Here is a 111,815-nt window from a genome sequence, read left to right as displayed (position 1 = left end):
AATCATTTGAAAAAAAGGGATATCTGGAAATTCTTTGCGGCTAGCTAGCAGACAATGGGAATCTGGGAACTAGGGTACTAGATTAGCCTCTTGCTTTTATTGGGTGTATTTAGCGCACTTATGTGCCATCACCAGTTGCGACCTACACTGGAGATTAAAGTATGGAAAAAAAAATAATAAACCAAGCTTTTGCAAAGTAAATAAGTTTCACCTATGCATAATCTATTGGCTTTGTCAATGTTTTCTAAATTTTGTTCAGCTGTTGTTCAAGATGGCTTAAAATAACAGGAGAGAAGAGGTGGGAAGGACTGGCAAGCAACGAACGAGGAAGGGGCATATAGTGATGGGAGTGAAGTGGTGGGAGGGAGGAGCAAGTAAAAGTATCTTTACAAGTGCACAGCCAGTAGAAGGACACTGGCTGCCTGAAGCAGTACTTGGTCCAGGCTCCACAGCTAGTATAAAGATGTGGAGCCAAGCAGGACGATGGAGGCAGTAGGAGGTAGAAAGGAAACGTGTGACGTGGGCAGGGCGGGTGCTAGGCATGGGCAGCGTGGCCTCCTAAGAGTATGTTTTTCTTTTTTTCTAATCAATCTTCCCTTCTGGCCCGTCTCTGTGTGCTAGCTATTTCAGGCATGTGTGTTTCTGTATTTCATTTCACAGCATATTACTCTTAGATGATATCCCTTTTGGACTGAGTTGCCTCCAGGTTACTGTTGAGCACTTTGGAGTTTAGGGTGCAGGCAGTACAACTTTCACACTGTGCCTGTCTGTGTGCAAAAAGGTGTTCTGATTAAATGATCATTCAAAATATTGCCTCTCTGCAGAGCACAAAAAGCAATGGTGCTGCATTCCAGTTGGGATTCTATGCAAATGTGTTGGAAGGAGCTACTTATTGGTCAAAACAACAAGTTGAAAGGAAAAATAATTTGTTACTCGTTTAGCTTAAACAGCTAACAACCATTGACCAAACCCAGTCACGACCGGCATGACTCACGGGTGTGGGGTTCAGTTTAATTTTAATTAAAAAAAATATAAATAAACTTTTCTTAGCCGATCCGATCCCATGTCGTTTCTTAGGGGCCTCACATGTTCCTATTCTGCCCGGGCCCCCATATATCATAGGACTGGCCCTGGATGTGGAAGCCAACCAATGGTTGGTAAAGGTAAGTAATGGGCACGATCTAAGCCCCTTTTAAGATTTTTGTTTTTTCATTCATTAGAAAAGATTTTGCAAGTGAAATCTATAACCGAGCCCACAATATTGTCTTTGATACACTGCCCCCTGACCTGTTTGAACCATATGGATTTGCAGCATGCTTCTGCTAAGAGAGAGTGTAACTTCAAATCTGCGAGTGAAGGTGAAAACAAAATGTACTGATACAAACAAAAGTCTGGATAAAGACAGCAGCATGAGGAATCTGCAATAAACCAACAGGCAAAAAATATTGGGTGATGTCTCAGTGAACCATAACCGATTATGAGCAGGGGGAGTAGTTAAGTATATGATGTGGCTGAATGGTGAGTTTGTGACTGCAGTCATTGTAAAAGGGCTCACTGTACTCGTGTGTGTACTCGTGGGTGCCTGGTGCACTCAGTGCAGGGTGTGCCACAGTGCAGGTTGCCCTTATGCAATGAGCCCAGATTTTTGTGGACTATGACCTGGCAAGGCCAGCACCATTTAAAAAAAATAAAAAAAACACTAGTTCATCACAAGGCAAAAGTTGGCCAAATTGCGAAATTTGGAAGTTTTGCTTTGTCTGCTACTGCTGATGTAATGCCATGGCCTGGGCTGCCACCCTCCATGTGGCAAAACTACAGCGTACGTGATTTAGCCAGCTGTAGCATGAATAGAGAACAATTTTAATATAATAATATTTCGAGTTTGGGTAGAAGGTCGTAAAGGCGGACATTTATTGTAAACCTTGGGTCCAGCAGTTGAAAAGAAGAACCCAGAGAGCATTACCAGGCTATGATGGATGTTCTAGAGAAACTTGGAACCTTTAGGCTCTCTTGTAGTTAGAGAAAATATCCCTGGTGTCCTTAATGTAGCCCAATTCTGGTCCATCCTCCCCAAATAACTGATACCGGTCTGTTAACAGGAAAACTCGCGATTACCATAGTATGGAAGGATTTTTGGCCACATATGGTACTGCACCCTATAACATGGCTAGGCAAAAAACATTGGCATTTATAAATCCAATAACTTCAACTTTGTAGGGTGTAGTACTAAATGTGGCCAAAAGAGGTTCCATGCGACTTCTTTCGGCCACATATGGTTCTGCAACATGGTTCTGCAACATGGCTAGGTAAAACAAGCATTTGCAATGCAATAGGTCTCGCATTTAAGAGAGTTTGAGCTATTGGCATTGTAAATGACTGCCTTTTATTTATGTTTTGGTTTTTAAAACCTAAATAAAAGGCATGGTCATTTACAATGCCAATAGTTTAACCTTGTGTAAATGCGAGACCTATTACATTGCAAATGCTTGTTTGGTTTGCCCCCTACCATCTGCCAGAAAAAAACATTTGCACCTGTGACTTTCAAGTTGCTACAAAGTTGCAGCTGGGGCTGCGCTCGTTGCCCTGCATGGATGCTCTATACATACTAAGCCACCATGGTAAACTTCAGATCAGAGGTAAGATATTTAAACAAGTGAGGTTTTTTTTCCTTGAACACTTTTTATGCATTTGTGAGTTTCAGACATCATACCTTTGATATGATTCTTCTCACTTTTAACAACTTTAGACCGCTTTAGGACAGAAGGCTCCTTTTTCACCACATAAAACTTCCACACAGCCTTTCTCGATTTGATTTTTAAGTTCCAAGGGCTAGATGTAGGTAAATCTTTTTTACTGATTCTAAAATACTGAATTTTACCGATTCGGTATTTTAGAATCTGTAAATTAGATGTAGGTAATTCGGTATTTTTTACCGAATTGGTATTTATCGATTTGGTATTTGCCATTGATTCCTATGGGCCTGGAGGTCCACAAGGATTGAATGTCAATTACCGAAAAAGTCAAGGGTGGCAGGGTGTCACTTTGACACCCTGTTGCACCCCTGATTAGTGCTTGTCCCTAAGGGCATATATGTGTGCCACATGGCACAGGTGTAAATGCACATATTTGCATTTACATAGGAATTCGTTATTTACCACCAACTAATAGTTGGTGGTAAATAACGAATCCTTAAAGCCCTGTTTACAGTGCTACCGACATCTCAAAACACAGATTTGGTAAATTTACTGAATCTGTGTATTTTTAATGCCCTACATCTCAGTATCAAAATACCGGTCGGTAACAGCCGAAAATCATTATTTATGGCCGTTTACCGACCAGTATTTGGATACCTACATCTGGCCCCAAGTTCCTAAACCCAAGCATGGGAATCTTTTGACCCGTGAAGGTTACAGGATGAACTTCAGTAGTCAGCAAATTATCCCCTAAAATCCTTGCAATGCAAGCTGGAGTCCCCCACAATAGTCATAGCAACACATCGAGTCTTCATCTTAAGTGTCAGTTTGTCCCTGGATTTCTGGTCTAAATGTAGTATGGGACAGTTAATTCTCAAAGCACTCGCTGTAACATCCCCATCGGATTGCACAGATTTGTATTTCCTAGATACATACTTTTACCTGAGTCTTTTTATTAAAAACATTTTTTAAAGATCAGTCATATAGACCTCTACGGTCTGTGAGTTATCATGTTAATGCTGAAAGAAATTATACCTATAAATAGCTACACACTGATAGTAAAGGTCTGTCTTGCAATGCATGTCTAAAGACATCAACCTCAGTCCAAAGAAGAGCAATACTTCAAGAATATGTGGCAAAATCTTTTTCTGCGATAAAGTATAGTTCTTAGACCCTTCTTCTTTTATAGCTAATAAATAATGGAAGTAATCCTTCCATTCTGGCCACTTCATTTGTGAGTCAGGAAGAATGAGACTGAACATCTGGGCACACATCACTGTATGTAAATCAACAAAAGCAATCCTTAAGCTAGATAACTAGTAAATAAGTTAGGAGTACACACAAATTGATTAAAATTAAAAAAAAACGGTAAGAGGTCCTACAAAGGTGTGTGCACCATCAAAATCTTGGTCTAGTATAACGATCCAAACTGAATAGTAGTATGTGAAGTTACTACAATGAGTTTAACCTGACAAGTGGGTATGCGCCACAATAGATAGCATCCATACTAAGTTGTGCGCATCACTGCATCTGTAACAAGAATCATCAAGGTGTGCACGTAACTACCAGCTGGCAACTACACAACAAGGTGTGCGTATCACAAAGAAAGTCCTTACTGAGTGCCCTGCTGTAACATGCCGCTGCCCAAGCCAAGATGGCTGCAACGTATGGGTAGATAGCGTGACCTCGCAAGAGGAGTACAGACACCATGGTGTATGTACGCTGATGTAGATTCAAGCTCAGAGTTGCAGTAGTTCTAGCACTCTGCGGTCACAGGAGCTCTCACAATCCAGCTAAGCAATGCACACACATGAACGTTGAAAGTCTACAGTGGCCAAACCGGCAAACTAATCCTAACCCAGCAAAGGCGAGTGAGCTTTCCTCTGACACCGTCCTAATAGACAGCAGTTCTTCCAACTTTCTGCCTGCCCTCATACTGGAACCACCGACATCCCAGAATGGTCAGGAGGACTCCAACAGCAACACAGGCAGGTAAGTACCTATTTGCCAACTTTTAGAGACAACAGGACACATAGGTAGTGGTTGAATATTTTACTTGAGGGCAGACACACTTCTACCTTCAACTCCTGTTCCTCTCAACTGAGAGTGCCTCCCTTCCCCGCTCCACACACAGTCTGGAACCTACAATCCCTATGGCAACTAAAATTCAGACACCTGTTGGAAGCTGGCTCTGTATATGGCATATCACTAGGTGGTTATACTGTTCAGAGATTCCCCAGAAGTGTACAGGGCTCAATGCCAACCCAAAGAGCTCTATTAGTGGTGGTGGGGACGAGTAGCCTTCGGTCTAACACAGAGGAGTGTAAGACATTTATTGAACACACATAGACCAATAAGGGACACACAACTCAAAAAGAAGGTCCACACCAATTTTAGAAAAATAAGCTTTGTTTAAGTTTTATTTTCAGACCAAGATCTTTGCAATAAGGTAAGTACGTTTTTCAGGAAAAATACTTTTCACCGTCTAAAATGGATAGTGTAATTTTTAAACAATTCAATGTTCTTCTGTGGAGATAAACAACAATGCTGTTTCTCGGGTAAGCACCCAATATGTAGTTCCAGTCTTCAGGGGTTAGGGTTAGGAAAGCACCAAATCTGCACCACCAGTGACTCCGAGACCCACTGCTTGCAGGTAGGCTAATCTGTTTCAGGGTACAAGCTTTAGAAGTTAGAGCAAGCATAGTGTGTGGGGGGGGGGTGGGCGGGAACAAAGCAGCGTCGAACCTACATCACCGGTGGCAAGGTGCAATAATACATCATCTAGGGCACAATGCAGAATCTCGGTTTGACAAACAGGCTGCAGGCATCGGACCGGAGGCTGCACGGAGGTGAGTTGAGGTGTTCAGTATTAGGGGCACTGTCAGTTCAGCTCACCAAGGCCCAGGGGTGTCCTTTGACGTCCGATTCTTCTTACCGGAGCCAGTCAGGGGGAGTCTCTGGATTCAGTCCGCAGGCATCTGTGTGGAGTTCAGAAGAGGCCAGCCAATGCTGGATTTGAGGTCTGATCGCTAGGCAAACCTGTTCTGGTTCAGTGGGCCGCCTGGACACTGGTCTGAGGCGTCGGGTACAGAATGGGCAGGACAGGCGGCTCCGGAGGGCACTGGACTACTTTGTGTAGGTTTCTTGGGGACAGATCCGCTGTTCTCTGGAGTCTCTGGTCTTTGTCAAAGGGCAAGCAGTCTTCCTCAGGTTCTGGAATTCACTGGCTGCAGGACAGGCGTGGTCTTCTTTGCAGGGACTTTGAAGCTGGAGACAGGCTGGCAGGGCTGGGCCAAGTCAGTAGGGGTCTTCAATCTTCCCTGCAGGCAATCTTCATCCTTCTTCCTAAGTCTGCAGGAATTAGGTTCCAGGTCTTGGGGAGCCACCTAAATACTAAATGTATGGGTGTTTTAGGGGAGTAGCAGGTAGGGCCTATGGGCACCTTACCTGGGGTGGTTACACCCTCAATTATGCCACCCTCCGGTGGGAGGGTGCATAGTCCTAGCCCTGATTGGAGGGGTCGCCCCATCTTCAAGATGGCAGTACTGAAAGATGTCCTTCACCTAGCCTCCCCTACCTTGGTGGATGAGTTGGCAGAAGTGTGCACACCTCCTATTCTTCCTACGTTTTCCTGCCCAATGTGGGGGTGTAAACCGGGGGCCACCATCTGCTGCAGCAGAAGCTGGGTTCACATTACAAAGGCGGCAGGCCTTTGAAACTTCCCTCTCGAGCAATGTGCACATCCTGGTGGAGGAGGTGTGATGACTCCACCCAGAATGTGCATTGTTTCAGGTCCCAGGGAGCATAGACTCACCCAGGGGTCCAGCTACATATCTGGTGGTGGAAGGCTGCCTACAGCCATTGTGTGATCACACCAGGGTTGGTAGGTGTACAGGGGGCCCCTGTAAGTACATGGGCCAATAAATACCACACTGGCATCCGTGTTGATTTATTCAGAGGAGTAGCTTGGCACCAAGCACTCCTAGTTTCAGAGAAGGCATCACAGTGCTGGAGACCTCGTTATCAAGTTTCCATCCCATGTACTCTCTGTGGCTTCCCTGGGACTCACAATATCTAAGAATTGACTTAAATATTGTATGGGCACACCTGTGGTACAGTGCACACTGCCTTAGCGCTGGAAGGCCTGCTAGAGGGGTGACTTATCTAAGCCTTAGGCAGTGCAAGTTGGCATGACACACATGCAGTGTGCCATGTCCACTTTGTCTGCACAAGGCCATGCATGCTGCAGCAACAGACTGCATGACCTAGTTGAGGGGTCCACTGTCAAGTCCAAGGTACCTAGCACAATTTACTAGGGACTTACAGGGGACCTGAAGGGCGAATTGTGGGATCGTTTTAGGGAAGAAGCACTGGCACAGGGGGCCTGCTCGACAGATACCCGGTGCACTACAATAGAAACCATGTCAAAATTATGACACAAAAGAAGGCACTTTCTCACCACACAGCTAATGTGTTCATTCTTCTTGTGGTGGAAAAGACTTAGTAGTTTAATGGCAGATGTTGGGCAACATTGATTCACTTTTAGGGGGATTCATAGTAGGTGGCACTGGTAGAGTTGCAGTATTCCTATGGCACAGAAGGCTCACAGCTGGCATCTGAGTGAAGTGAAACATTTCAGTTGGCTTCCTATTGCTCCCACCACTGACTGCATTAGCAGGACTTGTAAGGTTGCGGAGACTGCCTAGTGTGCTTGTTGGAGCAGAGTTTGTGTCAGTTTACAAAACTCAGCAAAGGATTTTCGGAAGTGAATTAGTGGCGATTTCTGAAGCATGCACGTCAAAAAGAGAAGCCATAGTTGTTCCTGAAACTACAATAAATGTCAGTGTCATCACTAAAGTTTATTATTCATTTTACACCATGAAAGTGCCTCTTTTTGTATGACCAGCCTCCCATGTTTTTGGACTGATGCTGCTGGTTTCTCGACCACTAGGCCTTTCTGTCCAGGCCCCACTGTATGTACTCTGACCCCTCATTTTATGTGTACAACTGGCCAATATTTCACCCCTAGGGAAGGCTTTGTACCCCGCAAGGCAGGGTGCTAGATCTTAAAAAAGAAGTGCATGTTCTTCACATGTTAAATGTGCCCGGACAGTGAAAACTCCCTATTGCTGTTTTCACTGTAGTAAGGCTGGTGGCCTCATTCGTTAACCTGGAGTTACATTAGCCACCACACTAACTTCCGTTTGTTACCACCAATTATAGTACTCAAAAATATCAAATCACCTTCAACCCACTCATAGCTAAGATTGGATTTAGGTAACTTAATAGGAAGGTGATTTTAGAAAGTTACCACTATGTTGCCTCTGGTAACCCTTTGTTACTATCTACAGCAGTTGTCACCTGCAACAGGCTCCTCCCTTACAAAGAAGTGTGTAGTGCTCCCAGGAGAAAAAAAAAATAAAAGAATTGCTAGTGAGAGAGGAGGTATGACTTCCTCAAGAAGATGGACACAGATGACCCAGCTTTAGAGAGGCTACTGCTTAGAAAAGCAAATGATGATTACACCTTAGCCGGTCTGCTCATTCGTGTAGGCAGCCAGGTTGGCATCTCCTCCACAGCGGTAAAATCCATTGTAGAACTGGTTTCTCAGGAGCAGTAGTTTATTATGTTGGTTACACCCTAGACGATTTGAGCTATGTTGGATTTAGGCAAAGGGTACTCTGGGATGATTTCTGGCCAAACCCCCAGGACGTAATGGAAAGTGCAACGCGCTGCCACAACGAAATTGTTGTCCTAATGGCTTGTGAATCTTTCCCACCCCCAAATACGAAGTTGGTATATAAGAGGCACACCCGGCATTCCGTCCTCACAACACTACTGAACTGGGTAAAAGAACTGCCCTGCTGCTCCCTAGACCCAGCAAAGAGAGGCTGCGCCAAATGGAAATCACCTCCTGCACCAAAGGAACCGAGGACTGTGCCCACTTGTGTAAAAGAAATCCAATTGTGTCAGAACAGAAAAAGTCACTCCAAGTACTAAGTGGCTGGCCCCTGTTCAGCATCAGGACTACAACAGCTAAAGAAACCTGCTCCCTTGAGAGCCCAACTGCCCAGGGTCGCCTGCCTGCCACTGGATGCCGAAGTGGGAGAATGATGTTTAGGTTTGTTTGTTTATGTTTGGGAAATTTGTATTGCGCACAAATACCCTAGGGTGTCTCGGCGCATAGGACAGTAAGTAACCAGCCTAAAACAACGAGGACGCTACTGATTAAATAACCAGGTCTTTAGTTGTTTCCTAAAGATTAGGAGAGTGGGGCAGCTTCTGATAGAAATGGGAAGAGAGTTCCATAATTTTGCGGTGGCCACAAGAAAACGTCTGTCTCCCCAGGATGATGTTTTTGTCCGAGGGACAGGAAGACGAAGGGCCATAGAAGAGCGAAGAGTTCTAATGGGGGTGTAAATGCGGAAGGCATCCACAAGAAACTGAGGCCCTGAGTTGTGAATGGCCTTGTAGGCGACGCAAAGGGCCTTGAACTTGATCCGGTTTCGGGCCCTAAGCCAATGGAGACGGCGAATGGCGTTTGTGATTGATTTAAATTTGGGAATCCGGAGTAACAACCTAACTGCAGAATTCTGCACCGACTGGAGTTTATTCAGTACCTTCTCTTGGGCATTAAGAAGGAGAGCGTTGCAGTAGTCGATTTTCGAAAAAATCAAGGTCGTGACAAGGGTTTTACTCGACGAAGATAGGGAATCCATTTTTTGATTTTCTTTAAGAGATAGGAGGAGGATACCACATTGTTTACGTGGTGGTTGAAAAGGAGTTTGTCATCAACCATCACTCCCAGGTTCCTAACCTTGGGGACAGGTTGTGGTGGAGGGCCCAGATCTTTGGGCCACCAGATGGACGACCAGACGGGAGATGGATTTCCAAACGTCATGACCTCGGTTTTATCCGAGTTTAACTTTAAATAGTTATTGGTCATCCACGAGCTGGTGGCTAGCATCCCCTCCTGGAATCTTGAGGCTACTTCTGCTCCATTTTTTGTGAACTGCTAGAACCAGCTGGGTATCGTCAGCGTAGGTGGTTAAGCTCAGTCCGTATGATTTGATTACCCTCGCCAAGTCCAAGACGTAGATATTGAATAACGTGGGACTTCGCGAGGAACCCTGCAGCACCCCACAGGGAAGCGCAAAAATGGGAGAGTAGTAAGTCCCCATTTTGACAGTTTGCATGCGGTCCGATAGGAATGACGCCAGGAGGTCCTTTGCAAGATGGTTGATGCCAAGAGATGCGACACGGTCGATCAGAATGGAATGATCGACCATGTCAAAAGCCGCGGATAGGTCCAACAGTATAAGTACTGCTGATCCGCCCTGGTCCATAATTACCCTGACTTCGTCCGTTGCTTTTATCAAGGCCGTTTCTGTCCCGAGGCCGTGCCTGAATCCAAACTGAGTATCGTATAGTAAGTGATTACTCTCAATGTAGTCAGATAACTGCCTATTCAGAAGTTTTTCGACTATCTTAGCAGGAAAAGGGAGACATGCTATAGGGCGGTAATTAACGGAGGCAGTGGGGTCCAAGGATGGTTTCTTCAATAATGGCTTTATCACTGCTCGTTTCCAGGCTGGGGGGAATATCCCGGAGCTGAAAATGGTATTACAGATTTCCATAAGAGGGGTAGTGATTACATCTGGTATTAGCTTGAGTATAGATGCTTGACTGTCTAGAAGTACCCCCAAGGTCGTTGGATCTATGACCGAAATCGAGTTGACTCTGGACCCCAGACAAGAAAGATTTGTTTACCTGTAAGGAACCACAGTTCCCGGGGAAAACAGTTGCAACTTAATTTGCACTGAACTCCACTTGTGCATCACGGGAGATAGAGTCCTGCGGCCGGTAACACCCGACGCTCATGGATCACAGGGTGGCCATAGAAAACTCACTGTTAGTCACAGCAACAGCATCAAGAGCACGTTGCTAAAATGCCATAATAGAAGAGGATACAGAAAAGACCCTGAAACTTGGAACCAACAAATAACTATTCCCCAGGACCCGAGTGGTCTCCGGGACTGGCTCCCAACCAGTTGTGGCCCGTCCATGAGTTTTAGTAACCGTTCTAGCCTGCTGCCCAAAACCCGCTTAGCTGCTTGCAGTGATTTATTGCAGTTTGATAGGTCACCTGCAGGGATTTATTTTAACTTTAAAAAATCTTATTTTCGGTTTCCTTCAATAGTTTGTCGTTTTGGTGTCTATCTAAAGATAAAAATAGACCATTTTTTACAAACTGGTGCTGGATTTTTATTGTCATGTTTATTTGTAATGTATTGGCTGTTTTGGAACTTCTAAATGCTTTACACATACTTCTTTAATTAAGCCAGACTGCTCTATGCCACAGCTACCCATGACTGAGCTGAAGGTTTGGTTATAGAGCATAACTGGACCGGATAGACATTGTGGTATTATTACATGGTAAGGTCTCACAGCCACACCACATAATAATTCACTTTTCTATATATGATTTAGGAATGTGTTTTTGTTTTCTAGCATCTCTTCTGCAGCCAGCCAGTGTCCCTTTGCCAGTATGACAGCAGTTGAGGAAGTTACTTTTATTCGTTTTGAACAGCAATGCAGATCTCAATTTAAGTTGAGGCGAGAATGGACATGCCTATTTCAAAGTAAAACACTTTATTTGCTCTGGCTTTAAGAAGAGTCAGCCAGGAATGCTCACAAAGCTTTTGTGGGCACATCATCTTGTATTTAGCAACTATTAGGGGAAAAGTGAGGTCAGCTACTTATCACACGCACGGTTGTTGTAAAAAATTAACACATTACTGGGCATCTATATGAGAACACCACTCCTCTAAGCTCCATGTGTGGTAGTAAAAAACAAACGGGTTACAGCCACGCCTGATGACTAATGGTGGACATTGGTTCATTGCTTGAGATGTTACAGGGAACTAAAGGTCTGTCGAACTTTATCCTGCAACAAAAACAGAAATTAATACCCAATAGAGACTGCCAATTTGGAAGCATCCTGGACTCTTTCAAGGATTAATCCTACTGTCATTTAATAAATAAAAAAAAAACGTTAAGCATTTTTAAAATGCATTTGAAAATATTTCATAATGAGTTAGTGAACAGGAGTCGTCATTTTCTTTAAAATCTATGGAAAGATTAATTGGCTCCAGTCTCAAAAACACACAAATACATACTGTGACATATGAAATTTAATTTGAAGAAAAAGGGATTGGCTTTTCTCCTTTAGGAGAATAGTCGTTTTTCACTTTAAAACCACTTTTAAGTATATTGTGGACCATAATTCAGCGTTGTAGCGGTAATCGAAAATGTGCATGGTCCTTGGAATACTTTATTGCTACATTGGAAAGAAGGCAAACTATATTGCCTATGTCATACTGCAAACATCCACTGCCCAGTAATTCATACAGTCTGTTTTGCACATACTAACAAAATGTCACAAACTGCAGAGAATACAAAAAAAGGTTGTTATGCAAGACAATTTACTCCTCCCTCACAAGCTCCCATTACAAATTATATTAGTTGAGCGATATCCAAGGCCTGAATCAACACGTTTTTTGAAAACTTTAGTAATGTACAAACATATTGCAACAATATACCAATAATGCAGTCCTTGTGTGCCTGGGATAGTAGAGGAGCTATTTCTCAATTAAATCCAGCTCAAGTTAGAAGGGAATCATTTGAAATACAAAGAAGGAACATGGGTATTTTCTTTTTTAAGAGAAAACATAGCTGTGGACATTTTATAAATAGGAATTCACAAGGCCAGCTTCCACCATAGTTTCAGCTACATGAAACTGCACATCCACTAGGTTTTCTACAAGTGCAACAAATGAAGATGTTATTTTGAACGTCATGAAGGACATTCTTTCACGAAAGGTAAAACAAATCTGCCACAACATACTCTGCAGGAATGCAACTAGGGCCAATTCAAGAAAAAAAACAAAATAGATAAGGGATAAAAAACTTGTACTGTATCTGCACCATTCTGGGATGGACAGGGACATTTTTACTCAAATAAAAGAAACGAAAAAAACAGTTGAGGTCCCATAATTGCAATCAATCTGGCATCCAATACTCTTCAACGAATAAGAACAAGTTTAAAGTCTGATCTTCTGCATCTCAGAAAGAGGGTCTGCAAGTGGTGTGGTTACAACTGTCCAGACACTTTCTGGAAAGGCAGCTTTTACAAATTAGTTGGTCTTTCTCTTTTTGACTGTTGGTCTGTCAAACACATCTCGAACTCCAGCTGCCTTGTGCTTGAAGAACTTTGTGTTCTGTGCACTCTCCTGCCCCCAAGCAGAGTCAAAGGATGTTGTGTCCTGATCAACCAGATGAGTATATTTTGTTCGGCCGGAGCGTCCAAAATTCTTGACCTAAGAAGAAAAATAAAAAAAGATCAGGAAAGCCAACTTTCTAGAAAAGTCCAAATATCAACTTCACCCAAAAAGAAGTTGAAGTACGTCACTCGGCAGAACTTTTAAATCTTAGTAACATGCCTCCAAATGTTTTGGGACAGAGACCAAAATATTAAAATACTCCATTTACGTTGACTAAAGACAATATGAAGAGAAACCGGGAAAGATGGGCCTAGACACAGATGTGCAGACTGGATCTCAATATCTTCAGCTTCATACAAAAATCAGATGTTAGCAACCCAAATGAAGATCAACATCATGTTGTGTGAATCATATGCAGCGCAAAACATCTGCTAGTGCCACTGCAGCAGAATGCATACTAAAGAGTTTCACTGGTCCTTGATTTCAACAAAAAAGAAGCTGCGCCCATGTAAGAATGGACGACTCAAAAGACCAGTTTACATAACTTGCCTGTGTGGCGCCTTAACGGGAAATTAAATTTAGCTTCTCAATTTTGCACAAATGTGAATTACATCAGTATAGAGGAAGAGAGCAATACAGTTCCCATCGTACTTTTAAATTAACCCATCTAAAAGACTTAAAAAGGCACTTCTGTTGTAAGAAGAAATAAACATCAGATGCTTTGGGAGATCACATTAACTACACTACTTCAAACCTCCTGACGTGCAGCACATTAACAGTGACATATGGTTTTCAAGCAGACTTAAAAACTGATTCATCATTGTTGGTGATACTGGGGATCAAGTTAATGGTTCCACCAAAATAAAGACTAGAATTAAACATTTGATGAATGTATTTTCCATACAATAGCAATGAAAACGTAACAGTTCATGCAAAGGTACACCACATAAAACTCACATGTGAATATGAAGAAAAAGAAAAATGATTAATTCAAATTTACCTGCATGACTTTAGGTAGGATGGTCTTGTTAAAATGGTCCTCCAAAGTCGGAGCACTGAAATCACGCTTATAAACATCCTCATCTTCATCCTAAGAAGTAACAGATCACAATTGGAAATTACCTTCATACGGCGTACCAAAAATAAATATAGGTGAAACCCAAACTGCATTCATTCGCACAACATATACTACCATATAGTCACTCAGAGGTCACACACAATATCCCAAAAAAGGAGGAAGGCATTTTCAATGAACCAAGATATAGAGCCTGTTTTTGGGGGAGGAAAGCCCTCAAAAAACAACTGCCACAAAAATAAATTCTCCCGCCAATGTTGTACTACAACAGCATTTCACCCAAACAAGAGCCCAGCCAAAGTAAAGTCCTCATTTGAGGGCCTAAACCAAGCCTCAGTTAATCTCCTGAGGTTAGTCGTGGTTATGCAACAATAGGGATTTTCTGGGAGGGAAACAGTGGAACAGAGAGGCTGTGCAGCGACTGGATTTTAAAAGTACCTAGGGGTTGCCGTTTTCCTGGCGGGAACAGAGAAAATCATTAAAAATGCAGCAACATTTTAGTTTTATCTTTGAAATGTGGGGGGAAAAGTGCAGTGCAAAAATGTTAAGAGGTTTTTCAGCACCAACATGAGATTTGCTCTACCAAGATCATCATCTCAACTGTCAGGTACAGGTAGAGTAGTAAAACACCTCCAAAAACTTTTTTTAACCAAACGTTTTGCATTTCTTGAAGTGATGGTCTATTTTTGTGGTTCTACCTATTTGTAGTTTGTGGTTGAACGTGTGTGTGAAACCAATAAGTGAACTACAAAAGCTATACATTTCAGAAAAGTAGCCAAAATTCGGAATTCAACATGGTCACTCATTTGTGTAGATCACAAACAGTTTGTCCAAAAAAACTACTTGTTGAAATAAAATAATGTAATTATGGAAGAAAAATACCACAACATTACAATCTTTAATCTTCAATTTTTTATCCCAGTTGCCGATTTACAAAACCTCCGTCACACCCTTCAGGTCTCAGGGACAGACAGTCTTTGTTAGAAATATTTGAATACCAGAGCCAGCAATTTATAATTAATTTTCGTTTTGGATTGGCTATGCATCAATTCATATGGTAAAATCTAATGAAAGAAAAATTAGGATGAAGGAAATCTATGCAGTTTAAGTGTTCCCAAGATATTGACTTAAGGAAAGAGGGTAATTTGTGCAATTCCTAAATTTTGAGTTATCCAGAACATCAAGATTTAGGTGGCATTTTGCAAAATGTTCTCCATTTTGCACAGTGGTTTGCCTTTAGAAGCAAAATGTGAAGAGATATTCAATTGATAACATATGTTCTACACATATGTTCTACTCGTGATATAAAAAACAGTACCCCATATGTGAGGCTGGGCCTATAGTCTGCATCAACGTATACCCCAAAATGCAGCGTGGAGACATCAAGATTTTGCTGTGCAAACTGACCCATTCCTGTGATGAGGGGAGTGGCGGTACTTTGGACCGGGTTTGGCTGTCTCCCAGAGAAACATACCAAACCCAAAGATTTCTTAAAAACTAGGCTCCAAGGAGTTTAGGGTGGTGTGTCATGAGTAGATCCAACAATGGTTTCCTAGAAAGAATTCCCTACAAACATCAGAATTTGACTAAAGTCACATATTTACCTAATATTTCTGTGATGGAAAGTTCCCACATTGCTTTGCCCTAGACTACATATAGATAGACCGGTTCATACTAACACACTACTACACAGGCACTTTATAGAAACTCTACACTCCGCATATACAGGTTGCCCAAAATCGAAACTGTAGCACGTTTTTTCATGAATGGGGGCATTTCCTTGCTTGACAGAGGCGTTGCGAACACTAATTCCTGACCTAAGAGGCAAGTTCCAGGCTAACACCTAGCTGCACCCGCTCCGCGGGTGCCGCGTCGCACGGGAGTGCGCAGACCATCTTAAAACCGGCAACAGGAGCAGGAAGGCGGAGGAAGGGTGAGTGGCTCGGCGGGGCTGCGAGCGTGCGGGGACTCCAGTGACCAGGAGTCCCTGCGAGACCACGGAGACAGCATCCGGTCCGCTCTCCCCGCTGGCCCGCCCCCCGCCTTCCTTGAGAGTCATAAGGCGACTCCTTCTATCACCTGTGGGGCATTTCCTTGCTTGACAGAGGCGTTGCGAACACTCATTCCTGACCTAAGAGGCAAGTTCCAGGCTAACACCTAGCCGCACCCGCTCCGCGGGTGCCGCGTCGCACGGGAGTGCGCAGACCATCTTAAAACCGGCAACAGGAGCAGGAAGGCGGAGGAAGGGTGAGTGGCTCGGCGGGGCTGCGAGCGTGCGGGGACTCCAGTGACCAGGAGTCCCTGCGAGACCACGGAGACAGCATCCGGTCCGCTCTCCCCGCTGGCCCGCCCCCCGCCTTCCTTGAGAGTCATAAGGCGACTCCTTCTATCACCTGTGGGGCATTTCCTTGCTTGACAGAGGCGTTGCGAACACTCATTCCTGACCTAAGAGGCAAGTTCCAGGCTAACACCTAGCCGCACCCGCTCCGCGGTTGCCGCGTCGCACGGGAGTGCGCAGACCATCTTAATACCAGCAACAGGAGCAGGAAGGCGGAGGAAGGGTGAGTGGCTCGGCGGGGCTGCGAGCGTGCGGGGACTCCAGTGACCAGGAGTCCCTGCGAGACCACGGAGACAGCATCCGGTCCGCTCTCCCCGCTGGCCCGCCCCCCGCCTTCCTTGAGAGTCATAAGGCGACTCCTTCTATCACCTGTGGGGCATTTCCTTGCTTGACAGAGGCGTTGCGAACACTCATTCCTGACCTAAGAGGCAAGTTCCAGGCTAACACCTAGCCGCACCCGCTCCGCGGGTGCCGCGTCGCACGGGAGTGCGCAGACCATCTTAATACCGGCAACAGGAGCAGGAAGGCGGAGGAAGGGTGAGTGGCTCGGCGGGGCTGCGAGCGTGCGGGGACTTCAGTGACCAGGAGTCCCTGCAAGACCACGGAGACAGCATCCGGTCCGCTCTCCCCGCTGGCCTGCCCCCCGCCTTTCACGTCCCCTATATAACACCTTTTGACTCCCGCAGCGCGGGACGCAGCTCGGGGCGAAGACCGGGCTAAGAGCGGGCCGTTTGAGGCCGTTCGAGGTCTGAGAGGACTGGACTGGACTGGGCCACCCTCTTTCGCCATTTTTTGTCGCTCCCTACTACGCCCAATTGTAGATAATCTGTCTCTATTACTATTCCACTCTGTCTCCTAGATTTGCGAACACTCTTCTGTTCTAAAGATATGAGTACCAGGGTAACACGGAGTAAGGCTTCCAAGGGTGGTCCGCAGATTAGCGGCCCTATGGACGACTTTATTACCCGTACAAATATAGCTATCGACCAAGAAATATCTAAACTCCAAACCCGGGTCTCTTTAGAACTAGTAGCTGCTAGAAGACTGTCCCAAGTCATTGCACTCTCAAAAAAATCTTCCCTAGGCCACATAGCTGCTTCGGTTACTCCGGAGCGTCCTGCCATTCCCCATTGTGTAGTTACACAGGCTGATGTCCATCAGACCCCGATCCGTTCCATCTCCCCTAAGCCGGCAGAGCATCCCCCTAACGCAGATGAAGCTAATATACCCGCTGCTTCTCGCGTTCAGAATTCTATTCCTAATCCACTACCCCTGGCATCCCTGAACACCATTGTTGGTAAACTACCCAAAAGAAAGCGCCGCTCTCGTTCTGCCTACTCCCGTAAGAAGGCGAAAATTGCGGTTGCACAACAATTGTCATTGTCAAGTGTACCACCATCTAACGCAATAGTTGAGCAAACCCAAAAGACGCAGCCACTAAAAGAGGGAGGGAGAGAGGGGTTTGCTGCTGCTTCTCCTACAACCACCTTTAAGGATGAGGGGTTACAGGCAGAGGGGTTGGGTAAGAATGATAAGGAGTTCATAGACTTGGTTTGGGAAACCTTAAAAAAGCTCCTTTCCCCCCTTGACCTGAGACTCTCACGGATAGAAAACAACTTGCTCGAGATGGAAAAGAGCATTATTGCCCTGGCCACTCTCGGCTTGAGAAGTCTCGAAAACCAGGGCCTTCCTGCAGCCGATCCAATACCGTTAGCCCCCATTCCTCAAGTTCAGCAACTCCCCCTCCCAGTACCAGCCTCTACACGGCCGGTTCCCAAACCGAGGACCGTGGCTGTGGATCAAATTCCCGCTTCCACCAAACCTAAGGCTCCTCAACGGTCTTCCACACGGCCAACAGAAAACTTTAATCTTGGCATGCACCCTAAACCCAACCCCAGTGAGGCCCAGGACCCTCCTGTAAGGGATAATTTTAGAGGGGGGTATATTGATCTTCCTCCAGAGGCCAATGATTATGTGGTTGTGCTGACGGGTGTCCCCCAGATCGGCATTGGCCAACACGAGAATCATTGGTCGCTGAAAAACAAGATAATGTATTGGCTCAACGTAAACAGACCAATCCCTAATGGCCGGAGAAGCAGAGTCCTGATGGTTCGAAGAACTTCCTGGGTGGGTCCAACAAAGAAAACCAGTCCTGGGGACTGTATAGTGGTGACCTTTGAGGATCCACATACGGCACAGCACATCTGCTCCTGGCCTAGTAATAAAGGGTCTTCTGATATACCTAGGCCACTGTCCTTTTTCTACCCACCCCGTCCCAGGCCCAGGCACACCCAGATGGATGACTGGACACTGGTACAACACCATCCATGGAAGAGCCATTCCAACAATTATAATCAATTTCCCCAACATTGGAATGGCCTGCCAACCTCAAATAGATTTGGTGGACTGGAGGAGGTGGATTGACTCTCTAGGCAACCTGCTCAACATCAACTGGGAAATGTATTATCACCATCACCACTAGGGCTAATGGAACCTCTAACCTCTGACCCCCCAGTAGGCCCAGTAGGGATCTCAAATAGTTTGGTTATTGACGGGGGGCTGTGGGTTCCAAACACTTTAGACCCTCAAGGATTGGAAGACCGGTTGGATCCACCCTGTATGATTTCCCGACCACAGACCCAAACTGTTGTAGCAGAGAGGAAGCTGACCGGGGCAGTTATGGCTCCTAACCACCAGCGGGATGAGCCACCCTTAAGGATGTCTAGAGGGGTTGTGACTAACTCCTGTTCACTTACTCATCCATCCAACCAGTTTACCCCGGGTGTGCCGTCGATAAAGATCCTAAGCTGGAACGTGGCAGGGCTTGCCCGCAATTTTGATAATCCTGAATGGATTGCTTTTCTAGAACCCTACAACATCTGCCTCCTACAGGAAACTTGGTGCCAAGATCCCAGACACAGAGTAGGTTTTTCAACCTACTTTGTTCCAGCTGTCCAACAACATGGTTCCAAAGGTCGCCCGTCTGGCGGACTTCTCATTTGGGTCAGCATTGCGCTAGGTTTGAGTGTTACCCAAAGGTCCACTAAATCTCCTGATCTCCAGTGGATAACAATACATCGCAAAGGAGAAAGGAATTTAGAAGTATTCAACATCTATTTGAGGGGTGCTAGTGGTGGGGCATCACGTCTAACCTCAACAGGCCTAAGCAGCGACCTAGCTACCTGTAATATTGACTCCTATGTACTTCTTGCAGGCGACTTTAATTGCTGCTTTGAGCCCTTGGCCAGGGAAGACATTTTGAACACTTTTGAGGAAGACTCAAGGAGAGGTATCCCTATCCTGACCCTAGATTCGATCCCTAAATGGACACAAAGCGCGATCGAAATTAATGCCCTTTGCCTGGAACATAAACTGAGACCAGCAAATGGTCGCTCTAAATCGGATTCTATGGGCGCCCATACATACAACAGGACGGGCCACTCCTCCAGAATCGACTTCATCATGCTCAATTTTAATCCCTGGCCTTTTCACCAAGACATGGAGGTTATAGTGTCTTGCGACAGTGACCACAATCCCCTCTCCCTAACCATAAATTCTCCTTGGCAGGATGGGAAGCCAGCCATGTCTGAACATAAGTGGAAAACATCCCACGAAATCGTCCCTTCAAACTGTGGCAGGCGCCTAAAGTGGGCAAAAGTATCAGCGGACGAAGCAAGGATGGCTCAAGCCGGCTCCATCTTGTTAGGGGTAGAACCTAGGCTTGACGCCCTGAGCCCCACCAGCAAAAAGTCCTTACCATTATTTACAGAGACCATAGTGACTTTGAGTGACTTGTTTATTATTCCCCAACCGAGTACCAGGGTGGGTTCGAAAGGTGCTCACAGGGCTAGAGATAAGTGGTACTCCGCCAAATGTCGAGCTGCGAAGGGGGAACTCATTTCTGAAGTAAAGAACAAAGATCCAGTTAGAATAAGATCTACGAGGAAACTCTACAAAAAAATTGTGGCAGAGGCAAAGGAGGCTTACGATCTAAACTTTTGGCAGGAGCTAGTAGAGGCGAGTACTAGGAAAGACGCCAAAGGGTTTGGGGATCTGCTAAGAGCCAGGGATAAGCCTCTAGATCAACAGATAACATGCAATATCCCTGGTGATGTCTGGCTTGCCCACTTCTCCAAGTTATACTCTGCTCCTCTGGGGGCATCTCATCCAAATCTGGCTCCTTTGCTCAACCCTATAGTTGACCTTCCATGTAATGACGGTCTATTTACTAGTCAGGAAGTAGAAAGGGCAATTAAGTGCATTGTACCTAATAAGGCTGCAGGCCCTGATGGGATCCCGGGCGATTTGCTTAAGACCTATCCAGCACTGTGGAGTAGATTAATCGCTTCCCTCCTAAATGAGGTCTTGTTGGGTGGCTCTTTCCCTGATTCTTGGAGGGGTGCTGAAGTCGTCCCTATTTATAAGAAAGGCTGTAGGGACGATCCAGCAAATGATCGCCCTATTAGTTTGCTGGACTCAACTCAAAAGGTTGCGGGCAAAGTGGTATTGGGCAGGATCCTGCAGTGGGCAGAAGAAAATCGGATTTTGTCAGATTTTCAAGCTGGCTTTAGAACGGGGACAGGTACCATAGAGCAGACATTTCGCCTTCTAATGATTTATTGGAAAGTGGTGGTACTGGGAGGGGGCAGTTTGTACTTAGTCTTTATAGACCTGCGAACAGCCTTCGACCTGGTCCCACGAGCACTACTATGGAATGTCCTCAATGGGTTAGGTTTACCGCCATATCTGTTGGCCTTGCTCATAAAATTCCATGATAGCAATTTTGCCCAAATTAGATGGGGCACCCAGGGGGAAAAAACATCTCGTATCCCGGTAAATAGGGGCGTCCGCCAGGGATGTGTGCTTGCCCCCACTCTGTTCTCTCTCTACGTTAACGGAGTGGTGGAGCACCTCCTTCAACACCCATCGGATGCACCCTCCCTGGCAGGAAAGAAAATCCCGACGCTCCTATTTGCGGATGATACCCTCCTAATTTCTAAATCACCAGTGGGCATTCAAAAATTGCTTTCTAGTTTCAAGGCCTTCTGCGACACCAAGGGTCTGGCTATAAACATAGGTAAGACCAAATTTCTTGTCCTTAACCCTCCCAAGAAATTTGCTGCTCCCCCCGTTCTAGACTCTGTCCCTCTCGAAAGAGTAAAAGAATTCGACTACTTGGGCATACGTCTTTGCGACTCTATGAGCTGGAAGGCACACCATCAAAAGGTGTTTCTGGCTCATAAGAGGGTAGCAGGAGCCCTGCTCAAAGAACAGCGTGCCTCATCCTTAAAACCTATTGGGGCACTCCTAGACATCTACAGGGCAAGGGTTGTGAGCGCAGCATTATACGGCGCAGAACTGTGGGGTATACAGAGAGTTGACACCTTGGCCTCCCTCGATAACAATTTTCACAAAGATCTTTTGAGGCTACCCCACAGCACCCCCACAATCCCCCTTTTGCTAGATGCGGGCTCCCGCCCAATATGTGAGCAAGCCAGATTACGCCCCCTTTTATTATGGTCCAGAATATGGAACGTCCCTGAACTCCGCAGCTATGCAGATGCCCTAAATGATCTTCTGTCCCTTCCGGGTTGCTATAAGGTTACCTGGCTTAGGGAGGTCAAGTGCCTTCTTTATAAACTGGGTCTAGGCGATGCCTGGGACAACAAATCAGCACCTTCAAAACAAATTTTAAAGAAGGCCTATTGGTCATGGGTGGACAACGAGAGAATGTGCAACTCAAATCATTGTAAGTCTGTCGCCCAGTTTCTGCTAGTCAAAGAGCTCCCTTATAGGGAACCCTATTTGGATTTAATCCATAACTCAAGCGACAGATCACTGTACATCAAATTTAGGGTGGGGGTACTCCCCTTAGGCCAGTTTACCTCCACCTGGAAACCACCCTTGCAAACTGTACCATACTGTCCTTTCTGTGACTTGAGGGTCGAGTCTGTTGCGCACTTGCTGTTCGAGTGCAACGCTTATGCATTGCCTAGAAGGATGTGGATGAAGCCCCTATGCAGGAGCCTGGGAACGAGATCACACTTGGAAGCCCTACGCATATTGCGCACAGATGCAAGACCCTTTTTTGCCTGCTGTATGGCAAAATTTTTAGGTTGGGCTTGGCGTATAAGAACTGCAAAAAAGTTGTTGATTCAGTAATATGTTCTTTTCCTGTTTTGCCCTTTCTCAAACCAATGATTGTTTTTTAATTCTACATGCTGATTATGTCGGTCATTGTACTGAGCGTCTTAAAGTATGCTTTTTTAACTGATGTAATGTGTCGCTTTTATGATATGTTTTTATATCGAAATAAAGCTTATTTACTTACATGAATGAAAAGAAAACCAAAATCTAATTACGCTTCTACCTATTTTTTGCCTCAGACTAATGATTAACACATTCTGCCTAAAACAAATCTTTTAATCTGCAATGAAAAACAGAAAAGGCCACTTCTACAATACACTGTGTATTTTTTTTTTAGATGATCCAGCACAAACCTACACAGTCAATCATTGACGTATGGAGATGAAATGTGGTCTAGTGGTTGAGTTGCAGAAATTGGAACCATAAGAACTGGTGCAAACCATCACCTCCCTTTGCCCTTATTTGTAAATGTGTGTAGTGTAAAAATGTAAATGTGTGCAGTTTACTTTTCTATTCAACACAAGCAGGTACTGATCTATATACACTTGCTGTGACCATGGACTAAATGTTAATATGTGCAGCATTCCTAATAGATAGGATTCATTCACAAATAAAGTCACTAATTACAAATAAAAACGACAAAACGAAGGCCTACTGTCCACATCACACACTTGCTAATTGGAGCCTAGCTGTTTGAAACACCATCAATCTCCACAGCTCTAATACGTTTCAATTTGCCCTAAAGCATAATCAAGCCACTGACTGAAGGCATTTGGCCAGTTATAAGAAACCTCCCGATATGCCATACCATGAAAAAGGCTCCTCTGTGGTAGTACTTCTGCAGGAACTTGTATTTGCCTTTCAAAGCCTTGTTGGTGATGACCTTGCCATTGGCTCGCAGCTCAGCCCGACGCTCCTCCTCGGTCATATTCCTCATGCGCTCAATTTCAGCCTTCTCTTTCTCAATCCTGTCAAGAAAGAGTGTGGTCCATATCAGTTTGGAATACTAAAAATAGGACAGCGAGGATGAATTAGGAGCTGAGGGAAATAATTAGCTTAAAGTAAATAACTATTGGAAGCACTAGATTAGCTTCATGAATGGCTCAGAGTACAGTTTAATAAGACTTCCACAACACCTCAGTGTAACAAGATGTTTAAAGTACAGGACCACTGCAACTACGTTTTCCCTTAGATTTTCGCTGTCAGTTGTATGTGGCACATCCAAAAAACATCTTAAGTAATCAGTTACAATTTCATACCAAAATAGTTCTCATAAATTGGAAAGGAATTTTTTCAATAGTAAATCATGTGCTCAGCAGGGCATCTATAATACAAAATAGGATTGCTGAGGGTTCCAATGCTTCACCTGCAACAGCAGCGTAAGGCTGCCAAGAAATGCAACATTTACTTAAGTGTCAAGAGGCAAGCATTAGATTATGATTCCATGTCATCAGGGGCGCAATTTCCTAGTCTTTGCCTTTCCCTTCGCTAACTAATGCAGTTTGGGTATGCTAGGCTAAGTACATTTCAACTTGTAAGAAATGGAAAATGGTGTCCATGATAACAGGAGTATACACAATCAAGGTAATTGAACACAGGAAATTCTATATTTCACAGTCATTCTTAATGGTTTCTTCATGTACGTTGCCTTCTACTCTCATTGTGACAAAGATGGCAAATAGAATTTCCTATCATATCTTGTAAGCGAGTTTTAGATGTCATAGAAAACAATGAAGACTTTAGTAAAAAGTGTTACAAGATAACGGCTTACGCTTCTCTCTCCTCACGATCTCGTTTGATACGTTTCAACTCTCTGACTTTCCATGCTTCGTACTCCTCCTCATCATTCTCATCATCTGTGTTCAAGGCATCGAGCGCAGCCAACGAGCGTTTGTTCTCTTCAATCTCCTTTTTAGTTTCTTCTTCTACTATCTATAAGGAGCAGTCATTAACAAGATTAAAAAGGGACAAATATTCATCACAATTCGTTCGTCAGGAGAGAAGGAATAAAAGTGCGTACTACAGGCAATTTCTCCGTTTTGATAATTTTATTGAACATTCTTGCAAGGAGTTATTTTACATTAGTATTGCGCAGAGTGTCAGCGTGGTCTAAGATTTCTAACTTTATAAGGTGTTTTTACTCTGTACCTGCTCCCTGTGATTTTAATGATCTTATGTTTTAGCTATGGTCAGTACAAGGTTCAAAAGTTGGTGCAAGAACCATTAAATTAAATTGCACCCATTTTATTACTATCTAGTCCTGAACAGTGCATTCAGACAATACAGGCGAGTTGCGTGTTTATATATTATTCTGCATTGGCGCCCACCATTCCTCTGTAACGAGGTGATGGATGGAATGCCTGAATTAATCTCAGTCATTGGCAATCGCTCAGAGCCGCACCCCAATCCATCATTTTCCATCCACCATGCCACCTCAGTTTGGACCCGGCCATATGCAAATAAGTGAGGATGGCTGCCTACTGGAGATTTGGCCACAGGACAGGTCCTGCGCTGCGGGAAGTTGGCTTTACGTATGGTAATAAAATATTACTATATGTCACTAAAAAAACAAACTAGAAATTCCCTGTAAAACCCAAACAGAAAAGTAACGTTAAAGTTAGGGAAATAGGTCATAGACAACATAACGCTTTGAACTAAAAAAAAACACAGAAAGCACAAGAAATATTTAGCAGAGCCAACTATAACTTGCGCTCCTGCCATGCCCTGCTTATGACCTGACATATTACATCACTCATGACATGTTCTATGACATCATAGACATATGCAGTTTAAGAGGTATGTGATGTCATAGAACATGTGAGTGATGTAATATTTGAAATCACTCGCAGTGCATGGCAGGGGCGCAAGTTATAGTTAGCTCTGCTAACAATAACTGGTGAATTTCAGCTTTTTTTTTTTTATTCTTTTTTTTTTGGACAAAACGTTAATGTTGTCACTGACATATTCACCTAACTAGAACATTAATGCAGAAAGTTTTTTGCTTGAAGGACAATGGCTGATCATGAGCTCATATCTCAGAGTCGGGCCTGGCTTTGCAAGCAGAGGGCATCCTGCCCTCACCAATGATGTCCTCCACCTCTTATGATGGCAAACTTTTTAGATGTTAATTGTTATAAAGAGATCCAGGAGAAACGGGAATTCTTGAGAATACTGTGTAATATCTTTTCATTAAATGTATGCTCTCCATATTGTGTTGCCCTAATAATGGTGAGAATTTGCCATTATTATTTTGCATATATTCTAAACTAATTTGGCTTTTAAAAATACTTTACTAATCCTACTAGTCAAGATATCTTATGTGTGCCAATTCCTGGGAAAGGATGAGGGGACATCCCCGCCCCCCCCCCCCCCTAAAAAATACATGTCTGTGGCAGGTTAGTCTGCTCCGAATGTGGAACCCTTCTATGCATGTCTGGGAGAGGTTCATGGAAGGCCGGTCTATTTTCCAAGCTTTGAACGGTAAGGGGGTTTACATGCACTGCCAGGGGAAAAAGGAAGTTTACAGGTGCGCCCACCTTGGTATTACAACAAATGCACTGTTTAGTTGACTTATAATGCCGCCTCCTTTAACTTATGACCCTTTTGCCTCATCTTAGACTTACAGTGATGTCATGGATGAACTGGAGCGTACCAACAAAGGCATTTCTTTGATACTACTGTGACGTCATTTCTATCAGCTGGAATACCCTGCGAGGAGAGTTTTTGGCAACAAAACAACCGGATGCATATTAACGTCTTTGTGTTTTCTGAGATGATTCTGATGCTTGTTCAGCTAGGTGCCTTCTCTTTTCAATTCAGTCACCTTTGGCTAGTCAGCCTTAATGTATAGAAAACCGTTTTCAAATGTACATGAAAAGACGCGGAGCGTCCTTGGAGGAAGGCACTTTGCTCAGGTCTGGTAGCTTTGTTAACAGGACACCGCAAGTTTAACTTTGGACCACTTCTTTGGCACCAGTTCACCTATAGGTGATGGGTGTTTAAAACTATTTGGACCATGACTATTTTTGGCAGACTTAGCACTGGGAATCAAACCCCCTAAAATACTCCTCTTTGCACCAAGGGTTGCTGGGAAATTGAACAAAAGGCAGACTTATTCACACAATTGCAATGAGCTGGGTACGATATGTGGCTAGAGGATAGGCAGTACAACTATGGATTTGCCACACCTGACATCCTGTTCACCATCTGACTGTACTAAATGCAATTTTACCAAATATTTAGATTTGTTTTAGCCCAAACATTAATAAAAAAAAAAAAAAGAATACAAAGTTAATGAAAATGCTGCACATGAAATGCAATACAACTACTGACTACCGAAGTTAATTGGTCGCCCTTGCCCTGATGATTCAGGCTGCACTCGAGCATTAAAGAGGTGGAATATTTTTGCCAGATGGTGCTCGTATACGTAGACCAGTGTCAGCTTTGAACAAAAGCCTCACTTATTTAAATGCAATTTCAGGATTGAATTATATGATTTTAGACATGCACATGCTTTATTCACCAGTTTATGCAAATGCAAGTTAACGTTACCGTTATTTCAGCGCACCAAGAGGTAACCATAGGTTTAGAACAATAACCTATTATGTATCTCTAAAAGAATTGATGTTTTGCATCACATACGGTCTGCTACTGAATGATTTACTTGAGTGCGCAATATCATTTGTTGAGAAGTGCTTACAGATGCAGGACAGCAAGTACGCATTAGAGCCCTTGAAGACGTACATAGGTATCTTTCCAGGCGATTGAAAGATTGTACATGTTCCCCGCAAATTATTTTTATTCTTGGAGGCAGAAAGGACAAGTGCTAATATAATTGCATGCCCATGCTTCTGCGCACCACAAACCATTCATTTGAGGAATATAAGTTTTTAATAGCAACTGTTACATTTTAAATGCTCATTCTTAAAGCAGTCTCACCTTTTTATACAGCTTTGTTATCTCTTTTGGATAATTGACTCAAACATAACATAATCATAGCCACAAATTTGGACTATAAAATGAATAAGCCACATAGTTTGCCTTACCTTGCTCATAAATTGATAAACCTGCAAAATGTTGTCATGTACTATTCCATAATTTTAGGACGTCTGATCAAAGCACAATGTATCATACTATTTGGCACCTTTATTACAAAGAAAAGGAACTGACAAAGCTACATAGAATTACAAAAACATAGTTTTTGACTGTAGCTAAACAGGTTCCCGACTCCACAGGCAGATTATTCTTCGAGTTCCTGGTTATTAGAATGGGCCCCGACTATACTACACTACAAAACGGCTTAAAGCCTTATCACAGCAGATAAGGCTTACATTTCATAAATGCAAATTAAACTATTTGGGAGTCTTCGCTCTGCCGAGAAATCAGATTTATTGATTCTAGTTACTGGGTCATACAGTATGCACATTCCAAACATATACCACCTCCTCCTGTAAGTCTTGACTTCTCCAAGAAGCTACCATTGAACAATAAAGTTCACAAAGAGAATATCTAGGTTATACAATTGGAATACTCAAGAATTTGAGACGCTAAGTTTAAACAACATTATCCACCAACAACCCTTGAGAAACAAGCATTTGCAACGCAATAGGTCTCGCATTAGGTGTGAGCTATTGGTATTGAAAATGACAATTTTTATAAATATGTGTTGGCTTTGAAAATATATAAATTAATAGCATTGTTATTCACAAAGCCAATAGCTTACACTTTCCGAATGCGACTCATATTGGCTATGGCAATGCTTGTTGGTAGCAAGCAAGGACAGTGCTGTGGTTGGGCTGAGTGATGTGGTGGTGTCCCAAGAGTGATGTGGTGGTGTCCCCGAGTGATGGGGTGGTGTCCCCGAGTGATGGGGTGGTGTCCCCGAGTGATGGGGTGGTGTCCCCGAGTGATGGGGTGGTGTCCCCGAGTGATGGGGTGGTGTCCCCGAGTGATGTAATGGTGTTGTGAGGCGTGCAGCAGTGTGAGGCGTGCAGCAGTGTGAGGCGTGCAGCAGTGTGAGGCGTACAGCAGTGTGTGGCGTGCAGCAGTGTGTGGCGTGCAGCAGTGTGTGGCGTGGGTGGTGTCCCTGAGTGATGTAATGGTGTTGTGTGGCGTGCAGCAGTGTGAGGCGTGCAGCAGTGTGAGGCGTGCAGCAGTGTGAGGCGTGCAGCAGTGTGAGGCGTGCAGCAGTGTGAGGCGTGCAGCAGTGTGAGGCGGGCAGCAGTGTGAGGCGGGCAGCAGTGTGTCGGGCAGCAGTGTGCAGCGTGCAGCAGTGTGAGGCGTGCAGCATGCAGCAGTGTGAGTAATGCAGCAGTGTGAGTAATGCAGCAGTGTGAGGCGTGCAGCAGTGTGCGGCGTGGAGCAGTGTGCGGCGCGCAGCAGTGTGCGGCGCGCAGCAGTGTGCGGCGCGCAGCAGTGTGCGGCGCGCAGCAGTGTGCGGCGCGCAGCAGTGTGCGGCGCGCAGCAGTGTGCGGCGCGCAGCAGTGTGCGGTGTGCAGCAGTGTGTGGCGTGCAGCAGTGTGAGGCGTGCAGCAGTGTGAGGCACAGTCCAAGAAGAGAGACCTCTCACCGCAGACACTTCCCAGAGTGTGAGAAGGGGCTGTAAACACAGCTGATAGTTAGCAGCCAAGGGCCAGCCAATGAGAGCAGCGGGGAGGGGGGGGGGGAGGGGCTTCAGGACAGAGAACTGACCCATACCTGGGATGCCAAGGGGACAGAACTAGTGCTATTGAAGCATGCCAACTGCACAGAGTGTATGCTGTGCCCTCTACAAATACACATGTGGATGAACACTGACGAGCAGAGAGCACCAGAACGAGATTGTGATTGGTGAACATCTTTGAGAGATGTCTCATTTAAAGCGATGCTGTCCATCGATCACCGGGTGACCTTTGGAGAGCACGGGGTTATCCCTGCGTCTCCTCGATATGGCAGGAAACCTACGGAGAGCTGGCAAGATGGCTCAGCAAGTTAATGCTTGCCACTGTGCTAACCCACATGGGATCAACAAATTAAGCTTGCTGCTTATATTTATACGGTCTTTATAACACAATCCAGGGCTGCTTTACAGAGATGCAGGCAACTTCAATGAAGCACATAACAACATAAGGTGCTGCTCTGAGTGGTGCAGCCAGTGCAGTGGCACCGGGGCAGAGCAGTGCCAGGGGTCTGCACTGCCTGCAGTTTATTTAAAGGGCCAACTATCCTTTCTAAATAGGGTCTAAGACTCTTCCGGTACAGAGACCGGGTGTATGGGGCAGAATGATTGATAATAGCAGAGAGCCGCACTAATGTATGATCGGACGAGTCAGTCATCCAATTAGAACGCACCTTGCATCTAGCAGCAGGGAAACACCAAGAGCCCTAGTAGTTCTGGGGGGGGGGGGGGGGGGGGGTTGTGGCTGCCTCCCCGGCTGCAAAACGATCAAAATGACCCCAGAGCTACAAAAGCACCAGAAACTGCAGCTGCGCGAGAAACAAGGATGAAATCTGATAGAGAAGAGAGGAGAGATACAAAGGAGAGAAAGGAAGGAGGAAAGTTGGCGAGAGGGAAGAGAAACTGAAGGAAGAGACAGTGAGAGGAACTGCAGATTAAGAGGAAAGGAGAAAAGACTGGAAGAACACAAATAATAGAAGGACAGATTGGAGGGACAAGAAAAGGGAATAAGCAGATATCAAGGCGAAAGGAAGTGGGGAAACTAAGTGGAGAGAAAGAAAGGGAGGGCAGAAAACAGGAGCTTACAGATGGTGAGCTAGAGAAAGAGGGAACTAGAACAAGATGGGAAAGATAATTTTAGGGAATGGAGCAGAGAGAGGAAAGGGAGAAAAGTGAAATAGGGGGTGAAAGTTAGGTAGAAAAGCCAAAGTGACAGATGGGCGGGGGGAGGGGATGGGGAAAGAGAGAAACGAGATATTACTAAACGAAAATTACAAGAAGGAGCCAGAGAACTAGGGCAGAAATAAGGATGCTAGAGAGAACTTCTGTGAAGTTTAAAATGGTGATGTGCAAACTCACTTTTCTTTCAAGCACATTTGAATTTTTCAAGGAATATGATGGCTAAAGGGATCCAAAACCTTTGAACTGCCTTGAAAATCATACTTCATCAAAAAAAAAACCAAAAAAAAAAAAACACTATTTTATCATTGTGGGAAAAGAAAAATCCACAGCTTAACGTAAGTGCTAGACTCAAAGAATTGGTCAATGGACAGTTTGAAAAACAGGAATGACAATGGTGGGGGAAAAAAGAACCACAGAAAAATATTCAAACTCATTTGCCAACATTCTTTACCATGTGTTCGGACACAGACACCAACAAAAACTGTGTCCAGTCAATGCACCCACCCCTGCTGGGCAATACAAAAGGCAATGCTCAAGTGAATGCCGCACACAATTAAAAACAAAAAAAACTGTTAAAAACAGTTGCATCTCAGTTGTGTTCAGTGTACTGGACTGAATAAAAGCCACAACATTTGCCAGCTTTGGCACACAATGCAGACCACAGGTCACGCTGCCCACCATGTTCTGAACAATGCTCGGATAATGTCATTTGGAAAAAAAGCCTGCTCAGCAACACCAAAAAATGGAGGTTGGTGCGAGTTTTGCTGTGCGGTGCGTTATGCAACATGAGAATTTCACCGCTTTTTAGCATTTGTTTGCTGGATCATAAACAGACTTGCAGTTCTAATGTAAGGCTGGAAGCTCTGTAATGCACGGTTCTCTTTACTACTCTAGCAGAGTAGTAAAGAAAACCAAGAATTGCCAAAGCCAATAGGTTGTGCCTTTGAGAACTATTGGCTCTGCCACTGCATTTATATAATGCTGCTATCGTAGTAAAGAGAACCATACATAACAGAGCTTCCAGTCTTGCACTAGAAATGCAAATCTCTTGTGGCATGTTTTAAAGGGCTCATTGTTTCATAAAGTCAAACATTGATGCCGGTCACTGTCTTTGCTAAAGCAAAATAGGGTTTCCACAACACGGTAAGCATTTGGTTATTTTCCCAGTAAGATAGTTACCTGGTAAGTGTTACCACTTCTAACCACAATCAATAAGTGATCAGTTCCCCTGTTCAGTGCGTAGCCCCTTTCAAGTGACCTGAAAAGGTGGTTATTCTCTATCAGCTGGTTCTATCCTGGGCAGTATTTTTGGGATGGTAAGGAAATACTGAACAGCGAACATTATTAAAATATATTCTGTTTTAAGGAAATGCACTAATTTACAATACGCTGTCATAATGAATTTCAAATAACGTATTTCTATCCAGGGAAGGTGCTTTGGTGTTAATGCATGCACAACATCGAAAATGAATTGTCGAATTTAAAGTGTGTCAGAATTACAAACTATTTTAAAGGCAGCTCTGCAGCACCTTAGTACATTTACAAAATATTATTTTGATGCTAAACGAGCATGGTATTCGCTATATTTCAGCGGGAATGAATAAATCACTGCGTATGAAAGTGAAAGGGACGGAGGGCCGGGAGATTCAAGAGAGGTTGCTGAGACAGAAGGGTAGAAACATAGAAGCACAGGGAGAGAGGGTTACTGGGAAGTGGGGCAGAGAACAAAGGGGGAAGACAAGTAAATAAAGGCTCACGAGACCGAGGCCAGCAAGTTCGGGAGCACATTCCTTTGAAGTCTGATGGGGGGGCAGGAGCGGAGGGGGAGAGGCTTCCTTTGAAGTCTGATGCAGAGGCTCAGACAAATGGTGGTGTGCGAGCGGCTTCCTTTCAAGTCTGATTGGGGGGGGGAAATGGTGAGCGTGCGCCCGGCGCTCATGCACTGGCCATAATCCGCACTCCAAAGCCCTCCGGCAGGCTTTCCTGTAGCCCCTACATAATTCTCGCCGGAGCAATGCGCAAGCGCATTGGCTCAGCGAGACCTAAAAACCTTACATTTCCACCAGCCGAAATAGTTGGTGCTGGTAGGCAGGTACTGGAAAGAAGCGTAAATTGTTAGGCTTAACCTTTATACAAAGAAGTTGTGAGTGACAGGTTTATGATACTATTAGGTATAGTTCAATATTCTTGTTCTACTAATTTATATGGATTCCGTAAAGTAAAAAGGATTCCAGAGGTTCCATAAAGGTTTAATATCATGGGTATTAAAATGGACTCCTGAAGAATTGAAGGACTCCGCAGGCACACGCCGGGAGCTTCTCTGTGCTAATTCTTTTTAAAAAAAACCTGAAATCTGTTGTTTTTACTTGTGTGTGCTACTCTCCCTAAGCCCTCCTGAAACAGCCGTGAAGCGCTGCATAGCGCCGGCTGCAACGACCGATACCACGCCATTCAGGCGAGTCCCTGGGCCACGCCCACATCACAGGCCACGCCCCCTCCGTCAGGCAGCCTATAAAAACGCGCCTTTGTGAGCGCCGCCTCGAGAAATTGAAGGACTCCGCAGGCACACGCCGGGAGCTTCTCTGTGCTATTTCTTTTAAAAAAACCTGAAATCTGTTGTTTTTACTTGTGTGTGCTACTCTCCCTAAGCCCTCCTGAAACAGCCGTGAAGCGCTGCATAGCGCCGGCTGCAACGACCGATACCACGCCATTCAGGCGAGTCCCTGGGCCACGCCCACATCACAGGCCACGCCCCCTCCGTCAGGCAGCCTATAAAAACGCGCCTTTGTGAGCGCCGCCTCGAGAAATTGAAGGACTCCGCAGGCACACGCCGGGAGCTTCTCTGTGCTATTTCTTTTAAAAAAACCTGAAATCTGTTGTTTTTACTTGTGTGTGCTACTCTCCCTAAGCCCTCCTGAAACAGCCGTGAAGCGCTGCATAGCGCCGGCTGCAACGACCGATACCACGCCATTCAGGCGAGTCCCTGGGCCACGCCCACATCACAGGCCACGCCCCCTCCGTCAGGCAGCCTATAAAAACGCGCCTTTGTGAGCGCCGCCTCGAGAAATTGAAGGACTCCGCAGGCACACGCCGGGAGCTTCTCTGTGCTATTTCTTTTAAAAAAACCTGAAATCTGTTGTTTTTACTTGTGTGTGCTACTCTCCCTAAGCCCTCCTGAAACAGCCGTGAAGCGCTGCATAGCGCCGGCTGCAACGACCGATACCACGCCATTCAGGCGAGTCCCTGGGCCACGCCCACATCACAGGCCACGCCCCCTCCGTCAGGCAGCCTATAAAAACGCGCCTTTGTGAGCGCCGCCTCGAGAAATTGAAGGACTCCGCAGGCACACGCCGGGAGCTTCTCTGTGCTATTTCTTTTTAAAAAACCTGAAATCTGTTGTTTTTACTTGTGTGTGCTACTCTCCCTAAGCCCTCCTGAAACAGCCGTGAAGCGCTGCATAGCGCCGGCTGCAACGACCGATACCACGCCATTCAGGCGAGTCCCTGGGCCACGCCCACATCACAGGCCACGCCCCCTCCGTCAGGCAGCCTATAAAAACGCGCCTTTGTGAGCGCCGCCTCGAGAAATTGAAGGACTCCGCAGGCACACGCCGGGAGCTTCTCTGTGCTATTTCTTTTAAAAAAACCTGAAATCTGTTGTTTTTACTTGTGTGTGCTACTCTCCCTAAGCCCTCCTGAAACAGCCGTGAAGCGCTGCATAGCGCCGGCTGCAACGACCGATACCACGCCATTCAGGCGAGTCCCTGGGCCACGCCCACATCACAGGCCACGCCCCCTCCGTCAGGCAGCCTATAAAAACGCGCCTTTGTGAGCGCCGCCTCGAGAAATTGAAGGACTCCGCAGGCACACGCCGGGAGCTTCTCTGTGCTATTTCTTTTTAAAAAACCTGAAATCTGTTGTTTTTACTTGTGTGTGCTACTCTCCCTAAGCCCTCCTGAAACAGCCGTGAAGCGCTGCATAGCGCCGGCTGCAACGACCGATACCACGCCATTCAGGCGAGTCCCTGGGCCACGCCCACATCACAGGCCACGCCCCCTCCGTCAGGCAGCCTATAAAAACGCGCCTTTGTGAGCGCCGCCTCGAGAAATTGAAGGACTCCGCAGGCACATGCCGGGAGCTTCTCTGTGCTATTTCTTTTAAAAAAAACCTGAAATCTGTTGTTTTTACTTGTGTGTGCTACTCTCCCTAAGCCCTCCTGAAACAGCCGTGAAGCGCTGCATAGCGCCGGCTGCAACGACCGATACCACGCCATTCAGGCGAGTCCCTGGGCCACGCCCACATCACAGGCCACGCCCCCTCCGTCAGCTACATCATGTGTTGCCACCGGAAGCGCAGCGGACGAGCGCAGCGGGAGCGCCGTTTGCGCGCCGAAGGCGCGCCTAAGGCAAGCCCATCTGCGCCCGTCCGCGTCCCGGACGCGGCCAGCGCCAGCCCCCTTGCAGCTGCCCCCCTACCCTGTAACCGGCTGCGTGTTCCCTACTCTCGTGAGTATTTAATTGCACTGAACACTAAATCTTGCTCCTGTTCGAGTCAATGGGACCTGGCGGATACTGTTCAGTACACTTGTCAATCATGCTCATTCCGCTCTCAACCTACTCTACCAGCCTCCACACAGTGTGCTACTGACCTGTCTAGTCTCCGGGCCGGCTTGATCAATGCCAGATCTCTGGTAAAACATTCTAATGAAATATTCGAGCTACTAAGTGACAACGAGTTTGACCTTCTCTTTGTCACAGAAACATGGCTCAATGATACATGTAACCCAGTGATCGAACTTGCCATCCCACGTGGCTTTAAAATTATCAGACAAGACCGCCCCCTAGGCAGAGGAGGTGGCGTAGCAGCCATTTTTCGGGATAAATGGACCTTTTCTCTAGACCCTATGGGCCCATCCATTGATGCTGAGGTACTCCATTTTTCTCTCACTTTAGGGGCTCACTTTACTTTAGGTGGATCTCTGGTTTACCGACCACCTGGCCACGCAGGAAAATTTCTAGAGGCACTAGAGGACATGATAGTCCCACGCGCCCTGAAATACCCCACATATCTCCTTCTGGGGGACTTTAATATCCATGTGGACCAGCTTGATCTATCCGACACAGTTCGGCTAAACGATGCGTTTGCGATGGCCCAACTGAAACAGTGGATCAAGGCTCCCACCCACTCAGGGGGTCATGCCCTTGACTTAGTATGTACCAATTTTAATATAAATATGTCTGAACCTGAGAAATTAAACTGGTCTGATCACATGCTAATAAGATTCTCCTGGCCCTTGTCCCGCCCTGCTGAGACCAACCATTCTGCGGCTCATACACAGAAAATTAATTTAGCTTTACTCTGTGACCATCTCGACACCTCTCGCCCCTCACTGCCTTCAGAAATTGAACCAGCAGTGAGCGTATTCAACTCATGGATTAAAGAAGGTGTTGCTCTTTCTACCAAATCAGGTCGCGTCTGTAGAGTTCGCTCCTCCCCTTCTAAACCCTGGTTCTCCAACACCCTCCGCGATCTTAAATCAGGCTGCAAAAAACTCGAAAGACGTTGGAGACAAGCATACCTCCCCGAGGCCAAGAAAGAACTTAGAACAGCTCAAAAGAAATATTATGCTGCAATTAAAGTGGCAAAAAGCTCATACTATGAAGGGCGTATTTCCAAGGCCAACAACAACAGCGCGGAAATCTTTGCTGTTGTTAAAAGCTTTGTCTCCCCTTGCGCCGCTCACCCTCTTCTAGCCTCATCGGCAAAATGGTGTGAAGAACTCTCTGTGTTTTTTGTGGAAAAAATTGATAAAATCCAAGATGATCTGCTTACTGTATGTAACAATTTTCCAGCCTCTATGACTACTCCTATTCCCACTATGCCCACTTCTACGGATCAGTTTGCCCTCTTCACTCCAGTGAATACAACTGAAGTCATGAAAATTCTGGCTACCTTAAAATCGGGTTCCCCTGCGGACCCTTGCCCAGCCAGAGTCCTTGCGGGCCTGGCTAACACAGTCGGCCAAGAGGTGACGCATATAGTGAACCTCTCTTTTTCCAGCGCCACAGTCCCAGCTTGCTGGAAACAGGCAAAACTGCTACCACTCCTTAAGAAAAATGGCCTAGATCCAAAAACTCCCGCTAATTTCCGACCCATCTCTTTACTGCCAGCTCTAACAAAGATATGCGAAAAAGTTGCATTCTCACAGCTGGACCGATTGGTAGAAAACTCTCAAGCTCTCCACCCTGCGCAATCAGGTTTTAGAGCTGCTTTCAGCACAGAGACGGCCCTGGTTGAGGTCTCTGAGGCTATCCGGGAGTGCTTAGACGGAGGTGGCAGAGCGGCACTGATTTTATTGGACCTCTCTGCCGCCTTCGATACGGTCCCTCACTCCCTCCTACTTACCAGACTAGCAGACATTGGCATAACTGGCCCTGCCCTCGGATGGTTGAGATCTTTCTTAGATGATAGGTCCCAGCAAGTGTGGATGCCACCTTTCTCTTCCTCTCCCAAAAAACTCTCAACTGGCGTACCACAGGGCTCCACCTTGAGCCCCCTGCTTTTTAATGTCTATATGACCCCCCTTATCTATCTTGCGGAACAGCTGGGGGCCAAAATTATGGCCTACGCCGATGATACCCAGCTCTTGTTTACATGGCCCAAAAACAACCTTGACACGACGAGAGTCCAATTTTGCCTATCATCGGTCTTCCGCTGGCTGGCCTTGGCTCAACTTAAGTGCAATGAGAGCAAATCTGAGATTCTACTGTACGGCTCCTTCCCAGATAATTTCTATGACTCTCTCTGGCCCACCGATTTTCCCAGCCCTAAATCCACAGGTGGACCTGCAAAAAACCTAGGAATCTGGTTCAGCAATAATCTCAGATTTGAAGATCACCTGAAAAAACTCACCGGAATCTGCTTCTCCACTCTTAAAACTCTACGCAGATTCCTTCCTTTGCTTCCGCGATCAGCTAAGGAGACGGTCATTCGCGCTCTGATATTATCCAGACTGGATTATGCGAATGCTCTCTACTGCGGACTCCCAGCCTATCCGATCCACCGCCTCCAAGTCCTCCAAAATGCTGCGGTCCGGCTGCTGTTTAACATCCCCAGAAGATCTAGCGTCCGCCAACCACTCCGAGACCTTCACTGGCTTCCAGTGGCGCAAAGGATCTTATTCAAGATCCTTGTGTTAGCATACCGAGCACTCCACCTAACAGGCCCAACCTATTTGAGAAAAAGATTCTCTCTCTATGCCCCCAATCGCCCTCTCAGATCAAGCAATCTCCATCAAATGACTGTACCAAAGTTCAAATATAGCAGGCTTGGTGGACAATCCATTTCTGTTAGAGCAGCGAGAGCTTGGAATACCCTGCCTCTGCAACTGAGAACAGCCCCTTCCATCATGGCTTTCAGGAAAGGCCTAAAAACCTACCTCTTCAACACCAATGCCTAAAGGCTGTTCCTCCTTTGCATTTACTGTGATCTGTCCCCTTCTTTTTTTCTCTTCGCGCCAGGATACTATACTATTTAGTAGCAGAGCGCGTTATAAAAGCCTCTATAATAATAATAATAATAATAATAATTTAGAGGAGTCTAGAGGAGCCCCCGTAGAGTTACTGGTAATGTTTATCCAGAGAGATGTGAAGTATTTTAAGCCGTTCATCACTGTGCTCAGGTGTGAGGAGTTCAACGGAGTGAAATGCGATAGGAAAATCTATTATTAAAAGAGAATAGTGTCACTATTCATCAAATAATGGATGTTACTATAGCTTACAGGTGAGGCTGGCTGAGACAAAAAAAAACATGACACCAGCCTTATATGAATAGCATTCCTAGGTAGGTATGTGTGATCAAGCGATTTGTCCAGCCAAGAAAATGTGTGTTGTTTTGAAGTTGAGCTTAACACATTAAATTGTAACTTTCATGCTAATGTGCTGCACCAATCAGCAAATCATCTACCAATCTTAACTAAAAGTCAACTGACTAATTAGAAAGGGTTTATTACCGGAGTAAGAAAGGTGGATTACCTTAAGAGAGTATTTTCGTCTTTCCTCTGCCATGCGTTTGTTCTCCTGCTCCACCTCCTTCAGTCTAAGCTCTTCAGCCTCCTTCTCTTGGACTGTCACACGATCCTTCCTGTAAGTAGCATATTAATAAAACATAACCGCTTATACAATTGTAGTGTATTTATTGTATCCTATAAAAGTGGCTATGAATATATTTGCACAAGCAGAAACACAAGTCAAGAAAACACCTTTTTGATGGGTTTGTTGAAAGTTCAACAGACATTTCAAAATAAGAAATATCTTGGTAAAGAAGTTCCGTTTGTCCTTCCACATGAAAAAGGCAATATCTACAGTGGGCCCTCATTGTCCTTAGATTAGCAGAGAGTAGTGAAGTGAGAGCTAGCAATCATTTGGGTCAGTTAGGCAACAGTATGTGATGGATATTTTGCTCAGGATCCACCCAATCTCCACTTATTGTATACATCTACACTTCCCTGCTTTGCGTAGTTTTTACAGTTAAGGGCAATCTATAGAGGCGAGTTAGGAGCGCTAAAACCGGATTTAAATAGAAATTAAACATTTTCTTTTTCTAGTCATTTTCCACATCCAAGCAAGTACACTCCTCCTTCCCACTCTCAAGACTATCTAGGCCACTTCAATTATTTCTCATGCCTTGCTAACCATTTTCTCCATTTGGAGCTTTTACCTCTCTTACCAACATTTGCTACAGCAAGTCTGCATGAATTAGAGCCATATAACCATAAAGTCATCTTAAAATAACCAAGATATACATTCAATTATTTAAGATTTTAGCATTTCATGGGTGTGACAATGCAACCACTACCAAAAGGGACCATGCTCAGTGCATGAGCTATAAAACACTGTGAAGGTATAGCAATGTTGAGAAACCACTGCAGCTTTACTTGAAACAAATGAAGGAACTGCCATGGCCCATCTCTTAGCATCATAGGGAGGTTTAACACACAATGCCCTGGTGCATCTATTCTCCAGGACAATCAGAAGGTAAAGACAATAATTTGGGAGGAAGGAATAATAACCTTTGTAGCACATTAATGAGAGGGAGCAAAAAGTCAACTGCTTTTTTTGGAATCACTTGTTTACTAGCTCAATTCCTCTTATTCTTGTCCTGATTGTCCTACAACTTCACTGTCTGCTCTCATCATCTCCTTGTAAGAATTGTAGGTAGAGCAAATTTATTTCATATTGTATACTTTATGAACAAGCATAGGCAGATTACGTAGGTCTGGGTCCAGTGTTCTAATGCAAACAATGCTGACATATTGAAGTCTGACCCAGGAGAGGGAGCACCAGCCGGAGCAGACAAAGAGGGCTATACTTGTAAAACAGGCTGACTGACAGGCTTGGCTGTTGTGCAGCTCAAAGCAAACATTCTAGTGGAGACGGAAGGATACCCCCAAATTGCCAATAGAATTAGGTGAGGTGAATGGTCTGGTTAATGAGCCAAGACATGATTGACAACGTTTTAAGGCAAAGGCTGGTCGAAGAAAGAAAATAGTTGAAAGAGGGGCCAAAAGTCCACTATGTATATATTGTATGTAAATGTAAATGTATTTGAGCTTATATAGCGCACAGCTACCCACAAAGGGTTTCCCGGCGCTTGCTTAGGGAACCCGTCCTGGTATTCCCCTGTGAGATAACCCCGGCAGGGTATCCACAAGGTGAAAGCCAGGCATCCCGCCGCGAGGGGCCGTTGTGGAGATTAAGCAAGCTATTGCCCAGAGTCGCAGAGTGTGAACCCGTGAGTCGAGAAGGCACCGGAGCGAGAATTATCGAGTCCGTGGAATTTTTGAGCCCAAGACCCGCCGAGGCGGGGAATTGAACCCTGGTCCAGGGCCGATCTCAGCTTCCGGGTCTGCCGCCTCTAACCCCTGAGCCACACTTCTCCATATTGTTAGCAATCTTACAGCTGCACTGACAAAACCGAGAACAAAAAACACACATAACTGTGTGACAGAGACCAGAGTCAAAGGGATTAGGATAATTAATTTACAATGTGTCAAAACAGTACAATTTATTGAAGAAGGGCAAGTTAATGGTGAGACGTTGCTTTCCTGACTAGCACACTATCTGAGGCAAGAGATCTTTTTTTATAGCACACTAAATGCGACACCATTAAGATGAGGCCATCCTGAATTGGAGTAGGTTGAAATGTAAGTGGCACACTTGAGACAGCAAGGCCAATAGTTCATTCAGAAAAAAGTCGAACTAAACATTAACCATGTAAGAATGTATTGCTTTCTTACACATAGAATATCTATAACGGTTAGACAGCTATAGAGCTAAACGTTTTTAAGGGGCAGTGAAGACTAGCTCGCCATTAAAGGAAACATACCACTTATACACAAAGGAGCACTAGAAGGCGTGTAAAGCATGAGGCACAGCTGCCAAGACTGTTCCAACTCTCACTGAAAGTGGGTTCACTCCGTTCCCCATTCAGTGCTATTAGCCCCACAACAAGCTGAATACTCAAGTTTTTCTCCCAAAATCTAGGTGGGCATTAAAGGAGGAAGAGAAATGGATGCGCTTTCCTTCAGGCAACTAGAGAGAAATACAACAAAAAATTCGAAAATTTGCCAAGGTATTCTGTCCATTAGGATACAAAGCACGTCACATCTTCTGATTTCCCCATAACACACAATATATCTAATAAAGCTCTTGCCAGCTTAAGGAATCTGGCCTACTAACTGTAAAGAGGTGCTAAGACAATTACATCTATTGTTTTTGGTTATGGAGGGGATGTGAAGAGTCGGGGTTAGAAATGAAGAGAGAGATTTTTTAGTCTTGCTTTACATGAAAAAAGCCAGATTTTTTTTATTGGCATATGTACAGACTAAGTCTATTTTCTTCAAATGTTCTGCACCTTTTGGTATTGCCAATAAGGCACAAGAGGACTTGCAGGTTGAAAGAGTCCAAGACCATCCAGTAAATAGCATATGTTTTACAAGCAGACTATCGCAAAATAAGCATCTGCTTTAACAGAGCAAACTCATTATCATGGGCAGCTGCCCATGGGTTCATAGGACAAGTGTTTCTTGGATCAACTGCTTTATTTTCAGAGTACTTTGATTTTTCAAGCTAATCCTCAGTGCGTGGCAACACTAACGTTCCCCTGCTCTAATGGGCTGTAAAAATACTTTTTGAGAATGGGTTTAATAAAGTGTTTTACTGTGATGTATATTATGGCATGATCCAAAATCTACAAATATGCATTTATTGCACATTTAAGCATGCTAAAATATTTGTATAAAGTACAAAGGCAAGGACTTATTTATCCAGTTAAAAAAAAAAAGACATGGTATAAAAATTATTTCGTTTTGCTATATGAACTATTTCCTTTACCTGAAACACAACATTTAAGTCTTTCTCTAACCAAGTTTCTCTATATCTCTTCTTATGACTGCAAGCCAGCCAACTATAATTTGCAATGTTCCAATTTTTTAATAGGACTGTGCTACCTTTAACATATGTCCATGGCCTCTTATAGATTCTAATCCTTTATTGCTTTACTAACACCTATATCCCCTATTCACAAAACATTTTAATGGGATATTCCCAAACGGCAAGCCCACATCTGTTGGTTTCAAATGGCAGTCTCAAGACTGGAGTAGAGAGTAAATGGTAAAAAAACAAACAAATTAAGCAAAGGGAGGTCGACCTTTATGGGGGCCGTGCCATTACCCCAGTCCAAATAAATTAATACTTTAAAAAAACAAAACATACAAGTTATGTGTGCTTGGAGAAGCAGCAAATCCATCATTAGGTTGATTGGAGAGGCCCTACAACTTCCAAATTTGCCCACCTCTATCTCCTATGCCTTCCTACGGAAATAAAATACAGATCTGTTTTAGTGTTTTGCGGAGGCAGCCTCCCTCCACCCCTCATCAAAACCCTGTGCTCAGTTACTCAGGTGGTGCCCCTCTGGTGATGCCCAATGAGTCAGGAATATATCTGGGTTCCCTTTCATCTCATGCAGAATGGATATGGCCTCGCATTTTACGTTTAATTGCTTCTTCAGGACTAGTGCTTTACTGAGTATCATATGGTAGGTACATATTGTCGGTCCTCTCAAGAAACTGTACAAGCTTAAATTATCCTGAGGATTTGTGCCCCATTAGCAATAGTATTACTGCTTCATTCATTTTAGTTGTAAAGGCAGAAGCATAAATCTGAGTTAGTAACAGTGAAGACCTACTCTACCTAGCAGATGAGTTGCCAATTGAGAAACACATATATAAACACTTATGGAGGAGCCTAGACTTTCCTCATTAGCTGCAGGATGGGCGGAGAGCACAATTGTAGGTCTACTTATTATTCACCCCTTAAACAGAGTTAGCTTTTATAACTATTCATTATTATAGTTTTTATAATCTCTCTCATAGCACTGACTGTAAACAGAGAGCAAATGGATCAGCCTGGTCAGATGAACTGTAGGAAAGTATCCCTTTTTAGGTCTCGTACCTGGCGACGCAGCGCGAAGCGCTGTCGCCAGCGAAACTTATTGTCAGCGACTTGCCTCAGAAGTGGGAAGACCGGGGCACGCGCAAGGCTTATGGCAATTGGGGTCTGTGGACGCGCACGTACAGGCACGCGCACATCTCCTGTCCCGCTTCCCAGGCAAGCCAGCATGCAGTTTCACTTTCGCCCCATCGTTGGAGCGGCCCGCAATGGCGGGTCCGCTCAGGAAATAAACATTGATACTGTGCCTTCATAGGCACAAATTGAGAATCCCCCACTCACCCGGTCTGCGGGGGGGTCCTCCTGAACGGTGGCTGGCTGCGGCCGGAGCACTCAGCTCCTCTACACTTCTGGCTGCACGACGCGGGGCTCTCTCCATAGGCATGGGAGCCCCGCACTGCTATGTGCCGCTCTTCCTCTCTGGCGCTGGGGCTCTCTCTTCAGCACAGGAGCCCCGGAAGAGGACAGGCACTGCCTGCACCGGCTGCATCCGCCGCTACTGGGCACGAGCCGCAGGGAATGCGAAAGTTGCAGGTACTGAGCATGCGCGTGCAGCCCTCGCCCTCCCAGGTCTCCCTTTCTGTTTTGCTTTGTGATGTCTGCTGCATGAAGGGGCAGGAGCACTCCACCCTCGGGAGGGTAAATTGACCACAGAGGAACTTTTCATTTGTGGAGGGAGGGGAGTATAAAGGGCTGAGGATGAAGTCCTTCATTGCACAGTGTGATGTTTAACACCAATAGCAGTCCACTAACCCTTTTGTACATTGCATCAGCCACTGCCTTAAGCCACTTTCGTTTCCCCGCATTATTAAGGCATCAGTTTACATGAACGCAGACACTATAGACTTGGCCCTTCACACCAGTTTGAAGAACATTACAACAGATCAGCTAGACATGACAGATCATCACCTCATGACAACAGACCAAACAGATCCTAATAAAGAGCGTCTTTCAATTCCTACATAGTGACCCGTCAATGAAGCTCCTCCTTTGAGTCCATTTAAAAGCATAATTCGAACTCCTATAGACTCTGCAAAACATGTTCTCGAGGCAAACCTAGATAGCCCTGCTGACACTGCTAGTGACATCAAGAAGGAGTGAGGTTCTGTTTTGAATCACGCCCAGGTAGCAAGCATAACTTGTTTGTTCATTTTGTATCAGTCTGTAGCAACTTCCACTCTCGCAGTTAAACTCATAAACTACTATTTCTAGACGTCACAAGTGGGCTTGATAATGATAACTGGATATTGATCACTATTTCACATACAATCAGATGCCGGACAAATATAAACCGACTGTGCTTCAATGTGTCCAAATCTGGCCTGCTGGCGGGAGGCAGACATTACCCGTATCAAGATAGGTTGTGGCTATGTGTGTGGGGAGGGAGGAGGGGTTGTTGTGAGAATGTGCGTGTGTAAGTGCAAGATATCATCTGAGCGAGATGCGGATTGTAGGCAGGGATCAAAGAAGGACTAACTCAGGACATATCCCCCTGTTTACAGGCACACCAGCAACCCAGATGGGTTTCAGTCTTTTTGGGTCCAAAGAGTAAGTTGCTGTTTCTGTTTTAATGGCCACGTCTGGGCATATCTGTGGCAGAGTTGTTATTCTGCATGCTTGACCCCAGATTTCCGGCATGGAAATAGATTCAAGCTGGTAGAGAGTTGCTGGAAGCTTCACATTTTGCATCTGGCTCGTCATACAGCTGCAGCCTGTCCCGAAGAGGTGCGCCTGGGTTATAACATCGTGGGCAATCTTTGGCTCAAAGATTCACTAGCCAGGTGCAGATCTACAGAAGTTCAGAATAAATTAGCCGGGAATCTGTAGGTTTCACACATATTCTTGCACTTGCCTAAGTTAAGCATGTGTGCAGGCTTTAGTGAAAGCCATCTCAAAATATAAACATCTTTGCAATACATCATCAGTTACTCTCAGGAGACACAGTCTTGATTGAAGGACTAAAAGACCTGTCCTATCCTTTGCCAAGAAGACTATACTCTAAGTTGATATCTACCCTACCATGATCTTCATCCTGACCCCAACCACGGCTGCCAATTTTGCATTCAATATCTCTACAAACCAGCGCTAAGAAGGCCTTATGGGCATCTCAAACGTTTGCTATACAGCTGCACTATCGTAGTATCTCATGAAGGTAAAATGCTTACAGTATTAGGACCTGTGCCAAACAAGACTGAAATCAACGTACAAGTTCAGAAAAAACACAGAAACTCTGACTCATACCTTTGACAGTATTATTGAAAGGTGAAAACCACTTGGGGTATACAGAGTAATGCAAAAATGAAATATGTTGCGACTGACAAATTCCACAGGTTACCACCTATTGCACTGTAATGCGTGTACCAAGGTGTGCATATTAATGCACACCTTGTAGGTTTTATAAACACAAAGTTAAAGCATTGTAATTACAATGAAAATAGCGCTCAACGTCTTGCAAATGAAATAAATATCGTATTTACATAGGTTTATGCTATTGCATTAGAAATCCATTATATTTATGTTGTTAAAAAAAAAATCACATTAATAAAAGCCATTACCATTTCCAATGCCAATAGCTCACGCTTGTGTAAATGCGAAGCAATAGATTTTGCATTGACAAAACTTTTAGCTATTAGCATTTTAAATTACAATGCCTTTTATTTATGTTTTACAAAAGAAAAACAAAAAAAAATGTCATTTACAAGGCCATTTACTCAAAACAATGTCACTGCGAGACCTGTTGCATTGTAAATGCGTGTGACATAGTCAGCTCCACTGTTTGGCTGGTAACTGATGTGATTTCATCTGAAGTGCCCTGGGTTTATGCCAACCAGGCCCACAGTGCCAGAGCGCTTTCTAAAATCTTAAGAATTGTTCCACAACTGGCAAAATCTTTAGTATACTCTGCATGTCCCTAGTAAATGATACCACTGGTACCTAGGGTCTGAGGTACTAAAAAAGGGTCCCCAAGGTCAGAAGCACTAATTGTGCCACCTTACGGGACCCCCTCACCAAGCCCATGCAAGGCTGCCATTGCATGCTGTGTCTTGGTGCAGACAAAAGTGAAAACAGGACATGCCACACATCCCTGTGTGCCATGTCCCCTGACACTGCATGTGATATTTGTAAGTGACCCATATCGCAGGCCTGACAGCCGTAAGGTAGGGTGCTACATATGATATGCGAGGGCATAACTGCATATGCAGATATACCCTTTGCTGGTCAGGCCTATTACTGCCAGTGCAAGTGGACAGGAAGGCCATTTTAAAACATGTGCTGGACACTTGTGAAAATTAGTTCCCCCAGCTACATGATGGCTTCAATGAAAATAGGGATGTTTAGTATCAAACACCGATTCCTGTGATTGATTTACCAATACATGCACCCTGAGAGCACCTATGAGGTACTCTCTGAACACCCACAAGCCTCTGGTGTGCTCCCTGACTGATTTCTGCCAGCCTGCCACCCAAGATTTTGCTGTAACCTCCAAGAGTGAGAGCCTCTGTTCTCAGGAGTCCCAGAACAAAAACCTGTTCGGGAAAAGGGTATAACATTCCTTTCCCACAGGATGACCTTTTAAGGTTCTTCCACTTAGAAAATGAAAACTCTCTTGGGAAAGGTGAGTTTTTATCCTCTATCGGTTGGGGGGGTGGGGGCGGGGGGTGATGGAGTTACGCAGGCGAGAGTACTTTTGTCCGGGGTTCAGAAATGAACCCTGGAATCGCACACGTTCGTGCGTGTGTTTTTTGTCTGCTCTTCTGTGATTGGGCTTGGAGTGTGTGCATTTTGTTAACAGAGCACGCAATTGGCCAAAGGCGGGCGCGTTGCCCCGCCCACAGCCTATTGGTGTCTGTTACGCACACCAAAGCCCATATGTTTTCGATTATCGTGCCGAGACATGGGTGCGATAATTGAAAACATATGTCTCACAGTGGCGCGTGTGCACACCACTCACAGGCATGTTTTTTTTTTATACTATAGCGATCACTTTCAGTGCCGCTTGTTTATGTGGGCACCCCTTTTTAACTCTACGTAGCACTGAGCTTCAGGCTGTTTGGCCACCATTTTACTTATTCTCAAGGTAGCCACCGCCAGTTCCCCTAGACTGTTCACTATTAGATATATGCACTAATGTGATTTATTTTACTCACACGGACAGGAGGGCGGATTTATGCTCACATTGGGTTACATGCCTCCGACTATGAAGAATTACAGTAGCTAGGACATACAGGCTCAGGTCATATTGCGATTATGAAATATTAGTTTAGTAATTACAGAATGGGTACATGGCAGGTCACAGACTTGTGCACGCCATTGATCTATTTTGTATGTGAGGCAGACCCAGAGTTATATTTAACTTGTATTACACTGCAAGTCACACTTTTTTAACACTCAAAGATGGCCGACTTCCTCTCACTCGTTACAATGGTTGGTTCAAGCACAGTCAACGCTGGCCGTAGTACTACAACTATGCCCGCGATTACACTACTTAACGCAGGATTCTCAGTGGGTCTCAGGGGATACCCAGCGTACACGCCGGAGGATAAAATTCACACTTATCAGGTAAGGTCTCGTACGTTAATGCTGGGAGCTGTAATTACACACCATAATTGCATCGGAGTGGCCTTAACCATATGGAAGCGCAGCTCGAGTACATTTGCTTTTGTGACAATAATTTACTTTGCTCTTATTGACGTCTTGGTCCCGATGTTTTACAGGGTGGTTGCTACTTCCCCATAATCGCACAAGGCTGTGGGTGCCTGTAAGTAAAGGAGAATATGTGATTGGGTCTCATGGTGGGTGCCCTTTGGGGTGTGGGTGGTGGAAGGTGGAAGCAGAGAGCTGCTACAGAGCAGAAGCAGTTAACTTGTGATATGGTTTATCACTACCGCAAAGGGCCACTAAAGCTGTTCTCGTAATTAAATAGCTCTGCGAAGTTGAGTGGCACACCTTCAGAAATTCATACCCCACTAACTCGTGTACTAATGTAAACCCATGTGTGCAGTGCACTGCAGGCTTGACTGAAGGAATCGCTGCGTGCGTTTGTTCCTCAGTGCATCCTAAGAGCTGCGCCAGTGTTTGTAAATGTTCCTGCCCTGGTCCCAGCAGACAGGGTCTAACCCCACCCCCTCCACAGAAGCTACAGAAATCAGTAGTGCGAACCATTCCCTTCAGACTGAGGAGGTTTTCATTTTCATGACCTCTGTTCTTTACACAGTTTGTTAGCTTTGCCATGTAGCTGCCATTCCTTACCATTTCCACTACACCTTTTCTCGTCAAGATTATTTATTTGTATACGCCGCATCTCAGCTCTCTGAAAGGAGTGAACATGAGCCCTAGCTCTCAAGTGAGAGAGCAGTAAAGATAACAAAGAGAGAGAGGGGTCTGAATGCGTGTTTGTGTAAGCGTAGCTGCCTATAAGTCTGTTGTAGTATGCATACCTGCACGTATGTGTTATTTATGGGCATGCATGTCTACATGCTATGTGCCTCTACCTGCATGTTTCATTAAAAAAAGCCGAACCCATTGGTTTTCACAATGCTTGTTTTGATTAGGCAGCAAGTGTATAGCTAGCAGTGCAACAGGAAGTGACGGTCTGTGAAGAGTTCATTTCCACTGACTTTCACTAGCAATGGGTTATCCTCTGGTGCGCTCACTGTTCCTGCAGCAGAGGTGCCTTCTCCGGTCCTCAGAGGGGCTTCCCACCGGGGGCTCAAAGCCCTGCCGGCCGCACTCACCCTGATGGTTGCACATACCCCAACCTATCGCACTGAAGGCTGCTTCCCCTAGGTAACCACCCCTTCTCCGGATCTTGTCCCAGCTATGTTAGCTTCCCCAGTACTTGTGTACCCTCGCTGGGGGAGGGTGGGGTTGAAGTTCCTTATGGAGGGAGAGGTTAGAGGGGGCTCAGACTAGTATTTTTCAGGAGGTCACTGGGGTTGGTATGAAGGTGTGTTGGTTGCTAATGGGCAGTAGTTTCTTTGGTGCAGCTGAGAGGTCCGGCGTAGAGTCCTGGTGTTGCAGGGCAAAGAGCCAATTTTGATTTTCAGGGCGCTGAGTTTTGCTTGTAAGTAGCATGAGGTCTATTTTCGGGGGGCTCAGCTTCAGAAACACATGGCACCTTAGGTTCATGCCCCCACATGCCATCCCTGCAAAGGGGCAGTTAGCACTAGTGAAAATGAGAGAATAGAAGGCTTTGTGTTCAGGAACAGTCTTACTTCTGGTCTCTCTAGTTGCAGCTTTTGTTCTTTTGACCCACTCTTTTCAAATACTTTAAAACTCATTTGAGGACTACAATGTAAGATACATTTTTGCTTTGTTTAAAGCTGCTTGTAGCAGTCCGTTACTTATCAGTGTAGTGGTTTATGAGTGAGTGAGTGAGTGAGTGAGTGAGTGAGTGAGTGTGCGCAAGCTTACCTGGTCACTTCCTTTCCCTCAAACCAGAACTAGCCCCTCTAGAAATGGCCATGTATATACCTGGTTTTCAGAGACCTGCTGGTGACAGTCCCGCAGGGCTGGCACTTTCTGTTAACCTTCCCAGGCTAATAACAAAGTTCACTTATGCTGTCCATGAGTTCTTTGAACTCAATAAAACAAGCATTTGCAATACAAAATGTCTCACATTTGTGAGTTTGAGCTATTGGTATTGCATTATTTAGCAATGCCAATAGCTCAAAGTTTAATAATGAGAGACCTATTGCACTGCAAATGCTTGTTGACATGGTCACCCCCACTTTTTGTCTGGTAACGGATGGGATTTCGACTGGAAGTGCACTAGATTCCTGCCAACCAGGTTCCAACAAGTGCCAAAGCTCTTTCCTAAAATGGTTAAAAAAAAATTCCCCTATTGGCAAAACCTTTAGCACCCTCTGTTACACCCTAGTAAATGGTACCCCTGGAACCTAGGGCCCGAGATACTAAAGAGATTAGTTAAACTAGCCACCTCCAGGCTAGTACCATCCCTAAGGTAGACCCACTGAGGTGGATACAATTTTTCATAAGTAGCCATCTTTGTGTAGCATACTAAGGAATTCTGGGACAGGGTTATGCCCACTTCCCATAGGAAGTGGTCATATAGGGGGCATGGTGACCCCAAGGGTCAGTAGCCCAATGGCTCTCCCATAACCACTCCCCTAACACCCCACAATTCAGTATTTATGGGAGTCCCTAGCACCAGAGAAGCAAGTCCTGATGGCAGAAGACAGCACCTGACTTGGCACCAGTCCAGCTGAGCTATCTGCCGTTCACCGAGTAAAATGCGCCACAGACGTCTTATCCTGCAGCTCTGGGCCTCCAAAACCTGGGAGGACTGCCTGCCTTCAATAAAATCTAAGACCTTCTGAAGAACAGAGGAACTGTTCTTTGCATCCTGCAGAAACTCCAAAAGAAAAGACTCTGAAGACTCCAGAACCGCCAGTACCAGACACCTGAAGCCACCACTGCACCCATCTCTCCCAGCCCAAGTCGAAGTGGGGCCAACGGGGTCATCAAGGTCCCCGAGCCCTCAAGGGCCTGATACCATCGTGGTTTCACCCCTCGGGACCCATAGGCACTGCCTGAAGCCTCTGCACCCAAGTTCCCTCTTCAGCAAATACTCCTAGTAAGAAAATCCGATGCCTAAAGTCACCTCTGAATCCGTCGCCCCCGGGCCGTGGAGAAGATGACCAAGGTTGTTCCTACGCCCCAGAGCATCAAAAGGCCCGAGCACCCCCTGTTGGTTTAGCCCAATTGCTTTCCAGCCAGAACATGTCGCCTCTTTTTTGCAGTGACCAATCTCCATTGCAAAACACTGGGCTCCTGACACTGTTTTGCACCTTGCACCCAGCCACTTTCATGCCGCTGGTGGTGTGCCTTAGAACTTAACTATTGAATATTGGTCCTGAAAGTCGCTGAACTGTTTGCAATACTTGAACGATTTATCTCTGATGCCTAACCAAATATAAAGATACTTGCTATTTGTAGGTTTCGCCAACAAGCACTGTTTGGGAAATCTATTGTATTTAATATAATGCCTCCTTGCTTTTCATTGGTTCCTGTGCTTGCCACTTACTTTGCCCCCATTTCTATAGGCAGTAGTATACTGTTTCCTGCACTTACCAGTGCTTGTTCCTTGTGCTTCGCTGATCAGTTTCCCGTCACCAAAGTACTGTTTCCATGTTTCTAGAACTGTTTTCTTTGCCCTCGAGCTATCATTCCCCTTCCTCTATGACTCTTGCACTTTCTTTCTCTCAATTCTATTTCATTCGTTTTCAGCACTTTTACATAATCATTCTCACCAGGCTGCCGCATTTCAAGCGTGCATCCCGGCTCAGACACAGACAATCTTCTGTTGTAATTTTCTCTGTTTCCCCCATCCCGCCAGTCTTTCTTGTGATTCCCTTTTTCTTACAAATTCTGTTTCCATTTTAATATCGTATTGCTTTCCTTTTTCCTGTGCTTCCTTATTTCTCTTATGCATTCTTTGTCCACTGTTCTATTTTTCTTGTACATTCCTATTACTCAAATCTTTAATAATAGTTCACTTCCTCTCTCATGCTCTCGCTCCCGGCTGCCCTCTTCTCTACATAGGTTACAACTAAACCAGCATGTTTTCCTGTTCTCTAATCTTTTCTTCCACTCTGCCCTCTCTTTCTCACGGTCTCATTCACGGTCACTGATCACCTTTTCTCTCTCCCCTTCTTCAATCTCCTGCTAATACTTAAAGCCGGCTCCCAAGCTCCAATGTCGGCAGTTCTAGCCCTTATGCCACAACCTCGGTCCAGCCCATTCTCTTATTTCCATTACGCTTGTTTTCATTCCCGTTCGTGGCTTGTTACATACTGCCGGGAACTGGTCCTACACAGTCTTTGCACTGTACACCAAATCAGATGTTGAAAACAAAAACACAAAACAAAAACAGTTTTAAAAAAATTACTGTGTGCGCAAATGACACTTAAAGCTTGAGCAGCAAAGACATGTGGTTAATGTATTACTGCCAAAGTCGGTGACGCGGACCACTGATGAATCTATTAACACAAAATTCACATACGGTGACTGTGCAGTTGATGACTCATAAACAAAAACAACATTTCCCAGGATTCACAGATAAAAGCGGTATACCGTGACCCAGCTGATCTGAACTCTGGCTGTGCTGGTTTTCTCAATGGGCATAATTGAACAAGAAAGAACTCAGACCGGTAGGGTTTTACCCTATTTTGCCCCCAACTTTCCTGTAAAGTTATCTGCCATATCAGAGTGAGTGCAAATGAAAACTTACATCAATCACCATGCATTCAGGCACTTACCAACCTTCCCACACCTCTTATAATTAATTCCAGAGGCGAAACCTAATGCATTTACCAATGCTTGTTATAAACTGGTGTGGCATTCCTTCTTGAGTCGTGGGTGTCATTTATGGATCATTGTGTATATTTTCAGATGTCTTGAATTCCTCTTAGTTAAGCCGAAGGCTGCTTGACCACACTACCCCCAATAGAGAAACATGGGATTGCTAGGGCAAGCCCCTGTCCACTTATAGGGGAACACCTGGACTCTTTGCACAGTATATCCGATTATTGATATATCACAAAGAGCCAGCCTCCTACATGAACCATGCTGAATGATTTTGCTATTATTTTTTTTAAATATGGACAGACCCATATCACTTGTGAGCAGCAGTGGCTGTATAATGTATTGAGGGAATCCGTCTATGGCGACTGACAGTTTGAAATTACCTTAACCTTGCAGTACATGAATCTGTACACATACTTGCGGATGAAGACTGGCTTAAGTCGCGGCTCTGCTTCATCTTCACTGTCAGTGTATTCTTCATACTCTGATTCCGACTCCGACTCTTCCCCAGAACGGCCTTCATCCTCCACTTCCATCAACTCCATCTCCTCATTCTTCCGCTCCTGAGCTCGCTGGCGCATCATGACACGCCTCCGCTCAATTTCCTAATGCAGGAAAAGTCAGAACGATTCACCTCTGAAAATCTCTAAATTAGATGAGCTGGCCCAAAGCACCAACATGCCTTTAGAAATGTATTTTGTTATTTCTGAGGCCTGTCAGCAGAACTTCAGCCCCATTTCACTATGTTATCAAGTTAAATATTAATGCGGATTAAGTGCCATCATTGAAAGACAGCACCAAGTATCCTAGAATCCAATGTACAAACGAGGAGACCTGACTTCTCACATACATAATTGACTTCAGCGCTCGGTGTCTCAAATTAGCAAGATACCACGCCTGCTGTGCAGAACAAGGGTGGATGTATTTTTATCAAATTCACAGAGCACCATTACGTTACCACTAAGTGTTTTCACTTGAATCATGTAATACACACCTCATCATCAATCTCTTCTTCCTCCTCCTCACTACTGTCCTCTCTTTCCACATGCCACTCCTCTTTTTCAGACTCAGATTCGCTTTCACCCACAACTTCGGGTTCCACAATTTTTCGATGCCGTGCCAATCTAAACAGAAAAACAAGCTCAATTGAAAACGACAAACATTTTTAGAACCTGGATATGTGTGAGAGAGAGTGTGAGAGAGTGTGAGAGAGTGTGAGAGAGTGTGAGAGAGTGTGAGAGAGTGTGAGAGAGTGTGAGAGAGTGTGAGAGAGTGTGAGAGAGTGTGAGTGAGTGAGTGAGTGAGTGAGTGAGTGAGTGAGTGAGTGAGTGAGTGAGTGAGTGAGTGAGTGAGTGTGTGTGTGTGTGTGTGTGTGTGTGTGTGTGTGTGTGTGTGTGTGTGTGTGTGTGTGTGTGTGTGTGTGTGTGTGTGTGTGTGTGTGTGTGTGTGTGTGTGTGTGTGTGTGTGTGTGTGTGTGTGTGTGTGTGTGTGTGTGTGTGTGTGTGTGTGTGTGTGTGTGTGTGTGTGTGTGTGTGTGTGTGTGTGTGTGTGTGTGTGTGTGTGTGTGTGTGTGTGTGTGTGTGTGAGAGAGAGAGAGAGAGAGTGAGAGATTTCTCTCCTTTGGAAGTACAAAAGATTTTCAAAGTCAATAATCATTCGAAATTGGGGAAAAGAATACAACATATCAGCATAGAATAAATAAACTGTCTCATGGAAAATTCCACCCATAAATTTACAACAGCAAGTGTGCAGTCGATAAAATATTTGAGGAAGCCCATATGTATACTGCATCCTTTATGGGTATTCTTATACTAACTTTGCAAAGAAGTTCTCATACTAGAAACTAGGTACACATCTGGAAATTGGTCCACCAAACTCTCACCTTTTGTTTAAAAACTCCTTTGTAACGAGTGTCAAGTTCTATTGAAATGCTACTCTAATACAGCATTTTCAATGAGCCATGAACTAGCCTCGATCACGCATTTGCTTTGTTGTACATGGCAAGTAGAGTATCACTGTTTGCTTGCTTGAAAAAAAAGAAAGGACTTTTACTGAAAACAGTAATGCTATTGAGGGTAAAGGTGTGAGAACTCCAATTCCTTGTCTGTTCATAGCACTGCACACTATGTTGTATTGGCAACACTGGAATATATGGGACAAAACATGGAGATAAGAGGAGCGTGGAAATCACACCCCAATAATTCACAAGAACCCTACCTCGAAGCGGGCTTTAGAAAAAACGCAGAAACCAATCCTTAAATTTAGTACAGAAGTTATATTACACGTTCTAAACGTAGTGGTGAACTGCATTGCGACAAAGAAGCTCAAAATATTAATAACACCTTTATACCTTTTTACTGCATTGTTGTGTCCAAAAGTCACAGGCAATTAAACATCATAAATACAAATGAAGTTGCAAGCCCATCTGCGCCTAGACTGTGCCCAGTGCCAGGAACTATGGTTCGATCACCACCTAGCAATACTCTGCAGCACTCTTTAGGGTCCTAGACCCTGGACGCTGTTCCACTAATTGCTTCAACTTCTCACACCATGGTAGCTTACACATGCACCCACTCCGGTTGTCCAGCAGCCACTCACCCACACCCCTCCCAAGCAAATACTACAATGAATACATCAAATGCACAACATCCACAGAGACCGCCACCCCATTCACGGGACACCTGCACTTCAAGCTGCAAATGTCTGAAAACTTCACCCTGAACAGAACCTTTGCCTACTGACCACGAGCCATCTTTACCAACCTCATCACCAACTTCGTTGCTCTGTTCACCATCGACTCAAGAACGAACATTCTCCTCAGTGACCCCAACTTTCACCGGGAAGACCGAAACAACCCCGGCTCCACTGCACTCCTCGAAAGCTGTGCAGACTCACTCGCACCCATCAAACCCAACCACCATAGTAAATCAAACAAGCAGGCCAGCTGGCACACAGAAGACCCCCAAAAAACCAACAGATTCTGTAAACACCTAGTAAGGAAATGGACAGCCAGCTACGATACCATCAGGAGAACTACTTACAAGACTGCACTGAGACGCTATCACCAGCAAATGAAAAATAGCACTAATGGACCGCATCAAAGGAAGCTCCAACAGTTGCAAGGAGATCTTGACCCTCAAGGATTTCACCTCACCCTCGGCCACTGTCAACAGCATTGCTGCCTCCCAACACCTCTGCAACAACCTATCCAACTTCTATCACAGCAAATATCTGCAGCAACTTTGCACACCAATCGAAACCCAGAGAACCCATTGCTAACCTACCCAGCACCAACCGATACAGCTACCTGACAGAATAGATAATCCAATCCTCACCAGAAATGACAGTAACAATCATGAGGACCATCCACTCAAGGGCCCCAGTGGACTCTTGCCCCCACCACATCTACAGCCTAGGAACAGTACCACCCTGAACTACATCATTAACACCTCCACGTCTGTCACTTTCCCAGATGAATGGAAACTTGCAGAAATCATCAATTTCCTTAAGAAGCCAACAGCCGACCCAAATCAACCTCAGACCCATCTCTCTGCTCCCCTTTCCAGCCAAAGCAATTGAAAAGGCTAATAAGAAGCAACTCACATCGAACTTCACCATCTTCTAAACAGTGCTTATTCAGAAAGAACCACAGCACCAAAACAGCACCCATCGCAGCCAACAACGGCATTTAAATCATCTTGGAAGAGAAGTAGCGGCAAACATCCTGCTTGACCAGTCCGCGGCCTTCGACATGGTCTCCCATAACACCCTCATCAGAAGACTCTACAAGAATGGCATAAAAGGATCCGCTATAAAATGGATCTGTTACTTCCTCACAGGGAGAACCCAAAGGGTCAGGCTGTCACTCCTCACATCCGAGATGAAGAAACTGATATGAGGGAGTCCCAACAGGGATCATCACTCAGTCCCACACTTTATAACATATACATGACACCACTTGCCAACATCATCAGATCATACGCAATCACAATCATCTCTTATGCACATCCAATTCAAACTTCTCACGCACCATACAAAGTCCTACTCAACACAGAATACCTGATCAGCCACATACACCTCTATCAAACCACCAGACACTATGCTCTTCCTAACTCTTGCATACTTCCTGCATCTGCCAATCCAAAACCAGAGGTCGCTCATTCTCCTACATCACACTCAAGATATTGAATGACTTCCCTCAAGACATCAGAGCCGCCTCCTCACTTTTTGAGTTCTGTGCTTCATATAAGCAACTACGGGACCACACACCTACCCAAATGCCTGGCTACCCTCGAGTGATTAGCGCGCTATACAAATCAACATACCATAACACAGTCCCTAAAAATGCAGACTCGATATGTAGTTTGGAACATCCCAGTAAACACAGACCAGCTCTGCAATCAGAGAGGACCATATCAATTTCCTGAGATGATTTTCAATGGTTCACATTATAGTGGTGTTGATCCCTCCCTTTTATAAGTATCAAAAGCAGCCTGACAACCACAGAAAATTACCTTTCTTCTACATCTTCATTCAGACGGTTCTGTAATCGTCTCAGACGGGGGTCGCTGGTGCTCTCCTCTTGCTGCTCCTCAGGCTCAACTTCCTGCTCTTTTCCCTTTTTGATGAACTGAAACTCCTCATCCTCTTCATCAGAGGATTCCATAGGAGCATAGTCGGGCCTTTTACCAGAGACATAACGCTTCACCTTCACCTTTTCCATCGAGATTTCACCTAGAAACAGGGAGCAAATGTCAGTGTTCCATTCAACAGTCAGACATTTCTCCTTGATGCCTCTAGTGCATTTTAGGGTCTAATTGTGAATTAATAACAGCCAGTCTGCTTTTACTTCAAAAAGTGTTAGATAAGCAGTCATTTTAACTGAGATGTATACATTTTTGTGATGCACTGTACAAATACTGGATTTTTTCATCAAAAGAACCGCACCATCAGGGACAGGCTGGTACACAGAGTAACAGCGCAACAAACGTGACAACCCAAGAGTATACTATGGGAACTACCCCCTGTCACAGGGCATTTCCCATGCTGGAATTGTTCAATCTGCCCACTCACAATTCACACCAAAACAATTGACCTGGGACTGATACGCCATGGGAACAAAGAGTACACACCAATTGCAACAGTAATAACACCATCTATACGATTACCTTCTCATGCAACCTGAAGTATATTGGAATGATCACCAGGAATGTAAAACTACACATCTATGATCACAAGAGCACCATCAGATTCAAAAGAGTCACAACCAAGCTCACTGCCCACTTCTTAGAGATGCAAACACAGATATTGACCTCAGATGGACAATCATTGAAAAATTACCACAGGAAATTGAGAAACACAAGAGACTCCTCATCAAGGATACATAAAGATACATAAAGAAGGACTCAATGATGATATCCCTTGGAACCAGCTTAACAATTTATATTAAAGAGGGTTTTCAGACCACAGCTGTCTTAGAAAAGCATTACAACATGGCACTCTACCCAACTGGCTGTATTCCATTCTATCAGATACAGAATAATATCCACTTGCTACTCTGCAAACATTACGACTGACATATTGAAACTTCACACGTTTGCCTCTCTTGCCCAGTTTCTGTACTTACTCAGGCAGCACCTTAGATTGCACTTTCAGTGCCCTACATTTACCTGATATCTTAACTGGCACTTCACCACCACAAGCTGTTAATGTGCAAACACCTTTTTTTTTTTTTTAGATATGTGCACTTTGCTTTAAAATATAGGACAAAATCACCCAATTTTTTCTGTAAACCAGCTTTGTGATCGTTCCTCTTATATTAGGCAAATGACATGTAATTTCTTATATACCTTTTTTTACACCACATTTGCCTAAAAAAGGCACCCCATGGTGGAATGATAAATGAAACATTGAATTACATTATCCAAAGTGCTTCTCATAAAAGGGATCTACTTCTGTGTTTCTACGATTATGATCTCATGTGGTATGCATAATAATCTCACATGTGCACGCTAACATTGACGCCCTTCCCCCTTCTTGTGAGCGGCCATTCTGCTGCATCTGCTATACGCATCATTACTACTGCCCTTGATTATGCGACGCAGTGAACGAGCTTCCCACACATGACGTATGAGCTCGTTCCATCGGGTGCGGCCTCACATGGAAGCGATGCGTTTCCATATACAATGAGGAATGAGGCACGTCCAGACTTCCGTCCTGGACGAGGCCCCGCTCTACAACCAATCTTCTTCTCCCACGTCAGGGTGGGCGGGGCAACACACGGAAACACCATTCCAGATCTCGATGATGGCATAATACTTAAACCGAGCACCAGATCCTTTACTGCTAATGCAAGAAGGAGAGCGGATGTATGACATCACAACACATGCTTTTACATTGCATGCTTTTACATGGCAGGTTTTACAACGCATGCCTTTACAACGCATAGTGTTGAGGGGTGCTGGATAGTGAATAGTTTGATTTACTATTCCAACTCCAGTCCCCGTTGACAGTAGGGAAGGTGTTGGATAGTAAATTAAATCTATTCCCTATCCTAGAGCGTCCCCCAGCGAAATGTGTTGTAATGGTTTGAGTTGTAAAAGTTGCGATGTAAAAGCACTGCGTGTTAAAAGTTGCGTTGTAAAGGATGTTTCCCAGGAGAGCTGAACTGGCAGTAGGATCTATGCAGGGACAGGAGCTTTGATGAAGTAAGTGTTCTTGCCCTTCGTGGCCAAGGATACAGCTGGATGCTTACTTTAACGGATCATTGCCTCCATGCTTACCTTTACTTCATTTTTTTTTAATTGAGGCATTTCCGCCTCTTTCTATAGCTAGAATGCGACTACAAGGCCTCTCTGTGGGAGCAGATGCCCCTTTTAAAATTGGGTGAGTGACTATCACCAAAAACACGAAAGTGTACATTATAAATCTTGAAAATACATACTTTTTACAAGAGAGAGTTTGGATGCTGTCTAAGTGTGAACAACCCTACATTGAGGGTGTTTTTTGTGCGGATGAGACCACATGTGTGAATTCACGTTCAAATAACTCACCTTGACTTATAATTTAACGTAAAAAGTTTTTCGAGCAAATGCATCTGGTTTGGTATCACTGGGATCACTGAACGAAGTACTATTCTACCTTTATTGTTACATTTGGATGCTTGGGGACTGCATTGTGAAGTATCACTGCAACAGTATGTTAACCTCTGGCTTTACAGCTTATACTTTTCTACCATGTTTTTTGTTGCAGGTAATTCCCTCATAATGCTGTGGCAAGTATATGCCTTTCTCTAATCCTTTCACATGCAAATTGCATGCATGCGTTATTTACGTCTTCAGGGGAAGTGACTTCATTGCTACCCACCCTGACAAAAGCCCAGGACCTTACGTAGGCCGTTCGGAAAGGGCTGAAACATGTTGGTGTTTTAAGGTACATCCTTTAGCCCTACATACTATTTTCAGACTTCCCTCCCACGAATAAAGGATACCTTTGGAGTGGGTGAGTATTTTATCTTTAAATCATAAGTGCTCCCTGGAATGTGGTGAAGCCCACCCTGACCTTAAGGAGTTGGGGTGAACCCAATGATGAAGCTTATCACTACTAGAGTGCATGAGGGTTACATAAAGAAAACGGTCTTTTTATCTTCACACCCACATTTGTGGGTGTGTAGCCACCCGGCGTACTGACCACCCCCATTTTGTCACTGTGTTTCAGAATGAGCCATCCTGGTTCCAGAAGGAATACTTTTGTGTTTTTGAGAAGGTAAAGTACTACCTGATGAGAGCCTTGCTTTCAGAAACTGAAAAGGACTATTTTATTGAGGAAGAAGAAAAGACAGTAATACTGTGCACCTAAAATGAGTTGAATTAAGCAGGTAGGGTCCTGAAGTCTGTCTTCATGTAAAGTGAAGACTGTGACGTGGGGACCAGGGTGAACAGAGTATGAAAATAGCGACAGAACAATAATCGTACAAACCGTAGGAGTATGCTGAGCAAAAACAGAGTCTACAAGTAAACATGATTGTGGCAGCAACCAATAAAATCTATGAGCTGGTAAACTGTGACAGCACAACCCAGGCAAAAGGAACACATGCGCAAATATGTTCTACTTAACAGGTAAACATTGAATGGTACCTTGGCTAAAGAGATTGACAGACAGCAAAGTCTGTAAGCAATTACAGCCGGATAGGAGGTCAACAATATCACAGCAGGGCGTCCGTCAACAAGTATCACATGGTATCAAATAAAGATGGTTTCTTCCAAGAGAATAGGCATAAACAATGACACACTGGAGAACAAAAAGCCAAATAGGGAAAAAAGACCAGATCAGTGACAACAGTGGCAGACTAGTGTTGTAATGAGAAGAACAATTACTGTATTTTAGATTGTGGACTTACATAATGATCATTGGGCAAGAAGCAAACTATCCATCATGAATATACTACTTACGTGTCAGAGAAGGCAATTCACATAATCACACTATGGTGTCGTTAGACAACAAAACCGACTGCCCCAATGTTCCAAGTGATGGGAAGCATCACCTAAAGTCAACTAGAGCTGTAAATCAACAGAGCACAAGCTTTAGTCAATTATTTTGCTTTTATACCCTGAGATTGGTTCAATAGCAGAAAATAAACCTGAAAGGCAATCCTTGTTTAAGAATGGAGAGCTGTTTGTGCTTCAGAGCCTCGATTTTAAAATCCTGCTAATTCTAAGACAAATCTACAACTGTAAGATTAGACAGTGGTCCCGGTCATACATAGAAGTCACTTAATCAGTGGCATGGACATAATACTTAAAAGCCAGAACATGCAGAACCTGACCAAACAGACTTGTCTGAAAAAATTCTGCATTTTCTGTGCCATGTGGATCAGAATGCTAAGAAACCACTAATGGCGGGTAATATGGAATCGGTATGCAGCGGGTAATTTGTATTTTTTTCCCATGGATAGAATATATAAAGGACATATGATCTCTTTCCATAAGCGAACACATGCTTAGTCATGTGAATCAACTTTCAGAGATGCAGCCTGGGCATGGTCTTTCAGGCTCTTTCCTTATATCCAATAGATACAGAGGATCATACTTAAAATCTGTTGGCAATGAGAGACTTAATTCACTTGACAGATTATAATTGGGGTGACCATCTACATTACAGGTTTAAAAGTGGAACATGGTGGCTACAGAGGATATGGTTCCAGTCAACTGGTCAGACCCCTGCCTGATCATGTTTACATTAATGGAGCTTAACTACAGACAACACTCAAAAACCACTAGAGTGAAGTTACAGGAAAGAGCCTGGCGATACTTAGGATCATGGAGGGGGAAAAATCTTCAATACTACACACTGCTTCTAAGAAGAAGAGACTGTAGACACCAATTATAACTGTCTACGAAACAAAAATCACAATAAATGAACTCATTCAGATAAAAATGATGACCACAAAGCAAAAACTAGGCTCGACCTAACCATCTGTCCCTGGCACACGGAAGCCCCGAAGGATAGAAAGGCTGAATGTAGAATACAAGAAAGACAATGGCAAAGAACATATACAAATAAACATAAGTTGCAACTGAAAGATGCGTTAAGAAATTAGAAGACAGAAGTCAGAAAAGCAAAAAACAAAAAAACACTATTATACCAATACCATTACTACTGCAGTGAGGAAAACTAAGAACGTTTTTGAGACTGTCAAAGAACTTGCTCACCCAGACTGCAGAAAACAAACAGTAGAACCAACACAGGAACTATGTAATAAATTGTCAGACTTCTACCATTACAAAGTGGAACTAATCATAAAAGAGTATCAGTAAAGAGAACCCTCCAAAGCAGACGGAAAACCCTAAAAGCATGGACCTCCAAATAGTCCCAACGTAACTCAACAGCAGGTGGAGCAGAGTATAAAACTGATGGAAAAAGCCTCATTAAATGAAGGTGAATTTCAGGGCACTTGCAATGGCAATTTCTTCTGGCTCGCCACTAGACCCTATACCACATAAACTCTGGAAAGAAAGGGGGAATGAACTATCCCTGGCCTTATGGAGAATTTGCAACCAATCACTTGCAGCAGGGTTGGTTCCAACAGGGTGGAAGAAAGTTTTAGTCACCCCATTAGTGAAGAAACCACAAGCTGACTTACAAGATCCTACTTGACCTATCTCGCAGCTCCCCTACCCGGTTAAGATTATAGTGAGGCATACTAGTAAAATATTGGCAAACTTTCTATAATCTAATCACCTACTTGAACCCGAACAGATGGGCTTTAGACCATCCCATGGCACCGAATCTACCCTAACAATAGCAACAAATGGGTTAAGGAGGAGAGTTGATGAGGTAAAAATCAGCAGAGCTGATTTTGTTATATCTGTTGGCGGCGTTCAACACCATCAACCTCCAAATCCTACTTGATAGATTAAATGGGATTGGGGTCGAAGACACCTTTCTAAAATGGATTGAATCCTATTTACAGAGAGATGGCAAGCTATCTCCCCCACCCATTCAGATCAGAGTTCAAAGAGCTGATGCATGGAGTGCCACAAAACATAACATGTGTATTTGTAAAGCGCACATTCACCATGACGGATATCTTGGCGCTGAATAACAGATGTTTATTGTTACCCAACTCAATGGTACTCATTTTATCAACCTCAGAATGATGAAAGGATGAATGGACCCGCCAGAATTTGAACCTGTGACCAGGAGGTCAAACACAGGCCCCTACAGTGAATGCATTAGTCCACTAAGCCACCAGACAGGGGTCAGCACTGAGCCCTATTTTATTTAATGTGTATTTACGCCCCCTACTGACCTTAATTAAATCCTTAGGGTTAACTTTCATAAACTATGCAGACAACACCCAGTTAATCATATCTCAGGATAATGAGGACCCGAACCAGCTGAATAACTTCCAGGACTGCCTTACTAAAATGGCAAATTGGTTCAGTAACAACACACTCAAATTGAACTGAGGCAAAACAGAGTTCCTGTGCTGCTCCCCCGATAAAGTTTCCGGCCAACTCCCAGATAACTTTTGGCCATGGACAAAAGCTGTGGATCTGTGTCCGGTTAAATCAATGCGAAATAGAAGTGCAGATAGATACGAAGTTCTCCATGTAATCTCAGGTTAACAAAACAGTGGCCACTTGTCATGGGTTGATGAGAAACCTGAGAAAAAATCATTCCATTACTTCCACAGCCAGCTAGAAAGCTAGTGGTACAGTGTGCAATTCTAAGCAGAATTGACTACTGCAATGCCTTCTACTGTGAATTCCAGACTATATTAAAAATATTACGTAGAATACAAGGAGCGGCAGCTAAATTAGCCCTCAATGAATCATGGGCTGATTCTGCTAATGAAACTTTGAAGGAACTCCACTGGCTACCAGTGAAAGAGAGAGGCACGTTCAAGGCAATGTTTACAGTCCATAAGGCCCTATATAGATAAGGACCCAGACTACTACAGGATAAATATACGTACAATAAACCTGGAAGGAGGCTGAGATCGTCATCAGCGAACCCAATGCAGGTGACCAGGTTTAGGAAAACCAGGGTTGGATGGGGAGCTTTACGAATTAAGGCAGCTCAAGCCTGGAGTAAGTTGCCTGGCTCCCTCAGTTCAATCACAAACCTTTTTAGTTTTAGGAAAAGCCTAAAACCTGGCTCTATCCTAAATAAACCAAGAACGGATGTCTCCAGTCTTTTTTTACCTTCTCAGATAAACTCTGATAGTGCCACGATACCTGCCAGGTGATGTTGCACTTAACAAATGAACAAAAAAAAATTGAATTTGTTTACTAAATTCTCCACCATGCCAATTGAAAGCCTATTTAAATCTATACACATAAGTAAACCACTGTCAAACCAAGACAATCCACGCACAGAACGTAACACAAACACTTATTAAGGCCATACTTGTTCAGAAATAAATGTATACTGAAAAAAAGGGTGCTTGGTCGGATCTCTATGCTGAAGAGACAAAATGCTAACTCGAGAGTGTGCCTGGGAAATTGACGCAGTAGTTCACCCATCCCAAATTAGCAAGGCAGCTGCAATCCTTCTTGCGATTCATGTGGGACATGCTGAAAGTAGCTGTTATTAACTGACACTTGTCTGGACAACTTCTCCATAATCAGCATGGATTGTAATGTAGCTGCTACTGAAAATTACCACAGGTATACGTTTTTAGAACATGTCACTTGAATGTCTGAAAAGAGACTTAGGCTTATGCTATCTGAAATATGCGCTTTGGCTAACCAATGAAATGACATACATTATGATATGCAAAAAAATTTTAACCCACTCCCACCCCCCGTTAATGATGAAGGAGCTTGTGTTTGAAAAAAATACAATTACTTCAGTCAACACCTAATTTTGGCAGCATGGTATCTGTTAATGGTCATTTCGTGACCCACCTGTGGGGAAAGATCATCACTGCGCCCAATCTGTCAGTGAAGTGGCCCCACTAGCAATGGAAAACTCAAGAGGGACAAACCACATATACTTCAAATGTATTTGCATTAACAACGACAGAGAAGCTGGTATATTCTTTCAGGCTGCCTCCCCCATATTATATTATCTGACCGAATGGCTTCTCTTTACTGCCAGGTTAGTCATCCTAGAACTACAGGTAAAAATGATCCATGCAGAGGCATTCCAATAGTTCGCATGCAGGATAAAGCATTATCTGTAAAGTGACACAGAAAGCTGGAATGGGGCTATAATTAGGCCAATTCATAAGAAAGGCGAAATAAGCAACCCAAAAACTATAGATTAATCAATCTATTGGACATCTGGGAGAAAATATTTGCAAAGATAGTGCTTGGCAAACTAAAGGACTGGGTGGAAGAGAAATTAATTATCCCAGTGGAATAGGGGGGCTTTAAAGAAGGGTACTCCACCATGGATCACTGCTATGCCTTGTGGGCTCTTGCCCGGAAGTCGATAGAACAAAAGGGGAACCTGTTTTGTTGTTTCGTCAACTTCCGGGCAGCCTTTGATTTGGTGGACAGGGCAAAACTATGGGAGTGCCTGATCAAATATGAAATCCCGGTGTGCTTACTAGAAATCTTGAAAGAATTACATAAAGGGAACTGGGCCCAAGTCATTAAAGACACACAAGGGGCGCTGACAAAGAGAATTGGAATAGGGAACGGGCTGAGACAGGGCTGCGTCCTAGCTCCGCTCCTTTTTTCAATATTTCTAGCGGATCTGCCAGCAGCGCTGGAGGTGGAAAGAAGCGCGAGCCCGAGAGTAAATAGTAGAAAGGTCTCATGTTTGCTATACGCAGACGACCTTGTGATTACTGACTTGACAGAACTCGGGCTACAAAGAAAACTAAATGCATTCCATGATTACTGTAAGGATAAATTGCTTACAGTGAACATGGAAAAAACAAAGATCATGTGCTTCGGCAAAAGGACCAAGAACTTTTAGTTGGTACCTAGATAGAACAAAACTAGAAACGGTAAAAGAATATAAATATCTAGGCCTTTGGTTTGAATCCTCCTTAAAATGGGACGTACATCTGGGACCGCAAAAGCTTCTTCCTCTATCTGTGGCCTGAAAAAATTCAATAAAAACTATGGGGACATGTCACCAAACCGCTATTAAAAGCATATGAGGCCATGATACCTCCCCAAGTACTGTATGGTGCAGAAGTGCTCATTCTAAGCGGAAAGGGAGGCTGGGATCGGGAGGAAGGTAGGGCCCTGAAAACATTATTGTCACTGCCAAAGTCATCAATGATACAGGCTATTAGACTGGAAACAGATATGATGGGATGGAATACCTTGGCCAAAATGGCGATGATAAGATTCTGGAAACGCCAATCACAAGGGGTAGGGAAAAAGGTCTCACATTGGTGTAGTGAGGAAATCCGCCACAGTAACCTAAGATGGGCATTAAATGCTAAAAGAAAAATAAAGGAAATAATTGGGAACCTAAAAGTGGGAGTAAACCAAAATTCCCTAGATGTGGAGTTCACGAAGAGTGCACAAGGAAGGGAGTACTCCAGGAGCCATGATATAGGATATCTAAGAAACAACAAATCTGTGGTAAATATGATAGAAGCATGGGAATACGAGACGGGGTACCCATACCTAGAAACCTTGCCAAATTACGCTTTTAGGTGGGAGATATTAAACATTCTAATTGGCATCATCCCTTGGCAATTGGAGGGGAGAGTTAAGGCAGAAATGTTATACCCAGATGGCATATGTAAATGTGGCTTGGGAGCCAAGTGTGAAATGTTACATATACTTCTTGATTGCTTGACATGTCTAAAAGTGAGACAACAGTTCCTACGTCCTTTATTTATAAAATATGGCATAAGACAACGTGTACAAGCAACGAACTTGTTGATAGGAATGGAAAATCTGGAAATAGCAATTGCTCTTGGTAACTACCTGAAAGAGGTAAATCGCTTAGCGCAGGAAGCTAAAAATTAAAGTACGAGGGATTGCAAGCCCATAAGACATCAGATAGTACTGTAATGAGCAACATATCAAAATCGTCTATTTTAAATGTAATAATCTCCAATTTTATTATGTATAGCATGTGTTTTAAATTCTTTTTTATCGATTTTATAATTTTTAAAATTGTGTACAGTTTTGTTTGTTTATTGATGTGACGCAGCTATTCTTTCGATCTCATTGTTTAAAGACTACGGTCTAAATAAACAGAGTTTCTCTCTCTCTCACAGAAAGCTCCATTTGCTTCTCCCGTTCAATATAAAAATGCACCCAACACAGGACTCTAGAAAGAAACAATCATGACTTCGTAGAGATATACTCTATCGATAATTTCCTCCTACACGAATGCTGATAGGAAGTGCGCTTACTCTGAGGGAGTGCAATCTGCTCCACAGAACAGCTAACCCAATTATATTTGCCAGTCCTCTAGTTAGGGAGAACAAAAAAACTATCCCGACAGAACTGAGAGCACTCCGTGTGGCATCCATACTCTTAAACCCATGTGCAGTGAACATTACAGCCATCTTGCTTCACCAGGCCCATAATACTGTGCCTGAAAATGAGCCTGTAACCATCCCACAACAGGTGCTGGTGGCCCCCACCGAACCCCATAACAGTAAGCACTGAAGTTGCTTAACTCCAGCCTGAATAGATGCCTACTCCAATAAAGCCTTGTTAACGTGCTGCATACTCCTGTATGCCTCCTATCTAACCACTTAATTGCTGTTTCTATCACCATTTAAGCGAACCTACTCCATTATCTACAACTGATCACCCTCAAGCATCACGCTCTTTATAATGTCCTGTTGCTTTATTATCTACCCTATGCCTATAGTTTCACCGTCGTAGTCCAAACTTGTGACCCTCGACCAATACTTGCTGTCTACTTCACACAGATGCCCAATTCCACCACATGCCCAGCTCCCCAGCCCTCACCTTTCTCATTGCGGATGGGCACGGCCCCCGCCGTGGACTGGATGGGCGGCTGCTTGTTCAGGTTGTTGTTGATGTTGTTGGCCGCCATAACGGCAGCTGCGTGTCCGTCCCAAGACATTTTGACAACCGGCACCAACCCCGAGAGCTCCAGGTAACTGTACAAACCGGAAGCGGAAGTATTCTCAGACGTACACAAACAAGCCGTACGCTCGCGGTGTCATAAAGACGCGACCAGCCTATAAACGGAATAAGATTGGCAGTAGCAGTCAACAAACAGCAGATGGCAGCAGAGGGTCTGTAATCACGCTCACTGCGGTGGTTCGCGTGTGCCTAAATTGTCAATGAGTTTAGGGCTCCCCCTGCTGACATTTCTCTGTATTTGTGCAAGTTCTTTTGAATTTGTGATGCTCAATTGAGAAGGCTATTTATTAATGTCACATAGAATTATAACGCGCATAAGGAGTCTGATGTTGATCGCGGATTTTTTTGGTTTACATTTCTTTTATTGATTTCAAACACAGAGAAAATGACGAACGATCCATTGTGCTCTATGGTAATCTAGGTGCAACCCGGCAGTCTTATTACGATGTTCGGCCAGTCAAAGATAAAGTAAAAAACATCCCCACCCTCCTCCTTCCTGGGAAAGAACACACCTCTATGAAATGAGAGTATAAAAGACAATCTGGGAAAATACCGTATGGAGACTTCATTGCTTGATTTTGCTTGTGAGAAATGTCACTCAGAGTCGTAGAAATGTCACTCATATTTACACTGAAATTCAAAAAATGTCACACATAGCAATCTGAAACCTTGGCACCTATGAGTATGCTAAGTAGTGGAAACGTGGGGGCCAGTCAGACTAGGAGGGACTGCAAGTCTCAGTAGTCGCAAATATTTGGGGCAGGTAAACTCTGTAATCTCTGATGTCAATAACGTAGGAAAGGCTGCCCACAGATCGTGTAAGGAAGCCCCCGGGTGAGTCAAAGAGAGAGAAGGATCTTTTCCGTTCCCCAAATGGCTCACAACCTAAAAAAACCATCCTAGGCGTGTAGGGTCTGTGTTGGTACCCCAGTGAGTCAAAATGTTTTGTACCGCCGCCCCTAGGGCGAGTGTCATCTGTTTACCCCTCCGGGATTTGAGGGGAAAAGTAATGGTGTTAGGGAGGCCCAGAAGAACATATACCAGGAATCAGGGAATCTGGGTGTCAAAGTGGGAGTCAACTACATCAAGGATCTGCTGCCAATATGCCCTCCGGGAGGCACACTCCCACAGCAGATGACTAAGGGTGCCCAATGAACCAGAGACTCGCCAACAACACTGTGGACTTCGGGACGGGTTGCCTCTATTGAGTCTTACAGGGGTTAGGTACCAATAAGTGGCGACTTTAGTAGCAGTCTCAATGGAGGCATTGTTATGTGCTGATCGTCGGGCCCTATAGTAGATATCAATCTATTCTTTCTTCGTCAGAGTCCTACACAACTCCCCCTCCCATCGTAGTTGGCCGGGAGTATTCCCAGTGTCAGGAGTGCCTCTGGCAAATTTATATAAGTCTGACGTCAAACGTGCGTCACTATGTCGAGTGAGCAGCCACCTCTCGAACGGAGAGAGATGTCTCTCCGTGCCCTCCCGCACCTCATTGTGGAGAACCCAGTGACGGATCTGCAGGTAGCGATATCGCTCCATTTCGGGGATGCCGTGATCGCTACGGAGAGCAGAAAAAGAGCAGAGTCCCGAAATATCAAAAATATGACCTATGTAGCGGCAAGCGGCTTTAGTCCAGTGGTAAAACCCCCCGGGGTCGAGACCCGGTGTGCAGTCAGGATTTTGTGCTATAGGCGTGTTCGGGGACGGGAGCGTCGTAAGCCCTCTAGAAATCACAGTCTTGTCCCAGGCCAACAGAATGGGACGAGTCACCTCCGAAAGGTACAAATTACGAGGTTGCCTGGGGGCAAGAAAGGGGACCCCCCATAAAGGCTGGCTAGTAAGGGACCTACCCATAAATAACCAGTGTTTCTCAGAGTCTGAGCGGGACCACTCCACCAACGCTCTCATTTGAGCTGTCTGCCAATAAGCTAGAAGGTCAGGGACTCCGAACCCCTCCTCCACCGGATCTCTATAGGTAAGTTCCCGACGCAGTCGACCTCTCTGATCCCACCAGACAAAGGGCTCTATGTCTCGTTGCAAAGAACGCATGACCCCTGTCGGCGGCACCAGTGGAACCCTGTGGAACAGGTAGAGAATTAGGGGTAATATCACCATTTTCACAGCCGCTATTCGGCCCAACCATTAAAGAGAATGAGGCCTCCATTTCCTAAGGGAATCACGGACTTGTCACAGGATTACCGTGTAGTTGGTCATTCTGATGGTTTTGATAGTAGCCGAGACTTGCAATCCTCGGTAGGAAATGGAATCCCGGGCCCACTGGATCGGGTAGGAATGCTGTAACAACTCCAGTGTCTCATACCCTCAAGAAAGGTCCAGGGCTTGGGACTTGTGCACATTAATCTTAAAGCCAGAGGCGAGGGCAAACCTGTCTAGCTCATCCAAGAAAGCTGGCAAGGATTCCATAGGGTGCTCAAACATAGCCACCACATCATCTGCATATAAGCAGAGTTTGTGTTTCGACCCTCCGAAGAGCGCTCCTCTAATGCCGGGATAGTCTCGAACCCTTTGAGCCATGGGCTCCATAGAGACGGCAAACAGGAGCGGCGACAGCGGGCATCCCAGCCCCGTCCCCCACATATAGGAAAGGTCACTGAAGCCACCCCATTCACCCACACTGTGGCCGTAGGGTTTGCATAGCCACCAAATACCCAGGCAATGAATCGGCTGGGAAGGCCGAAGTGGGCCAGAGTTGCCCAGAGGTACGGCCAGTGGCCCCGATCGAACGCTTTTACAGCTTCGACGGAGAGAACCATTCGTTCTGCTGGGAAGCGTTCCGACCTGTCCACTAGGTGGAGAAGCCGCTTGGTAATGTCGGTGCACTGGCATCCGGGGACAAACCCGGACTGATCCGGGTCAATCACCCCGGGGAGGTGATGAGAGAGTCTGGGCACCAGGATACCAGTAAAGATCTTTAAATCCACATTAAGAAGGGATATAGGGTGGTAGGAATCACAAAGTCGCTTATCCTTACCGGGTTTAAGATTCACCGTTATCAACACTTCTAACATAGAGGGCGGGAGAGAGAATTCCGGGGTAGACCCGATCAAATTAAAAACCCGTACCAGAAGTGGGGCTAGCACTGCACAAAACATTTTATAAAAAACAGAGGAAAACTCGTCCGGGCCTGGCGACTTATTGACTTTCAAACGGGAGATTGCTGAGATGACCTCCTCCAATCTGATGGGGGCCTCAAGCTCCTCCGCCTGGTTTGGTAAAAGTTTAGCCGTGGCGACTCCCTGAAGATAGCGGGCTGGGTCACTGTCAGGCAGGGATTGGGCCGCATTTAGGGTCGCATTAAATTGTCAGACCTCGTCTACAATCTCAGGGTCGGTATCACAGTCCCTTCCTTGCTGGTCCTGAATCGCAGAGACTCAGGACGGTTGTCGCTGCGCCCGTAGTCAATTAGCAAGAAGGCACCCGCATCTATCACCCCCCACATAGAATGCATGTTTCAGGCGGAGGGCTGCCTAATAAGCCCGGTCAATGTCCAGTCCTGCTAACTGTGCCCTGGCTGCCTTACGTAATTTCCAAAAGCTGGGCGCCCTGGTCCTCTTAGGAATACACTCCAACTCGGCCACCTCCCCCATTAGATGCTCCCGTTTCTCTGCCGCAATATCGGGAAACTCCCCGCGAACCACCGCTTTCAATGCTTCCCATAAAGTCATCATAGAAATGGCAGGGGAGTTATTAAGATCTAAGTAATCAGTCATGCACTTTTGGATTTGTTGTATTACCGAGGGACGTTGCAACATCGTCACGCGTAGTCGCCAGAATCGACGAGTAGGTCAGAGATGATGTAAAGACAGGGATATCCTCACCGCCGAATAGTTAAATAGAGGGCAGGGAAGAATCTCTATGTCCCATGTCTGTTGTGTTAGGGAATCCGAGGTGAGAACATAGTCAATTCTGGCGTATGTCTTGTGAGTGTGTGAGTAAAAATTCTATTCCCTTGACCCTGGGTGGCGCAATCTCCAAATGTCAGTGAGTCCCACTTCTGCCAGAAGCCGCTTCCCATCCCCAGAGAGAGCCCCAGTCTGCCCCCAGCACTGCCCCGATTTGTCTGTCGCTCCATCGAAATCCAAGTTAAAATCCCTCACCAAGAGCACTGTTTTGTCTGGGAGACCAGCGAGCTCATGTATTACCTCCCTAATAAAGCTCTCTTGTCCTTCATTGGGAACGTACACTGTAGCAATCGTGAATCTGTGGGGTTCCAGGGTAAAAGAGTGTGCCAGGTGTCTCCACTAATCTCGGCCTGTTTACTACCTATGAGGTCTGGAAATTTATCAGAAACCAGAACCGCTACTCCCGCCATCTTGGAGGTATTAGAGGAGAATATCTGATGAGGAAATGCCCTGGACCTCAGTCTGTGCGTATCAGTGGATAGTAGATGTGTTTCTTGAAGCAGTCAGATATGAGCATCCAACCTCTCGAGATAAGACAAGACGGCTCGCCGTTTGGTGGGATTGTTCAGCCCCTTGACATTAAGGGACACAATATTAATGTCAGAAACCATAAGAGAGAGTCCCTGTATGTGCTACATATGAGTGCCCCCGATCTGTAAAAGCAGAGAGTAGGTGGGAGTAATGACTATTATCAGCCCCGTGGAGTTAGGAGGAGGAGGAGAGAATTGAAAGACCCACAACAAAAAACGAACAGCAAACGTGTACTTGAAAAGTCCACAAATGTCCAGGGCAACCTGCCCTGTGGAGAGGCATAAGATGAATAGCAGGAGCCCCCGCTGCTCCATCCCACACTGAGCCCAGCAAAAGAAATCAAAATGAGTCCCAGTAAGGTTGCAAATGACATCACCTCAGCCAATGCGTTTCAGTCTGCTGTGTTCGAATCTTCTGTCAAGGACTGCAAGACGGCCGGCGTTCTTTGGCGATAGTCTCCAAGTCCGGACGTAGACCCAGAGGAGAGGAGGATGCTCTCTCCGGAGTAGTGCGGTTGTCTCTCGGAAGGTGAAGAAGCGCTGAGGCCTCCTTATATGAGTAGACCTGGTGTAGCTTGCACTCCCATTTAAAAATAAGCCTAAACGGGTGGCCCCATGAGTAGGATATGTCCTTTGAGTGCAAAAACGCTGTGATGGGATGAAACTCCCGCCTTTTCTGCAGAGTAGAAGACGCTAGATCCTGAAAAAGAAGGGGCTGGCAGGAGCGGAATTCAATAGGATGTTTGGTTCTCCGGTCTATCAGCTTGACCACTCTGCGCTGCCCGACCTAGTAGTTCACCACTTTCAGCTTCTCCCAAGTGGGTGTGAAGGGTGCCTCTGTAGGATCGCTACAAGATCAAATTCCCTCTGGTGTAGCCGCAGTGGGGGATTTGCTGGCTATGCGTGTGTTGGCTCTTCCAACCATGCACCTTCCTCTGGAGCTTAGAGGCCCTGGTCGACTCTGCCCCTCTCAGCAGGACCTCACACCGCGTGGTAAGCGGCTCATCACTCCTTGCGACGAAGGGTAGGGCCTACGCCCGTGGAGGGACAGCCATCAGGGAGTTGGGCGCAGGTGCCAGACTGGTGCTTTGAGGCCCTCTCCGGGGGGCTCCCAGGTCAGGGCGTGGTGCAATCAGCCCTTGTGTCGCGCTGTGGTGCTGAGGGGTGAGGACATGGTGCTACTGGTAAACACTGGGGCCTGCCGCTACTGCAGAGGGGCTCACCTTCATGGTAGTAAGAGCGGCGTTGCCAGTGGTCTCAGGCCCATGCTGCCGTCCCTTCACTGCAGCCAAAGTCGCGCACCATTGCTCCCAGGCATCCTCTGGCAGTGGGATATTTTATCTTCACAATCCCCCGTCTCAGGTACCAGTGTGCGGGCGGGCCTCTGGAGGGTGTCGTACCAGAGTACGGTCGCTCAAGCACTCTTCTCTTCGCATCCGCGGAGAAGAGTGCAGGCTGCTGGGCGCGCCCGGCGCAGTGTCGATCTTTGGAGCTAGGCGCCGGTATTGTGCCAATTTCAGGACATCAGCGCCGCAGCAAGTCCTGGGCCCAAACAGGGTCCAAAACGGCCTCTAGGGGTCTGCTAATTGAAGCTATGAAGGCTGGGCCCAGTCCAGGGGTCGGAGCGACGAACAGGCACGTCCTACTCGGTTGCCATCTTGGCCATGCCCTCGTTGATCATAGTTTTATTGATTTAATGGTTAACCACTTCGCTGCTAGGCCTTTCCCCCACGCCCCTTTTCTAAGCCTTTTTTGGCTATTTGGGGTAATTCACGGTTAGGTCCCTGTAACATTTTCACCGTATAAGTTATCTATGAAAAATTTGCGTCCTTTTCTTCCAACATAGTGGGGATTTTAAAGGTAGCCAGGGTTTGTTGATTTCACTGTAAGGGACCCAGAAATTATCCAAAATATAGCAGTTTTCTTTTTTGGGGGGAAAAATGGGAAAAAAGTGTTGCAGAAGAAAGCGTCTGGTTTTCTCCCAGCAAATTGAATTGACAAAGGGTTGTGGTGCTGAAATCACCATCTTCCGAGCTTTCAGGGACTGTCAGACTTTTGTCAGGAAACCAAAATATTTTAAACAGTTTTGAAATTTTACTGGGACATAGCCTATTTTTGCCATTTTTTATGCTATGCTTTCATCCTCCTTCCAGTTAGTGCTAGAAATGGGCATCACAGCAATAATGGTTCTTGAAAAGCTATACATTTCAGAAAAGTAGGCAAAATCCTGAATTCAGCAAGGGGTCATTTGCGTAGATCCCTCAAGGTTTTTTTGTAGAGACTAACAGTTGAAAATAAGAAAAATTGATAACGAGTTGAAAAATACAGACGTTTGTGCCCATGTTTTCACTTGTAGCATCTTCTTACTAGGACAGATTTTTGAAAGCAATATACCAGCTGGACACTTTTGGTTGTGGGGATATATAGTACTTGTAGGTTCACCAAGAACCTGAAGAACCCAGAGCCAATAACTGATCAGCATCTTGCAATGATTTTTCATTCTGTACCGGGTATACAGCAATTCACTTGGTAAAATATAAAGAGTGAAAAATAGGTATCAAAGACACCTATGTATTTCCGAAATGGGAACAAAATATAGAGTTTAGAAACAGTAGCTATTTGCACATCTCCAAAACTGTGGGTACCCATATTAGCATGTGAATTATAAGATATTTTTTAAAGTGACTACTTTTTTAAACATTGTCTTACATTAAGAAGGCAGAATTGCATCAAAAGTCAATAGGTAATGACAGTTGCTCTACAATTCTGTGCTCCCCTAAATCTCCCGATATCCCTATAAAAATGGTACCTCCCTTGTGTGGGTTGGTCTAGTGCCCCCAACAGGAAACGTCCCAAAATGAAACGCGAACACTCCACTTTTTTAAAGTTTGTAAAAAAAACACATTTTCCTTACATTTCTGTGATGGAAAATTCTGGAATCTGCATGGATCCACATCATTCTACCCACCCCACATTTCCAAAAGTCTTCAGATAAAAATGGTACCTCACTTGTGTGGGTAGGCTTACTGCCCGAGACAGGAAGCAGGCCAAAAAGGCCCTGGACACACCACATTTTTACAGTGAAAACTAACCCTTTTTTCAAAGTGCCTAGCTGTGGATTTTGAACACTACCTCAGCCGGCACCTAGGGAAACCTAGAAAATCTATACATTTTTGAATACCAGACACCCAGGGAAATCCAGGATGCAGTAACTTGTGTGGCTCTCACCAGTTTCTATTACCCAGAATCCCATGCAAACCTCAAACTTTTGTAAACAAAAATGCATTTTCCTCAGATTTCTGGATGGAAAGTTCTAAATCTGTGTGCATCCACAAAATTCCACCCTCTCCACATTTGCCAAAGTCTTCTGATATAAATGGTACCTCACTTGTGTGGGTAGGCCTAGTGCCCGCAACAAAAAAAGGGCCAAAACGCAATGTGGACACACCACATTTTTACAGTGAAAACTGACTCTTTTTTTGCAAAGTGTCTAGCTGTGGATTTTGAACTATAGCTCTGCCAGCACCTAGGGGAATCTAGCAAACCTATACTTTTTTGAAAACTAGACACCCAAGGGAATCCAGGTTGGGGTAAATTGTGTGGCTTTCACCATGTTCCATTACCCAGAAGCCCTTGCAAACCTCAAACTTTGTAAAAAAAAAAAACATTTTCCTAAAATTTCTGTGATAGCAAGTTCTGGAAACTGCATGGATCCACAAAATTCCACACACCCACCATTCCCCAAAGTATTGCATTAAAAATGGTACCTAACTAGTGTGGGTAGGCCTACTGTCCACGACAGGAAATGGCCCAAAACACAACCTGGACACACCACATTTTTACAGGGAAAACTGACCCTTTTTTTGCAAAGTGCCTAGCTGTGGATTTTAAACTCTAGCTCTGCCAGCACCCCGGGACACCTAGCAAACCTATACATTTTTGAAAACTATACATCCTGGAAAATCCAGGAGGGGGTGACTTGTCTGGCTCTCACCAGGTTCTGTTACCCAGAGTCCTTTGTAAACTTCAAACTTTGTAAACAAAAAACACATTTTCCTCACATGTCTGTGATTGAAAGTTCTGGAATCTGTGTGGATCCATATAATTCCACCCACCCCGCATTCTCTAAAGTCTTCAAATAAAATGGTACCTCACTTGGGTGGGTAGGCCTAGTGTCCACGACAGGAAATGGCCCAAAACACAACTTGGATACACCCATTTTTACAGTGAAAATTGATCCTTTTTTTTGCAAAGTGCTTATGCCTAGCTGTGGATTTTGAACCCTAGCTCTGTCGGCACCTAGGGAAACCTATACATTATTGAAAACTAGACACCCAGGGAAATCTAGGATGGGTTGGGCTGTTGTGGCTCTCACCAGGTTCTGTTACCCTAAATCCCTTGCAAACCTCAAACTTGGTAAAATAAACACCCTTTCCCCACATTTCTGTGATGGAAAGTTCTGGAATCTGCATTGGTCCACAAACTTCCACCCACCCCACATTCTCCAAAGTCTCTCTATAAAAATAGTATCTCATTTGTGTAGGTGGTTCAAATAACCGCGCCAGGCAATGGCCCAAAACGTATTGCGAAGACATCAAAAATTATCTATCACAAAACAAACTTGTTTTGCAAGGGGGGGCACCTTGGTTTTTGCCCTGGGCTCATTGGCCATCTAGGGAAACCTACCAAACCCACACATTTCTGAAAACTAGACACCCAGGGGAGTACAGTGGCATATGGGTTGTGTGGATCCCCCAATGTTTACCTACCCAGAATCCCCTGCAAACCTCAAATTTAGCTGAAAAAATAAATCACCTTTTCTACACATTTATGTGTGGGATCACCATGCCTGGACAAATGTCCTACCACCTAGCATTCCCCTTAATCTCCAGAGTAAAATGATACCTCACTGCTGTGGCTGTGCAATGCACAATCGGCTAAAAACAGATTTTTAAAAAATAATGTAGCACTTATAATTCGCTGTGCTATACCCTTAATCCTTATGCTTTTGGCCCATCCCAATCACAGGCCCTTGGCCTACCCACACACATGAGTTATCATTTTACTCAGGAGAACAAGGGGAATTCTGGGTGGTAGGACATTTGTGTCGGCTGGTGATCCCACACAAAAATATGTGGAAAAAGTGATTTTTTACAGCTAAATTTGAGGTTTGCAGAGAATTCTGGACAGGGAGACATTGGGGGATCCACACAAGCCATACCTCCCTGGACTCCCAGAATTTCAGACATTTGTGGGTTTGGTAGTTTTCCCTAGATGGCCGTGAGCCCAGGGCCAAAAACCCAGGTGCCCCACTGCAAAACTGGGTAGTTTTATGATAGGTAATTTTCAAGTCTCCACAATACATTTTGGACCCTTACCTGTCACGGGTACTTGGCCCATCCAGACGAGTGAGGTACCATTTTTATCAATAGACCTGGGGAAACATTGGGTGGTAGAAAATTTGTGTCAGCCCGAGGATCCCATAACTTCCCCACACAGAAATTTGAGAAAAAGGAATTTTTTCATCTAAATGTGCGGTATGCAGGGGATTCTGGGTAGGTAAACATTGGGAGATCCACGCAACTCATATTTCCCTGGACTCCCCAGGGTGTGTGGTTTTCAGAAACATGTGGGTTTGGTAGCTTTCCCTGGATGGCCACCGAGCCCGTGGCCAAAAACCCAGTTGCCCCCTATGCAAAATCAGTTTGTTTTGTGACAGGTAATGTTGATGTCTCCACAGTAGGTTTTGGGCCTTTGCCTGTCAGGGGTACTTGGCCCAACTAGACTAGTGAGGTACCTTTTTTATCAAGCAACCTGGGGGAACGCTGGGTGGTAGGGTATTCGTGTCAGCCTGTTGAACCCATAACTTTTCCACACAGAAATTTGAGAAAAATTAGATTTTTTCAGCTAAATTTGGGGTTTGCAGGGGATTCTGGGAGCGAAAACCTTGGGGGATCAATGCAACCCATACTGCCCTGGACTCCCCAGGGTGTCTAGTTTTCAGAAACCTGCAGGTTTGGTGTTTTCCTCAGATGGCCTTGGGAGAATACCCAGATGACCCCCTCTGCAAAACCAGGTCGTTTTATGATAGGTCATTTTGAAGTCTCCACAGTACAATTTGGGCCATTTCCTGTTGTGACCACTATGCCTTCCCACACAAGTGGGATATCATTTTTATCGAGAGACACAGGGGAACACTGGGTGGTAGGAAATTTATGGCGGCCTTGTGATCCCACAACCGTCCCACACAGACATGAGAGAAAAATGTGATTAGTTTCAGCTAAATTTGAGGTTTGCAGGGGATTCTGGGAAGGAAAACTTTGTGGGGTGTTCTCAGAACACCCCCACGCCGCACGGCCCCCCAGCTGTGTGTGTGCCCCTCATGTGCCCCTCGCTGCTGCTAGCAGTCTCGATCTGCCGTTTTGCCTGCCTCGCTAGCTGGTACTGTTGCCACTGCCTCACTGTATAGTACCCCTGCTGTATCAAGTTTTTTTGTTGTAAATTTATTGTAATTTTGTTGTATTTTGTGTATTTACCGTCTTTGCCTGCCTAGCCCCGCTCCCCGCTTCCCGCCGCCGTTCTCGCGGCCACGCCCCCTTTTCTCAGTGTCCTCCCCGCTCCCGCCTCCCAGCTGCTCCTCCCTCCAACTTAGCCTTAAATGGCGACCGCGCGGCGCAGGTGAGTGTGACCTGTTCTCAGGACACCCCCGTGCCGCACAGCCCCCCAGCTGTGTGTGTGCCCCTCGTGTGCCCCTTGCTGCTGCTCGCAGTCTCGATCTGCCGTTTTGCCTGCCTCGCTAGCTGGTACTGTTGCCACTGCCTCACTGTATAGTACCCCTGCTGTATCAAGTTTTTTTGTTGTAAATTTATTGTACTTTTGTTGTATTTTGTGTATTTACCGTCTTTGCCTGCCTAGCCCCGCTCCCCGCTTCCCGCCGCCGTTCTCGCGGCCACGCCCCCTTTTCTCAGTGTCCTCCCCGCTCCCGCCTCCCAGCTGCTCCTCCCTCCAACTTAGCCTTAAATGGCGACCGCGCGGCGCAGGTGAGTGTGACCTGTTCTCAGGACACCCCCGTGCCGCACGGCCCCCCAGCTGTGTGTGTGCCCCTCGTGTGCCCCTTGCTGCTGCTCGCAGTCTCGATCTGCCTTTTGCCTGCCTCCCTAGCTGGTACTGTTGCCACTGCCTCACTGTATAGTACCGCTGCTGGATCAAGTTTTTTTGTTGTAAATTTATTGTAATTTTGTTGTATTTTGTGCATTTACCGTCTTTGCCTGCCTAGCCCCGCTCCCCGCTTCCCGCCGCCGTTCTCGCGGACACGCCCCCTTTTCTCCGTGTCCTCCCCGCTCCCGCCTTCCAGCTGCTCCTCCCTCCCACTTAGCCTTAAATGGCGACCGCACGGACGCGCAGCGGTCACGCGCAGCGGACGTGCCGATTGTGCTCCGAAGGCGCGCCAAAGGCAAGTCCGTCTGCGCCCGTCCGCGCCTGGACCGCGCCCAGCGCCAGAACCCCTGGTACCTGTAGACTCCTGCCCACACGATGGACCTACGACGCCGCCACCCTCAACGCACTCAACGCCGGCCGAACCCCCGCCTGCTACTGAGCCACCCCGAAATGCACCCACGGACCCTTCACCTGCCAAGCCTGCAAATTCACCTGCCTCCGGACCTGCACAGCACCCGCCAAGCCGAGCACCCGCAGCAACCACCTGAAGTGCATCCTGCTCAACACACGCTCTGTCCACAGACACGCCGTCGAACTCTGGAACCTGCTCGACACCACATCACCAGACATCGCCTTCCTCACGGAAACCTGGATGAACGCCTCCTCAGCGCCCAACATTGCCATCGCCATCCCGGACGGATACAAGATCACCCGGAGGGACTGCGTCAACCAGACTGGAGGAGGCATCGCCATCGTACACAAGAACACCATCCGAATCACGACCGACTCCAACGACACCTTCCCCGCCGCCGAGCACCTCCACTTCCAGATACACACCGACCCAAAGACAACCCTCAGAGGCACCCTCGTCTACAGACCCCCGGGACCACGCACACAATTCAGCGAAGACATCACAGACTTCATCAGCCCTCACGCCCTCCTTTCCGCGGACTACATCCTCCTAGGGGACCTCAACTTCCACCTGGAGAACAACAAGGACCGCAACACCGCTGCCCTGCTGGACAACCTCGCAAACCTCGGTCTCAAGCAACTGGTCAACACCCCTACTCACTACGCAGGCCACTTGCTTGATCCAGTCTTCTCATCCAGCAAGCACATGACCTTCAGCCACTCACTCCACCGGACTTCACTGGACCGACCACAGCTGCGTCCAATTCAGCTTCAGAAGAACAACGACCCACCACCACCCGCAACAGGTTCCTCACAGGAGCTGGAGCAAGATCACGCCAGCACAACGGACCCCAACGAAGCAGCCTGCAACCTCACACAGTGGCTGACCGCCTGCGCAGACGACCATGCGCCACTGAAGAACCCTCCCAGCAGACCCAGAAGCAAGAAAGCCACCTGGTTCACCGACGAACTCAAGGACTCCAAGAAGAACTGCCGCACCCTCGAGAAAGCCTGGCTCCTCGACCAGACCACAGACAACATGACCACCCTCAAACAAGCCACCCGCAAGCACCACCAGCTCATCCGCACCACCAAGAAGAAAACACTGAAGGAACGACTGGACAACAACGCCCACGACAGCAAGGAACTCTTCACCATCGTCAAGGAGTTCTCCAACCCCAGCACCGGCAACAACAACATCACTCCTTCACAAGACCTCTGCGACTCTCTTGCCTCTTTCTTCCACCGCAAGATCGCCGACATCCACAACAGCTTCGGCACACCATCCACGCGCCCTACCGTCGAACCAACGCCCCCCCACCGCCACCCTCCGCACATGGACCACAGTGACCACCGAAGACACAGCCCGCACGATGAGCACCATCCACTCCGGATCTCCAACCGACCCCTGCCCCCACCACGTCTTCAACAAGGCCGACTCCATCATCGCACCCCAACTCCGGGACATCATCAACATCTCCTTCAACGCCGCCACCTTCCTGGAGAGCTGGAAGCACGCCAAGCTCAGCGCCCTACTGAAGAAACCAACAGCGGACCCCACTGACCTCAAGAACTTTTGCCCCATCTCGCTCCTCCCTTTTCCTGCCAAAGTCATCGAGAAAACCGTCAACAGACAGCTTGCCGCCTTCCTCGAGACGAACGGATCCCTTGACCCCTCGCAGTCTGATTTCCGAGCCAACCACAGCACCGAGACCGCCCTCATCGCAGCCACCGACGACATCAGAACCCTGCTCGACAACGGGGAAACAGCGGCCCTCATCCTTCTGGACCTCTCTGCAGCGTTCGACACTGTCTGCCTCCGCACCCTAGTCCAACGCCTCAGCAACACAGGTGTCCAAGAGAAGGCACTGGAATGGATCATCTCATTCCTCTCCGGAAGAACACAGAGAGTCCGCCTCCCCCCGTTTCGATCCGAGGCCACTGAAGTCATCTGCGGCGTACCGCAAGGATCATCACTCAGCCCCACTCTCTTCAACGTCTACATGAGACCCTTGCAGCCATCGCACGCCAACACAACCTCAACATCATCTCCTAAGCCGACGACACCCAACTGATCCTCTCCCTCACCAGAGACCCCGCCACCGCCAGAACTAGCCTACACGAAGGGATGAAAGACGTCGCCGAGTGGATGAAGAACAGCCGCCTGAAACTGAACTCAGACAAGACGGAAGTCCTCATCCTGGGACCATCGCCCTCCGCCTGGGACGACTCCTGGTGGTCCCCGGCCCTAGGCAGCGCACCCAAGCCATCAGACCACGCACGCAACCTGGGCTTCATCCTAGACTCCTCCCTCTCGATGACCAGACAAGTCAACGCCGTCTCCTCATCATGCTTCAGCACCCTACGCATGCTCTGCAAGATCTTCTGATGGATCCCGACCGAAACCAGGAAGACGGTCACCCAGGCACTAGTCACAAGCCGACTGGACTATGGAAACACCCTCTACGCCGGAACCACAGCCAAGCTACAGAAAAGACTCCAACGCATCCAAAATGCCTCCGCCCGACTCATCCTGAACATCCCCCGACGCAGCCACATCTCCGGCCCCCTGAGGGACCTCCACTGGCTCCCCGTCAGCAAGAGAATCACGTTCAAACTCCTCACCCACGCACACAAGTCCCTCCACGACCTGGGCCCCAAGTACTTCAATGACCGCTTGACCTTCTACACGTCCACTCGCCAGCTGCGTTCGACAAGCCTCGCCCTCGCCGCCGTACCACGCATCCACAGAGCCACCGCCGGAGGAAGATCCTTCTCCTACCTGGCGGCCAAGACATGGAACTCCCTCCCCACCCACCTTCGGCTGACCCAGAACCATCTCGCTTTCAGGAGACAACTCAAGACCTGGCTGTTCGAGCAATAGCAGACCCCCCTTCCCCCAAGCGCCTTGAGACCCTCCGGGTGAGTAGTGCGCTATACAAATGCTATGATTGATTGATTGATTGATTGATTGGGGTCCACGCAAGTCACACCTCCCTTGACTCCCCAGGGTGTCTAGTTTTCAGAAATGTGTGGGTTTGGTAGGTTTCCCTAGATGGCCGTCGACCGCCGGACCAAAAATGCAGATGCCCTCTATCACAAAACAACCTTGTTTTGCAAGGGGGTACCTGCGTTTTAGGTACCAGGTTTAGCGGCCATTTGGAAAAACCTACCAATCCAAGATATTTATGAAAACTAGACACCCAGAGGAGTCCAAGGAGGTTTGGCTAGGGTGGTTTCCGTGACATTTTGTTGCTCAGAATTGACTGCAAACCTTAAATGTAACTGAAAAAAACACTTTTTCTACACATTTTTGTGTGGGATCACCATGTCGGCACAAATGTCCTACCACCCAGTATTCCCCTTGGTCTTCTGAGTAAAATGATACCTCACTTGTGTGGCTGTCCAATACAGAATTGGCTAAAAATTTATTTAAAAAATGTAGCGCTTAGATTTCGCTGTGCTCTACCATTAATCTCCATTTTTTGGCCCATTCCAGTCACAGACCCTTGGCCAACCCACACAAGTGAGGTATCATTTTACTCAGGAGACCAAGGGAAACGTTGGGTGGTAGGACATGTGTGGTGGCATGGTGATCACACACAAAAATGTGTGGTAAAAGTAATTATTTTTTTACCTAAATTTGAGGTTTGCAGGGGATTCTGGGTAGGGCAACGAGGAATCCACACAAGCCATACCTCCCGGGACTCCCCAGGGTGGTTAGTTTTCAAAAATGTGTGGGTTTGGTAGATTTCCTAGATGGCCGCGAGTCCAGCGCCAAAAACCCAGGTGCCCCCCTGCAAAACCAGGTCATTTTATAATAGGTAATTTTGAACTCTCCACAATACATTTTGGGCCCTTGCCTTTTGCAGGTACTTGGTCCACCCAGACGACTGAGGTATCATTTTTATCAAGAGACCTGGGGGTACACTGGGTGGTAGGAAATTCATGTCAGCTCGATGATCCCATTTCTTTCCCACATAGAAGTTTGAGAAAAATTTGACTTTTTTCAGCTAAATTTGCGGTTTGCAGGGGAGTCTGGGTAGGGAAACATTGGGGATCCACACAGTCCATACCTCCCTGGACTCCCCAGGGTGTCTAGTTTTCAGAAAAATGTGGGTTTGGTGGGTTTACCTGGATGGTCGCCGAGCACGGGGCCAAAAAATCAGGTGCCCCCTTGCAAAGCCAGGTCGTTTTGTGATAGGTAATTTTGATGTCTCCACAATAAGTTTGGGCCCATGCCTGTCGAGGGTACTTGGCTCACCCAGACAAGTGAGGTACCATTTTTATCAAGAGAGCTGGGGGAACGGTGGATGGTAGGAAATTTGTGTCAGCCTGATGAACCCATAACTTTCTCAAACATATTTGAGAAAAATGTGATTTTTTCAGCTACATTTGTAGTTTTCAGGGGATTCTGAGAGGGAAAACTTTGGGGGATCCATGCAACCCATAGCCCCCTGGACTCCCCATGGTGTCTAGTTTTTAGAAATTTGTCGGTTTGTAGATTTCTCTACATGGCCGCCGAGCCTGGGGCCAAATATCCAGGTGCATCCCCTTCTGCAAAACCAGGTTGTTTTATGAGAGGTAATTGTGAAGTCTCCACAGTACGATTTGGGCCATTTCCTGTTGCAACCACTATGCCTACTCACACAAGTGAGGTACCATTTTTATTGAGAGACCCAGGGGAACACTGGGTGATAGGAAATTTGTGGCGGCCCGGTGATCCCACAACTGTCCCACACAGAAATGAGAGAAAATATGGATTTTATTTAGCTATATTTGAGGTTGGCAGGGGATTCTGGGTAGGTAAACTTTGGGGGTCCATGCAAGTCACACTTCCATGGAGTCTCCCGGGTGTCTACTTTTCAGAAATGTGTAGGTTTGGTAGGTTTCCCTAGATGGCCACGACCCCGGAACCAAATACGCAGATGCCCTCTATCAATCACAAAACAACCTGGTTTTGCAAGGGGGTACCTGCATTTCAGGTACCAGGTTTGGGGGCCATTTAGAGAAATCTACAAATCCAAGACATTTCTGAAATCTAGAAACCCATGGGAGTCCAAGACGGTGTGGCTAGGGTGGATCCCCTGACGTTTCCCTACCCAGAATCCCCTCCAAACCTCAAATTAAGCTGAAAACAAAAATGTCCTCACATTTCTTTGTGGGTAAGTTTTGGGATTACCGGTCTGACACAAATTTACTACCACCCAGTGTACCCCCAGGTCTCTAAAAAAATGGTACCTCACTTGTGTGGGTGAGCCAAGTACCCACAGCAGGGAAGGGCCCCAAACATATATTGTGGCGACATGAAAATTATCGATCACAAAATGAGCTGGTTTTTGTCACAAGCTAAACATACATGTGCACTAACCTGATATGTCAAGTCCCAGCAGGAGTGATGCAGAAGACAGTCCAACCACTCCCAAAGCCGTTCTCCATGGAGAACAGAGAATTGCTCCCAGAGAAGCACTTCAAGGGGAATGGGGGTTGGGACAAAATAATAAAGACAGCCTGCGATGTGTGTAGTGGACCTCCCTCACTGACTACTTGTCCTGGGGCTGATGTGGATAGGGACTGGACCCAAGGAATATCCACCTTCTGTAGGGGAGAGAAGGACAAAAGGGATTATCTGCGCGCTCAGCCCCCTCAAACGGTTTGTCACCAAGCAGACAGGAATTAAGGTTCAGGGTCTCCCTCACACTTCCCAAGTTGAGGCTATATAGACACTTACTTCTAAGGGAAAAGCTGTGCATATATAAACTAAGACATCAGAAAAAACAGTAGAACTTAAGTCCATAGAGATCAGTGCCTTACAACCTCTATTGAAAGTTCTCCCATGCTTTCCAATAGCAGAGTAGTGATCTGTCCCTGAAGCCCCAAGTTAATGCTGTTGTCTCCTCTTGCTTTTTCCATCTTCAGAGAATCTGTAAAATCTGTAGATTCCTTACCAAGGAGGCACTCACTCTTGTCATCATAGCCCTTGTCACCTCACGTATTGACTACACAAATGCTCTATATGTTGGCATTCCAGCTTACCAACTCCATCGCCTGCAACTCGTGCAGAATCAGGCAGCCAGGCTCATCTTCCGCCAACCCAAACATCAACACATTATTCCCCTGTTGAAGAGCTTGCACTGGCTCCCGGTAGCCAAACGTTGCATTTTCAAACTTGGCTGCTCTATCTTCAAAGCCTTAGCCGATCAAGCCCCTACCTTCATCTCCTCTCGGATCAAACGTTACGCCCCGTCCCGTGAGCTTCGTTCCTCCCCCCTTCATCTGCTCACTATTCCTTCCCTCAGACGGAAAAAACATGGAGGGTTGAGATTCTCCTTTCTAGCCCCCCACCTCTGGAACTCGCTTTCCAATGAGCTGAAATTGGCAACATGTTAAACCAAATTTAGAACCCTACTGAAGACACATTTATTCTCACAAGCCTATGATTAAAACCTCTCGCCCCTCACTGCTACAGCTCTTCTTCTCTCAGCGCCATGAAACCGCTTTGTGTAAGCGCACTTAAGAAATGATTTTAACATAACATAACATAACAGAGCCACATGCAGTTTAGGCTCATTTGGGTTCGTAGTTCTGGAAATAGTGCATGCGCCAGCACCGTAGTGACTCCGAGGTTAATAGCACCTAGGAACGATGTGCCTCGTCAATCGCTTCGGACTGTAATGTCAACTAATTACTACGGTTAATCATGCGTGTGCGCGAGGCCTCGGCAACGCTGACTTAGCTGTAGGGGTGTCTCCCTGTTGAGTTCAGGAGCCGCTGCTGATGACACAGGAACGACAGGAGGACTGTGTATAGAAACAGGAAGGAGTCCCCCGATGGCTGTGTTTGGTTGCAGCTTGTTTCCGGAAGGAGCTCCGATCGGGACTGCACAACTGAAACTGTCTTCTCTGATGGGCGGATTGCTTAGCAAGGGCGTGGTCATTGGGAGTGGTTTATGTACCCTGGTGTGGCCGACGACGGGCTGCCACGTTGACGTGAACCTGGGCATGATGGGACATGAAGTAATTTAGGCGTCTGCAACGTCCCGCAACGTTATTAAGTCATAACGCCGCCTTAGCCATACACGTGATTGTGGTGCCTGTGAGCATATGTAGAACGCAACATTATTCCTGCTGCCATACCGCTGTTTTGGCCATATTTGTGGTTATGGTGCTTTGGAACAGTGCTGCATGCGCTGACACGCCACATAATCAGGTAGGTACAAACATACTTTTCAACCACACACTGCAAGACATACGACTCACAAATTGATACACCAGGCTCTTTGATGTGCAGTTAACATGGCACTGCACTGGTTCCTCTACATCCTCTCACCCATTCTCACAAAGGGGTTCAACGAGAACCTGGGTGTGGTGAATACTGTGCCAGCGCCGGGTGTGATCAGTCTAATGTAGCCCTGTAGGTAGGAGGGGTCGTCCTAGCCAGGACTTGTGTGCCCATGACAGTTTGCAAAGGGGGCACCTGCATTTTTGGTCCCTGGCTTGGTGGCCATCTGGGGAAAGCCACACATTTCTCAAAACTCGACACCTTGGAGAGTCCAGGGAGGTGTGACTTATGTGGATCCCCCAACATTTTCCTACCCAGAATCACCTGCAAACCTCAAATTTAGCTGAAAGTAATCACATTTTTCTCACATTTATGTGTGGGAAAGTTGTTGGATCACCAACCTGACACAAACTTCCTACCACACAGCATTCCTCCAGGTCTTCCGCTAAAAAGTTTTATCAGAAGAGTTAGTTGCTCCCCTTAGATTCCAGAGCTATCTATCACAGAAACGTGAGGAAAATGTGTATTTTTTTACTATGTTTGAAGTTTGCAAGGGATTCTGGGTAACAGAACCTGGTGAGAGGCACACAAGTCACCCCATCCTGGATTCCCCATGGCGTCTAGTTTTAAAAAATGTACAGGTTTGCTAGGTTTCCTAGGTGCTAGCTGCGCTAGGCCCCAAAATCCACAACTAGGCACATTGCATAAAAAAGGCCAGTGCCTAGTGGGCGTTTTGCCACCCTGGGGGGAGGAGAGGGCAGATCGGGGGCTATTGCCCAAATATGCCTCCAAAGGGGGCAGAAAGACTGTGGCTATCTTTTGGGGAGTGAGGGCATTGGTATGCCCATTCTGGGCAGCCCCCACCCATACGTATAAAAAAGCCAGTATAATCCCTGGTGCCTAGTGGGCTCCATGCCCCTGGGGGAGGGGGGACAGATCAGGGGCTATTGTCCCATCTGCCTCCTGGGGGGGCAGAAAGGCTGTGGCAATTTTTGGGGGGAGTTGGGGGAATTGGCATGCCCCCACCCCTGAACTTTGAAAATAAATTAATCCCTGTGGGCTTTCTGTCCCCCTGGGGCACAGACAAGGGGCTATTGCCCCCATCTGTCTCCCGGGTGGGGAGGCAGAAAGGCTGTGGCAATTTTCTTTGGGATGGGGTCATTCCAGGCATCCCCCACCCCATACGTCTAAAAAGATAATAATCCCTGGTGCCTGGTGAGCTTTTAGTTCCCCCCCCCCCTCCCGGGGGTCAGATATGGGCTACTGCCCCCCATCTGCTTCCTGGGGGGCAGAAAGACTGTGGCAATTTTTTTAGGTATTGGGGGCATTGGCATACCCATTCTGGACAGCCCCTGAAATTTGAATTGTTTTTTATCTCTGGTGCCTAGTGGGTTTTCTGCTCCTCGTGAGGCAGAAAAGGGGCTATTGCCTCTTCTGCCTCTGGGGGGAGAAAGAATGCGGCAATGTTTGGGGGATTGGGGCATTGGCATTCCCCTTCTGAGTAGCCCCTACCCCTACATATAAAAAAAAAAATAATCCCTGGTGGGCTTTCTGTCCCCCAAGGGCAGATCAGGTGCTACTGCCCCCATCTGCCTCCTGGGGGATACAAAGACTGTGGCATGTTTTTGGGGATGGGACATTGGCATCCCCCTATGTATAAAAAAAAGAATAATCCCTGGTGGGCTTTCTGTCCCCCAAGGGCAGATCAGGTGCTACTGCCCCCATCTGCCTCCTGGGGGACACAAAGACTGTGGCATTTTGTTGGAGGGGTGGGGGCATTGGCATGCCCATTCTGAGCAGCTCCCAACCTTACGTATAACAAATTAAAAAAATCCCTAGTGTCTATTGTGCGTTTGGCCCACGGGGGGCAGGTGAGGGGCTATAGTCCTCATCCACCTCCTGGGGGCGGGGGGTAGAAAATCCTTTGCCTTGCCCCACCCCAAAATTTGAAAATCCCTGGTGCCTGGTGCCTAGTGGGTTTTTTGTCCCCTGGGGAGGGGGGCAGATAAGGGGCTATTGCCCCATCTGCCTCCTTGGGGGCAGTAAGACTGTAGCCTTTTTTTGGGCATTGGTATGCTGTGAGAAAGTGCCCTCTTTTTGCATGGTAGCCCCCGCTCTGTGCTGAACTGCTGATGTGGCCTGGGCTCCGGCCAATCAGGTATCCAGGGCCTATGTTCTTTCCCGAAAACTGCATTGGAAACAAAACCCAATGGACATCTCTGGCCAAAGGTCAGCCCCTGGTAAATGGTACCATAGGTAACCAGGGCACTTTGACCAGGGAAGTCCTCTAAGGGCTGCAGCACTTATTGTGCCACCCTTAGAGGTCCTGTACCTTTACACTCACACACTGCCTTTGCAGGTTGCGAGTCTTGGTGCAGAACAATTTGAAGTCGACATGGCACACATCCCAGTGTGCCATGCCTACAACCCACTGCCCTTGCATAGGTCAGTCACCCCTCTAGCTGGGTGCCCTCTACCAGTGGTGACGGTACAGGTGCATGAGTCATGTACCCCTATAGTTTCCATTCTTAGACATTGTAAGTGCAGTGCTGCCATTAAGAGTAGATGGTGCTGGGAGCTTGGCATTACAAACTCCACAGCACCATAATGGCTACACTGAAAACGGAGAAGTTTGGTATCAAACTTCTTAGCACATTAAACCCACACTGATGCCAGTGTGGGATTTAATGAAAAATGCACACAGAGGGCATATTAGAGATGCCCCCTGAAAAACGACCTACCACTAGTGTCCAGACTGAGTGGATACTTTCAGCTGCCACCACAAGACATGTTTCTAGGCCCCTGGGTCGAGAGCATGCTGCTCTTGGGGACCTGAAACAATGCACATCCTGGGACGAGGTGTGCCTCCGCCCCCAGGATGGGCAGGGTCCACGAAGGGGAAGCTTCAAAGGCTTACTGCCTTTGTGAGCTTCCCCAGGCCACTTGCTGTTTTCAGCAACTGCTCCCCTTTGGGTCCGACCCCCACTTTGGGTGGAACAACTGGCTGAAAAAACATTTAAGGAAGAGAGGTGTGCCCATCTCTGCCAACTCCACCCCTCAGGTGGGGAAGGTGCAACTCTCAGTCCCCGCCAACTTGCAGATGGGGTGACCCAGCCATCCAGGGAAAGGCTTATGCCCCCCTCTCACTGGAGGGTGTCATAATAGGGGCTGTTCCCACCCCAGGGACCCAACCTTTTACCTACCTGTAACACCACTAAATCTAGTATTTAGGGACACCCCTGAACCTTGCTTCCTCAGACAAGAAACTACAAGAAGAAAAGAAGAAAAAGGACCGTACAGCGGGGCCGAAGCTAACAAGAGGAGGACGTCCATTGACTTAGCCCCAGCTCTCCTAGTGGTGGTCCCACCCAGAAAACCTTTGTCCCGAGCCTGCAGTGTGTTTGCAAACCGGAGACTCCCCATTGAAAGCTACAGGGCACCTGATGCTAAAACAGCACTCTGCACCCAGCCGCCCCAGTGCTCCTGTGGGTGCATCTTTTGTGCTGGCCTAAACCCCCATTTGCCCTGAGCTTAAGTCCAGGAGCTTTGCTCCCTCAACCCAGTGGCCAGCTCGTCAGCAGCCATCAACTGGAGGCCCCCTATACCCCACTGGATAACATTGGGCTTCAACACTCTGCACCTGACCCCCCCCCCCCCCCCCCCCCCCCTAGTGCTGCTGAGGGTGTAACAAGAGTGCATCCTTGACCCTAGGGGACCCCTGAGTCTAACCCCAGAATACTAACTCCCACAACAAAGTACTTACCTTTCAACTGATAACACTATTTTCCTCCGTAGGATAACATTGACTGTTTAGCTATGAAAAGTTTCTTAGTGTGGAGTTGGAAAATCAATGAAAACCTTTTACAACTGTACTAAACAACAAAAAAGCTTTTACTTACCTGTTTACAGGAAATATCCCAGTGTAGTATACAGGTATACTACACTGTGTAAGAAAAGTAATCTGAGAGTAATGTACTGGTTATTTTACTAAAAAGTGCATTCAAAGTATATGTACTGTATTTCCAAAGCATTGTATTTCTCAGTAACAGTACTGTAAATCAAAACAAAGTGCATATAAAATGACAATCCAAACTGTATTACAACTATATATTTACTGCAAAGTATTTATCACTTACCTTTGCCAGGCTTGCTTCGTTCTATAAAATAAAATAACTAATGAGTGTGGACAACACATGCTTAGCACTGTCCTCTGATGAAGCCTTACTGCTCAACCACACTAACACAAATAGAGAGTGAGGTGCTATTTACTTTACCTCTGACTACCTTTTGGGTTCCACTGGACTCTATGCATATTATACCTTACTTTGGTATAGTATATACAGAGTCAGCTTCCTACATTGGTGGATCAGCCGTGGGATATTCAACTTTGCAATTGTTGGACTACTTGGTCACCACCCGATCACACAACAGAACTCTTAAATTGTCTTTAGAATTATCATTTTTTCAAATTGTAATTTTTGCAAAATTACTAAAAGTCTTGTTAGGGCCTTGGTTAAGTCCCTTTAGAATTTTAGAAAAATAAAAAGTCACTTTAGCTAGGATTAGAGGGGTTAGAAATCTTTTTTAACAATGTCTCAAAACAAAAACCCAGCTATTAGAGAAGATAGCCACAATGGCATAGAGGACCAGTTTGAGAAGCTCAACCTCACTGCTTACCTTAACTTGTCTTTCAAGGAGGTAAGGTCCCTATCCAAAATTAAGAATATAACCATGGGGTCCAATCCCATCAAACAAAAGCTTCAGAGCTGTTGGCTGGACATGCTAAGGACCACCCATCTGAAAATGATGAAGACCAATCAGATGAGGAAGAAGATGGAGGGGATGAGAAGGTAGTCTAACCCCCCACTCCCTCATTCACAGAGAGAGAACGGCCCCAGTGGCCCTGAATCTAAAAATCAACCTCTCAGTACCTAGCTCCCACACAGGTGGGCCAGGCACTACTGAGGACATTGAGGACAGCCTCAATGAGATGAGGAGGACAGCCAAAAGACTGGATCTAGAGACCAGGTTGCTGGCTGTAGAGAGAGAGAGAGATAAAGAGAGAGGGAGAGAGAGAGGAGAGAGAGAGAGAGAGAGAGAGAGAGAGAGAGAGAGAGAGAGAGAGAGAGAGAGAGAGAGAGAGAGAGAGAGAGAGAGAGAGAGAGAGAGCAGAGATGGGCCTACCACCCATCAATGGTGGCAGCAATTTATTTATTAAGAATAAAGAGCAATCTTATGGTCCTAAAATGACCAAAGGGATTGTCCCTAAATACGAAGAGAGTGATGATATCACAAAATGGTTCACATCCTTTGAGAGGGCTTGTGAAATGAGAAAAGCGAAGAAGTCACACTGGGGGGGGGGGGCACTCCTTTGAGAACTGTCTCTGGTAATTGCAGTGACAGACTCCTGGCCCTTTCTGGGGCAGATAATGGGTCTTATGACCTCATGAAGAGATCTCTGATTGAGGGATTTGGAATTACAACTGAGGAATATAGAATTAGATTCAGGGGGGCTTACCAAACCCAAAACCAATCCTGGATTGACTTCGTAGACTACTCAGTTAAACCACTAGATGGTTGGTTACTGGATACAATGTGCATGATTTCAATGGACTTAACAATTTGTTTATGAAAGAACATATTTTAAGTAACTGCACTAATGAAAAGTTACTTCAGCATTTGGTAGACCTAGGTCTAATTTCTCCTGAAGAACTGGGAAAGAAGGCAGACCATTGGGTCAAGACAAGGGTGATTCAAACAACCACTGTGGGTGACCAAAAGAAAGGGGTTACAAAACATCCTCAGGGGAAAGGTAGTGAGAATCTGCAAGATAAAAAGCCTAAGTCTTTAAAAAGGCCCCAAAAACCTGCACAGCGGGGTGGGTACCAGAACTCTTCCCAATCTACTAACAAGTACAGGGGAAAGAACTTTGATCCAGCAAAGGCCTGGTGTAACAACTGTAGAAAGTTGGGACACTTAACCGGAGATGCTACCTGTCCTAACAAGAAGCCCCCTAGTACTAGTACAGCTACTCCTGGTGTAGCAAGTCTCCAGATGGGATCAACAGTGTGTCAAGAGCAAATCGGGTTGCATACTGAAGCAGTTCTAGTTTCAGAAGGGGAAGTTGAGTTTGCCACTGTAGCTGTGTGGCCACCCAACTTAAAGAAACACTTACAATACCATTGGATCAATGGAACTAGGATAGAAGCTCTGAGGTATACAGGTGCCAGTGTCACTATAGTGAGAGATACACAGGTTTCACCAGAGCATTAGTTGATTGGGAGAATTTACCCAGTCATCAACGCTGACAGTGGTACCACTAACCACGCAATGGCTATGTTGACATTAGACTGGGGGGGGATACTGGCTGGACACAAGTAGTGGTCTCTCCAAAGCTTCCAGCTGCATGTCTGCTGGCAATGACATGGAAACCTCAGCATGAACTGAGGTAGAAATGAAAACCCAATCAGCAATGCCTGATAACCCTGAGATGGTGTGTGTAAAAACAAGTGCATAGAGCAAACAACAGGGTGAAAAAGAAGTGTTGAAGCTTGAAAGTATGGCTCAGACGCTCAAGAGAAAAGGTAAGAAGACTGTGAAACCAGCTTCTGTACAGCAAAAGGATCAGGACCCCTCTCCTCAGGGAGAGGACTTGGACACCCCAGAGGGAACTGGAGCTTGACCCTTACCAGGTTGAACTCTTAGGCCCAGGGGGACCCTATAGGGAAGAGCTGTGTCTTGGACAGCAGGAGTGTCCAACTCTTGAAAGCCTGCAACAGCAAGCTGCTGCACAAGAAAAGGGAGATGTCAGTAGTACCCACAGAGTTTATTGGGAAGAGGGACTACTGTACTGAGGCCAGAGACCCCAAACCTGAACCCACTAGGAGAGTGGTAGTACCTCAAAAGTACAGGGAGTTCTTCTTAACTTTAGCTCATGACATCCCTCCAGCTGGGCATCTGGGCCAAACCAAAACCTGCGAAAGGCTAGTTAACCACTTTTCCTGGCCCCAGATGTCTCAGAAAGTAAAAGAGTGTGTCAGCTCCTGTGTCACCTGTCAAGCCAGTGACAAAACAGGTCGACACCCAAAGACCATCTTGATACCACCACAAGTGGTTGGGGTTCCCCTTGAAAGGGTAGGTGTGAACATAGTGGGTCCACTTGAACCTCCCACAGCATCAGGAAACACATTTATACTGGTGGTAGTCGATCATGCCACTAGGTATCCTGAGACAATTTCCCTTAGGACTACTACAGCTCATGCAGAAGCCAAGACCCTCATTGGTGTCTCCACCAGCGTAGGGTTTCCTAAGGAGGTGGTTTCAGACAGAGGTTCCAACTTCATGCCTGCTTACCTGAAACACATGTGGAAAAATTATGGAGTGCAGTAATGGTTTACTATACTCTATCACTCAAAAAACCAATGTCCTTGTTGAGAGATTCCATGCTTCATTTCGCTTACAGAGAGGTGCCTCAGATGGAAGTAGGGTTTTCCCCCTTTGAACTTCTGTTTGGCCATCCTGTGAGCAGGCCACTCTGTCTTGTAAAAGAGTGTTAGGAAAAGCTTCTCCAATAACCCAAACAAGATATTGTGGATTATGTGCTTGTCCTAAGGTCCAGAATGGTTGAGTACATGGGAAAAGCATCCAAGAATCTTGAGGCTAGCCATGAGCTTCAGAAGGACTGGTATGACTAAAACGCTGTACTGGTTGAATTGCAACAGGTGTGGGGTTTGGAGCCAGTGGCTCCAAGGGTTCTCCAGGACAGATGGAGTGGACCTTACCCCATCTTAGAAAAGAAATGTGAGGTCCCCTACTTCGTTGACCTGGGCACAAGCAGGACACCCAAGAGGGTGATCCATGTGAACCACCTTAAGCTTTTCCATGGTAGGGCTGACATCACAATACTGAAGGTGACTGATGAGGATCAGGAGACAGACAGTGAACCTCTCCCTGACCTCCTCTCATGCAGCCCCAAAGATGGGTCAGTGGATGGAGCTGTCTTTTCAGACAACCTCACTGCCCAACAGCAGACTCATTGAAAACAAGTCTTGCAGCAGTATGCAAAGCTCTTTTCCTTGACCCCTGGCCAGACAAACTGGTGTACCCATGATATAGATACTGGTGACAGTTCACCTGTCAAAAACGAAATCTATCGCCAGTCTGATCAAGTCAAGGAAAGCGTCAGAGCTGAAGTCAGCAAGATGCTCAATTTAGGGGTTATTGAACCATCTGAGAGCCCCCGGGCCACCCCAGTGGTTCTAGTCCCCAAACCTCATCCACAGTGTACAAAGAGAGAAATTAGGTTCTGTGTGGACTATAGAGGGCTCAACTCTGTCACCAAGACAGATGCTCACCCTATCCCTAGGGCAGATGAACTTATAGACAAACTAGGTGCAGCCACATTTCTAAATACCTTTGACTTAACTGGAGGGTACTGGCTGATTGGCATGGCACCAGGAGCAAATGAAAATACCACATTCCCCACACCTGATGGGCATTATCAGTTTACTGTCATTCCCTTTGGTTTAAAGAATGATCCTGCCACCTTCCAGAGGTTGGAGAATCAAGTCCTCACTGGATTGGAATCCTTTAGTGCAGCTTATCTAGATGATATTGCTGTATTTAGTTCCACCTGGCATGATCACATGAACCACCTTGGGAAGGGTTTAAATGTCCTGCAAACTGCAGGCCTAACTATCAAGGCATCCAAATACCAGATAGGGCAGGGAACTCTGGAGTACCTGGGCCACCTAGTTTGTGGAGGCCAAGTACAACCCTTACAGCCCAAGATCCAGGTTATCCTGGACTGGGCTGCTCCAACAACCCAGACCCAAGTCAGGGCATTCCTTGGCTTAACTGGGTACTACAGGAGGTATGTGAAGGGATGTGGGTCCCTTGTGGCTCCCCTCAAAGAACTTACCTCCAAGAACATGCCCAAAAAGGTAAACAGGACAGTTAGCTGTCAAAAGGCTTTTGACACAGTGAAAGAGGCAATGTGCTCAGCACCAATTCTCAAAGCTCCAGACTATGCCAAGCAGGTCATTGTGCAGACTGATGCCTCAGAGCTAGGGATAGGAGTGGTCCTATCCTCGACCAACGATGAAGGCCAAGACCAACCTGTTGCTTTTATAAGCAGAAGGCTTCTCGCCAGGGAGCAGTGCTGGAATGCCATTGAGAGGGAGGCCTTTGCTGTGGTTTGGTTCCTGAAGAAGCTGAGACCATACTTGTTTGGTTCTCACTTCCTAGTTAAAATTGATCACACACCTCTCAGATGGCTAATGCAGATGAAAGATGAAAATCCTAAACTGTTGGGGTAGTCCATCTCGCTACAGGGAATGTACTTTGTAGTGGAATACAGACCTTGACTGCCAATGCAGATGGACTTTCCAGGTTCTTCCAATTAGAAAATGAAGGGAAAGGTTAGTCTCATCCTCTTTCGTTCTAGGGGAGTTGTGAGAGAAAGTGCCCTCTTTCTGCATGGTAGCCCCCACTTTCTGCTGAATTGCTGATGAGCTTTGACTGCATGTGCCTTGGGCTTCTGTCAACCAGGTACCCAGGGCCTATGTTCTTTGCCTAAAACTGCATTGAAAACAAAAACCCAATTGGCATCTCTGGCCACAGATCAGCCCCTGGCAAATGGTACCACAGGTACCCAGGGCACTGTGACCTGAGACGGCCTCTAAGGGCTGCAAAACGCACAAGATAATGGACGGAATGTTGCACAATGGCAAAACATTCACCCCCAGTCACGGATCTGGGTTTAATCCATCGTTATTTTGCTCACCAAGCCACCCCAGTTCAGGCATGGCCATATGCAAATTAGTCTTGGCCCTGTGCCTCATCGGAACAGTCCAGCCCGAACTGCCAAGCCATGTCTTCCCTGGACTGGAATCAAGCATCCTAGGATCGGTTTCTGGCCATCAGCCGTCTTCAGCCAGGATAGCTTGACTCCAGTGGCGTAGTGAGCACGGGACCCACGTCTGGGCATACCCTTACCACATAGGGTGAACAGCAAAACACACAAGATGATGGACGGAATGTTGCACAATGGCAAAACATTCACCCCCAGTCACAGATCTGGGTTTAATCCATCGTTTTGGTGCTCACCAGGCCACCCCAGTTCAGATATGGCCATATGCAAATCAGTCTTGGCCTTGTGCCTCATGGGAACAGTCCAGCCCGAACTGCCAAGCCATGTCTTCCCTGGACCGAAATCAAGCATTCTAGGACCGGTTTCTGGCTATCAGCCCTCTTCAGCCAGGATAGCTTGACTCCAGTGGCGTAGTGAGCACGGGACCTACGTCTGGGCATACCCTTACCACATAGGGTGAACAGCAAAACACACAAGAGGATGGACGGAATGTTGCACAATGGCAAAACATTCACCCCCAATCACAGATCTGGGTGTAATCCATCGTTATTTTGCTCATCAAGCAACCCCAGTTCAGACATGGCCATATGCAAATCAGTCTTGACCCTGTGCCTCATGGGAACAGTCCAGCCCGAACTGCCAAGCCATGTCTTTCCTGGACCGGAATCAAGTATCCTAGGACCGGTTTCAGGCTATCAGCCGCCTTCAGCCAGGATAGCTTGACTCCAGTGGCGTAGTGAGCACGTGACCCACGTCTGGGCATACCCTTCCCACATAGGGTGAACAGCAAAACACACAAGATGATGGACGGAATGTTGCTCCCACAACACAGTGGCCTGCTTGTCAGCAGCCACCAACTGGAGGCCCCCTATCCCTCATTGGATAAGATTGGGCCTCAGCACTCTGCACCCGGGCACCCTAGTGCCACTGAGGGTGCAACAAGAGAGTATCATTGACCCTGGGGGACCCCTGAGTCTAACCCCAAAATACCAGCTTCCATAACAAAGTACTTACCTGTGAACCAATAACACTATTTTCCTCCATAGGATAACACTGACTGTTTTTCTATGAAGATTTTTTAAGTGTGGAGTTGGAAAATCTATAAAAACCTTTTCCAACTGTACTATAGAACAAAAATGCTTTTACTTACCTGTTTACAGGAAATGTCCCGGTGTAGTATTCAGGTATACTACACTGTGTAAGAAAAGTAATCTGAAAGTAATGTACTGGTCATTTTACTAAAAAGCCCATTCAAAGTATATGTACTGTATTTCCACAGCATTGCATTTATCAGTATCTGTACTGTAAATCAAAACATAGTGCATATACAATTACAATCCAAACTGTATTAAAACTGCATATTTACTGCATAGTATTTATCACTTACCTGTGCCAGCCTTGCTTGGTTCTAGAAAATCAAATGACTAAACGAATATTTTTATACCAAAACAATTGGTCTGAAGTTTAGTGTTTGAGTGTGTGAAATCATTTGCTGACTGAGTGTGCACAACAAATGCTTAACACTGTCCTCTGATAAAGCCTTACTGCTCAACCACACTACCACAAATAGAGAGTAAGGTGCTATCTGCTTTACCTCTGACTACCTTTTGGGTTCCACTGGACTCTGTGCACACTATAACTCACTTTGGTATAGTATATACAGAGCTAGCTTCCTACACCTGCCCATTCTGGGCAGCCCCCTCTCTATACGTATTACACAAATAATAATCCCTGATGCGTAGTGGGCTGTCTGTCCCCCGCCCGGGGGGTCAAATCAGGGGCTACTGCTCCTATCTGCCTCCTGGGGGGTAGAAAGACAGTGGCATCTTTTTATGGGGTGGGGCATTGGCATACCCATTCTGGACAGCCCCCCCCCACCTGAATTTGTAAATAATTTGTGCCTAGTAGGCTTTCTGCCTGGGGGGGGGGGGGCAGATAGGGGGCATTGGCATGCCGCTTCTGAGCAGCCTCCACCCCTATATATAAAAAAGAATTCATGGTGCCTAGCGGGTTTTCTGCCCCCTGAGGGCAGATCACGGGCTACTGCCCCCATCTGCCTCCTGGGGGGATAGAAAGACTGTGGCATTTTTATTGGGGGGATTGGGGGTCATTGGCATGCCCATTCTGGGCAGCACCGAACCCTACTTAGAAAAAAATTAATACATCCCTGATGCCTAGTGGGCCTTTTGCCCCAGGGGGGCAGATAAGGGGCTCTAGCCCTCATCCGCCTCCTGGGGGGGCCAGAGAGTCCTTTGCCTTTTATGCGGGGGCAGAGTAGGGGCATTGGCATGCCCATTCTGGGCTGACCCTACCCCATGCCTATAAAAATAGAATCCCTGGCATCTAGGTTGCCCCATCTGTCCCCCAGCGGGGCAGAAAGACTGGGTGTGTCAAAATTAAATATGGGAGCAAAGGCTCTTGCCCAAGGGGCCGCTCCCCCCTCTATGGTGGCTAGTGGGTGGATGCCTGCTTGGGGATTGCCCTCCTGGGGAAATCTGTAAGCAGCGATCCACTAGAGAAGGGTGCCATTGGAAAGGGGAGATTGTCCCCTCCCCAACAATACCTCTCCCAAGTGTGTCGGTGCTCAGGGGGCTGAGATAGCCCCACGAGCACCAAAACAATGAAAACAAAACTAAGTGTCTGTTTCATTTTCAATGCAATGACGCCAGCATGCCATGCGCGCAATCATCATTGCATTGAAAATAAGAAATGGCCTCGGGAAGTTGGGGAAGCTCTTCCTCACCTCCCTAGGCCAACAAAAAAAAGGAAAAGTCTCCGCTGTCTGCAGCAGAGGGATTTTTGTGCTTCTGCTCATGACGGAATGGTTCCGTCATGAGCACAGGAGCACTGGTGCTCATGACGGAACCAGGCGCATGGAGAGCCGGGGCCTTGATTTCGTGCCGATCCCGGCCGGAGGCCCCAAACATCGGCCGTCTTGCTTGCCGGCGCGCCCTGTGTTCCTGAAATGGTCGGCGGCCGGGGGGCCGGGGTAAGAACAGTGGAGCCCCCTGCCACCTACAGAACACCGACACGGCCGAGGATTGTAAGGGAGCGGTGTTGGTTGTGAGCCCTCGGATCGGAGAACTAGTCCGGTCCCCCTGAGATGCCGGTGGCCGTACTTGACTCGGGACTGGAGGCGGAGTATCGGCGCGCGGAAGGTCGCGCTCGGCCTGGTGGCCCAGTTGTGTGTGGACTCCTGTAGCTTGGCCCCCGGGTGCGGTGAGACCTGTGGCCCCGGGGGCAATGTGGTTCCAGAATTGTCCTGGAGGGCGCCTCTCTGCTGGGCATACGTGTGAGGCGGCGTGAGGAGCCCAGGAGCAGACGTCGCCTCTTCTGTGTGGAGACCGGGCTGGGTGCCGGGGTGGCCCAGTGAAGCGGCGCTGCCTGATCGTCCTGAGCCCGGTTGCCCTGCTGTGCCCGTCCTGACCCTCAGATACAGGTGGGTGTCTAGGGCTGGTGCGGCGGCGGCGGCCGGTGTGGAACCAGTGGGTCGGGCCTACAGTATCGTGGACGCATGGAGGTGAGGAGCCGGATTGCATACGGAGATTCCTGGTAGGGCGGGGGAGCCCTGCCTGAGGCCCGGGGTCGGGGGCTTTGCTGTGGTCCTGGCCCGAGTAACGTTGGTGACATTTGCACGCTGAGTACCTGGTCAGTGGAGGCGCTTGGTAGTGGTGATCCGGGGCGGCGAAGTGCCCTGCGGAGCTCCTGGCCTTGGTGTCGGCGGATCTGGGCCCTCTGGGTGGACCTTGCTTTCGACCTGCGGAGTGTGGAGGGTCGGCCACGGGCACGGAGCAGCCCGCCTGCATTTCCTGACCATGACCAGAGGCGGAGGTGGCAATGGTTCCGCCAAGCAAGGGCCAATTGATAAATTTACTGGACCCAGTGGGGGATCTGGGGCTACCGGGGGTGGCCAGAGCGCGGGACCGGACAATGCGGCCCTGATGGCAGCCATTACACAGTCAAGGGACATGTTGGACGCTAAGATCGGCGCAGTGGGAGCTGATGTCATGATTCTACGACAAGATCTCCGCAACGCCGTCGCCCGCATAGCGGAGACTGAAACCAGGATCACGGGAGTGGAGGGGGCTGTTGGCGAATTGACACAGAAAGTGGCGGAAATGGACAAGATCCAGAAAGGGCTGGTATTGCGCGTTGAGGATGCAGAAGTACGAGCGCGGAGAAATAACCTACGCTTCGTAGGATTTCCAGAGGACTGCGAGAAAGGGCCCATGGATGCATTCCTGACACGGTGGCTTGAGAGTTGGCTTCCCCCGGATGTCCTGTCGCGCTGTTTCATAGTGGAACGTGCACATAGAGCCCTAACGCAGAAACCACCGGTGGGGGAACGGCCTCGGCCGGTCATTGCTAAAATTCTGAACTTTCACGATCGAGACACTATACTCAGGGAAGCGAGGGCCAAAGAGACTCTGCTGTTTGACAATCACAAGATAATGATCTTCCCAGACTATACCAAACAGGTACAGCAGCAGCGCCACTCCTTCCTGGCGGCGAAGGCCAAGCTGCGTGGCTTGGCCTTCGCCTTGGCCTTCATTGCTATATCCAGCCCGCCTTCGAGTTGTCTTCCAATCCAAGACCCACTTCTTCGATACCCCGGAGGCTGTGTTCAGGTGGACGGATGAGATGGTCAGGCTCCGGCCGAATGCCCAGCCGGGCCTGGGCTCCGGGCCGTCGCGTGGGTCGTCACAGGAGAGGAGTGACACTGCCGTCAAGGGTAAACGGCACAGGAAGTCTCGGTCACGACGACGCTCCCTGTCCCAGGGCGGCCTCCCGGATGGGACCCAGCCCGACACCGATCAGTCAGGGAAAGAAAACTGAGCACCATGGGAGTTCGGCCTTCGATACTTAACCCTCGTCCTTTGATGGGATCTACAGGGGGCCTGGTGTGGCTGCTCCTTCGGTCGAGTGGATAGCGCCAGCTGCAGTGTGACCTGAACATTGGCTGGGCTCAAGGGAACTGACGCCGGAAGTGTCCGACTGCACTGATCTACTTGTGTTCTGAAAACTGTGGTACAATGGGGTTCGGGGTACTGACCTGTAGGGCGGCCCAGTCCTCCCACGGATGGGGGGTGGCCCTGGGAGAAGGTCCTGTTAGTTGGGGGGGGTAGTTGGGATCCATTGGTATGGTGGGCTTTGGGTGCTCTGTTTTGGGCCTGAAGCCCCCCATGCCGCGACAGGTACTTCAGTGTTTCATGAGGTATAGGGGTGGGGGGCAGGGAATTGGAGTTGAGGTGTTGGGGGGGTGGGGTTGGTGGGTAGACATGGGGGGTTAGGGGGTATACTGAAGGGGGTGCACGTGATTTCTGCTGCATTGTTGTGTATGGTGTTGGGTGCCTGGGCAGGGTCCTTGGGGCCTCAGAGACTTTTCCATCAAGACAATGGTTGACGTATCAGGGCAGGAACTAGCTGGTGATGCTATGCGAATATTGAGTTGGAATGTCAGGGGGATGTTGGACAAAATCAAGCGTGGGGCAGTCTTGCTCTGGGGTAAGAGGGACTCAGCCGATGTGATGTTACTCCAAGAAACGCATATGCTGGGTACAAAGGCACTGAGTTTGCAGCGATTTGGTTTCCACCAAGTATTTCATGCTGGGTTTTCCAGGGGCTCGAGAGGGGTGGCCGTTCTTATCCACCGTAGGCTGTCGTACACCCACGAACGTCACTGGATTGATTCCCAGGGTCGGTATGTATTCGTGAAAGGCATGATTGGTGCGGAGCCGGTGGTATTTGGCAGTGTGTATGCCCCCCCCTTTACAATGGTCCTTGGCAGAGAGACTGTTTGAATTGTGGGCCGAGATCCCAGACGCCTTGGCCGTGATAGGTGGTGACTGGAACGATGTTGTGGACGTGTGCTTGGACCGACAGAGGTCGCGGGGGGTCGCGGCTGCAGCCTCCCCTACGCGGCTGAGGGCAATGATCGATGGGCTGAGCTGGGTGGATGCCTGGAGACACTTGCATGCCAGGACGCGTGAGTACACGTATGTGTCTGCAGTGCATGGATCCTTCTCACGACTGGACTGTGTGTTTGTACCAGGGGCCTTCCTCGACAGGGTGAAACGAGCTGCAATTCAGCCTCGGGGACTGTCTGACCACTCCCCTGTCGCTGTGCGGATTGCGTTGCACAAGACGCGCCGGCCGTTTCGGTGGCGGATGTCCTCGTGGCATCTCCAGCGGGCAGACTACACACAGCATATGCGTAGCGCGATTGCCCACTATTGGCAGGAGAATCTAGCGGAAGGGGTTGATGGGGTGACAGTCTGGGAGGCCATGAAGCCCACTCTGAGAAGCGTTGACATTCCATGGTGTGCTGCCGCCCGTCGTACTCGACGGGAGGCCATTGTCGCAGCTGCGGAGCGGGTGGAAGTGTTGGAGAGACGGTGTCCGGGGGTAGGGGACGAATTGGCGCTACGACTGCTCCTGCAAGCGCAACAATCCCATGCCTCGGTCTTAATGGATGAGGCCAGACAAGCGTGGCTGGCCACACGGAGCAGGGTTTACCAGTGGGGTGACAAGTCCTGCACCATGCTCCATAGGCTGTGTCAACAAACGCTGCAACCGATCACTCTACCAGGCCTCACTGACGGGGAGGGAACAGCCATAACGGACCCTGCGACTCTTGCGGCGAGCTTTGCTACCTACTGTGTGGAGCAGTATGCTCCTCGGGACGGTCTCCCACCGGATGCAATTGATCAGTTCATTACTGACTTTCCCCCCCGTGCGGTATTAGACGAGGCCAGGTTAGCCCTGGACCTCCCCTTGACGGCGGAGGAACTGGGGGATGCGCTAGGCCAACTCAACGTAGGTAAAGCGCCGGGACCGAGTGGGTTCCCCAGTGAATTCTACAAGAAATTCCACTTACAGCTTGGGCCGCACTATAGGCGGGCGTTGGAGGCTGCGCGGGAAAGGGGTAGCTTGCCGTCGGACTGGCGTCAGGCAGAAATTGTGGTTTTCCAGAAGCCAGGTAGGCCCCCCGATCGGCACGAGTCATATCGTCCCATATCCTTGCTCAACTTCGAAGCCAAATTGTTGGCCAAAGCGCTGGCGAATCGTCTTCTCCCATATATCACAGACCTGGTCCACCCGGATCAGGCTGGCTTCATGCCACATTGGGCGACGCGCCACAGCATCAGGCGTGCACAGGCGGCGGTGGACGCTGTGGGGACGACCGGGGAGCGGGCAGCGTTGTTGCTGGCAGATATCGACAGGGCGTTCGATTCGGTCAGCTGGACTTATCTCTTCGCCCTCTTGCCGCGTCTCAATTTGGGCCCGGTGTTCATCTCCTATATCAGGCTACTGTACACAGACATCACCGCCTCGGTGCGCATCTCCGGGGCGATTTTGGAGAAGTTCCCAATTGCCAGAGGGACCCGACAGGGATGCCCCCTATCCCCATACCTCTTCGCACTGGCCATGGAACCGCTGGCCGCGTGGGTACGCATCGATGCACAGTATCGTGGCTTTGTGTGGGGGCGGACCTCTCGGACAGAATCGCGCTATACGCGGACGATGTCCTTTTCTTTATGACTAACCTTCACCGCTCTGGCCCCAGAATACTGGAGATAATGCAGGTCTTTGGTGAAGTGTTGGGTCTTTTCCTTAACCCGCGCAAATCAACCCTGTGGATACTGGGTGGAGAGTTGGAGACGTACCCCTGGGCCTCGGCCTTGCAGGTAGCGGTTGGTGGTCTAAAATACTTGGGAGTCTTCCTATCCGAGTCTGCCACAATTGCATGGGAGCGCAATGTACTGCCGGTGTGGGACAGAGTCCAATCAGACGTCAAAACCTGGTCTCGCATGCCCCTTAATATATATGGCAGGTCTGCAATCTTCAAAATGGTCGCCTTCCCACGGCTCCTATACCAATTGCAGGACCATCCATATAGGATTGACCCACAATGGTTCCGTCGCGTGAATTCCGTACTGGGCTGCTTTCTGTGGGCCGGGGGCGCTTCCAGGGTAGCGCAGCGGACTTGCTTTTTATCCACGTACTGTGGAGGTCTGGCTACTTCAGACCTCCTGTCCTACTATCAGGCCTCCCATCTGTTGGTTCTGAATGAGTGGTGGTACGGCGACCACAACGACCCGGCATACGGACTGGAACACTTCTTGATGGGGGATGCCACGCTACATACCCTGTTGTACTCGGCTAGGCGGCGGAAGAAATTGCCGCGGGTCACTCAGGTGGTCTTCGTGATCTGGAGACAGGTGCTGCGCCGCATGGGCTGGTGGGGTAGGCTGACGGCGGAGACCCCACTATGGCATAATGGACAGCTTCCCGCACTTGCTTCGTTGTCGGGGTTTGGTGGCTGGGACGCCATTGGGATCTCCTCGCTTGGCCATGTTCTTGCGGGGACTACCCTCAAATCCTTTCAGGACCTCAGATCCGAATTCAGCATGTCCAAGTCCCAATTCTTTAAATATTTACAATTCCGTCATGCACTTGCACCGAGTCTGGTGGGGCTAGACCAACTTCCCGAATTTAGCCCTGTGGAGGCCAAGCTCTTCATGGGAGATTTGGGGGATAAGAAAGTCTCCAAAATATACCAAACGCTTGTCACTCACTGCTCCTCTTCTCTCCTGTCGTTGAAGGCCTCCTGGGAGACGGACATTGGCCCCTTGAATGAGGATGACTGGAGAGAGGCCCTTGAGTCCCCTCGTGGGGCTGCCATCGCTGTGCGACTCCGGTTCATACAGTTCAAATAGCTACATAGGGCCTATTACACTAGGGAGAGACTGTGGAGGGCTGGCCTCATTGCTGCCCCGGAATGCCTGCGCTGTGGTACTGAGAGAGGCACACTTTTGCATACTGTGTGGTCCTGTGTGGGTCTGACCCGATTCTGGAATGGGGTGTGGAATTGTTTAATAAATAAGGAAGGGAGTTAGAGGATTATTAGCTAGGCTCGCCCTCCAAGAATTAGGTCAAACAAAGAAGGTTTCTGTTTCCAGATACCTAAGAGCCTTGCTAGAAAAACAGCCAGCACACACTGGGGTTGACTGTGAGAATTATGTATAATGTATATAAAAAGGAAAAATTGTTCCTTTTTTAGGTGTCCCCTCACTCACCGGGGTTGCCCCACGGTGACATGCTTCATCATTGGGGCCATCCCAGTCCTCTACGGGCTGGGGCGTGCTACGACTTGCGAAGTTACGTAGGAGCACTTTTATGGACTATGTGTGGTGCATGTGTATTTGTGGGGAGTGGACTATGTGATGTGGGTTAAAAATACCTGCCCAGTAGGTTTTCAATAAACTTTATTCTGACCTCTAGGTGGTAATATTAAAAACGGGGTGGGGAGATAGGCTGCCCTAAACTTAATGTGTCCAGATGTACCTATCAACTCCTAAGTCGACATGTTTCGTGCATACCCCAAGCACTTCTTCGGGACTACACAGGGACCAGCCCTGTGTTCGCCACTCCTTAGCTCTTTCAATGAGATATTATAGAAAAAGACTTTCAACTGCAGCAAACTCTACTAAGTGCATGCAATAATACCTACGTATTTTGTTCCAAAAAACATGTGGTTCCTGAAAGATAAAAAACAACTTGAAAGGTCACGGGGTGAATAACCCCATATATTATCACACACAGTTTTTAGGCAGAAAATGTGATGGTTTTCTGTGATCTGAAGGCGGACTTGTTGGCCGTGGTTGTTTTCATGCACAAAAACGTGATTCATTTCGTGCATTTTTGAACGTGATTAAAAAACACACCTCGCTCAGTGACACACCCAAGCATTCATTTGTCATACACACTCATACATACTTTTCAAGAGACCTAACTGGGCCCCATGGAGTCGGAGGGGTATCAGTATCCTAGCAACTCTAGTGGGAGAAAAACAAAGTTGGTAAATCACCCAACAATGCGCGCTGGTTGGCGATGTTACAATGACCCATTGGCGGTCCTTGGTGCCCTGTTCTTACTTACTTGTGCTCCGGTTACCTCCTGCATTCAGGCACCTACTTGTCTCCCTCCGGTCCGGATGTTATCGGACTGAGGGTTTCAGTGTTGTTTTTAAGGAGATACCGTTCGCGGTTTGTTTGCGCTGGCGTGGGAACGCCCTTACGTGAACTAGAGCGTGTAGTTCCATGCTATCTCACGCATTCGTAGCGGCCATCTTAGGGGTACCGATTTCGTTCTCTGTTAGGAGAAGGTACTTAATTGGGACTATACGGGCTTAATCACACCTCTAAAATAATTTGGGGTGTTGTATGGGGAATTTAGCGTATTATCAGGGTACATGCTGGCCTGATCATTTTAAAGTGCATAAACTCGAAAAATTATTTGACGCACCAGGTTCACCAGTTATGCCCTCTGGGTTATTTATAATCTCTCACATTCATGAAATAATTAGCTAGGAATGGCAGAAAAAGCCATGATACCCCATCATGGTTCATGCAACAGTTCGGGTAGATGGTAGTATTTACATATGTGAAACTCTATGAGTTTTTTACACTACGGATCAGTTCTCGTGTAGCATATGTTTACCATTTAGGTAAACTGTCCCCAGGGAATGTCGTCATTTAGTCCCACAATGTGCGAGCGGAGTCTGAACACCCAACGTTGCTCTTTTTCCAGTAGTTTCTTTTCCATGTCAGTGTGGAATTGTTTGTCAGAAGTACTGGGGTGGGACCTTCCCTGCACACCCAGGCTGGGTCTCCTTCATGTCCTAGAGAATGTAGGTGGAAACATCTACAAGCGACACCTTCTGCTGCTGGGCCTGGTAGTGGCTAAACGAGATCTGGCGAGAGCCTGGAAGAGCGACCGTGCCCCCCCCACTTAGTGCCTGGAAAGCGGGCTTAGACTTCCTTATGGGGCTAGAATTGCCTGTGTTTGAGGCCAGGGGATGCCTCCAGAAACACTACAAGATCTGGAAGCGATGGGCGGACTACAGGGGGTTGACCTTGGAGCCCCCAGTTGACTTAGAGGATGTACAATCGGCCGATGGAGACCTCGGGGCCTTGGAGGGTACTTGATGCCTACTGTGCTTTACCTGTATACTATGGTGGAAAGTGAACACGTGCACTGGGTTAGGGTGGGATTAGGAGTGGGTAGCGGGGGGGGGAGTTTATCTTTTGGGGTACTTAGCGGGGCATGGGGGTGTGGGAGGGGGGTGATTTAAGAGTTTAGGCTATGTATACATTCTGTTACATGTATGCCGTTGACAGCGTCCTCCTGTTTGTGGAGAACTGTACATATGCTATGCCTAAACTTCTAATCAAAAGCAGTTGTGAAAAAAAAGAACTAAAAAATGAGTGCACCCTATTTTCTAGACGCTTCAGTATTAAATAAAACTTCAAACGTTTATCAAATTTCTTATAAATCTATTGCTACTGATATTGAGTCCTCTTTCGCTAGAGCTATTCTGAAACAGCAACCATAAATTCTGATTAAGTAGGCCGTGCTTACTATATGCTGATGTAACACCTTACTCTGCGGAGTCTAGCTGTGTTTGTGTGTGAGAAACTGGATTATTATCAAGAGGGGGTAACTACCCACCTCAAGGAATAATCACAACCCCTGTCAGGGTGAACCCCCTAAACTCGCTAAATTAACCTGAGCTCACCCTACTGATAGCTACATCATGGAGCAGACAGGCATAACTTATTGCAATGTGTAAAGTATTTATGCAGTACTAAAACAGTAATGGAGTCAAAATTCAAAGCAATAATGACACCAAAATTATAAAAATCCAATAAGGGGAACAGAAGACATGTATTTTTAAAAGTTTTGAGTAGGAATAGCGACAAGAAGTACAAAATGTTAATGATAGTAAACAGTTGCGGTAGACCGGGCCCTAGGTGCAATTTGATACTGACCACAATGGAGTGCCAGTCAGATACACCAATAAGGTTCACCATGGTCAAAGAATGTGCTTTCTGACTTTAGTGCTTTAAGTCTCAATGCATCACAAGAGTACAAATGCATCACAAGAGTAAACTTCTGAAGCCCCTCGGGGAGGCACTTAGAAACTCACAGGGTGTCAGGCAGAGACCAACATCAGGATCTAGTCAAAGTCCAGTTGCCAGAAATCAGCTGGGCAGTTGCAAGAAGGCCTCTTGTAGCTTGTAGTATCCCTGTAAATTGAACAGGAGGTCAGCCTGATGAACCTTGAAATCCTCCTTTTTGTCCTAGGTAAATGAAAGTGCAGGTCCAATTCTTCAGGGCTCCTCTGAGGTCCCATATAGGATGTTCAATCCTCTTTTGATCTTCCTCGAGTGTACATTTGTTCTTAAGTGGGTGCCCGGAGATGCCATATGTATTCCTGGCACAAGCTAGTGGTTGGGAATGACTCCTGGTCTTGCCCTAAACAATGAGGTAAAAGTTCCTAGGGCCAACCATACCCACTTTGGGCATTTTAAAGATGTGGAAAGTTTTCAGTCACACCCCCACTTGGCTCTGAGGGCTGGCCTGTGTGTGGGGAGTGTACTATAGTAATCCTAGTGCCCTCCCACATCTAAGACCAAAATCCAGTTTAAGGCATGCTTTGTACCCACAATAAACTCAGAGACAGAAGTCTAGTAGAACAAAAGCTGTTGTTTCCAGCAACCAGACATTGGATACACAAGAATTGTTTCAGCATCCTTATTCCCTTCCTTTCAAGTGCACCCCGAGTTTGAAATGTAAAACCCAGTGACAGAAGTGTGGTAGGCAAAGCACTTCTAATTCTATTCAGATTCTAATCAGTGGCTGAGTGAAGTTTGTGAGCCATACTAATTAGCCTCCAGGAACGTCAGGCAGGGAAAAGGTAACTTTATAAAAGTTACTTTTCTTTAATATTTAATAACAATCTGACTCAACTATTGAATTTGGGAGTTAATAGCCATTTTAATAGTTGTTTCATTATTTTCTAGATAGTCCAATTCCCAATCTGTACTCTGTTTTTTTCTATATGGGACAGCTAGGCCTTCCACAGTGAAATATAGCTGTTTATGTGCTTGTCAATGTAACAACATATTAACATTACATTTCTAAATGTTCTGCTTTTAAATACCATGCTTCCTGCCCTGGTGCCGATAAAGCTATCTAGGGGTGGCTTATTAATATTTAAGACAGAGGTTTGACCAGTCAAAAGGGTTTATTTTGACTGTCAATTTGCAGTTTTTACACTGCTACAGTCAAGGTACACTGTCTGCTACATGCTTGAAGACATGGTTTACACTATCACTCTAGTGGTAGTGTAAAATAGGGGCTGCAGTACACTAGCAACATTTAACTTCTATGCCCGGGTACATCTTGTACCATACACTAGGGATTTATATGTAAGATGAATATACCAATTAGGAAAATGCCAATTTGATAATGTTGAAAGGAGGGGGCCCAGGCACTTTACCACAGGTTAGCAGGGTCAAAGAGCATAGAAGTATAACTCAAGCAAAAATGTAGGTTCCAGTAAAAGGTGAAAAATACATGTTACCACGCAGAAAAGGGAGAGTTCCTACTATGCGAATATACCCTTATTGTATCCAACGGAGGAAAGGGTTCCAAATAGTAAAATGTTAAATATGGACATCCTATTACAGACATATTTTTTCTGTGCAATTATTATCTGACTCATTGAGGGTTGTGCTCAATGGTTCTCAACCACACAGAGATATTGACCACCCATCAATGATTAGATCCTCATGTAGGGAGGTAGAATAATTGACAAAAGAAATTAAAGATGGTGTTGGTACAATCGGAGAACACACTATGAGTCCATACCATATAACAAGTACCAAATCCATTTTTTCATCTCCATTGTGACAAAGTCTTAATTTTCATATTTTCACAGAATCATATTAGTTTCCGACTTCATACAAACATAGCAAAGACACGTTTCGTCTGGCACAACCACCACGACTTTCTCAAGGTACTTTTCCATAATATCCAAAGTATTTGTGGCTACCATTAATTTAATTAATTTAATTTAATTTATAATTTAATTAATTTAATTTAATTTATAATGCGTGCAGCTACCCAAATAGGGTTTCCCGGCGCCAAGGGACAGACTAGAAAAGGGAACAGAGAGACAAACCAAGTTTACGGCGTGAAAAGCCATGTGTTAAGGTTCTTCCGGAAGCTGGTGTGTGTAAAAGCATTTTTCAGGGAGGCAGGTAGCGAATTCCACATCTTGGGACCTAGATGGGAAAAAGACCGACCACCCATTCTCACTAGTTTGAATCGTGGGATCACAAAGTCACCATGGGTGGAGGAGCAGAGAGTACGTGCTGGGACATAAGGGTGAACAAGTTCTTGAAGATATAATGGCGCAGTACCTTGTTTTCTTTTAAAAATGTAGCAGAGAGCTTTGAACTTAATTCTACTAGTGATCTTGAGCCAGTGAAGATCGAGGAGGGATTGAGAGATGTGAGCACTTCTCGATACATGGCAAAGGATGCGGGCTGCAGAGTTCTGCACAACCTGGAGCTTTCTTAACACCTCCTGGCATGCACCCAGATAAAGAACATTACCATAGTCCAGGCGAGACGTGATCAGGGCCTGGACCACAGTTCTTTGGGAAGTGACGGGAAGCATCCATATGATCTTACGAAGCCATTTCAGGATGGCAAAACATGTCGCGGCCTCTCTCACCACGTGTGGTCCCATGGAGAGGTTTTCATCAATTATGAAGCTCAGGATGCGAGCCTGCAAGACAGGCAGAAGAAAAGGGCCCATTTCCTGAGGCCAATGGTTGGGGCCCCATAGGTCGCTTTGGTTCCCTAATATCAAGACCTCTGTCTTGTCCCCATTTAACTTCAAGAGGTTAGCCTGCATTCATTGAGAGACCTTACTGAGACCATGCTGGAGAGCTGACATTTTCCCATCTTTGGCAGAAGACAAAGAAAAGATGATTTGAGTGTCATCTGCATATGAGAACAGTGAGA

The 111,815-nt window shown here is 46.6% G+C and overlaps 1 protein-coding gene across 1 annotated transcript; it reads right to left on the bottom strand.

Annotated features, from left to right (window-relative positions):
- Positions 1–11,869: 11,869 nt before the first annotated feature.
- MFAP1 (microfibril associated protein 1) lies at positions 11,870–67,800 on the bottom strand. The gene is made up of 9 exons (XM_086958184.1): positions 67,616–67,800; positions 56,723–56,942; positions 53,203–53,332; positions 52,626–52,813; positions 38,406–38,514; positions 24,308–24,468; positions 23,345–23,504; positions 13,977–14,066; positions 11,870–13,072 (listed from the first exon to the last, which is right to left on the bottom strand). Exons 1-9 carry the CDS (start codon positions 67,731–67,733, stop codon positions 12,890–12,892), a joined length of 1,359 nt encoding a protein of 452 aa, XP_086814310.1. The 5' UTR covers positions 67,734–67,800; the 3' UTR covers positions 11,870–12,889.
- Positions 67,801–111,815: the final 44,015 nt, after the last annotated feature.

This window comes from Lissotriton vulgaris, chromosome 2_1 (assembly GCF_964263255.1).
Source record: "Lissotriton vulgaris chromosome 2_1, aLisVul1.2, whole genome shotgun sequence".
Lineage (NCBI taxonomy): Eukaryota > Metazoa > Chordata > Amphibia > Caudata > Salamandridae > Lissotriton > Lissotriton vulgaris.
The sequence above is the reverse complement of the archived record's forward strand: the minus strand, read 5'-3'. Positions and strand labels throughout refer to the sequence as shown.

Excerpts from the sequence above, each read along its gene's own strand:
- MFAP1 (XM_086958184.1), bottom strand. The coding sequence starts at position 67,733 with ATGTCTTGGGACGGACACGCAGCTGCCGTTATGGCGGCCAACAACATC. Across the intron at positions 52,814-53,202 it reads AAGAAGAGATTGATGATGAG|GAAATTGAGCGGAGGCGTGT; the intron begins GTGTGTATTACA and ends TTCCTGCATTAG. Across the intron at positions 38,515-52,625 it reads AAGCCAGTCTTCATCCGCAA|GAAGGATCGTGTGACAGTCC; the intron begins GTATGTGTACAG and ends TGCTACTTACAG.